This window comes from Plectrocnemia conspersa, unplaced genomic scaffold (genome assembly GCF_051122295.1).
Source record: "Plectrocnemia conspersa isolate PC_06_02 unplaced genomic scaffold, ASM5112229v1 ptg000004l, whole genome shotgun sequence".
Classification (NCBI taxonomy): Eukaryota; Metazoa; Arthropoda; class Insecta; order Trichoptera; family Polycentropodidae; genus Plectrocnemia; species Plectrocnemia conspersa.
In genome coordinates, this window is record NW_028277168.1 from 20,022,760 (window position 1) to 20,158,546 (window position 135,787).

Consider the following 135,787-nt stretch of genomic DNA (forward strand, 5'->3'; position numbering starts at 1 on the left):
ATTATGTTGTCACGTTAATTAAATCACGTACTATTTTAATATTATTAAATGTTTGAAGAAAATATGTTTGATGAATTACAATATATTTTTGATTGTGATTATGAAATGTTAAAAGAACATATGTATATTTTTTTTTAAATGTAACGACGTAGTTTCAGATTTGAGTACAATAACAATAAAAATGATCTGATAAATAATATATATATATATATACACTGATATTTATAGCATTATTTATAACTTTGGTCCAATTGCATTGGAATATGAAATAATTTTTTAAAAAATAATGTCACTTTGTAAATAATATATATAAAAATTGGTTCTTTCGGAATGAATCTTTGGTATGTTTAAAGCTCAAGTAAACAATAAAAATAATTTAAATACAATAATAACGATAATTACACAATTGCGACCATTGACAATAGCGATTAATTCTACTATGATATATACAAATTATTATACATTATTATCATGAAATAATGATATGTAAATTTAACGTTTATAATTTGACTCTTAATAAATATATATATTCACAATAATAATTTCGATTCGTTGTCGTGTGTGTGTAAATGAAATAATATTGATTGAATATTTATATACACGAATTTATTATTATTACGTTAAATTAAATTACATTAATATTTATAGTCGCACAACGAATTAATTCTATAGTTACACTATCGATACGACGTTATATTATATTAATTTTTATTTATGTTACAATCTCAATTTTTAATGAGTTTTATGCATCGTTAATTAACTTTTTGTGCATAAATTCTTGACTAGTTTCGATTGATGAACGCGCGTGTTTCTTAATAATGACTGTTGTGAGCGTATATCGGTGGATCGTGGGGCGCTGGGGGCGCCGGGGCGGAGCCTCAGGCGGGCGGTAGTGTGGTGCCCAGGGGGCGAAGCTCCGTGTGCTGAGTCTCCTTGTGGCGCCGAAGATCGACCTTCCTCTGGAAAGCTCTTCCGCACAAATCACAGGCGAATGGCTTAAAACCGGTGTGCTTTCTTGAATGAGTGATTAAGTTCGAGCTTTGGCTGAAAGCTTTGCCGCACACTTGGCACTTATGCGGTTTTTCCCCTGAAACGAGATAAAATAACAAAATTAATTTATATGTTTATGTACAAAAGCTCTTAAATGTTTATTAAATGTTAACTTTGTATGTATATGTGCCTATAGTGATGTCCAACCTTTATAGAGTAGAGCTAACTATTACTAAGCCATCGTGGACAATTACTCATTATCCAATTGCGTAATATAAAATTTCATATTAATTAAAAAACCAGCTCAATTAATTTGATAGTTTTATTTTATGTTAATAATATGATAAAAATCATAAAATTTATATTATGCAAATTTTAGAAAACATCTACATAGTTTTCAAAAGAGCGCAAAACTTTATATTATTGTAGAATATCTTACTTTAAAATTTTTGAGTTACGTGAATATTTTTTTATTATGTACTTTAATGAACATAAATATTTTTTTCAAGTTTATATTATACTACGGTAAATTTAACTAATAAATTGAAATATATTTTGTGAATTCCTTATACAAAATAAATTTATTAAGTCACTACTTAATAGCTTGAAAAGCATACATCAAGTGTCCACATCAAATTATAATTGTAAAATTAATAAAGCTATTCTTAAACTTTAAATTTCTTAAGAAAAACAAATTATTCAGGTGATATGATTAATCTTTATTAGTGAGTTTCATTCAGTATAACTTTTATATACAGTAATATTGCATAAAAGTCGTGTGGAGAGTAGAGAAATATAATACAATGATCCTCAAGACTTTAGTATCTTTTGAAACACATATATTTTTTTTATATAGTATCTTTTGAAACACATATATTTTTTTTTATTGTAAAATCCATAAAATAAACCTTTACTTTCCACTGTTTAACAGGTCAAGTTTCAGAGCAAATCAAATAATACTTTAGATGATAATATAATTATATATAAATAGGTTTCATTTGGCTTAACTTTTATTACTTTTTTAGGCAGTAATATTGCATAAAAGCAAACAAAGAACATGTTTTTTAAAAGTAGTCAAACACAACAAATCTTTAATCTACAGTGTCTTTAAACAGTTTATAAAAATTGTCTCTCATCAATTTAATTTTTATTTTAAATTTTCAAAGAATATTTGTGAGTCCCATTCGATATAAACTTCATTATCTTTTTAGTATTATTTAGTAAAATACAATGAGCTTCAGTATTTTAAAACTGTTTAAATTAAAAAAAAATTGAATATTCAATGATGAGTGATATATTTATTTTTAAATATTATAATAGATGTAAGTAAATTACTTCTTAAATAGCACATGGAGTATATTAGGTGTACTTGAAATTCCTTTTGTATAATTCATAAAATAAACTTTTAACCTCCACTGGTTGACAGTTATAATTTTTATAATTTTGTAAGTATATTAATTTATTTTGGGCAAATATTGTTTATAATTAATTTAATGGGAAAAGTCGTAATACAATTTATTTGCCCAATTAAATATGTGGTTATTAGTGCTATAGTGAATTAAATATGTATAATGATTTAACTGATGAATGAATAGTTAGTATTCAGTATTATTTTTTTTATCTAATAATATTAATTTAAAACAAAATAAGATAAGTTGTGTAAGGTTAAAGGCAGAACGTCGATATATCGAACGTAAATATGGTAATGTTATTAAAGGGTATCGAGGTTAAAGGTCGATCGCCTATCGCAGAAATGTATTTACTATGTGACGGGACTATCACGAGGGACCGTGAAAATCTGCCCGAAATCAGCAGATACGAGAGTCCCTTTTCAGATTTTCTCGCTGAAAGTTTTTCCTCTCGCACTCATCTCGGGTATATCACGGTTTTGATTTCAGTATTCAGGTCCCGATTCGGTAATTCCCGCCGGACAAATAAAATTTATGGCTGATTTGACATTTCTTACTGCCGACCGGGCACTGATATTAAACGGGCGATTCGATGCTTCGATACAGCGGGTAAATAAATAAAAATAAATAATATTTTAATGCAATTAATCTTAATTTAATAATTAATGTTATTTATGAAGCAGATTTATTTAATAAAGTAAAAGAGGCGATAATATTTAATGATAATGTATGTTATGGAATCATTATTATAAATTATTGTTTTATTTTTTTCATTGGGCTATTGAAACCGATCTTCTGCACGTTCGACAAAATTTGTTATAGCATCTGTACGTTTATCTCGAGTAGAATAACTGGACCGGGAGAATCGTGCGCTGGATTTATATTGCGAGGCGATCGTAGGTCCCCGGTGTGCCCTATATAATATTGCGGACCTGCAATCTGGGCTATCGCTGTCAAATTGAAAATCTGGGGACGTACAGAATAGATCGTTCTGCCATAACTCGTAATATCAGCTAAATGTTTGATTTGAAAAAAATGCTTAAAAATGTAATTTCAATCTATATACCATAATAATAGCAGATGCAGATTATTATAATATAACATAAGGGGAAACTATTGAACGTAAAATATCTTAATTTATAATAATAACAGTTAAAGTATATATTAAAACGTTTAAGTGCGGAATTTGTGCGGAAGGGAAATAATGCGAATATTTTTGAAAAAAATAATATTATGTATTATTTAGTATATATTTAATATATTTTTTTTAAATTAACTGTTGTAATATAAAACTATTTTTAGATTTGTTACAATGATAAAATTTTCAAATAATTGTGTAGGGCCTATTTATTTAATTATTTAATTATTATGGCAGAAACTATGGAGCACTCTAATAACACTGACGTGACGGAGGCGCAGGGCAGTGCATTCTTTGGCGGACCTCAGCGGGAAGACGACGACTGGCGGTGCCTCATCCGTCAATTTCTCATATATATCATTTATATAAATTCAACATGTAATTATAACTATTCGATAGAATAAAAACTGTTTAAACGGCGCAAACACTAATAATTAAATATTCATGAAATCGAAAATCTTGACAAGGAATGTGAGTTTCACGTCTACTGTCAAATACTTATTATCTACCTTCTTCTTTTTAAGTCCAATTCATTATTTTTCAATATGACATCCATATTGAAACTAAACATATTTCTCAATAGTTTCGTTCTCTTCAGAGCTTTTTAAAGTTCTCGAGATGGCGCATATGCAAACACTCGGCCATGTCTAGCCGTCGTCGGCTAAGTCGTTTCTGCGCGAGCGAGACGCAGCCATAAGCTAATGGCAAGTAGCGATAGAGACGAAAGTCGCAGCATACCTCGTCCGGTGTGTACTGGAAGCAATTTATTTCTGTCATGCCATTGGTGCACTGATTTGGTGGTCGCCCCGCCCGCGGGGGTGCACGGTTGCCATGGCCACCGGCGCGGGATACGCGACGCTAAATGAACGGATTCAAGTGTGTGTGTATATGTGTGTCCGTGTGTGTGTGTTTACATGAACTAGTATACGCGTGTATGTGCGCAGGCTCGTTCGCCATGATAGGGCTGCCAGGAGGAAAACTTTCTATATTCGGTTAAGATTCTAGTTTGATTTATGTTGCAGATTTTCCTAAAAATTAAATAGTGCAAAAAAAGTTTTATAATTTAAAATAATTTTTGATGACTGTTTTATTTGGAAAGTGTATTGATTAAAAACAGTTGAAAGAAATGTCACGATTTTCCGATAAATTTTCATTTCGCATACAAATGTTAATAATACATTTTTTAATTGCATCATAGTGAAAATATTTATATATTTCATTATAGTTTATAAATGGAAATTAAGAATATAGAATTTAGTTGATGTTATTAGTTATATATCCACGTTTTTACAGAGTGTAACCGTTATTTTTGTAGAGTTTAGTTTTATTGAATAAAAGCCTATTTTTTTGATATTGTCGATTGTTATTAAAACTTATCAGTATTTTGCTTAGAAAATATTTTTAATTATGTTTGTATTGAACGATTAAGATACAAATTAAATATTTAATTAATCTTACGTTTATTGTAATTGGTTCTAGTATATATTATAAATTATAATTTATTAAGAAGTAAAATTTTCTATAGGAAAATTGATTGTTTTATAACATTTGTAACTCTAATGAAACTATAAAAAAACAGTCTTTTATGGATTATTGCAACTATAATTAGTTATATTTAATAATTTTGTTTCACTCAAAGCTAATGTAGTAATAAAATAAAATTTCATCATTGCAAAGAAATAAAATTTTAACGGTTAAATAATGTCTATATTTTTATCACAATGTGATAAAAAATTATTTATTTTTATCCCAATTTTCTAACCAGCACGATAGATAAATGATATAAGTCGCTGACTTGAAAGACTTGGGTTCGAAACCTATTTGGAACTTAGCGTTTTGTTCAATTATTATCGTATCTGAGAAAGCAAAATTATAGATTATTATATTAATATAATTCCGATGGAATAGGTTTATCTAGATTTTTTTAATCTCACAGATGAATATCGCGATTATTAATTAAAATCGAGCTAGGTCGTACATATTAGGTATTGAAAAATTATCTAGTAATGAGTTACTTCAGCTCATAGTATCTTATATATATAAAAAAAATAATAAAATATATTTTTAGTATTTTCAGTATTTTTCAGATTTTTTTTTTAATTATTGAAATAATGTTTAATTGCCTGATTTTTTAATTCATTTAAATTTTTTCACGCGAATATTAATGGTTTTAAGTTAATAATAAAATATGTATTTTGATACAAATAATTAATGATACAATAATACAAATAACTGATGGTTTAAAGTTATTTAAATAATCTCAAAATGTGGTGTTTTTGAATAAATTATTAAATTGAAATATATTGTAATTTTACATATTTGTATATTAATTATTATGTATATATCACTACGACTAACATATAAAATAACAAAAACCTATATTTTTAATTGCATAATTTATAAGACATAAATTTTATACTAAAAAATATATTTTTTTAATATATTAAAATATTATGATTTCTATTTTGATATTGTCAAGATTTTTTAAGATATAGAAATAAAAAAATATATTTAGCTTCATTTTTTTAGTGATACAAACATAAAAAATATGCAAAATAATAAACCATTTATAATAACATCTTCATAAAAATTTTATAATAAATATTACAAATTTAATTGTATAAAAGCAGTGTTTTTGAGCTGTAGCTTTAATTATAAATTGTTAAGGTACATTAAAAAAGTGAGATCGTTTTTATGCTCATTTATATACAATATTATTTACTGCTGTTATTATTTTTTCTATTATGAATAGGTTAATAATAAACAATTTTACTGATTTATTTCTCACAAAAATAGTATAGTTTTACATATAAATCAGATTATTTATTATTATTTTTATGGAAAAAATGTAATAAAATTCAATTCTTGTAAAAGTATGTATATAACTTTAACAAAATTATTGTAAAAGTATTTATATAACTTTAAGAAAAACAGCAGTAACTTTTATTAATTTCCACAATAGAAAAAAATAATATTTTGTATAAAAATACTAATTACTTTGAAGCTCTTGAAATACCGAAATTTTTACTTTTTTGTTATACTATTTATAAACTAAATATAAATAGAGAGCTTGTGGTTAATCAAGCATTTTTATAATAATATAAAATTGAAAGCGAAATTTTTAAAATTTAAAATAATACAATAATCGACCATAAAATGCATAAATTATGTATCATAGTATATCATATATATCCTAAAAATGCAATAATTTTTAAATATAAAAATAAATACATAAATGGCTTAAGAAAAAAATTGAAAATTAATAATGTGCATAAAAGCGATTTCTATGCGTTTCAAAACGTTATGACTAATGAAAAACTTTTATTTTTTTAACGAATTTTGTTTTGATAAACGATGTCTTGCATTACGAGCAGTACGTATTGCGTCACTTTCTCCATAACTGAGTGGATGATTTTTCTCGTTAGTGGACGATTTTTCTTACAGTGTGTAGACACACTCTTTGAAAAATAATTAGACATTCAAAGTCTTAAGAAATCGAAGCTCATGAAGATCAAGTTTATTTTTTTCAATACAGTTTTCCTAACATCACTCCCATACTTCAGTTCATGGATCAGCGGATCAATTTTAACTTAAAAAAGCTTTACATCAAATCAATATTTCAGCTTGATATAAAGTGGCCGAAGGCACAAATCTTACTCTTATTTTGAATGAATATTTTTGGGTGTTAGTACGAATCAATTTATTTTTCGGAAATTTGCTTTGATATACGAGCATGTTTCCGGAACGGAATATACTTATAAACCGAGGTTTGTGATATAAAATTAGAATATAAATAAATAAATTGCTTTAAATACCAAGTTTAATTTGAAGAGGTGTTGTTATTATTATATATTAATATATGAGATTTTAATAAAATAAATTCTCTCCGTCCCTGTCTTTCGGCATGAATGTGTGCGGCGTAGCTCGTAAGTAACCCGAGGCGTGCAGAGAGAGGCAGAGGTTAGTTATGGATAGCAATTTCCCTTTGAATTGGAAATCAGAGCGTCCGCCTCAGGCGCTGGGCGTCTCAGACGGGGCGGGGGCGAGATAGCGACGACCTGCATACGGGGTTGTGACCCAAAATGGGGTGGCGCCACCCCACACAAGTCTATCTTTGAGACGTCACAAAGATACGACCGCACACGTAAATGGTTATTAAATTAAACGCGACGGTTAGGTGCGCTATAAAGATTTTTCATATGAAGAAAGAAATTATATTTGATTGTGGATATAACGTTTTGAGAGGCTTGAAGAATAGTTGAGAAGCGCAAGTTTCATTTTAGATTCGAATCAATAATGCACGACTAGACTCTAAGAATATGTTATGGACTCTACTACATAAAAGCTGACTGACTTAATATATATATATATACATGTTATGATTTTTTTTATATTTAAAATCTTGATCATACATAAATCTGGTTTTAGTTTTATTTACAAATATTCTACTCTCTATTTTTATTTTTATTTTCTGCTTCATAAAGTTTTAGACTTTTATTTAAGACTCTTTTTTATTTGTTCAAAACATCATTTCCATATACAGTTGAATTTTAGCAGCAGTTTCGTTTAAATGGAATTAAAAATTGAAAGATTTACTTTCCAAATATCTTTGTATATCAATGTGAAGTTAGTCTAGCTCAAATGAAAACTTCAAAAATTAGGCAAAAAACTGTATGGTTTACTCCTTGAAATGAAGTAATAGATCATATAAATTATAGATAAAAACCATAGATTTTAGATCAGAAAAATTATCATTACGTATGATGCTAATTTTCTAGTCTTTTATTTATTAATCACAAATGACAATGATTCAAAGTTGAAATTAATGATTTTTTCCTTAATGATATGTATAATAATAATTAATAATTTTCTGTTTAATGTAGTATGACCACTTTTAAAAAAAGTTTTTCAGAGTATAAAATATTTCTTGAAAAAAATATATTATGATAGTCCACAAGCTTTTCTGTCGATCCAATATATCTAAGAAAATCATGTTCGTTTGTCGCATGAAATATACTCTCATAATCTTCGCTGATGTGAAAAATGGGTCACATTTTACGAGTTTCGACACAGGTTGGGTATTGATGGATAACTTTATCGATAAAGGGTAAGACAACGTAGATTGCACTTGTCGTTGGGGCGAACGTGTGCCGTAATGACAGGGACGAGAAGGAGCACTAAGCATCGCAGGTTCGTGCACGTCTTTGTGAATCCTGGCAGAAGATGGAATGGGATGAGGTAGGGGTCGGGCTCGAGGGTAGTCGGATGGGATGGGTCGGGAAGGTTTGGCCGTAAACGCTTCGATGATTGCACGTCCCGGCAGGAGGAGACGAGGGTATAGGGTGCTCTTTTAACACATCTGCAAGATTTTCGCATTTATTTACATTTTACCCACAAAGGGTTTATTTAGGACGTTGCCGTGAATATTTCGCAGAGCTGGAGGCGAAAATATTAAAATTGAAAATAGTTTATTCTAATTCTTTTTATGCGTTTGTTCATATAAAATAAATCTTAAATGTGTGAAATGTAAAAATATATATATATATTAATATCCCCATAAATATAAAAAAATATAAATAAACTTGAATAATTTCCAATGCACAAAAATCTTGCAAAAAATAAATAATTTATACGTAACCTTGCAACATATGTTTTAACAATATAGTTTTCTGGATTTATAGTCAACAATAATATATATCCAAAGTTTATATTATTATATGTATATTTATAACTATAACACTTATTTTATTAACGTATAAAAATAATAAAGAAATAGCCTATATATTATATAGAACCCACGCATTAGTAATAAAAAATATATTCGCGAAGATAATTAATAATAACGGAACTTAGATTGTACAATTTTTTAGCGATTTTAATCCTAAAGACTTTAAAAATCAGTTGTAAATAAACACAATAGCACAATTTAATATAAGTAATAAATTATATGTAATTAAAATTTACACTATAATCGATACATTTTTTATTTAAAAAAATATGATTTTAATATAGAATCCAGATAACTGTATTTTAGTATTATTATTTAAATATGTATAATAATTTAGCATAGAAATACTATATATACAATTTAAAAATATAGTGAGTTTCAAAATAAATATTCGTTTTTAAGTTATTACTGAAGCAATTAATATTATTATATATAATAGTTATATAATTTTTATAAATATTCAATAACTTATTGACAAACGTTCTGTATAACTCTGTCTTTGAACATATCATAACTACAATACAATAAATAAATAATCTCTTTTTGTATTTTTAATTTTATATACATACTTCAATTCCCAAATATTTATAGTGAATTAGTAAAAGCAATGCATGTTTTATTTATTTAAAAATAAATCACTTAGTACAAAAAAAACCTTTTAAAATATTTTAATAATGAAGACGTGTTCTTTAATTTTTTTACAATATGTTTAAAAAAATGCAATGACTTAATGGCATTTTTTTTATTTAAAATAAATGATACATTTTTCTATTCTATTTTTTCCCATATTATCATTTTCCATAGAATTTTAAAACATAACATTGTAACATTGTAATGTTATGTTAAAATAATATATTATTATTTAAATTTTAGGTAAAATGATAATAGAGTCAAAAATAAGGTAGAAAAAAATGAATCATTTATTTTAATAAACTATATAATATGATTTATATACAAATGTATAATAATCTTGATTTCTGGTATTCATAAAGGTGTAAAGAATCAGAATTTTTAGTGTATTCAGCAATAAATATAGTTGGATACACTATACACCATTATATAAATAATTTAATTTAAGATAGACAATAATAATTAATAAAAACATTACAACTTATTTAAGTTACTGATCATCCCTTACTTGGCTACTGGCATAAATAAAATAAAATCAGAAACGCAATGAAAACAGATCATTAAGAAAAAAATATATATTAGGTTATTTGTCGAAGATTTTTTTTTATTACAAATCTGATCATTATTACTTGACAGGTAGATGGTGATTATAAAAAAAATCTAAAAATAATTAAACAGTTATCGTACATCTAAAACATATAAACACGTCCTATATATTTTTTCCCGCTCCTCATACCTATCACCGAAAACATCTTTGTATTTAACAAGCTTTTTGAGAAGCAGGATGGCTCGTGTAAATAGTCCTGGTTGCAACGTCCAGAAATACGGATGCGTTTGTGACTCTTTAGGCCACTTTAAAGCTCGCAGCCTTTACAGCCGGATAAATACAATCAACAACTATTAAGTAAAAATTGAGCTATCAGACTGAACATATTAACTATATACTAACATTACAACTTACAATCAATAGATGTCAATATGTATGATTTCTTTTTAAATACCTCACTACGATATTCAACCGTCATTTTAAGAAAATCTAGATTTTTTTTTCAGTGATGATTGTTCGGAATTATAACTCTTAAAAACACGATACAAATTTAAAAAGAAACACCAGGGTTCAAATGTATTCGAACCCATGTCTTTAAAGTATCTGTCATTGAGTATCGTGCTGGTCACATATGTAAGCAAAATTGTAAAAAGGCATGATATTTAAGATATTTTTGCTATGATCATTAAACACAATAAAAATGTTTTTAAAATAAATGGTTGTTTTTATTTGCACATTTCAAGCATATATGTATACGTATGTATGTGTAAATATATAGTATTTATAAATTTATGACTTAGAAGTTGTTTGTTCCAAATCTGTAAAGACAGTTCAAAGATTGATGTGCGCTAGTGCTTCGTTTTTTCTTCTTTCAGGGGTAGAGTTTATAGCCGAATTGAGATTTTAAATCGAGCAGAGAGGTTATATAGCGGCAGGCGGGTTGGTAAAAAAAGAAGGAAAAGCTCGAGAGAAAGAATAATGAAGATGAATCGCAAGCCGCGGGCCTCGGGTGGAGGGCAAGTTCCAATCAGTTGAAGAACCCATCGGCGAAATGAAATAATGCACCCCTTTTAAGTAGGGGCCCTTTGAAGCTCAGACAGGTTCGGAGGAGGCTGCCGAGCTAAGGTGGGTTGTTATCAGGGGGTGGTGTGACGGGGTGGTTTTCGGGCAAAGTTTACTCCACAACGTGTAATCTGGGAGCAGCTGCGGCGTGAAATCACCACGTAGTCTTAAAATTCGCCCCGGCAAAGGCAAAGCTCTGCCGGCAAAAGTTCAGACCAACTCGGTCGATTTATGTGAAATTTACGATAACCACTTTGCAGAATGTATTAAAGCGGATTTAGTATTCAGGGGTAAATGCGAGGAGCGGCCCTCGGCCGTTTCGCGTTTCTAGTGCGCAGTTAAACGGATGAGACCACAAAGATTTCCGATATCAAAATATGACCCCGGGCTCGGACCCGACACCTTTTTTTGACTCAAATTTATACGATCGTATACTTTATATAATGTATATAACTATGTTTATTATTATCATTTTTTTAACAGTCGAACTCATTAATAATAAATCTGATTCATAACATTTGTACGAATACGGAAAATAATAATGTTGTACTTATTTTTATTGGCCCAACGATTATTTTTTTTAAATTTCAGCATCAAATCAAATGAAAATATATTATAGATAATAATATAATTAAAAAATATAAATAATATATATAAATAATTCATAGTATGTACTGAATAATCTCAAAAAAAATATAGAGTTATTCCCGGAATTTGAGTATGATTTTTTCAAGATTTTCCGACAGAATCTTTGCCACTCATCTTTTGATTTATATACGAGTGTTAGTCGAAGCAACATATTAACGCATATCAGTTAAATTATATTTTCGTTAGCAGAAATATATATCTACTAGTGAAAATGTATTTGGACTTAACTAGTGAAAATATTACTATACCAAAAAATACACATTCACTGTAACATTTATACATCAGATGTAAATAAATAATGATAAGTGTGTAAATATGTAATGTTTTTGCGAATTCTCGTAATTGAGCCAAAAAAATTCAAAACTTATGGCAATCTAATTTTGTGGTAAAACGTTTTAAAACGACTTTTCTAATGATTATCTGTTTAGACTTTTTGGATTTAAAGCCCACAGCAAAGCTAAGACAAAACTTATTATCGGTGTTTATAAAAATAAAGTTAAGAAGGCGATATTAAAATCATCTTGATAACCATACCTCGAAAACTACAAAGCGATACTACTCTGTGTATTAACACGTACTGGTCCATTCCTTACGGTGTACATCTAATCACAGGGCAGATTTTTAAAAGCACGTGATGATCACGCGTTGTGCACTGACTGTATTTAAAAAGTCGAGTTATTAAATTATTACAGCACTAACTCTTAAGTTCGTACTACATGTGCTGATATAACAATATAAGAAAATAATAGTAATAATATATACGTTAATAATCAAATATATAATGAAACACAATCTATAATAGAATACAAAATCATTATTACAATTTTACACATTCTCGCATTGCCAGTTTAAAAATAACCATTTCCTTTGTGATTTTTAGTTATAAATCTTTGTGAGCGAATGCGAAAATCTTGAGCTCTCGTTCGGCATTAATGTATTTTCTTTTTATTTCGGTGCCGTATTGCGAATAAACACAGCCGTCTCGGGGGCGAAAAACCTTGATTGACAATAAAAAATCAGTAAAAATTCCTCGCCTGCGGAGACCGCCATTACTTTCGGTTTGATTTCACAAAGCCGAGAGAGAGAGAGCGAAAAGGAGAGCTACTACACCTACCCACTACCACCTCTCGCAGACTCTTCTCATCCCTCCTGTCCTTTTTCCCACCAGACGCCTAACGCCTCCTACAACCACCCACCAGCCCTCATGGCAATAATCGTAAATCCTATTAAATCGCAAGTGCCGCGCCGCGCAATCCGAAGCAGGGCGCGGATTTGGATCGGACCTTTAAGTACATAAAAATTCCACTTTCGCACACTTGCAGAGACAAACATCGGGCAAACATCTAAATCTGTGCCATATTATGGAGCTCGATAGGTAGTAATAAAAATAGATTCTAGATTTTTTATATGTAGGTATATATATTCTAACAATTATCTTTTCATTATTTATGATTTATAAAATGTAACGATGTGTGACTGATTTTTATGAGCCATCTTTATCATTATTGATAAGTAAATGTCGTTCTATCATAATTGTTAATATCAATAAAAATAATAATATAAATATTAAATTTGAATAGCAAACGCTTCTTTATTTTAATGCAAATATTTTCCAAAAGAAAATATTAATAAAACAAAATGAAAATAAAAACCACTGCCTGAAATTAGCTAGCGTTACGAAATCCAATTCGTTCCGCGTAAAATATTCGCGCCTTTGAATTTTCGTCTGTTTTATATCAAGCGAACTGTGAGGCGGTTCTCATTTTGTACTTTCAAGAATACGTAATTGTTACATTGTGAATTTTAACTAAAAAAAGACAAATATGTTTTACAAAATCACAAAAGATTTACGTCAATAATTGAAACGTTGGTAAAAGTTTGCTAAAAAAAAGCTTTTACGTGGAATTGATGATCAATCGTAAAGCGACTTTTAAAAAATAAATGTTAATATTTTATTTTCTTCTAAGTTTCTAAATCTTTTGCGAAAAATACAAAAATATCGTTATTTGCAAAAGTTGTATTTTAGCATTATTTTTATTAACTAGATACATGCGAAATTGATCTGCAGGATATATATTTTTTGTATTTATTAGTGTCACAAACATATAATAAAATTTATACATTTACTACCATATACAACCATAAATAAAAATCATAATAAATTAGAGTGACAAGGAAATTAATTAAAAATAGTAAAGCAGCAAATAAACCAATTTTTTGTATCAATATATGGTGAGCGAACGAAGATCGAACAACTCAGTTTTTGTACATTAAATTAGCAATTTTGTCAGAATATCGGTGAATATTTGTTTAAAGTTTGTTATAAAGTCTCGGGAAGCGTGACAAAAAATCAAGTTTTTCATTACTCATTGATAAAGTCATAACGAAAAGACACACGGATATCTCCGAAAGTGAATTGTGCAACAGGAATGTTGTGGCTTTACAATGATATATTGTTTCCCGTGACTGTTCCGTAACAAAGGAATATTCATTTAATGCACCGGACAATCTTTGAGTGTTATTCATGGAAAACCCTTTTTTTCTAGTCCTAACGAGGGCATTTGTGTGATCCCACTATTGTCTACTTTATCCTTATTCATAAATGATCATTTTTGCTCACATATTTTAACGCGAGTTTTGAGAATAAAATCTTCTACAATACTAAATCGAGAATTATCATTTCTCGAAAATTCAGCAAATTTTTCAAAAATTTTCATTGAGATTTTTTTGTTTGGAATTAAATTTGCACGAATATTTTTGTTATTGTTTTACAACCGCTGCATAAAAAGGGTGGGTCTTGCATAAAAAAAATTACGATTTGCTTAACTACTCGACCTTATCTTTGTTTTCATAATCTAATAGCTATATTAAAAATCAGATGTGAAAAAACCGCTCCACGTGGGAGTCGTCAGATTTCAAAAATGTATGGGGGCTTTCCACAGACTTACGCCATAAAATTTGCCTGTTAGCGTATTTAAATCACCATTTATCAATGATTAAGAAGTTTTTGATATTTATCTTGTTTGAGATATGAAAAATGTAAAGTAGCACCAGCTGTTATTAACTATGCGAGTTTGGAAAGTATATCAATCTGTTTTGGTCCTTCGATTATTCGCGTCCATTATAACAAATCATCGTAATAATTTTTTTTAACGATTATCTATTTTATTTATATTTATTAAATCTTCCGTTGTAACATAAAATACGTAAGCCCAATGCGTTACAACGGATAAATCTGTACCAACTGAGTAAGTCAATCAAATATAATGAATACTTACAAATAAGTATTAACTTCTAGACTGAAAGTCTGGGAATCGGTGTAATTTATCGGAATAATTTATAACCAATATATGTCACTGCAGCTGGAGCCGGTTTTTTTTTATTAAGATGCATTTTTTAAATAAAAATTCGAGTGCCACTGCTGGGGCTCGAGCCCGCAACCTCAGAGTTATTAGTCTGAGATGTTGAGGAATACGCTATTCTCTCTTTAGTATATCGATATCTATTATAATATATTTTTTTTATTAATAAAATTTTTTCGAGAAAATCAAGAAGTGAAAATGAGAATTCTCACTTCTCGATAAATGGATAGCATAGTGAAACCAGAATGTATAAATAAAACAATGAGTAAATAAATTCGTCTAAGTTAATCCGTGCTTCAAATAAAAATTTGAAACTTGAACTTATTGAAAGAAATTGCACAAAAACGGAAGACGTATAAGGACAACAACTTCGATGGCTATCAGAAGCAGTTCGTCAAATATTTAATCTCATAAGAATGTCATTGAATAGTACTTAAGCATCCACCGTATTTTTCAAATATTGCTCCTACAGATTTTCTTATATTTTGCACGCTTTAAAATTAATTTTATGATGCTGGTTCGTGTCAAAATAGCAATGGTTTTATTGTCGAGAAATGTTGCTTGTATGATATATCTATTATATATAACATATTTTTTACGTTATTCAACATACATACATACATATTGGGCCACCCTACATTATGTATTAAATATCAAAAAATCTCCTACGCACACCCACGATCAGACTTACACTCTTATATTATATCTGGCGCAATTTCACTCCACTTTTACCGCTTTCATATTGAATTATTAAAATTTATCGCCGAGAGTTTTTTCCTCTTCTCCATGCACACACCGGCAAACGCTAGCGGGAAAATTATTGTTATTGCAGATTTTTTGATTTCTGAGCCGGCGGTCGGTGTATAGCCGTAAAAAGGTTCCCCCTCGTGGGGATTAGCTGCTTTCGGTTCGGAACCGAGCCGCGGAAGAAGAAGAACCAGGCGACGCCGCCCATTAACCGGTTCCGGGGAGCCCTGCGCCTGAATATTATATATCCATTATGGTATGTTGCAATAATCATGCATTTTTAAAGGGACGCTCTTCTGGAACGGCTCTTTTCGGTGCGAGGAGTTTTAGGGAGGCAGCTTAACGATTTTATTCTTTATATAGGTTCCGCAATGTAATTTACAGGTAGTAAGGGAGATTTTTTCTCGTTTCGTTGCTTTGTGTTTTTTAATATGATTAAATATGTTATGATTTGAGTTCTTAATCATTAGTCTTTGAGATTCTACTGATCATTCGAGATCGTTCTTGAAGTTTTGAATGTGACTAAAATTTATAGCACAGGGATTTTGGGGATAAACACATTCTCGCCTTTAAATGTATCAGTTAAGATTGTATGGAAAGATGGTTTTTAGTGAGATAGACAAACTTTGTATATTTATATTTTCGATAGAATTTCAAGACCAAGAATATAAAGAATATTTACGCTGTTATAAATAAAATATTTAATGACTAACTAGCAATTTAATAATCTACTATTAAAATACTTTTTATAACAATTTTATTTACTTCTCTAAATAGGAATTTAATTCACAATACAAATATATAAATTTAAAAGATTAAGCACTTAAAAATCAATAGCTTGTAATAATCAGTAAAAAATATGTAATAAATTTTACTTTGAAATACAATCAAAATTTTCGTTCCATAACTCAAATTCAGTTACAGCAAAAAGGCTTTTGCGATTGTAGGCTTCTAGTGTTTTGCTTAGCGGCTGCCAAAAATCAAGATCCCTACACGCCTCGTCGCCCCATCTTTGAATTGTGGCAAAATTTAGATTGCTTTTAGGTCAAATATTTTCTCAGCCAACAATGCTGGATTGAATTTGTGTTTTCCTACGGGAAGTGCTTCGTGCCGTCAAGATTTCAGACGAAATCGATTTTATCAGCGCACCTTTATACAGTAAAAGTTCTGGGTTTTCGATCGAATACGTTTCGTCCGTATTTATATTAATGCAGCGGTCGTTAGGCGAGGGTCGCGGTCCGCGGAGGACAGCGGTCTAACGGGCGGATTGCGGGGCCGTGAGTTGTCCGGAGAATGCAGACAATTCCCCTCGTCACTGCGATTATTGCTTTCCCAACCGTTTCAATATGCTCTCGCGAACACGTACTGAAAACGAAAAAGGCTTCTCAAATATTTCTTGTCGGCAAATACAGAATAGATTGGTTTTGATTCAAACAAAACTTTCCCCTCGAGAATATTTTTATTAAATTTCCGTGGGCAGTGGTAAAAAATATTTATTACGTATTTGTAAAACGCTGCGAACGTAGAGAATAAAACGAATCATTTCTGCCTAAATTTCATAACTATAACGCAATTTTAATAGAGTGCTTTAAACACTTGAACGAAACGGTTGGAATGGTTAGTAATTTGCCTCCGTACATTTTTTACACTTAAGATAATTGTAATTATTTTAATGTCAGGAGCACCTAATTATTCACAAGAGGCCCAATTCTGGAAAAAATCATTGTAAAAATATATTTATAAAAAAAGTAAAAACCTACCGCAAATAATGAATCTGATCTAAATTACAATTATTTGGGATGTAACCATATATTGATGTATTTCAGGTATAAGTTCCTTTAGCCCTTTTTTATACATAATATACAATAAATAAAAGGAGCGGAACATTGCCTTCAAAAGCAACCACTTTCCAGGTAGTACATTATTATTCAAAGGGACAGATTGTAGATTTTTGATGCGGCTCGGTTTGTGTTAAAATTTGTTTGCAAATTATTGTTTTTTAAACGCTTAAGAAATATTAGACATGAGAGCAAATATTTAACGAATATAAACTAGTAGCAGTAAATTTAGGTATTCGATCTGAAAATTTAGAACGAATACCTAAGGAAAAAGCAAAAAATAACAAAAAATCAACATTAGCACTAGCGGAATTATATAAATTTAATATTTGTATAGATTGTATTATCAGTAACTATATTTAATGCAGCAAAATAAATAAATAATGTACTAAGTTTCATTTATTTATTCCTAAAAGAAAATCTAGAAAAAACAGTCTTGAATTTATACCGAAAATATTTTTTAAAATATAAAATTTCAGTAAACTCATATCGGAATACATTCTCACCAGTCAATATATATTTTACCAGTGAAAATATAAATTATCTGACAAGTACTAGTACAATTATATGAATTTAACTTTTCTATATGTAGTAATATATATATTTACATACTTATCATTATTTATTCACATCCGATGTATAAATGTTACAGTGAATGTGTATTTTTTGATAAAGTAATATTTTCACTAGTTAAGTCCAAGTACATTTTCACTAGTAGATATATATTTCTGCTAACGAAAATATAATTTAGCTGATAGGCGTTAATATGCCGCTCTAAAATGTTTACGATAGTTGCGAAACGTCCATTAACTATTCAAACCCAAACCTAACCTAATGAAAGTTCTAAAACTATAATTTGTTTTAGTACTTTCATTAAGTCAAGTCCAAAATACAAATTAAGCCAATTCATCACTCAGGGGAAAATAAGCAAAAGAATAAGTTTCACATATTGCTCCATAGTTTGTCTGCATTTCGATATTACACTATGTTTTAAAAGTTTGATAGCTATCCTTACCGATATTACTATGAACTTCTAATATAAGAGGGCTGATCAAAGCATGTTAAAAAAAATGTTGGTCAATACGAGAGCGTGAAAACAGTTTATCACTTCTCAGAAAGCAAAAATTCACGTCAAAAGCAATAAAATCGTGTCAGCGCCGTCGTAGTGGCGACGGATGCGAATTTATTTTACAACATAAACAGCATCGCATGTGAGCATAAAAAGTCGTTAATTGACTCCAAAGTGATGGTTTATATACTTAGCTTTATTCATAAATTTTTCAGTGGCAACCAATAACTTTTAACTCTTTTTGGTATGAGTTTTGACACATTATTTCCGTTCGTATAGTATAAATAGAAAGACAGTAGTCTAGAAAATAAATGGTTCAAGCACAAGCAGTTGGTGTGCTGTCTATTAAACTCTACCACATCACTCGAAGCATAGCGGAAACAGCATTGTTACTAACTAGGGATTCTGTGTCGAGACAACCCGGGAATTTATTCCCGAGATTTCAAAGATTTTTTGCTGTCTCGAGTCCCGGGAATTTAAAAATGAATAACTGGGGACTCGAGACTTTCCAAAGTGCAATTTTACAAAAATATGTAAAGAGCGAATTTGATGTCGAGCTTAATTTATGTCTCGATATGAAGACAAGGTGGAATTCCTTTTTACCCATGATCTCGAGATTTTGAAAGTTACGAAATTGCATTAGAAAATCATTAATTGATCTTGGCATCGGCCAAATTTAGAATGAATCGAACATTCACGTATTGGAAAATATTTGTGAAGTACTCACTTCTATAAAACTGGCAGTTGAAGCTCTAAGTCGTCGAGATGCCACTTTATTAACTTCCGAAATTATTGTTAATATTCTTTAAAAAAAAAATATTTGAAATCAACACAACTCTGTCGCACGAACCACCAAAATATTTCAACGACTAGAAATAAAAAATTCAACTTTAAAAAGGAGTTTCAGATATTAGATTCAACTATCAAGCGAACTCCGAATCTAGAGCTTTTATTCAAATCATTGCTTACAATTAAGCCAACATCTACAGAAAGCGAGAGAGTTTTTTCTACATCTGGAATATTTGCCACAAAAACTAGGAACAGGCTATGTGATTCATCATTAAACCGCCTTGGTGTTTTTAAAAACATATTTTTCCTTACAAAAGTAAAGGTTTTAACTTAATATTGATATAAATATTTCGATTAAAAAAATTGTAATAAATTAAATTTAAATAAATATCGAATAAAGTGTTTTTAAATTGTTTCAATAAATTTTCACCTATCGTACCTATAGCACAAATAATATAAGTTAATAATAATAAATTAAATAAAGTTAATAATAATAAGTTAATTAAAGTTAATAATAATAAGTTAATTTCTTAACATATTTTTTTTTCATGATTATACGAAAAAAAATCAAAGTCTCGAGTCCCGGGAATTCCCGGGACTTTAAAAATTTGGGTCTCGAGTCCCGGGAATCGAAAAAACCCGAGACTTCAGAATCCCTATTACTAACTAAATAAAAATCGCTTTTAATATCACTAGCTTTTAGTATTTCATTTTTAAAAATAATAAACAATAAAAATCACTATAGAGTTTCGCTAAAATAGTGTAAGATAGTTATGATTGTATATTTTTTAGTTTGAGAATCATCGGGTCACATGTCATCCGTGACGCAGAGATATTGGGAAATATTTGGAGCGGTAAATAGGCGGCTCTACGAGGATATGAAGACGAGGGATTTGTAAGGAAGGAATTTGGAAAGCTTTACCCTCCCCGCCGACAGACCGCACGACCGCTCCCCTTCGCCCTGACCAAACGAAACACTCGTGGAAAGCTCGAAAATATCTTCAACGTAAAACCTATGACAAAAACGTTAAAAATATGAATCATCCAATCAGTGATCAATTGATGGACAAACAAGACTGAAACAAAAAATATGTGTATCTTACCATTACGATCGAATTACACAATGATTGATGAAGGGACTTGCGCAATGTTTGATCGAGTTTTTGGTAGTTGAAATTAAAATTGATGCTCGAATCTATTACGCTTAATGTGGAATTAGATGTGTTAATCTGAGGGATTTTGTCTCTCCCCCATGGCGTGCGACACAACCAAGAATCATATTTAAAAACTAATATCAATTTACATAATTGCGTTGATAGTGGCAACGCCATTTGGCAGTCGGCGGGCTCTGGTCGTGGCCCTGTCGCCAGAGGGTTATTATTGTTGGCACTGTGTGCCGTATTTAGCGGTGATCAGTGGTAGTCAACCGTTTATTTAATACTTAACCTATTATTTTATTAAAGTCAAAGCTACGAACCATATTTAATAAATCATTATGGGTATGGCGAAGTCTAAATCAAATTTGTTATCTTAAGCGTTAATTGATTAACTGCAGAATTGTGAATTCTACCAAAATTAAGAAAAAAATATATTTTACATTAGTTTATTGAAATTTAGTAATAATAGGATCTTCTTAATGCGTAAATTGTATCTTTTCACACTTTCACAAAAAAAAAATCAATGTTGTTTTCAGTGAAAAAAATATTATACGCTATTTTATTTATGTAATATTTTCATAGCATATATAAATATTCAGTTAATTAGGTTAGAAACGATAACATATAGATGTTATAAAATTGCCTTAAAATATATAGCATGAAGTAATCAGTCCCTTAATAGCAACACGTTCAATTTTATTGTGCGGGTCATTTTGGAATTTCTACAATGAGTTACTAATAATAAACAGCGAGGGTAAACACGATTGCGTGACTTGACAAATTGTCACCATATTTATTTTGGTGTAAAAATATGCATTCATTCGGTATAATTAATCTTGAAACAAAAATTATTAAATCGAGAGTCTATCATGTCATAACTTGAACGAAGATTATCCGAATCGGGTAGGTTGCATAGCGAATAATTAATGACGTTACAGTAATGTGACGGGCGATGAGTTGATGAACTGGGGCTTAATGACAGGGTAGTTTACCGAGTATACAGTATAAGTATATTATAGTCTAATATATATAAATATTATATCAAAGTAATAAATGAAAATATATATATGTGTTGTAGTCACACCAAGCGGTTACAAATTGGCACAAGCTTGTCAAGGGTTTCTCGTTCTTTGAGAATAAGAAAAAAGTAGAAAGGTGAGAATGTGCGAAAGGAAATCTCTCTACGGCGCCCGTAGGCATTATTTGATGTGTTTTATTTTTGATTTGCTTGCTTTTTTCCGAGATAGGTTTCTCTGCTTTATTTATCGCACTTCTCTCTTGCGTTTCGCTTATTATGGAAAAAGTTCGACTGTAAATAAAGGGAGCTCTATTATATATCAATTTTTGTGTAATAAAATATATAGAAAACACCAACGCTGTGTTTTTAAATATGATATTTATATTTCTGTCAACTTTATTTATAATCTAATATCGAACTTGTTAAAAAATCAACAAAGAAAAATTGCAGAATATGCTAAATATGTCCGTTTATCAAGTTTATTTTATTATCATTAAAAGTAAATTTTTATGTAAGATCAAATTAATTTTTTTTTAATAATTTTGCTCAAATTGGGCTATTGAATTAAAAAAGTAAAAAGTGTGTAAGTTCAAAAATATGTGGTAAAGCAGCAAAAACTGCTCGTAAACTAAGCAATGTGTGTGAAGTTAGTTTCAAAAATTGTAAACATATAACTAAAGATTCAACCAGAATTCGAATGCTTGCGCAAAAATATTTTTTTAGCATTATCATAATATACAATGCATTTTAAGAACATAGAAATGAATTTATTGATTCTAATGGAACATAAGTCTTGCGCTTGTTCTCTATTTCGACACCCATTTTGCAATAATAAAAGTTGGTTACGGTTTTATTTAAAAAAAAATTCTGTACATTTATTCATATCATTAATGAAGTTAATCAGTGACAACATATGCCTTCCACTTATTCCTCATAAGTTCGGAATGGCGTGGTCCGTAAGGTCTAGACAAGTAAACCAAAGGCCATGGGTTCGGAACCCAGCAGCGAAATTTAATAAAAACCGGTACGTCTATTGATTGGAAATTATATAAAACATAATAATATTTTTTTATTGTATCTTCCGTTGTAACCTTACAGGCCTAAGCCCAATGCGTTACAACGGAATACATCTGTACCAACTGAGTCAGTCAATCAGATATAATGAATACCTACAAGTAAGTATTAAATAACCACAAAACTGAAAGTCTGTGAATCGGTGACATCTATATTTCTTATAAAAGTAAATTATTATATGTAATACAAATTATAACTAATAGATGTCACTGCAGCTGGGGCCGGTTGTTTTAATAAGAGCGCATTTTTTATTATAAATAAGAATTCGAGTGTCACTGCTGGGGCTCAAAACCGCAACCTTAGAGTCACTATTCTGAGACGTTACGGACTACGCAATTCAGTCCTAATATATTTATCGCCCACAATTCACCGCCAGCAATTAATCGCTAGCAGTTTACCACTGCATCGATTGATCGCATTAGCAATCTATAGCCTAATGAATTTTGAGAAATTTGCTGTTTTCTCGGGATTTTTTTGTAAAAATTAAATGTGTTTCAATATTTTTAAATATTAAAAAACTCTGCATAAGTAAAGGTATGTCCGTGTCAGATGTTTGAAAATCGCTTTTTTGCACGCTTTTTTGGAAGAGAAGCTTTTAATACAGGTCAGTATTTGAATGGCAAAAAATTGTTTTGCGATAGGCTTTAGAAAAAACCACTCAACAGATTGAAAAAATGTATGTGGCTTTCTATAGAGTGTAGCTATAAAATTTGCCGGTCGACGAGCTTAAATCTCGTTATTGACAATTTTCTTCACGATTCTCTACGATTTATAACAATAAACCGCAGTCATATACTATATATTATAATATTTTTCCTATCTGCCAGAATTTTTCGAAAATTCTTCAGAAAATCGAGAAGTGAAAATGAGAAATAATGTTTTTTGATAAAAACATCAATTTTAATTTCAGCATATATCTTTATATGTAAAATATATGTTAAATGATTCAATTTACAACCACTTGTGTTTTAATAACAATGGATGTGAACTAAATTATAGTTGACAATTAAAATATAAAAGAACGTTAGGAATAATAACCCATTTATTAAAATATACGAGTACAGTAGACTCTCCAATAACACGGTAAATTGTGGATGTACTATTTGGGTGGGTGTAGTTGGGGGACTAGAAAATGGTCATACATTTTCTTACTTAAGTGCCTGTGGTGAGATATCCTTCTTTTGAATAAAGGGCATCCAAATAGAACGTTCTTAATTCACCGTGTTATTGGGGGGTCTACTGTACATAAAATTACAATAATAATTTATTTTAATTGTGTGTTTCTAACAAAAATATTTATTGCATGCTTAATTAACAGCATAACATGATATTTTTATTCGTATTTTTCAAAAAATGACAATATCTTTTCATATGATTTATATTAAATTTACAGAAGCAATAATCTAATCTTTCTTAAGTAATTATTCCTTGTAACCCTATTATATTGTCGACCGACAAATTTTCGAGGACATCTAAGCGAAATATTTAGAATCGGTTATGAAATTATATACATATATTGAGTGTTAACTGAAAATTCCCGTCTCTTTTTCACTACCTGTTTTGAAAGTAGCTGTGAGATTAGCGCATTTTTTTACCCTGTTGTAACGCCTGTTTAATGAATGCCAATGAAAGATTTACAATAAATAAATAAATAAAATTTCATACAGGGTCTTCAAAAACCAAGCTGAGATTATATAAACGTTTTATTTATATTATTGCGGCTGGTCAGACGTATAATGAACCTGTCTAACTTTGACTAAGCAAAATTGTAGGGTAAAAAATCATCAATTAATAAATATTAAATCATCAATCAGAAGTGATTTATTTATTTTTACAAATATTATTAAAAATATACGGGATTAAATCTTTGCAAGCCCAATTGTAGGACGCGCTTTCTCATCGATACTATACAAGTCGGTGTGAGTGGGTTTTTCGGGTTCGTGTGAAACGAATTCCCGCGGGTCGTTAGCAGTCCGAATTCTGCGTGAATCATAATAGGACCGAGACTAGAGCCGCCCACCACCTACCGGCCGCCCACCGCCCACCATCACCTTCGACCCTTCAACCTCGACACATCATAGCTCAATCAACGGCCAACAAATCTTATTAAACGAGGTGGAACGTATTTTTTTCCACAAAAAATATCTTGCGTATACACATACATATATACATTTATAAATTCGTCCTAGTTTTAAAGCATAACTTATTTATCAAATTAGGTTCAATGTTAAAAGTAAGTAACGTAGAAATTTAAATTTTGTAGATATATGTACAGCGTTAATGAATTCAGTTCAATCTAAATTGCTCTTCCAGAACTAAGTTTTATAATAATAAGCAGATGGCCTTCCACTTCTTTATTACACATAAACATCACTTCTTTCTGTTTTGAATTAACATTCATGACACGATTTGTAACAAAAACAAGTTTAGCGGCCGTTGCAAATACACACTGATCTTGAGCGTAGTAAAACATCGCTTTAGATGTATTTGAATACAAATTATACATTATACAAATGAGTGTAGAGTCTGTATATTTTATATTAAAATAACACACATATGTACATACGTTCATATGTGGGTTATTGAATTATATTGCATACCAAAAAGTGAGCAACGTCGGCGGTCTGATACAATTATGTGAACACGTACGTCGGAGTTCGCACTCTCCCCCAGTAGCGAAACAATCAGATATTAAAAAGTAGCCGGATTAGTAACCAGACCCGCCCAACAGTTACAACGCAAATCCAATTTTGCACGGCAAGGGGGGCGTATGAAAAAATGTGCAAAGGCACGGGGCGGCGCGACATGTGCGCCGTAACAATAAGCCGACACTTACGCACATGTCGATGCGTGATTTCGTATTTGTGTAGCAAGTAACTTGAAAAGCATTGTCAATATTTTCGTTTGGTACGGACGATTACGACAATAAATGGATACGGATGCAATAGAGAGCTTGACTTGGTAATTTGTAGTAAAAACATTGAAATAAAAACGACTAGAATGAATTAAATGCATGTAACATTTACTTACTTTTAAATATTAATAAAAATATAATTGTCAGTTAAAGTTACGTAAATATTGTTACTTTTCACATACAATTCTGATACATATACTATGAAATTTCAAATGAACATGTTATATTTACTGTGAAAATATCAGGAGATATAAAAAATTGTCCATTTTGTTTAAATAAAATCTATCTTTTAAAAAGTATTTGTTGTTAATATATCATATTTATATAAATATTTTAGATATAACTATTTTTTTAAAATAGTTATAAACCAGTAACATGTATATTATATATAATTGGTATGTTTGTAAAATTAATAATATTATTGAAATAAATATATTACGTAACAGAAAAAAAAGCTTAAAACCACTGGCGTCATGGAAATAAGAAAATTCCAGCAAATAATGATTTCTTAAGAATAACATTAAAAATTATATTAAGATTTAATATGAATTAAAATATTACATAACCAAATTAATTGTGCTTAAATTAGCAGATGCCTACTTTTTTGTGATATTTGATACACATTTTCATTTTTTTTTGAACTTTTGCTTTTAAATTAATATGTAAATTAAAAATATTTCTTAATAATATTTGCTCTAAACATTTTATAAACCAGAAATATGGACATTTCTGATATTAACACTATAAAGTCCGGTGCGTAAAAAAAACAGTAGCGTCCTAGAAACAACAAATCTCTAAAATCTGTATTTTTGATTGTCAAGAGTTTAGTCCTTTAATTTTTATTTTTAAAAGAAAATTATAAATTAGTTATATTAAAATTATATCCTCATTTGCCCTATTATTTTATATATACATACAATAAATAAAGCGTAAATATAAAAAAAATTGATATCGATTCTAAAATAATTCATTGAATATGTTTATACAAATCATGAAGTAGTGTTATAAAATGAACATAGAAATTATGAAATAGTGTTATAATAAAATTATTTGTGACGTACCTAAATTTGATTAGACACCTAAAAATAAACTTATGAAAAACCAAAATAGAAAGCTACAATAAAACATATTAGAAAACTATATATATATATATATATATATATATATATATATATATATATATATATATATATATATATATATATATATATATATATATATATATATATATATATATATATATATATATATATAGGAACAAAATTCACTGAATCAAATTTGAGCTTTTGACTTTAATTTGATCCGAGATGACTTTCTTGTTTTCTTACTACGAAAAAAAAATAGAAAACCAGAGCGTTAACAATTAAAAGACGCAAAGAGGTTTTTGTCAACATTTCCTCTATAAATAATTAGCCTAATAATCAACATTCTAGAGTGAGATTATAATGCTAAAAAACTTATAATGATGTAGATTAAAGTAATAACTATAGCTAGTTACTTAATATAATATAAGAATTATGCATCACATATACAAATTATGAAAATTTATTAACGAATAAAGAACTAGTCAACAAAAATACCAAGGTATTTGATTGAGAGATTTTAATACTACTTTTCTTGTAAGTCATCTTGTAAGGCATTTGTAGTAACGAACGTCTTTTTAAAAAAAATTCAAGAAAATAATAAATCTACCTAATTTTGAAATAATCATTTTATATTAGGGATTTTGATTTTCTTTACAAGCTGAAAATATAAAGCATTAAAGTGAAAAATAAGGGTTTAAATATTATTTTGAAATGTTTTATGCAATATTTCGAAATCTAAAGTCCATAAAACCATAATTTAATATGTATCTATACGTTTTTTATAAACTTATGAAATTAAATATCATATTATTAATAAAAGATAAATTAATTTTATAATATAAATTTAACAAGAATAAGAGATAATAAAAGTTGGATAATTAAAAAAGTTAAAAACTATAAGACTCGTTTTTCTTAAAAAAAATAATTAATTTTTTTTAAATGCTAATTAAGCTTTTAAACACTTTTTGCTTATGACATTTTTCAGTAAGATTTTATTTTGCAAATTTATGACACTTTTAATTTTTACATTGGCCGCCATTTTGTAAAAAAAAATATATTTTTTCATACATAACGTATAGGGGGTGCATGGTAGTTTTATACGATACTAAAAATGTAATTTTTAATCTTAAAAACCAAGCAGTTAAGAGCGTTAGCTCTTCTGAAAGTCTCAAAATGGCTCGTATGGGGTCCGATCGAACTGATACATTGCTTGTTTTGAAGCAAAAAACTATTTTTTTTATATTTTATTTATATGAAGTTTAGGCTTTTAAACGTTTCATGTATAGCGATTTTTTAAATAAATATTTCCTTTTTACCTATAAAAATTTACTTCATGTATGTATTATATTTATATAAATTATGTATAAATAAAATAATTGGTGCAACACTTAGCTTCAATTGTATAATTTAACATTATTCTATAAATAAAAATACCGGTCTGAACAAAATTGCCAGATGTACGGATTTGTCTATGAATGTTGGGGATATACAAAAATTTGATTCGGATGACCTTTTATGTTAGCTTCCGATTCTTTTAGGCAGTAAAGAGTCATATAAATATAAATAATATTAAAATATCTAAATAATTAATATTTACAATAAAAACAACCATATATAAATCCAAAATATCAAAATTATTAAATGGAAAATTCCCATAAATTAAAATCTAAAATTGTAACTCCCACATAGAACAATCAAATTTGAACAATTTCGCAACGCTCCCGCTAATCATACATCATAAAACAAAACGCAACAAAAAACCATCCACATGAGGGTTCATACGCGTTTGCGTATTTAACCGGATCACACGAAGGGCATGTCGCCACAAGGGGTCGTGGGCAAACACAGGGACCAGAATGTAACATATTTCATATTAGGGCTTTCGCGGCACCAAAGTGAGCCTTCATCCTCTATTGTGTTTAAATATTTGCCCGTCAAATATTGTGCTCACCGACGAACGGGAGGGGTGAGCTGTAACATAAATTGTATTTTAATGGACGCGAATAATAATAACCTATAAATTATTTTTAAAAAATGGCTTGAATGGGGAAATATTAATATTTTAATATAATATTTTTTTTAGATTATTGATATTTTTCTATAAATATAAAGTCTAAGTGAATCGCACCCTTCCCAAATGATTATTTGACGGGAAAGGGGGTCGTTTTGGTTGCAATGCGATATAGCGATATGCGTGAGATCGAATCAAGTGAAATGATTTTAATATGATGAGCAAAGTGAACTATTGTACTGTGGGAAGTTCATAGCGCTGGGGGTCGTAAATCATTCTGGAGACAATTTGGATCGTTGCCAATTTGATGGCAATAACACTTAATAACGTATTAAGATAGCCACTGAAAGGATAATAACATTTCCGGGGATTATTTGTTTTGATTAATTATGAACAATAGTAGAAAGAAGCTATTCGCAAAATAAATAACGCATTGCTTAATGAACAGCAATATTTATTTTTTAATAAATAAATCTAAACATTTACATTCAATTAGTAAAAATATGTAAAGAAGCGTTTCACCATTTCGCAATAGTTTACGATGATCGTAGTAATGTTTAAATTGTAAATAAAAATGGTGACAAACCAATCTTTATTAGTAAATTAATTTTTAATTGTAAAATATACATATAATACAAATTAGTTTACAATGATCTACTTTATATTGTTGCATTCAATGTAAATATTAACTATACAGCAATATTTATTAGAAAAATACTTAAGTAGTAAAAGTTTATATGAAAACAACATGAATAATATTTCATAAGCAAATCAATCCTAAACTACTATAGCTCTGCACTTGTGCACTTCGTACTTCGTGATTTATCAATATAATTTAATAATTTAATTTGCCGATGACGCGCGCCTGTAATCTGATACCATGGGAAATTCGATTATCTAACAACCCCATTATCATTCACACAAAAATCATCCCCTCGCGACAGTCACCAGATCATCTTTCTCCACGAAGGGAGCTAGTCAAAACTAAATCCCACACATTAGCCTATGATCCTTTCACGGCAATTAAAATACTAAAACTCTAAGCATAATTATTTTCTTTAATAAGAAAATCAATCCATTTAGAAGATTCGCACAAGGGTAGATCAATCATGTGCATGTCATTCGCATGTCCGAAATCGTAGAATATAAATATTTTACATGAATGTTTAGGTTCAGGGGTTGGAAAGTGCCCCCTCGAGTGGGGCAAGTGCCACCTTGGTGGGACAATAAAAATATAGGGGGGACATTAATTTAATTACCCCTGCCGTTCGCTTGGGAAAAGCTAATATTTTGTAAGAGTAACAGCCACTCTCTGCTCAAACTATTAGATTGGAGATGAACGAGCTAGCGTAGACCATTTTTTATTATTTTGAACCGCGCTAATAATCGAGGGGTTTTAGATTGTCGCGTGTGGTAAAAAAAAGTAAAAAAAACGTTAATTTTTTAAGTAGATTTATTGTTGGATGTGGGCTTGTATTGTTTATCAATCCGGGTGGTAATTAATTGTATTAATTGATTGATTTATGTGTGTAAAATATATAATTGAGAACAATTTTATTAGTATCAAAAATCTAGATTTACATGAAAAAAAAAGATATACTAAGCTTATTTAAGATTAGAGATTTTATATTTAATATGAATATTGTATATTAACCTAATATTTTATTTAGTCTGAGACGCTGATGTCACAAAGATGAAAAATTGATAGATATCTAATTTTACTGATATGATTTAATCTGTGTCATTAGTTTTTTTATGAAAGATATAAGATAGCTGTGATTTTATTTTTTAAATTTGTACAACATATTTATGTTATTATGATATGATACATATTATATATATGTACATAAAAGATTGTTTTTAGATAATAATTTTATAATTTAAGAAAAAAAATCTGAATTATCAGATCGAATACCTAAATTTACTGCTACTAATTTACATTCGTTGAATATTTTTGCTCATGTCTAATATTTTTTAAACGTTCAAAAAGCAATAAAGTCAACAATAATTTTCAAACAATCTTAATAATACTGTAAAAGTATTACCTAGAAAGTGGGTGCTTTTTAAGGCAATGTTCCACTCCTTTTATTTATTGTATAATATTTATAAAAAAGGCTAAAGGAACGTATACCTGAAATACATTAGTATATAGGTACATATCAAATTCATTATTTGAGGTCGGTTTTTACTTATTTTATAAATATATTCTTGCTATGATTTTTTCTAGAGTTGAGCTCTTCAAGGAGAACGGGCAACGGGAATTCATATCCTCTCCCTCTAGTTTACTTAACATTAAAACATCTGTCTACTGTTTAAAAGTAATTTTGAAATCCAAGAAAACTGCTTCGATGATATTTTTTGTACCCTTGAATACCATAAAATCATTTATCACTACGTTTTTTTTGCATGGTTAGCTAATTAACTTCATAATAATGATTATACTTATCATTATTAAGTTCAAAAATACGATAAGATTGAAATATTTTTGCAGGATACAAAATAACAAGTTTAGAAAGCGAAAATTTTTCATCGAAGAGTGAAATAGAAAAGGGAAATTCTCGTCATTTTTAAATAAAGCGATATAGCCGGGAGGGTGCGCGTAACGTTCTCGAAATAAAATTAAAAAGTGTACATAATCGTTTTTTACGCAATCAGATGGCAAGGGGGCGAGTACGGCTTGGAGAAGATAGCAGCTAAGAAATCTTCTGATTTGATTAAAAAAGAGTGGGCCCGCTACGTGAGTCCCCTTAATTCGGACCCGGGGGCCTTGTGCTCGAAATCAAGAGTCGAAAGAGGGCCCGGCCTAAAAAACATAGCGAGCCATTAGCAAAAAACGTGCTCCAGAAAGTAATTAACCCGATATAAAAATGTCCCACCCTGCGTCGCGAGGAAGGGGGTCGAAGTTGAAATGTAGAATGTCCCACCCGCTCGTCTTCCCAATCGCACTGATAAGGGCGGGCGCGATGGGAATTCCTTGCAAATGAAGCGATGGCAAGATTGGAAAGCGATGATTAATAGCGCGTGCATTACCATTTTATTGAATACCGAAACCGCCTGTCAGGAGAAATCTTCGCATATAAATTCGATCACGGCCGTGGAGAGGAGAATTTCAGACGTGATTATCGCTATATCCCTTTGAGAGTTTCGCACAATTTCAAAGACTAAGTTATCGATCCGTTTTCACTACACATAGTACATTTGTATTTTATATTGATAGTCAACAGATACAATACAGCGAGGAGTGAGATAAGAACATATTTTATCGCCAATGATTTTTAACACTCATTCAAAAAATATTTATACGTACTGCTAAATAAAGTAAAAATAAAAAAATCATTTTTGTATGGATACATATCTATAAAAAAAATGTAATACCTCGCCCAACAAACTCAAACTTATTCAAAAAGAATAAGAATTTAACAAACGATTCAATAATTCATTACTATATAACTAATATAGATCCTCTATTAACGTTTAAGGTCAACTTTGAAAATGTATTTTATGGGTAAAATTAATAAATTCGAATCGCGTAGCGCTGTCGGTTATGAATTATGATTATTTTCTCGCCAAAGAGCAAAAAATAGAACGAATGCGGTATGAACGAAATCAGTAAAAACGAAACAGCAAACAGGCACTCATTATTATTAGGAGGCCGAGGTAAGAGGGTCTAGTGGCGGACGCTAATTGACCCGCAGACACGACACAGACGTGCAAGAAGGAAAAAAATTAAACACGGGATCAAATTAGTGAGCCCCGCGCTAGGCACGCCACTACCAAGTACGTTTCATTTTTTTCCCGTACACATTTTTAATCAGACGATTTCTCCCTGAGTGATACTATAGAGCGAGTAATAATACATTTATATTTTATATACGCCATTACAAAATTCATAAGTTGCCTAATTTTTTTTATATAATTAAGGGTTCATGAGATAATCTTATCAAAAAAACCCATAGTTTTTTGTCATTCTTGTGTGTCATTTTCACAATAAAGTAACGCACAAAATTCCAATTGAATTTTATAAATAAAATCTAGGTTTATTTATTCAAGTACTGTAAAGGAAAATTAACAACATGAAAAAGTTTGTGGATACTGATAACGTCAAACAAAAGGATATAATCTATACAGTAGCATGAACCTTAACTTCCGCAAGTAGTGAAGACTTCATTAAAAAACAGATATTATTCACTGTATTTCAATTATTACTGCAATCGACATGTTGACATTTCATGGGACGTGAAAAAAAATTATGTTGGTCTAAAAAACGATCCAATGCCAATTTCTAAAATGCCTGAACTTCATGATATTATATAATATATTGTTTTTTTAAGCAAACGAAACCAAAAAAATACAGGGTCAGTTTTTCACAGTGATTGCATAAAAATCTGATAAAATATAGTACAGTTATCGTGTCTACCAAAACAATTTATTTTTCAATGAGATAGACATTTATATAAAAGAGAGATTTGATGATCAAGTGGACAATAACATAAAATGATCTATGCATTTAAATCTACCCACCGTTAGCCTATATTTGCATATTTTTAGGAAGTGAATTAATTTATACACATTTTTTAATATATTATTATACGCCTGAAAGTGAGTAAATGTTACCTATTTCCCTAATTATTTTTGTTGACATTTATTTATTAATATTTTATATTGAATTTATAGTAAATTACATATTTAAAAAATATCAATGATTCTAAACATTTCATTGCTTTAATTTATTTTACTAGTTTTTTGTTTAAGTACGTTCAAATAATTTATTTTACCACTTTTCTATAATTAAATTTCGTTAATTTATTTTGCATATTTTTTTTATGTATTATTCTGGTTTTGTGATTTTTTTGTATATATATTAATTTAGAGGCTCTTAATAAAATTAATACAAAATATTTGTTGTTATGTTAATTTATTTCGTACTCTTTAATTTATATGAATCATTTACATTAAATCAAATCTAAAGAAATACTATATGAATATAACGTTTTTATTTATTATTTCTCATATGTAAATTTATTACTATCTGGAGTACTTAAAAAACAGTAAAATATCGACTACCGTACGCATCATAAGATTCATTAGCCATACGCCGTAGGGGTGTTACCCTGCGCTTCTAAAGAAATATTTACCATTTTATTTTTATTATATAATAATGCTCTTTTCTTATAATAAATACAAATATTTTATTGCTTTTGTAAAGAACAATAGTAGGAACACATTTAATAATGACTATAATAAGTAAATTCAATAAAAAAATCGTTGAAATTCCGCGCAAAATTAAAAAAACCAAATACGTAAGTAGCAAAATTATGGAATGAAGTTAGTGGTATTGTAGGTTAATCAAATTTGTTCATTTAACAATCCAGAACTGATGCCGATTCCCTAGAAATAGAAATAGGAGGGGTGTCGCATGCAACGAAGAAAGAGATAAAGCATCCTAGTTCGTGTAACGTTACTTCGTCCAGATGACATGGGAATCATGGGAAAGCCTACCGTACATGTACGGCGATACCACTCAACGGGTTGATTTATTTCAAACACTTATATAAGATATTATTTATATTTAAACTAAAATATTTAATGAATGTAAAATTTGCAAAAAAAATGATTTATTAGCATTTATATGAAAACATTGAGTATTGTTCCATTTAGTCAGCAAAATAATACTTGCAAAACTTATTAATATAATCATTCTTAAGTCATTGATTCTTAAGGCATTGCTGATTTTTTATTTATTAGTAATTTTTATATTTACTAGAAAAAATGGGTGCTTATCGTAATACCTAGAGTCGGTCATAAAACTTATATCGGCAAATAATGTCTTCAGAGAATAAACTAGATATCCCTGTCCCATTTTTAACTACCTGCTCTGAATGCAGCTATGAATTTTTGGAGACAATGAAAGTTTAAGCGGTGTATAGATTTTATTTTTAATCTAAAAAACAATTATGAGAATTTTCGAGAGAAATTAAAAAAAAAATCCAGAAACAAAAAATTAGTATTTTGCATTTTTCTCAGGCAAGGCAAGCATTAAGCTTTGTCGTGCAAGAGAATTTCACATTTCGAATTGACTAGTGAGGATACAGGATTTTACAGTTCTTGTCGATTTATTGTTAAAGACTCTGCTGTGATGATCTTAAGACGCAGGATTTAATAAATTGTAGTAAATTATTCAAAACGCACACGCATAATTAAATGCTTTTAGTGCTAAAATTTTTGTATAAACATTGTATAATAGAAAACACTATTTGATGTCATAAATGGTTCACATTTGGACGCACGTTACAATATTATCTCGAAAAATGATTTGTTTCGTAACAGCGATTTGTTTTATTATTTTTTATTTTCTATTTTTTAACCTGTTTTAAGTGGTCCAAAAACGATTTGCCAACAATGCTGATCCAAAGTGCATGGTTCTGATTCAACTGATTAACTGAGCTGTCTCCAGCACGAGACGTTCCTTAATGGATTTAATCCAATGAAACAAATATTATTTTATGGACTACATTGTACTTATAAATATAGTATATTAACCAACAAGTCATTGCGTCCTTGTATTGTAATAAACAAACGCTTCGAGCAACGCCAGCGATGCGTTCCCGATATAAATTAGAGCAATTAGGTATAAGTTTATGCGCGTTGATTTATTGCGAACGTGCAAATTAAATCGGCCATTACATTACAGCCAGCGCCGGCATCCAGGGGTAACCAATGATGAACGATTCTGGGGCCGCAGCTAGTTGTTTGATACGCAGGTATGGCATAGTTGGGGCCGCTTTGTCGTCGCAATCCAGCCCCCCTGGTGCCCGGGAACCACGCCCTCCCGCAACTCGATGGGGGCCCCCGGGACCGCCGGCGTACCCCCTTCATCACGACCATTAATCACCGAACCGAAAGTTAAGACACTGATTAAAATGCCATTCGCCAAGTATTTATGTGTATATACGCGCTCAGCCCTGTGTACACTGAATTATTTACATCTAACCTGCCCGCATTTAAATTTACACGGACGGATGCACCGTGCAAAGCTTTGGATTGTACCTGATATATAATATTCTAAGACTGAATCTCTAGATAGCTAATCAATGAAGTATTTATTTTTTACACGAGATTTAAACACATGAATTGCATGGAAATAAACAACGGATTTATCTCCGATTCATCATCACTAGTGTTTCTGAAAAGATCTGTGGATTGTTATACAAAATTAAGTGTATCGTATAAATCAATGCAATACATTTAAAAATGTTAGATATAATTGTACGCAAATGCGCTTAATGATTCTGATTTAAAGCCATTTCAATCATACGTTGGGTTTTAAATTCATGTTTAATTATAAAGCAAGAAACCTTTGTTTTCACTTCGAGTTTTAATTCGACGTTTAATCGACTTGATGTTAACCAATAGCGCGGCGTTAATAGACGGGATTTTCATAATTAAAATACATTTTCTCGGGTAAAGGGCTGAACTTTCCGCGGAGGGTGTAAGAAAGCGAGGGCCGCTCTTATGATAGAGGGTGGGAGTTTGCTTGAGGAATTTCGCCACCGCTAAAGCTCGAATCGCTACAACGTCGGAGCGATTTTCAAGAAGGGTTTGAGTATTTGAATATAAAATTTAAGACTGATTTACACCTGCTGCTGGCGAATAATTAATATTAAATTCAGATTATTCAAACTAATTTAAAAAAATCGATATTGTAAATATAATACAATCAGATACAATATACTGACCTATTAATTTCTCGTGAATTAATCAAATCTGAGCTTTTGATAAGCTAATGATGTTTAAATTAATAATTTGTTGTTTATGATTTGCTATACCTTGATCCACTACTGTTTATTTTATTTATAAATAACGCACACAACATTTTTTTATTGATTTAACTTTATGCAATGATTTTGATTCGTTGTTAAGATGTTATTCAGTAAATCAATTACTGTGATTTTTTAAAAACGTTTATTCATAGGAGATTCATCTACAACACAGAAAAAAATATACAACTTTTATCAATATTTATAGGAATTGCTATGTGCTCTCGGTTTTTTGCTAATAAAGCCAACAAAACATTAGGTCATTTTATACCTAAAAACTAAAATGACTCAATAAAATCTTAAATCAAACATCGAAACATAATGATTCTTTCTTTAATTTATTTTTAAATCTATGCTTTAAAACTCCTTGAAATAATAATATGAATATTAATAAAAATTCCGAATATATATATTAAATAAATAATAACTGTTATTTTATTATTTTAATAAGAACGGAATAGCGTTATCCGTAACGCTTCAGACTAGTAACTCTGGGGTTACGAGTTCGAGCCTCAGCAGCGGCACTTGAATTTTTATTTATAAAAATGCGCTACTATTAAAAAAACCAGCGCCAGCTGCAGTGACATCTATTGATTGTAAATTGTATAGCACATAATAATTTATAATTACTTTTATAGATGTCACCAATTCCCAGACTTCCACTTCTTTACTATGTCTGATTGACTTACACGTTGTAACGTGTTGGGCTTACGCCTGTTAAGTTACAACGAAAGATTTAATAAAAAGTAAAATAAAATCATTTATTCAATTAAAAATTTTACTTTTATGAATTGCATCTTTTTTAGTAAAGCATCTTGGATCAAACAACAGAAAAATTGATAATACTAATACTAATTTTGCTTTAAGAACATTTTCTTTCTCTCTCTCTCTCTCTATTGATATTTACAAAATTTATGTAGCAGTTAGTATTTTTAATAAAAAACACAAAATAATAAAAATATTTTTGTATCATATTTAATTAATTTGTTTTGTACAATATAATTCGATAATTATTATATTGAACCGCGTACTGAGACATTTAACGTTTTTTTGTTTCTTATAAATATAATGAATTACATACATGTTTTTGTTTGTTTAATTGTTAATAATTTAATCCCATAATTCTTTAACCCATTTTTTTCACATATACTGGAAAAATATATTTTAAATATATGTCACATTTATCAAAAACTCTTTATATGGTGCTTAAAAATTTTTAGATAAATAATTTGTTTTAATGCTATTTACAGTATCTAATATTTAAAACTATCTTATCTAAACTATAAAGTTATCATTTGAATACAGGTCTTATAAATCCAGACTGTCTTACCGTATAACAATCTAAAGTTTGAAGTCGTTATAATTCAAAACCGTCAACTAGAGCTTCCCCTACCCTCGTTTTCACACCATACATAACAGTTAGATTATCAAGAATGTGCCCAGAGCGGTGTTCGCAGTTATAATCGCTCGTGTCATATCACCCACATATAATCCCCATAAACGTCTTAACGGTTGCACCGACATCCAATAGCGGTTTCACGGGGCTTTGGGGTCCCACAATGCCGGAACGGCGGCCCACCGTCTTAAGACCACCCCTTCAACAAAGCCGGTAATTAGTAAATAATTCATCACGCCGGGGTGAAGCGAAAGAAAGGGTGGCGGGCGGTTAGATACGCCCACCCCTAGCGCCACCGCGCTAGGTCGGAGTCGAGCTTAGTAATTAATAATGCCGCGAAAATAGACTAAAGCGTTTGATATAGTATATTCTGGGATCTGCTGTGTCTAGAAAACGGTGTGAGAAACTACCTTTTCGAGCATTAATTTTTCATTGAATAGATAGTGCTATTTCATAATGAATAGATACAAAATCAGATTGGATGATCTAAACAGTTAATACTTAATTTATTCGCAACCAGACTGTCAAAATGAGTCTGTTATTATGTAGCTACAGTAAGTCCACAAACTTTATTTTAAATAAACTATTCTGCAATATATTTATCTTGTGTTCTTTTCCTATTATTGCAGTGACAATATAAGGGTTAGAAAATTTTGTTAAAATGCCTCTGATGAGCACTAGTTATTTTGATAAAATAATGCGAGAAAAATACCATTATTAAGTAATTCACACTTAGGTAAATAAAAAAGTCTTAAAGAAAGACATATTTATTAAATAATATGTGAAAAACGGTGTTAAGTCGAGTTACTTAGGTCATCGCTTAGCGACATTTAACAGCGTCCCTCAAGCGTCCGATTTGGCCCGCTTTAACCGGCCGTTTCCAGTTTAACCGCACAAAAGGCACCGGGGGCCGCAAACGGTGATAATTACGAGTGTGCGAAATAAGCAGCGGGTCTTTACTGTACCAAAGGGAACTATCGCCGATATCAAACGGCGGGTGGATTGTAAACGTGTCAGCCCGACCGCACCCGGGGTTAGGTGTAGGTCCCCCGGATTACGCTGGGGCTTTGACGGGCTCGGTTTCAACAATTACAGTCCAGCCGGGGCCATTTGTACACAAATACGTACCTGGACCCCAATTCGACCGCCGGAGAATTATAAACGCCACACCGCTTATCCGCGAATATTAACGCCCGGGCCCGCTGCGGCCGGCCCGAAGCCCACTTTCCGCACGGTAGCACTATTTATTCATACGGAGACTTGGCTTAATTGCCTAATTGTTGAATATTTTAAATGGAATGTGAGGAAATAGGTGCCTAATGAATTATCTTATTAAAGTAAATGCACATGTTCCATTGTTCTTGTAAAAAATATATAATAATTAGAATCTATTCATTTGGCTGAAGTCAAAATCAAAGTATGTTATGTCAATATTTTGCATTTGCTCAATTAGATACATTTATATTAGAGTACAATACAATTTAGAGTCAAAACAACATGTCGCAAGATTACATAATCACATATAAATTAAATTATATATTTGAGTTGCATTAAATATTTTGCCGATTTTTTGTCAATACAAAAAATACCCATAACCAAACTATATGTAATTTTATTTTTGTATACAGTCGTTTAACAACCCCAAATTAAAGCGTAATAATGGCCAAAAATGTATATAGTTCATTTACGACAGTCTTTATTATAAGAAATTAGTAAATAAAGTAGTGGAACTGCAGTAGCTAAAACATATGCTTAATATTAAAAACTCGAACGTGTCATTTTTGCTATAACATTTTTTTTCTTTAACAAACGTTACTTGAGCAATCAAAAGTGAAAAGACTGTGGAGTATCACCAGTATCTCAAAAATTTCTAAGCTTCAAGCTATTCAAATTAAGCGTACCTTTAAAATATGAATATTTTATTTATTTATTTAAATTAAAAAAAGCCATCCTAAACTAATAGGTTACCCCAATGCGTCACAATGACATATGATATATACAAATAAAATACTAAAAATTTAAAAACATTATTATATCAGTATGACTACGATTAAACTAAATTAAATTAATGTATAGATATTAAATATCTTAGCACATCTTGTTATAGGGCCATATCTTTTTATAAATTTAGTCTTGTTTTACCTTTTTAATTTTTATTGTAAACTAGAAAATGGTAATGTGGAGGCCTATTTATTTATTTATTTACTGTGGCCATAACTAAATGGCACTATGGTAACACTGACGTGACGGTGGTGGAGGGTAGCGAATTTTTTTGCGGATCGTGATGACCGGTGGTGCTTCGTCCGTTGATCACTAATGTATATCATTCACTAAGCACGATAATCTATCCAAGATATCAACGTTCATCAATCGTCGTGTTGAAATTAAGAGTGCATGCATATATATACATTGATAAGAGAACGTTACCAATACTAAATCAGGACTGTTTTTAGAGTAGGCTGACCATGCGTTGGAAATTAAAAAAATAAAACAATTCCAGTAATATTCTATTGGTATTTTTATCGAATATTATATTAAACAGATATTCAATCTGGAGAGTGATTTCATGTTTTTGAGTTAAATATGTATATATAAATAAACAAAATAAGTAAGATAGTGATAATTTATATTTTCCTCAACAAATTAAATTAAAAAGGAAAAAATAATTAAACATTTAATTTCACATAGTCACCCTATTATATTTCTCACCAATACTGTGGCGATGAGTTTCCACTTCTTGGATCAAGTTTAACTATAATAAACATGCAATAAAATAATTCTGCAGTGGTCCAATCTGTGTGCAATTGCCACCCAGCAATGTATTTTTCTGTGTTAATTAATTTTCATAATAAACGTTTATAAAAAAAACGTTAAAAGACATCTCTATAAACCAGAAATGCTATCAAAGCTTAGGGTTTGGGTGCCACATTTTTTTAAATGCATTTATTTCAATAATATAAATAATTTCATGGACATATTTTATATATAATATCATGTTACTGGTTTATAACCATTTTAATGTTTACAACTAATTATTAGCTAAAATCGATAAAAAATAATATTAAGAATTTAAAACAAAACGTTTGTGATTATAATGTAAGAGAAAAAATACAGAGCCTTTAACACTTTAAGCAAAAAAAAAATTGAGTTTCAGAAAACAAAATACACGAAATTAGTGGGTGAATAACAGTGTTCTTTAATTGTTGGTATTTGAAAGGTAATATGCATTTTTTTTTAATGATTAGTATAAAAAGGTGTATTATATATTAATTTTAAAGCTTTGTTTTGAATGACTTGTAATTTATAAAAAAATACTATTACCGATGTTACTCTACACCGGACAGACATATGTTAAAATGGGTCTAATTAAATATTTATAGATTAAGAAAATATTTTTTATAATTAACGCACTTTTTTTTATTAAATATCGGTCTAAGGGCCGCAATGGCGGCAAGCCATTTAGAGCAAAGTTCCAGAATATGTTCTGTTCCAATATATGGAATCCAGATGTAAGCCTAGGTGGGTGCCAGCTAATTTGTCTATATACGTTCAGATTGTTATTTACAATACAAAATTAGATTTTGTCATAAATGTAAGTAAAATTAAATGCATAACAATAGTTTGGACTGAATTATAACATATTATGGTAAATCAGTAGTCTATAAAAATGTTATTTGAATCCTATTTAACCCTAAATGAGAATAGAGAATATATTTTAATATCAAATGAAACAATAAATATCTATCAGTACTCTTAACAGGATAATTTAAAGCTTGTATTGATTGAAAAACGACCATATCTAAAGAAAATGAATGAGCTTGTCGTTGATAGTTTGATATACTAATGATTTTTAATTAAATGTAATGTATATATTTTTCCCAAAAATTATTATAAATTTTTCTCAGTATTGTATCAGACTCTAGATGTTTTTACAATAACATATTACATACACGTGTAACACAATAATCAAATTATCAATATATACACGTGTAATGCATTAATCGAATTATATGTACTTATTATCATACACGTGTAACGCATTAATCATTGCATTACGTTTTAATTATAAGTTCGTACTAATTAAATTAATAGATAATAAACCAGTCGCTAGAAATATAGGATCATACAGTCGTGCTATTCACGGAGCATTTATACTCTCAACACTGTTCCATAACATTATTCCATCAGAGATTCGGCGCTACAAGCTTTATTTTTCACTACAACTATGTCAAACTACATTAAAAAATATATGGGAGTAAAATTGGTAAAGACGGCGATAAAAGTGTTTATAAATCTCATATACGTTTCAATTTTATCGTGAAAATTGTGAAATATGATTATTGAATAATCCTTAAAATGAAATTATACGATATCAATGTAGAATCAGGGATCTAGGGATCTATTTTAGGACACAATCGATATGAAATGCATCCCTGATTTTACTTTTATAAAATCGCAAAAAAATATCTTAATGGAAAAACTGTGGAAGTAATCAAAGTTATTTGGCATCAATTTAAAAATTTGTGTAGGGATGTTAAAATTAATTGTAAATTTACTGTTAAGTGAGAAATTGTTATATCTAATAATATATACTATTTTTTATATATTAAATAAACATTGTTACTATTTAATTATATCACTAAAAGTCAGTAAAGTCTTATTTATTAATATATTATATATACGTAAAAAGGGATAGAATTTTTATGGTTACACATATTAATATGATTAACCTTATAAGTCAAGATACGTATATGACACCTATTTTTTATTTTATAAAAAAAATAATTATTAATTTATTTTTAGTGTGCATTATATAACAGAATCTATTGATTTTCTATTATTTATTTATAAAAAAGGCAACGAAAGACGTTAAGGGTAAAGATATGCGTAGAGTAAAAATGGATTTTTAAGCAACATTTTAACAATACTGTTGTTAAAGTATACAGATTATATGTATATAAAATGAAATAAATAAAAAATATAAACTACCTGAAAAAAGCAGAATTACTCTGTATATAAAAAATATGATATTCTAATGAATCTAAGAACCATCTCTACCTAATACTATTTTTTGAATAATAGTTTTTTAATTCCTTTTAAGTACAATAATAACTTGAGTTTACATTTCATTACTAGTTTCATATAAACTATAGTATAATTAATCGTATTTATTGCATTAAATTTAGTGTTAAAAAATAGTATAGATAATATATTGATTTAATGTAAATCTTTCATTGCAACATGCTTGCTTAAACCCAATACCTTACAACATGGAAAATAAATCAACAACTACTAAGTAAATAGTGAGACACTATACTGAAATCAAAGTCATATTTAATTTAAAAAATATTAACTTATATTACAGCTACAATCAATACAAATCACTATGCACGACTAAGCTCGACATTATTTTAAGTATTCATCACATTAGTAAAATCTAAGAAAACATATGACGATTGATCGTCATTATAATTATATAATAATCGCTAAATTAGATCTTTCAGATAAGATTTCATCCCAGGTCTTTTAAGTATTAATCACTGGTTTATATATATTTTAGATATAATTAAAAGTCTAATAAAAATAATACTGAAAAGCCAAAAATAATTTTTTGACAGAATAATTTTATAATTGATTGAAATAAGTTTTAGTTTTAAATATTGCTTTGTAAGTTAAATTTGCACGTATATTATTACTGTGCGACAGATTCTACTTCACCATATTCTTTAAATAAAATAGCAATTTATAAAAGAGATATTCAAAAGTAATGCGGCTAATTAATCATTGATATTTTCTTCAAAGAAAATTACACATTGGAATTGTTTGAAGTAAAAAAATCAGTTTATTTTTAAAGCATCTCTAATTTTTACACCGCGTAGCTGTTTTTCACAAGAATCACAGTTTATGTGTAATATATCGCAAATTATTTAATTAATATTTGACTTTTTAACTAAATATTACATTGAAGATGTTTTCGATGTATTACACATTTGTGTTTTTAATATTATTTATATATAATTAAACTATTCAGAAAATCAGCTTACTTTTATGATTATACTTAATTGTATAAAGTCAGACACGAACCACACATTTGAATTGTGCGTATGTTTGATCTTAAGGTTTAAATAAAATGTTAATGTACTCACCGGTGTGTATATAAGTGTGTTTCTTCATATCAGATTTTTGATGGAAGCGTTTCCCGCAGTATTGGCAAGGATATGGTCTCGTATCTGAATGGATGAGTAGGTGTGTCGATAGGGTACTGGACCTCTTGAAAGTTTTACCGCATTGTTTACACTCAAAAACTTTTTCTACACTATGTACTGCCCTGTAAAATTAAAGTAATTAAATTAAGCCCTTACGCTTTCAAAATAAGCTACGTAAAATAATGCAAGTTATTTGTAAGAATGCTTTTTTCATCATCATGTTTTATTATTTTGAGTATGGAAAGAAATAATTGCAATTAATATAACCGAATTCTTTATTGAAATTATCTCACTTGCACTACTTAACATTATGATTTTTTACATTACCTATGTTGACTGAGGCTAATTTCATGTCCAAAAGTCTTGTTGCATAACTCACAAGCAAACGGCCTCTTTCCATTGTGCGATCTTCTCGCGTGCACTTCGAGTCCATGTGGGGTAGAGAACATTTTTTCACATTTAACACAAGAAAAAACATCGGCAAGCGGATGGCCACCGGGTCGCATCAGCAACTGATGCTGCGCGTGCAACTGTCTTAATCTGAACAAGTCTTCAGCCGAACAATAACCGCCGGGACCGTTGCTACCGTTGACTTGTCCGTTGGCACCACCCTGGAGTGCAGCGGCTGCTGCAGCTTGCATGGCACTTAAATATATTGAAGCAGGATTGTTCAAGAATCCTCGATCGTCGCCTTCTTTTGAGCACATCACGGGATTCGTGGGGTATATGCCCGGATGGAAAAAGCCGGGGGGCATGAGATGGCGCGGAAAGAAGCCGTGACTACTAGTCGCTTGAGAATAGTCCTGTCCGTTCTTCTGCAGGCTCGCGTCTCGTAAGAAATCAGCAAATGGGTTGTTAGGGTAAAGAAAGGACCGAGTCACTGATATCGTTTCGTTGAAAGACGGACCCTCGGCGAGCGGAGACCTCTGGGTCCTGGGTATGTCGGGCCTCAGGAGAGCGTTCACCGAGAACGTTTCGGATCTCTTTATGGGCGCGTCTTTGGATAGTTCGGTTATGGAGGGCGGCTGGGGAAATGGTGATTCGTTGTTGATTCTGGGCGGAGGCGGTGAATCCACTTCCAATTCAGGCGAGGTCGATCTGGATCGGCAATTCATAGACCGGTTGCCTTCGCTGCAAGTCGGACTCGGAGGACTGTGTGGAGATTCGGGCCTTTGAATTTCGTCGTACATCGCCTTTGGGTAGATGTTATTGTTGTGTAATGGTATGACGTCTTCTTCTTCATCGTCCGTTTTATCGGCCATTAGTCGACTGATTCCAAATTTAATTTGATCTGAAACAAATAAAATAGTTAAGTTAATTCATTGAATCGATGAAATGTAGTAAACAAGTTGTGACAATTTAATTAAATAAAAATAACCACTACGTAAGGCAATTTTTTCATTGATATTTACTTACTTAATACTTATTCATACTTTCAACATCATAACAACATTTTTGTAAAAATTCTGAAGCTTTCAGTATTATTTAAAAAATACTATGCTTCATTATCAATGCATTTTAGAGAAAATAGGAGGCCCGGGGTATCTCGTATTTTAGAGGATCTTCAAAATTAAAAAAAATATTGACAAGATTATTATTATATATAGTCCTAACTTTTTATTGTCATTAAATCAATACTATTAAATATTTATTCGATAATAAAATTAATTATTTCACAGAAGCTTTTCAGAAAATACCCGGCCAAATTTATTACCCGATTCTCGGATATTTTCCCTTAAATTAACCATGTACCCGGTTCAGTTCCAGATACTTTTTGTCTACTATACTGACACAGGGTTATAATTTAAATTATAAACTAAAATATTTTATTTTCGTATTTTGCTCAAATTGTATTTTTAAAATGTAAATTAAAAAAAAGACATGCATTTATCAGATCAAATTCAAGGGGGTCTCTGTTTAGAATCCATGTCAAAAGCAATAAAATCAGCAATGGAAACACTCGGTTATCTATCGTTTATGCTAAGATATATTAATCAAATGAAGCTTATCTAAATCGTATTTTGACCAATAGGAGGGCGTAAAAATAAAATTATCTCTTCTCAGAAGTCAAAAATTCACGTCAAAAGCAATAAAATCGTGTCATAACAAATTATGAATCAAATCACACTTGTTTGTCATTCAAATTTATTTATATAGTGTTTTATATTATATATATTTTCCCCTACATTATCCCCAATAATCTAAAACACACTTCGAGCGTACGCTAGCAGGTGTATTTGAACTTGTCTCTACGATTTGTAAATTAAAGCGTACAAAATCGAGCCCAGCATCACAGCGATTCGGGTCATAGTACACCAGAAGGGAAAAGTGCATCCCTTAACTAATGGGCCGTTTTTGGGGTGCAGGCTCGACCAGACTACCCCGCGAGCCGCATCCGAATGTGAAATGAGCTGTATCATGTTGTGTAAAGTGTAAATTGACTTTCATCCCCCGGCGACGGGGAAAACCCCCTTAATTAACACGTTAGAGCGAAAGGGAGATCCGACCCCTGGCATGGACCTACAGAAAAACTTCCCCGTCGAATTATGATTTACACCGCCGCGGATCAATGGGGGCGCTTTCGTGGGGCATGGGGGCAATTTCACACACACGAGGGTTGCAATAATAATAAAAACGCGTAAACGCGGCCCATGAATAGAGAGGATTGGAATGATTGTCGTATTGTTGTGTAAGCGTTATAGCGTGAAGTGGAACTCACTGTGCACTTTTGTGCTTGTGCTCAAAAAGGGGGCATAATATTCATAAGGGCGCGTTATGATTTTGTGCACTTGTTCGGTTGTTTTTCGATAAATTCAAAGTTCGCCCCGTGCAATTGCCCGTGAACACTTGCACGCAATAAATTAATTACCCATTGATGCTACGACACACGAGGAATATTTTAGAAACATTTGGGTGGGGTCTTTTGATAAATTGCATTTTCCACGTCAGATATTTATATTGTCATGATATACTCATATCTCACTATCACAACTTCGTTTCAAAATAGTCAAAAAATATTTTGCTGCAACTTTAACGGCTAAATTATAAAGTAAACAACATAGTTTTCCATATATTTTGATATTCTTCTGTGAGATTAGAAAATCTCACAGAAGAATATCGTGATGAATAATTTAAATCGAGCTAGATGTACATATTTGGTTTAAAAATTCTCTTATAATGAACTACTTCAGCTCATAGAGAATATCATACATGTATAGAATAAAATATAAAATAAGTGTTAACACTTTAAATGAAACGCTGCTTTAAAGTATAGGTACCACCTCTCAAAAATATATACGCATGATTTATGAATTAGTCAAGGGAAATAGTTTAAAATATATATTATATATTTAAAAAAATAAATAATTGCGATACCTCATGTTTTTGTACAAATGTTTATCCCCATGAGAAACTAGTGTGGCAAAGATAACCATTTAGTTGCCAACATCCGATACAGGTTTTTGCTACTTTGTCGAAAATTATCGGATTCGAGGTCACATCTACTTCATATTAAATAAAATGTAAGATATGTTTCAATAGAAATATTATTTTTTCCGAATATACATTTTATTTTTATGTTATTAATGGATATAAAGATAGTGTGCCTAAAAGTCGTGGCAAGTAAAGGTTTAATTTCTATATTTATTTAGATTATAAAAATGACTAAAGACTGCAAGAAACTTATTTTTTTATAAAATAAATAAATTAAAGATAAAACCAAACTGGAAAATGTGGACTAGATGGACAGCATATTTTAGTCAAAATCATCTATATGTTGGCAGTGTATTTTTTTATTTATACATAGCACAATGGTATAAGTCATACTGGGGACCCGACAAAGCCGCGCCGGACAATCCCGCGCCGACTAAGCCACCCCGACATAGCCGCGCAAGACAATCCCGCGCAATACAACCCCGACATTGCCGCGACGATAAAGCCGCGCCGACATTGCCGCGCAAATCAAAATTATAAAATTGAATAAAATGAAAGAAAATTATTTTTTTAATTCTAATTATTTTGTTCTGTGGACAGCTCTATCACTAGTGATTCGCTTTTTGAACAGTTAGTCATAGATTGGATGATGCTGGATAGCTACAAAATATACCGAAATGAAAATAAATCAATACAATATCATTAAAAAAAAGTTTAGGTTGTTTGGTTCTACAGTGAAAGTCGGCGCGAGCGGTAGCGAGACGCCTCCCTTTTCCTATATATATTTGTAATTATTAATAAATAAAAACCATGTTATAAATTGAATTTTGTTTTGACTTTGCGCGGCTTAGTCGGCGCGGGATTGTCCTGCGCGGCTTTGTCGGGGTACCGTCATACTTTTTAAGCTAAAAATTGTGAGTTCAAATCTTACATAAATCCACTATTTAATTTTTTTACTGTATTTGTGAATTTCACCATTACAATTATTCCGATCCGAATTTTTTCTACTCTCATGGATAAATATTATTGTGATTTAAATGGAACTAGGTTGTTAAGATATTTAGTACAATGCGAATTATTAAAAAAATATATAAACATAATTAAATAGCATATAGCATAGTTATAATGACTCAATAATTTCTATATTCCAAGAAAACGTTACGATTTTAATTAATTTCCCTGTAAACTTACTTTAAATTGCAAACCGCCTTACAAAGTTAAGGTATCTTTAAAAAAATTAGTCTAAAGTTAAGTTTTAAACACAGTCTAGACATTTTATCTATTTATAGTATATGATTATATATTAAACTGAGCAACTTATAACTGAAAAAATGTAACTACTCATAATTTAATAGTTCCGATTGAATTTTTATATATAAAACATGATAAATATAATGTATACGTACACACGATGCAGCGATGCGCCAGGGCCGCATCGGGCAGATTTATAAATTCGGATGCAAATTGCGGATTAATCGTCGCGCCGAGAGCATTTTTTTAATTTGGCAAAACGAGCGCAGCCAGAATAACAATCTGGATTAATGGCGTTTTTCACGTTGGAAACTTTCAACGAGCATCCTGTATAATAGGTTTTTTTTGGTCGGTGGCGAGTGCGTTTCCGCATGCAAAAGCGGATTTTCACAGCTGTTGTTTTAAATGGAATTGAAAATATTTTTACACACGCGTTTCCATAAACTGCGAGCGGTTGCGAAATAACAATCTGTTTTATGGTTAATTATTAAAACTGACTAAAACAAAAATTAAGCATTTATTATAATATTAAATAAATGACAAATGAATCACAGTCATTTAAATTATTATCTGTTTTAATTATATAGTATATAAAGAAAAACTTATGTTTTAATGAAAATAAACTCAACTTAAATTAAATAGCGTTCGTTGAATTTTTCGTTCGTGCACAATAATAATAACGCTGTTTGTTTTCCTCAATTCATCCGCCATTAGGGGGTGGTCTGAATTGCGCACGGTCACAATAATCCATTTTATATTGTCCTCCAGATGACAATTGTTGTCGTGTTTCAACCCCTATTGTGCGGCGGTCGACTTCTTCGTGTTGCTCTTTGTTTGAATGTTTACCGACGTCATAGACCGTCGCGATAAATAACACTGTTTACCCACCCCGTTTGCCCTTACGGTGTACACAAGGTGTACCTGTGCCCAAATGAACCCCTACATAGTCACACAATCTTTTATACAGGTTAAGGGACTGAGCAATAAGTGATAATTCATTGAAAATTATTCTAGTTCATTCTTTGTAAAGGCAAAAGTTAACATTATTTAATTAATAACTTAAAAAATCGTAAGTTACTGACACTCTTAGAATACATTTAGTGAATGTATGACTTTTTATATGCATGTATATAAACAATAATTTGATCGAGTCAAAAAATGTAGTAAACGCGTCTTAAACTTAGCAAGAATTTCATAAAACAACTTGCCACGTAATAAGTCACAACCTTCGTAATCACATTCGATATTCTTAGATTATTTTAAAAACGTATTCGTAATCGATATTTGCTTTAAGCGTATTTTATGGCTTTGATATATTATCTATTATTTTATTATGGCTATTTAGATTTGATTAAATGTTAAAAGAAACCGATTCCAAGGTTTTATGTGTATTTAAAATAAAAAAACGTTGAGATTGTATAATAAATTGTATTATAAACTAAATGGTAATAAAATTGCTTTTATTTAAAAATATGTTTCGGAAAATACACATACAATAAATAACTCTAGATATTTGGTATCAAAAATAATATTGTTGTTTTTTTTGATTAGGTGTTTTAATTTGGGTATTATATATATTTTTTGAAAGATTTTTTGATTGATTAAAAAATGTGAGGAGTGAATCATTTTTAAGTTATAGTCTAAGATAGGTGTTTGTATTCATATCATATGAAAATTATTTATATTTTAAGAATAATAATTAATCCATAAAATGCATTATGATAGATTAAAACTACACAATTTTATCTTATAATTTTTATGTTTAATATAAAGTGCATGATTTGTAATATAAATAATTTAATCAGACGTTTTTTTCCAAGAATTATACATATCTATTTTGATTGACGTTTTAATATATAAAAAAACAAATCACATAATAATATTTAAGCTATCAAAGATAATATCGAATAAATTTTTAATGATTTTCTGTAAAATATTGATTAATTTTTATTATTGAATAAGTAATTTTAAGACTTACTATTACTAACAATGTGCTAATATATTTAGCAGGTCTAGATAATTAAGATGTGACACAAGCATGTCTTGTTAAAAATTTGACTCCGAACTTTGCACTGTTATGTATGTTCAGTTGCAGTATTAAATGCATGATAATTTTATAGAAATATTTAGAATATAAATTCTCGTCTCGAAAAGTATGCATATGCACACTCGAGTACCTCCACTTAGCACTTGTGCAACTTTCACGAGGGCCACTCCGACAGTCTGTGGGAGTGTGCATCTTTGATGAGGGTCGTTCGAGCGGTTCCATCGCCGACCACACGTCCGCGTGTCCGAGGGTCGCCTCGGCGGTTGCCGTGAGTGCGCCTAATAAAATATGCACTTTTATCTCTGTTTGGACAACATGTAGCACCGCCTTGGTTTTCGTGACACGCGAGGTACGCTTGCGCATTCGCTGTAATTGTAATTTCGCCAAACCGTAATTAGCTCTGATTTGCGCTCAGTTGTTCAATTATGCCTTCAGTCAAAGGGTCAAAGCGAAATTTTAATGCAGCTTTTTAAAATTTGTGTAACATCCAATTTTCTATATTTATAGATTTTTCTGGCATGTTAACACACTAGCGGTATAATTTTATATTCTATAAGACATAAATATGGTCGTTAGAAGCTCAACACTGATAAGTACGTCTTAAAATAAGTACCTTTATAACACAAGACTAATGCATTTTTGTGCGCTGGTAAGAATTACGTTTATAAAATATGTGTGAAGTTCCTAGAATTTTTTTTATTAAATTTTTTAATTTTAATTTTTCTTTGATTTTTTTTGTTGTTGAATTCTTCGATTCAGTACATTAAAGGTGCATTAAAATATGTATTTATTTACTTTTCGTAGAATTTTTTTTGCTTGTTTTTTATTTAATACCTAAATTGCGAATGAATTTTTTTTTAATTTTGAAATAATATGGTGTACACTGTGTACACAAAAATAAATGGCATTAAGAACAAGCATTAAAAATGGCATTAAAAACAAGCAATATGCAAGTAATAACCTTAAAAAAATTAATAATAGACGTCGCTGAAATAAAATTATTGATCCAGTTACACAAAAATCTTATTAAAGTCCCAAGATAATACACAAAAAATAAGTTGAATTACTGAATTTTCTAAATTAAATTGGATTACTGTCAAAGTTGATAGCCCTATATTTTTGTTAAATAATTTAAGGAGTTGTGTAAAAATAGTAAAATAAATGCGGTTGGTTATGAAAGCATTAAGAATATATATATTATATTATATGTGATTTTGACAACGATGCTGACTGGCACATTTAATGGCAAGAATTTATTGATTTCTAGACATTTGATTTTTTAGTTTAAGAAAATTCAATTCTTAATTGCACAAGTGTAGTTTAAAAAGACAGTCAGTTAATTGACTTGTCAGAGTAAAATAATAAAACAAAAAAAAATATTTAGAACTAGTGTAAAAAATACGATATGTAACTGATGGTATGAGTACAAAATCTAATTGAGCCAAAATCTAATAAATTGCCTATGCTTGTATATTGATTTATATTTATATACATACATAAAAATTACACTACTATTTTACATTTGATTTATTGATTTACACATTGTTATTATATATATATTTATTGAAATATATATATTTATATATATATTTATTGAAATAATTCGTCAAAACGTTACAGGTTTAAAAAAAATCGTGCTCAAAGCCAATTTACATACATTCCGTATTGACAAAAAATGATTAGTTTGTACAAACACAATTTTCAATTTCCGACGAAGTGTATGTAACGGAGCCGCTTTTTTCCCTATTAAGGTATATGTGCATGCATTATGGAATAAATGTCGTTGTGCAAACATTAGTCAACAGTACAAACAAAGCGGACACGATGATTTATTCAGGTAATGTGCGATTGATCGCCAGTCAAAGATTTGTAAGTGATTTTAATCCTATATGCTCCGTTTTTGTTTGTGATATGGTTATCGATTACTGTAGTAATACTAAAAAAAATAATTTCAAAGTCAAGTTCTAAATATAAACTTTATGTTTAAAAATAGAGTAGATTATATAATATTAAAATATGTTAGACTGTTCCAGATGGAAATTTTATTTGACATTTAATTACAATAAAATGTGACGTATAGAATCAATAATATCAATTAGTTCAAGATGATCTATTTCACAATTTTTTAAATATTATTTTATAAATAGTTAATCAAATGCAGCATTTGGTCAATAATCTAGTAAAATTATAGTCTAAAACATTTGTCCAACTACAAATGCAGATGTATTAAAATAAAAATTATTTTAAATTCAGACAAATATTTACATATAATAATAAAATAAAATGTGCATAATTGTACCACTGCTATTTTTTTAAATTGGTTCATGAGTTATTAAAAATATTTACTACTATAATTTGTCACTAAAAAATGAAAAACAATATATGTAGAAAGTTGAGATCAATAAGAACTTTTTTGTCATAGAACGCAAAATTGATCTTTAAGAAATGAACTGAATAGAAATGGGTTCTACAAATGTATTTATTAATATTGTATGATTAAAATACATTATTAAAATAATAATTTATAGCAAATACAATAATTTTTAAAAAATTTTAATGACGAGGTTACTGTAATTTTATTAAAATTAAAAAAATATTGAAAGATATTGAAAACTTTATAATCTGCAACATAACGCTGATTTTGATATTATGCTTAAGTTTTTATGTATTATTTATTATAAAGACAGTTAGATAATGCCAATAGAATATTTTAACAACACTTAGTAAAATTAAAAAAAAAAAGATAAAACACAATTTGATTAAATCTACTTATACACATATTAAAAAAAATTATCTTGAATGAGGAAAATTCAGAAAATGTTTTTTTTTTAAATTCTGTTTAGTTACATTATTTTTCAAAAAGATCCTCGATTCCTAATTATAAATACACATAAAAATCACTATCCAGATAATAACATAATCAAATGTTGATTTATCTAATCACTTTACAACACGATCGTTGATTGGTTTTCTATCTTTCCACACAACAAATTTACCTCTAAACACAAACCGTAATACGAAAAACGGGCTTATCGTAATGAACACGTATCAAATAGCAAACCTTTATTCGCCATCACAGCCACGGGGGGAAATCGATCAATCACAAAATCACAAATTATTAAAAGAGTTACGTTTGCGATACGTTTGTGGCTAGCCGCCTGGATTAACTACAGCGTACGTTATTTTATTTTAATTCAACCACGTACGTAGATAATTTGCGGAATGAAAATACACTATACACGCTGGCCGAAAATTCATCAGATAATACCTGATTTATTGGCGACGATTACGGTTAATCTGGACTAATGACGAAACATCGAACGACAGATGATTTCGCGCGAAAGAATTCATTATGTCTGCAGCTTAGCCGATTAACGAGCATTTAATACTATTAATATGCAAAAATCGATTATTGTTTAATAATTTTTGGGATTAACTATGCCGTGAGATATCCGATAATTTTCTATTGAATTTCGGAATAATTCTATTGCGCACAAAGTTTTATGTGTGTGTGTGCCTATCGATTTATGGCACAGATAGAAACATTATCCTTAAAACAATAAACATATTAAATATTATATCTGGGGTATTTGTTTAATAATAAATACACAAAACAATGATCAAAAATCAGATTGTCAAATAAATCCTATATTTTTAAAAGATTTATGTTGAAAACAACGTGATTTTTCTTATGGTATTAAACATTTTAAACAACGAAAATACTTTTATATTTCACAGCTGAGTGACAATAGAGATGAAATACCCAATATATATATATTTTTATATTATTTTCTACAAAAATATTATGTTAATTTATAATTTTCTTTATGCAGTGAATCACATAAAAAATAAATAATAGATGCTTAGAAATTTTTCTTAAATTTAAAATTATATATATACAGGATGGATAAATCTTGCCAATGTTGCATTTCGGGGTTAGAGCCGTATTGAGTGGCGCATCCGAGCCATCATCAGGTAATAGTGGACTTCCTCATAACAAGTCTCGAGTGAGCCAACGACAAGTTCTGCCCACGTGCCCGTAATTTGTTTATTCCTCAATCTCGGAGGAAGAGCGAATCTAAATTAGAGCTCCCGAAACGCGACTTTACAGCATTTTAAGCGTTCTCCTCCAGCACAATAATATTTGAACATCAACAAACACATATCGAGAGATTTACCCGTGTCAAAATCATTGTTCACACATGGGTGTGAAGACATATTTTTTTTATCTATATTTTCTTAAAATTTCGTCGGTTTATTCAAATAAAAAACGAGTCACAACAGTGTATCTAGTATTGTTATACATCGTGTATTGATTGTGTACGGTTCGAACAGATAAGGTAATCCTCTTTATCGCTAATTCCTTGCTCGACTTTAAAATTACGTTGGAGATTCGTCGATAGAGTAAACCAGATAGAGCATTTCAAAGGACCGCACCGCGATACGAAATCAAAGCCATAAAACGGGGAGTCGGAGTACTGATAAGTTGTTATTATATTATTATTAATAAATGCGAGTGGGTGTTGGCGATCGATCAACTTTACAAAAATAATGTTATAAAACGTTAAACGTACCTCTATCGTTGGATTGGTCCGTCGGGGGTGGCAGTCTGGTGGCAGCCGGCAAAGAGCCACCCCAAAGTCCTCTACAGTAATCTCCCAGTTGAAACACTCCGTTTACTGAAAATTTAAATCAAAAGTCAGAAAATACAGTATTAGCACATTATTAGGTTAAATAATAATCATTTTACTATCTACAAATGATTGTCTTTTTTCTAATAATAATTTTCCTTCAAAGATAAATTACATTTATAATAGTTTTCGAACTCTTATATATAATTAATAATGAAATATCTACAATAATTTTGCTAGATCATTTTATTCACAACCCCTCATTAAAATTACATTTGGTAGAAGCTACTCTTATTATTAAATAAAACTTTCACTTAACGATTTAATAATACTATAAAATATATATGTAGTAATTAATGCGAATAATTTTACATAAAAAAAAAATATTTTATTACTATGCGTTTTACATAGAATAATATGTACTATAATAAAACAACCGTAAATACTAATAAAAAATACTAACAAGAATAGGCTCTTTATTTTCTGTACTACGGTATGAAGAAGCTACATATTATTTTCTTATTTTCTACTTAAAAAAATAATATAATAATTTTCTAGTACCCAGAAAATAAATTATTTAAATACTATGTATCAGAATCAAGCATAATAATTAAATTAAGTAGTAAAAGGTTAGCGTTAACAGTGGATATAGAAATCGTGTAAGACACTATGTATTGCACAATAACCACAATTTTTCTAAAGTCTTCAACAAAAACCAATTGCCGCAGTCATAAAAATTCAATACACTTGACCTTGCATCAATCGCTATTTTTCTTCGGTTCTTTGGTTTCAAAATGGTATTATTATTAAAAATCATCTCGCAGCAAAAACTACCTAGTTATCTAGTGTTCATAATAAAACTTTTTTGAAAACAATATTACGATTTACAATAAGTGTGAATCAAATGAACCATATCTAAATTAAAGTTTGACCAATAGGAGGGCGTAAAAACAATTATCACTTTTCAGAAGTCAAAAATTCACGTCAAAAGCAATAAAATCGTGTCGTCGCCTTGCAGTGCAGAAATGAAATATTTAAAAAACGATTTATTTAAATGACATGCATTTTTCTGGCCTAATTCATGAAGGGGCAAATGCTCTCACTTTGGATCATCACGTGACCACGACATCACCATATCACTGACTGACGATAAAAAAACACACAACTGGACGATCGATTGCCACTAGACACATCTCAGGCTTCCAAGACTTGTTATATCAATTCTATCGTATAATCTTAGTATTTATATTTGCGTTAACACGGTCAGTTCGAGAGCTATTCATTTTACTATTATTCATAATTGAAAGAGAGATGGTAAGTTTAGATTTACGTCCTTACTATTAGCTCTGAATCACATAATATGGATATATGTTCGATATACTTATCATTATTCTGATTGATTGATAAACATAAAAAATATAGTCATGATTTTAATTTCTATAAATTTGTTCAAAATATAAACATATATATGAATAATGATGAAATGGATAGCTCTCAAACTGACCGTGTTAACGCAAATATAAACTTAAATATATTTTTAAAAAATAAATTATTACTTGGTTTTCAAAACCCGATAATAAGTTTGTGTGTTTAAAGATATATAAATTATAACGATTTTAGTGATTTTTTTGTACAAAGTTATCTGTATTAACTACAGGAAGCTGGTTGTTTTTTTTAGCCTTACGCTACTACAATTGTTTATAAATATATTTTTTTATTGTACAATTTTTTGTGTGTATTTATATCTATGTATATAAATCTATGTTTGAATCAAGAATGTATAGCATTTGTATGTGTATGAAATATTTGTGTACGTAATTATGTACAAAGTCCAACATGACGCATTGGAAGAAACTGGCAAGTCATGATTCCTAGTTAAATATGTAGAAACAGCAATTTATACTAATATTATTAAAGCATAAACTTATATTCATACGAATCAAATTGTATCATAATTATTAGCAATGCAATTTTTATAAAACTGTAAAATAAATAAATACATAAGGTGTGCTATTACTTCGATTGCTTTAACCCTTTAAACGCCAGCGAATTTTTAGTAAGGTATTTGTTATTTCTCTTCACGCGTCAGTATCTCTTTTTAATAAAAAATATAAAATTCTTGCTTTACTGTTCCATGAAGCTAGTACATTTAATAATTTAAAAAATTGTAAATAATTCGTTAACATGTTTTAAAAAAGTAATCTACAAGCGTTTAAGTGGATACCAGATCCTGTATATCGTTAATATATATCCTAATTTGTATAGTATCGATGTCATAAAGATTGCAAGTATCTAATCTATACTATGTTGATAGCAAAAACAAGTCTTTTGGTTTTATTTGAGGTCTCTAAAATATTCACAAAATAAATTTCCGCTTCAAAACAATTTACCATATTGCCTAATACGTCCACGCCGTCCAGCACCACAATCAAAACTGCTTCAAATATTTTAACGCACGCAATAAGAAAAACGCAATGACTTAGAACTCAACCATCGCCGATTTAATCGCAATGAAGCGGCCGTAACACGTGGGCAACTATGTCCAAAGTCGGGATTGATCTTTGGGCGGATATGGCGCCGGCGCATCCAATTTTCTATTCATGAGAAGATTGAGGATGCTGTAAATTTCGATCAAGGGCTAAACTATAAATCATTACGCATGCGTCGCGCCGTGACTTAATGATATCATTTTGCAATTTGCGAATCTCATTTCGGCGAGAGCATCGTGTTCAAAATAAAAACAAGCAGTGATACTTAACCTCGGCCAATCAATCACGACACCATCGGATCAAATCGCTTTTGATGTGTCAATGAATAGTCTGATTCATCCATTGAACCCGACGCCTTGCACCAATTTGAACACAATCACGCACTAGTATGAAATAGTGATATCGATTAACCTTAAGCGGAAGCTGCGGTAACCTATGATGCTACTTCTCATTAAGCCAATCAGTAAATCAACGTGGTTGTTTTTCTTGGCGTGGCAGGCGTTAAGAGGTGAGATGATTCATATGATACGATTGGAACGATTCATCGTTTTCTAATGACACCAAAAACCACACTCACTGGACTGCTAAATAATGACAATGAAGGGTCAAGCGTCTATTACGAAAGAACTACTGTCGGGTAATTGAGTGGCGCCTCATGTCATGAACTTCCTCTTACGAATGTATATGCTTATTTCATGATCGCAAATAATTATTCTTGAGGTGGTATAAGATCTGAGCGCTCTATTTCCGCTAAGAGATCAAGTAAGATAAGGTGTAGAATGCTAAAATATTTATCTAAAACTAAACGGAAAATATATAATTAAATTGAGTAAAGTTTTGAATAGATTTAAACAAGAGATTCAATATAATATAAATGTATGTATATATGAGAGGGTAGATCGCCATTAAGACTCTTTTCGGATACTCATTTGAGTCAAGATATCATCCCCTGTTATTATGACTACTGCAATCGATCTTTTTTAAAGCACTTCTTCAGTGTGCTCACATTTAGCAATACGATTAGGACTTGATGTGAAGAAAACGTTTTACGCTATCGATGTGTGGGTGCCTATGTAATAAATTACGGAATAAACGGGGCACGTGTTGGATTATTAAATCGAATTAGCCCACGATGGAAAACTGGTGCGTCGCGTACGAAAACAACTATGGTTACGTCCATTTATATAAGCCAAGATGAAAGGTTAAGTGCGGGTTCATCTGACGATGCACTGGTCCTGGTGGTCCTCGTTGTGCTGTTGTTTGGTCTGTGGTGGTCCAGAATGGCACCACAGGCTCAATTAGCGGATTAATTTGAATATTTATGACGTTTTTTAACACCCGCTGCGAGGGAAATTTATGTGGGGAGCCAATTAGGCGATGTGGGATTCACATTTTCTTAAGCAAGTAACCTTACACCTCGACGAGACCACCAACATTTTTTTTATGTAAAAATTCCTCTATATATAATATATATTTTTTTAGCTTCTGTGCCACTGCTTACATACGAATAATAATATGCAACTTAACATGTAAAAGTTTAAGTTTAAAAGCGGTTGAAACTATTGCGGAAAGTCTGCAAACTGTGGTCTTTCTACGATGCCTAATTATGCAAAGACCATAGTGGAATAAATTAGTATAATACAATGATTCCATCTAATGACATCAGTCGATCGTCTATTGCCCATGGATGTTAATTGATTGAGAGAGATGATCACGAGTAGAGCAGATCCAGCACGTGCACGTCGTAAAGTAAATCCTGACGAGCAGCCGACGGGAAGCTGTATCCACTTAATCTAAGTTAATTTCGTTAATCGATCAACCGTGTATACATCTAGCCACCCACCGAGTGCCTGGGTGGCACGCAATTATTGCCAATTGCGCTATAGTGAAATTGAATTTCAACGAAACTGTAAAAACCCTCGGATATGTCACATGTGTTGGACAGTAAAGCAGTGAGCGGCCGCTCGAACACGGAGGTCTTGACCCTCAATAAAAATCAATTTGTTTATAGTCGTATCGACAGGCCACCGAGCGCAAATCACTTGTCATAATGGCAAATTATAAAAGATGCGTCCGTGATAGGCGTGGGACCAGATGGTATGGGAACCGAACCAACAAGCGCAGGTTAAGAAGTGTTAATTGCTCCAGATTGATATTGTGACGGAGCAGACAAGCTTGTATCAATTAGCGACAATTGGATTGCAAACAAAAATTTAAACGGTTGTATTTTATGTATATAAATAACATAAGTATATAGAATCTGGTAGACTTTCTTTCACAATCAAATCCACCGCGAGAAATTATTTTATAGCGACCTTAGAGCAAAGCGTCTCTGGGTTTCTGGCTAGTTAGACACTGGGAGACGTTTATTAGTTTACCGACAAGGAACGAAAGGAAGGCTCCGGGGTCTGAGAGAGTAGAAAAGTCGTGGAGACTCAAATCACACGTAGTAGCCTCGCTTCGTGGAATCGAATCAAAGGACCGTCTGTGTAAAAGGGACCAGTCGCTGTGGGCACGTCCAATGAACCGAATTAAAACGGGTGAAAATCGGAAAAATGATTTTTCCTCAAAAATCTTACTACGAGAAATACGTACCTGTACATCAACCATATTAAATAATCCTAATTGATCTATTAAAAATTGAATCAAGTATTGCTAATAATAAATTATATAAATAAAAATGTATGTATATAATATATTATATAATAATATCATATATACAGGCTAAAATATGTAAAATAATTTATTTTATATTGAAATTTAAATAAATAAATATCTGATAATAATATTTTATTGACATTGCGGTTACTTATGAATACGTACATATAAATAATATAACAAACCAAAATATTTTATATTTGTGTTTTTTATATTATGAAAAACAGACATTTAAAGTTTTGTGAAAATAAGCTATTAAGCTAAATAAATTATTAAAAAAAGAAAAAAAAACGAAACAATATTTTTTTTTATATACATGTAAGATATTCTCTATGAGCTCATGTAGTGCATAATAAGAGAATTTTTAATATCAATATAATATGTACAAATTTATTTTAATTGTAAATAAACCTAATCCCTAAATTTCTTGGTCTAAAATCTTATTTTGCCTAGAAAACATTAAATATATTTAATTTTTTAATTTTTATAATATTCTCTATGAGCTAGAATAGCTCAATATTAGAGATTTAAATTAATCATTACGTTATTCATCCGTGATATTAAAAAAATAGACCTAATCTGTGATGATCGATCGGAGTTATAATTATATATAATAATTAATAATTACGATCTTCCAAACATGATAGAAATTGAAAAACACTAAGCTCCATATAGAATTCGAACCATGGTCTTTTAGGTCAATAGTCAGCGACTTCACTCGTCTATCGTGCTGGTATTAAAAATGATTGTGTTTTTGTATATATATATATATGTATATATAATAACATCTACTTTTAATAAAATTTCAGAAAAATAAATAGATAATCATGTATTATATTTTATATCCTTTTGTGTGAAAATATTTAATATTTTATTTAATGGTTCTTTAAATATTAGTATTAAAAAGAGTTCAGAATTCAACAAGCCACTTTTTTCAGTTAAAGTACAATATATTTGGATCATTTTCTGCTTTTGATTGAATCATAATATCAAAAATATTCGTCCGTTTTTTAACTATTCGTTAATCGAATATTTTGTAAAACTGTAAGCTGTTAAAAATTAAGATTTTAAAATACTCCAAAAACCGATAAACCTTAGAAACACAGTTTATTATAGTACCAAATTTATCTTCTTATTTTTATGCTATTTATAGTAGCCACAACCATAACAAATAATAACCAACAAACAAAATAAAAAAATACTTTGTAATTGCCGAAATTCAAGAAATTATTCAAATTTTAGCTGCTGTGAATTTTCTCAACAGCTGGTTTTGATTTTTTTTTATCTTTTTTGAATCAATAAAAATAATTTTTAATTTTAAGTGTATCTATAATATTACGGTAATATTTTTTGAAAATATCAAAATAATTAAAATTAAACATTGTACAGTCTAAAGCTTTAAATTCATATCGTGTCTTATAGATCGGAATTAGTGATTATTGTAAAATTATAATTTTGAACGACATCGCAGATTAGGTTTTACTAGATTTTCCTAACCTGATGAATGAATAATTAAAATTAAATCTAGATTGTCAATAGTGATGAATATTGATTCTTAACTGTAATGTCTGTAATAATAGTTTATTTGATTATTGTAGGTTTGATGAACTGATTTACAGCTTTTGATTTCAGTCTTGTGTCTCACAACTTACTTAATGCTTACTGATTGTGTTTACTCCATTGTAACATACAAGCTAATGTCTTATGTTGCAACGAAAGATTTACAATAAAAACAAATATTATAGATTCAATTTTTCAATATGATACTCTTCGAGGGTTGAGAAATATTATTACGAATAAAAAATAAACCTTATTTAATACTCTAGATATAGTGTTTTATAAAAAAATACCTATATCTTTTGAGCCATTACTGATATTTAAAAATGAAAAAAAAACAGCAAATAAAAGTCGATTTATATCAAAGCACTATTGCAATGAGCATGATTGCCTTTTAAAAATATGCATATTGCCACTCTTCTGAGTCAATAAAACATCGAAAATTCTAACTATCCTATTAAACATACTATATGTTGTACTAATAATTGTAATGAACAACGTCTTATATTTATAAATCAAATATAAAACCATATAGATATTAACCAGTGGTGTCATTGATGCAAGCAAACTTCACAAAGTAATGACAATCAGAATTCTGATTTAAAAGACTAGTCTTAATCTCTTTTTAGTTTTATTTCAGAAGCATATCAGTTTAAATATGTGTTTATAATTTTATAATTCCTATTAATTTACTTTAGAAACACCATATAGAAAATCTTTTAAGAAATGGTTTGATTTAGATGTCACAATTGTTAGTTCAGTAAGGCTGTTAAATTAGTAAAACTACTCTTCCTTGATTTTTCATCTGATATGATTATAATAATATAATATTGGCGGCACAGTCATATCATCTTACATAAATATATAAAAATCTCATAATAGATAATTGGTTCACAATAAACATTTCACGTGTAATCCGGCGGGTTTAACGTCTCCGCCGAGGGACCCCGGGAGCAATCGCATTTTGCGGAATTACGTATCCTCGTTTCGCAAAGGATAATCGCAGACAAGGATGGGATGACAATCTGACGGTACTGAAAACATATTCGCTATCTTGTTCGTTCTCGTCGATGGCAAAAATCCCTACCGTGTATTAAACCTGGTTATTGGTTTGGTAAATATTTAATGCTGCACTTATTTGATGGAGGATTTGATGTCAAGCTGTAACTGTCTACGACCGAAAAGATTTGGCCGATACATGATATATATATGTATGTATGTTGCCTAAGAAAAAATAAAATATATATTTGCGCACATCTCGAACCGCACTGTAGCGAGCGCGTTGGATAGTGAATCAATATCGTTAATAGGAAGCAAAGATTAATTTACGGCTATCGTAGAAAGTTAATTAGCAAAGTGCCGACAAGCCTTTTGAGACTGATTACCAAATAAATTTTAATTGAACCAAAGACGAGGAGGTCTAATGCGCTTTATTTGGGAGGATACGATTTCGCAAGCTGACTCATTGGGCGCTTTTGGTTTCTCAATGAAAACAATTGGTCAAGACAATTAAAGATATATTTTTCCTCTGGTTAGAACACACGTATAATACAAATGTTTCGGGGCGAGCACGCGAAACGTCGATGATCATTTTATTTTAATTACTTTAACATCGTACAACACAATACTTCATCAGATTGTTATATACCAGGGATGGCAAACGTAAAACGGCTTTGTTTTACTCATAACAATATCTACAATATAATAAATATGTGTGATACTGTATATATATATATATAGATATATATCGAGAGGGGTCAAATTCCCGGGGCCCGTTCTCCATGAGGGGTCCGACTCTAGAAAAAATCATAACAAGAATATATATATATATATAAAAATAAAAACCGACCTCAAATTATGAATCTGAATGAAACTACAATTGTTTGAGATGTACCTATATACTGATGTATTTTAGGTATAAGTTCCTTTAGCCCTATTTATACAAATTATACAATAAATAAAAGAAGCGGAACATTGCCTTCAAAAGCACCTACTTTCTAGGTAGTACTTTCTCAATAAACATTATTATTTAAAGGGACAGATTGTAGTTTTTGACGCGGCTCCATTTGTGTTAAGATTTGTTTGCAAATTATTGTTCACTTTATTGCTTTTTGAACGTTAAAAAAATATTAGACATAAGAGGAAATATTCTACGAATGTAAGTTAGTAGCAGTAAATTTTGGTATTCGATCTGAATTTTCAGATCGAAAACCTAAGTAACAAGCAAAGAAATAACGAGAAATCAACAACAGTACCAGCAGAATTATATAAAAGTTATATTTTCATAGATTGTATTATCGGTAATTTGACAACCGGATTTAATGCAGCAAAATAAATAAATAATACATTCAGTTTCGTGTGGATATTCCTCAAAGAAAATCTAGAAAAAACGGTTTCGAATCAATCCCAAAAATATTTTTTAAAATATGTCATTTCGGTAAAATCATATCGGAATACATTTTCACCAATAGAAATATATTTTTACCAGTGAAAATATAAATTATCTGGCAGGTACTTCTTCTAACTTCTCTATATGTGGTAATATATATATTTACATAATTATCATTATTTATTTACATATGATGTATAAATTATTATTAGTTATTTTTTCACTAGTAAAGTTCTAATATATTTTCATCAGCAGATATATATTTTTAGTAGTGAAAATATAATATAACTAATAGGCGCTAATATGATGCTCAAAAATGTCTATGAAGCGCAATTTGACAGTTGCGAAACGTACATTTACTGTTCAAAAAAATAACCTAAAATGAATTATAGTTGTAGAACTTTCATTAGGTCAAGTCCAAAATTTGAAACTAAGTGAACTCATCTCTCAGGAGAAAATAAGTGGAAGAATAAGTACAAACAGACATCTCACATATTGCTCCACAGTTTATCTACATTTCGATATTACACTATGTTTTAAAAATCGATATTACTTTGGACTTCTAATATAAGAGGGCTGATTAAAGTATATTCAAAGCTAATTTTGGTCAATAAGAGAGCGCAAAAAACAATTAACCCTTCTCAGAAGTCAAAAATCCACGTCAAAAGCAATAAAATCGTGTCGACGTCGTCGCGGTGGAAACGCTCGGTAACGAGCGTTTCCACTGCGACGGCGACGGCACGATTTTATTGCTTTTGACGTGGATTTTTGACTTCTGAGAAGGGTTAATTGTTTTTTGCGCTCTCCTATTGAGCAAAATTTGGTTTAGATGTATTTTATTCGGTTTTCACTCGTAATTCTGCTATAAAAGTCTTAATATAAACGCTTGATAATCGAGCGTAGCAGTTTTTAAAGTTGCAGTGGGGTGGTATCGACAACCGGTCAATGCTCGGCGACTTTAAGCTGCGCGTATTAAAGTGCCCTAAAGAGTTGCGATCGCGACCTTTATTCTTGCCCGTTGCGGCCTCTTCATGTGCAAGCTATCTAGCTTCTCAACGAGCTCGCCAAACACAATGATTTTTGCGATAGCTATGAGTAAATTAAAAAATATATGGGATGGTTATCATAACTTTGTGCCATAACTGTTTTTTTATTTTAAATTATTTTCATAAATCTTTCATTGTATAATTATCGTTTATATACAATATAATAATTTTAACATAATAATTATCCAAAAATAGTTATTCTACTTAAAGGCTATCTCTATTACTTAACATACATCTTATGATGAACTTATGAATCACGTTCATTTTTGACTATATGTTTAGTAACGAATGCACGAAAATGTCAATTAATCAGTAACTTATAATCGTCATCTAATTTTTTCTACTCATGACAGAATATAATATAATATCGAAAACAACAATAAAAAAATCGCAACTCATGTACCAATATTTTGATTTAATAGTAACAAAAATCTGAAAAATCTGACATTGATAAGAAGCTTACTAAAAAAATGACAATACATAATAGCAAATCTTCTAATCACTTGAATGGAATTATAGATTCTTTTGTGTCATTAAAAAATTAACTTTTATACTTATATAACATTTTTCTATTAAACTATGATTCATATTAATTTATTTAATATATTTTGCTCCGTTATGTATTTGTATTATACATACACATTACACATCAGTGTGTATAACTCATACACAAACATACGCTGATTCCGTTTGAGCTTAACTAACCATGAAATCGCTTGTTTTGTTGATTGCATATGATTCAGGCCGCTTTTGGTACGATTCACGTGCGGAATTACGTAAAGGTTTCGTATCGCTCCAATCAGTGTTGAACGTCTTTTGATTCAAAGATATCGATGACGCGTCTAGATAATTTCCATGCATTATGCATACACATATTTAGATATATTACGCAACTGAATTCCACGATTGCTAATGTCTAGGATTAAATTACTTGGGATTTACCAACGCAAATCAGTTCATTAGTTGGCCGGCGACGATTCCACTCCTGGGAATGACCTAGGAGGCGCGCGGGGAAATCGGACCTTTGTCGTTATGCACACCCAGGGGTCGTCAACATTTTCCCACATTAAAATTCTCAGTGCAAAACCTTTGTATATTTCGCCACGCCTACAAAATGGAACTGATTCGCTCGGCACTGATAAGATAAGTCAAATGTATGAATCTTTGAAAGGGCGATGGTTGTAAATATGTATGTATGATACATAAAGAAAATTTATTATTATAAAATATTTATTTTCAACTCGTAAATAGAGCATAAAAATAGAACTATGAATAAAACGGATTAGTACCGTAATATAAAAGATTATCGAATAAGCGATTGAGATTTGATAAACGCAAATATTATTATTGTTTTGAATTAAATTTATATTTGTTATTACAATGAGATATTGCAATACTGATAATACTGGTATTGTGATGAAAATCAACCTTTGGTACTACCGGTAGTACTGAATATTTTTTTCTTCACAAATCCGTACATTTTATTTGTTGAAAAAGATATCTTAATGGCTTACAACTACCAAAATAACCATTACTATAATGTTTGAAATTAGAAGCGAAGAATAAAATAATTCTCATTGTAAGTAATCATCCTAAGTAGTGTTATCGGCGTAGGATATCAATGTAAAAAAATATTATTGAGTATAATATTTACATAAACATTTATAGCAAAATAAAATTGATGTTACTTTTAACATGAGTAGAACTATATACATATACGAGATATATTATATATATATTTTTAAAATAAAAATTATTACGATATTCTAAAATAAATATTAATTAAGATTATAGAAATAAATCACATAAATATGTTTACAATTTTCTAATAGGTTATTTCGAAAAAATCGTATTTAACTAACCAAATATAATAAGTAATATGGGAATATATTTCATTAAAATAAATAAAAAAGTAGTGCCTTGGCCTTTGGTTTAAAAATTTGTGAGGCACCTAGAAGCGGTCGATCAAGGACGATAATTTTTACACTCATTGTTCCAAAAGAAGAAAGATCTGTCGCCCGTATTTACAAAAAAGTTTTCCAACATTATAGTAAATGGGACAGAGACGTGTATGTACACAGTCGCTTAATTTTTTATTAGTACTTGTATACAACGCAATAAAAGAACAGCAAATAAAGAATTTTTAGAAGAACCTGAATGTAAAGAAGATTGTTGAAATGTTTCTTATTTTTTCAAACACAAAATATGCATTAACAGATATACGAATAGTTACTCATATATATCAGAACTTATTCGAAATTTTACCTGTTTGTATATCATATTTAAAAAAATATGAAGACGACATTTGTTACTACATCTATATTTAATCTATTCAAGGAAAATGTTCCGACTCTTAAATCTTTAATTTTTTTCGCAAAATTCGCAAGCATATATCAACATTCAGCAATATATTACAATATAAACTTAGCAATCTTTATTGCTTAAATCTTGTTGATTTATTCTAATGAAATATATTCATACATTACTCATTATATTTTGCCAGTTAGTGCGTCCCAGACAAGATAGAAATTTAAAAACACATATGGGATTCAAATACGGATTTGCTCCATTTTTCTTCTTGTAGAGATATCTGAAGATTTCACATTGAATTATTATTATATTATAATCACTACTTTCGATCTTTCAGACAAGATATAAATAAAAAAAACCATAGAGACGAGAAGGGATGCAATCTTTAGTTCATTTATGTTGGTTATTTAAGCTTAAAAGAAAATATAAAAAATTGCCGTCGATTTTCAAAGATATGCATAGAACGATATTTATCCTAAATACGTTTAATGTTTTCAATAAACTACAGTCATCAGAATACATAATTTAACCCTTTAAATGCTATGGTGTTTTTATAATTTATTCTGTAGAAAATTTAATCAGAAAAAAAAATCTAAAAACGATAAATTGGATTTTATTTTAAATAAAATTCAATGATCAATAGAAGTAAAAACAACGAAGAATAATTACATTTGCTAGAAGAATAATGAATCAAGTTGTAAAGAAGTAGAAGAACGGAGGAAATATTAGAACTAATGAAATTAAAAATAAATGAATTAGATAAAATACAATAATATTTATCGTATTTAAAAAAAAAAAAAAATAAGATTGAATAAATCGCAAGTGCAAAGAAATTTACAACAAAAACACGACAAAATAAAAAAATTAAAGTAACATTAGGAATAAATAAATAAGAAATTGACACTCTTGAAATACACAAGAGAAAATATTACTTAGCTTGAGTAAAAAAATGAGTGGACTATGTACATCAAATTATTATTTTGGGACCATAGAAAAGCCATAACAAATAAGAACAAAAATTAAATGGGACCGCACATATTAAAGTCTAAGGTAGAATATGCCATAAAAGTTCAAAAAACAATAAATCAACAAGACCAGCATGGCTTTAAAAAAATCTAAGCGAAAAAAGTTTAAATATCTTCATGAAAATATACTTCTCTTTGAAAGAATATCCTGCGAATTGTTACGATCAATATTTATTCCCTTACCAAAAAATATCAATTTAAGCATATGCGGCAATTTCAGACTTATCAACTTAATTAGTCACTCGCTGAAAATTCTATTAAAAATTATACATTGAAGAATTCACACACGATGCAAAGAAGCTAGCTTAGAAAAGACCATAAAATCGCTTCTCATGTGAGAAGCGATTTAATGCATGCAAACGCTACTTCAGAGATATTACAAAGGTAAACCTTTTTATATTTGCTTAATAGATTTTGAGAGAGCATATGATCGCGTAAAACATAATTGTCTTATAGAGGACCCAAGTTCCATCGGGCTAGATGACAGAGATGTAAGACTTCTCATAAATTTGTATTAGAAGCAATCGGCAATAAAAAGTATTAATGTAAGTCAAACTGAAAATATTCCAATACAGAGTGGTCATACAGAGATGTGCTATTTTTTCTATTCTTTTCAGTGTATAATCCGAAATCTTATTCATAGAATCACTCCAGAGACAAAAAGGAAGACAAATAACAATAATTGTTATGCTGATGACATGATAAAAATGTTTAAAAAAGATCCTACGAATAAGCATCGATTAAACAAAATTTGTAATTATAAGCGAGCTTTTCGTTGTCCCGGTAAGCTTATCATTAAACGGAGATAAAATTGGGAGGTAATATCTGGGTAGTTGGATAAATAATATAATGCAGCCCGACAAAGAGATTAAAGTCTATATAGAAATAACTAGAAGCTAGTTTATAAAATTAAAAGCTGGATTCACAAACAAGCACTTACATCTTCAGACCAGATTTAAATTCGTAAAGTGGTATGTCTGTTCAGTGCTATTATACGGATGCGAGACATGAACTTTAAAAATGATTACAATAAATAGACTGATAGTCTTCAATGACCGAATTCTTTTCAGGACATGACGCGATTGAGAACCTCAACCATTAATCGGAGGAATGTAGAGTACCTTTGACACATGATTTGATGTATGAAATATGACTTTTTCATACCATATAATAATAAAAATTAAATGTAAAAAGTGGATTGAAAGAAAGAGGTCTGACCGAAAAGGATACTAGAACAAAATTAGCAAAGTAGTCGCTATCGTCTGTAATCGGACATGACACTAGAAGAAGATAGATTTAGTATTACAATACTATTAGTATCGTGTAATTATATATTGTTAAATTAGATTTAAAGCTACACAGATGTTTCATACAAAATGATTTTCGAAAAAAAATCATGATGAAGACATTAAGTGGTTGTTTCTATCATTGAAATATTTTTTTCATTCCAACAGCAGGGGACCTAGGCTTATTTATTTTAAACAACTTTTTCTACAAATATTTTAGCATCAATAAAAATATTTAAAATAGCGCAAAAAAACCCTGAATAACAGTGTACATACATCACTTGCGTGTGATTACATATGGTCGCAGTATGAAAACTTTCCGCAATGCAAAGATTGCAAAAAAAATCACATTTACTCCTGCGAAGAAGAGCATGTGTGTAAAGTTCGCTTCATTCATGCCGTATAATTGTAACATGTGCGAAATAGTCATCGGCAAGATTTTTTGCGTAAGATTTTGCTCGTTCAGATGACAGTAACGGCGATAAATCTTGCTGTATGAAGAAACACGAAAAAAACAACCTATATATAAAATAAAGCAAGCACTTAAGAGCATACGCACCGAACACGTTTCATGAACGTTTATTAAATGAGTTTATTTATTTATTTTTTGCTCTTCTTTTTCGTGTTTCCGCCAGTGACATGTGAACGTTGTACACCTACGTGTACGCGTACAAGTAGATACAAGTACAGCGCGGATTCAAAGTTTGGATTAAATTTTTACAATCCATACCGTGTTTTTTCCGTGTACATAAAACGCGCGGGGATGGAAAAATTTAGCGCCAACCCTTTGTACGTGTACGAATCATAAAAACGTGCGCGAATCCAAAGGGTGGAAATTTAATTAAAATTGACAAAAAAATAATTAGCGCCGTTGTTTGCAGTTTTGATAGAAAAAAGTTTACAATAGCTGTATTTTCGTCCCAGAAGTGAAATTATTTTTGCCGGTTTTTTAGAATACAGATATTCTGATTTACGGTTATTTATAAATTATTAAATAACACTGCGAGTACGAATATAAAAGTTAAATCTATCAGGTACTATTTAGTTCTTCTATTTACTACTCAATATCATTTCCGGCGGAGAATGAAATTGCATATAAAACATTTAATATTAATTTAAATCTTTTAGATTTACTTAGAAATATTTATAATCATTAAATACATTATCTAAAACCTTTAAAGATTTATTAACTATATAAAATGTTAAAAAAATAGAATTTTAAATATTTGTACTAAATCAAACTAATAATATTTTTACTACTATACTTAAATTTCGTAAACTAAACAATATAAGTAAAATTAGATCAAAAATAAACTACAAATGTTATCAAACAACATATTTAGGTACTTCAAATTTTTCGATAAAAAACTGCTATTAAAGTATATATTATTTTCAACTAAATTTGAGACATTGAAATATATCATCGCCACTTAAGTTTATCTAGAAAACATATAAAAGTATTAAAAATATACATATTTTTTGTAAATAGTAAAATATAAGAAGATTGAAATAAAAATTTTACTAATCGGAAAATTATTACCCTTAACTACTTTTATGTCAAAAATTATATTGACTACATTTTTAAATCCAAAAAATGCATAAATTTATTTATAAATTAGTAAATTTGCATTCAAATAATAAGAAAATAACATTCAAGATTAATTTGTGCACAATTTTTATAAATTACCGCAATTAATTGTAAATTTAATAATTGTATGAAAAAATATTTTAAAGATAATCCATTAAAATATTTTTCCCACTATATTTATTCATCATATATTACCACGATTAATTATAAATTTATATATTTATAAATAAATTTAAAATTCTTATAGCTGCTTAATTTTATTAAGCTAATATTTATGGGTATACGAATTCGTAAATATGCACTTAAATAGAAAAATTTAAGAGAAATTTGATTTAGATAATTAAAAAAAACTGTGATTAATCGTGAATTTAAAACTGTCTACTACATAAATTAATATATGATATATAAATTTATTTTAAATACTAAATTCTATAAAGCTAACATTTCAGTATTTACACGTTGATAATTATTTATGCATTCAGATGAAATCGTATTATTAAATATAATGAATTTTAAAAAACTGCATCAATCTGGCTTTTTTACCTTCAATTGCTTCTACAAATTCATATTATTTTGAATAGAAGAATATTTTGGTTACTTATTTTTATCGATAGTAAATTTATTATCAACAACTAATTTTACGAATTAAAAATATATTACGTTATTTTGATTACTTAATTTCATAGAACTAACATATAAACATTTTTGAGTTTGTAAAAAATGCATTCAGATGCAAAAAATACAAATTGGAAAAAAATGTTCACTCAGCTTAGAAGTTAGTAAATATGCAGATTTATAAGAAAAGTTAAATATAACTAATAAAAATATTTTGCTCACTGTATTTTATCTAACATATAAGCATTTATAATATTGGAAATTAATCTATATACTTAATTTAGTATATATGTACATAAAACAAATATAATAAAAAATGCGTAAATTTTTATATAGAATATTAAAGAGAAATTCAATTGTGAAAGTTAAAAAAACTGGGAATAATCGTTAATTTATTATTACAATAAACTATAATACAATAAATCAGAATATTTTACCCACAATTTCAAAAATCGTATATATTTATAAAAACTACAAAATAGAACATTCAAGATAAATTTAAAAAAATGTCATTAGTCGTAAATTTGTCAATTAAAATATTACAAATTTGTAATACATAAAATAAAAGTTTATTTCTAAATTTGTATTAAAATAGTAAAAAACAATATTCATGATTAGCTTTTAATTTTTTTAAATTACCGCAATTAATTGTAAATTTATTTATTTTATTGAAAAATATTTTAAAGCTAATCCATCAACATATTTCCCAACTATATTTTATCTAACATATATGATATTTTCAAGTTTGTTAATATGCTATAGCTTTTGACAAGTTCGTAAATATGCATTTATATGCATAATAAAAAAACTTTACCCAAAGTAGATTTTTTTTTACTTTATCAGTTAATTTAACCAGCATTTAGATATTTATCTGAATAGAGAAATATGAGATTGAAAGTATATTTGATAATAAATATTATAAAAATTATGATTGATCAGAGATAACCTACAAATTAGGGAAACCTGTCAATTTATCATGGATTTGTAATAAAATTAAATAATTATTGATATTTTAATTAATATGACTGCTTCATATAAAAATCATATAATTTTACTTTTATAAATTCACAATATTTTAATATAGTTTGCTATCTAATTAAATCTATCTATAATCCCATATAAATGGGATAAATTGAGGTATTAAATTGAGGTATTAAAAACTGAGATTAATCGTAAATTCATTACCTTAAATTGCTTTTACAAATTTAAAATATTTAAAATTTATTTGACTATCTAATTTAATTTAAATAACAAATATATTTATGATTTAGTAAATATGCATTAAAATTTTACTTAGAAAGACAATAATCAATAATGACACAATAGAAATTTAGTTTTATAAATCTGATCTTTCAACTGCCATTATAAATTTATAAAATTTCATCAATCTAGCAAACAAATATTGGTAATTATACCTAACACAATACTTTAACATAAATGAAAAATAGAGAAGCGAAGAGAAATCTTAATAATAATAAACTGTGATTAACTATAAATTTATAACCATTAGCTGCTTTTACAAATGATTCATATTGATCAAATTAATATTGCCTAACTAACATATAAGTTTAATTAGTTTTAAATATGCATTCAAATTTTACCAAGAAAATTAAAACACTTAATCAAATAAAACCCGCAAAATTTTAAATTGTCTATTTTGGCATTTGAAAAAGATTGAAATTAAGTGATAAAATATTTAAGATCCAAAACAGTTTAAAACCAACTTTATTATGTTATTAATATGTCTAATATATCTAAAAAGGGAGAATACATTTTTTTTAATATATACGATTTATAAATATATTACCAAGAATATATAGGCAAACTTTTGAATAAACATATTACAACCAAATTTGTTCTGAAAAAGTATATAAATTGCGAGTTTAAATGTATCCTAAATACTTGAGAATTACTTCATATACTATTTACTAACAATACTTTTAACATATATTCAAAACTTTGATATTTAAAATATGTTTTTATTAAATAAAAATAAATTTAGTGGAACTGAGCAAAGTACAATAAAAGTATACTTTAATTTGGGGCATTAATACATTTTTTTATTAAAAAATGCAAATTAGCTATATGTTACTAACATACATATATAAAGTTTTACACTACTTTTTATCGATCAATTATTTGTTTATTATTACTTTGAATAAACATGTCAACGTAAATACGTTTTTCATAAACATAAATAAAGAATGCAACATACCGTTCGCTTTCGGCGTGACTACCCTGAAGGCGCTGGACCCCGGAGGTCTCGGAGATCCGACCCTGGACAACAGGGCCGGCGCTGAGCTCAAGATTCCCGAATGCACCGGCGCCCTGGGCGCCTCCGACGCCATGCTCCTGGCGCCTTTCATCCCCACGGAAAAGTCCAAAGGCATCGGCGGCATTGAGCTCACTTCCATTGTCATGATGTCACTATCGAGTCATAGGTGCCAAATGCTAAAGTCACTTTTTGAAACAAACGTTCGTTATCACCGATGTTGTTTACTGTGCGGTCCGCGAGTCGTCTCGTGTCCCGGGGCACATGTCGGTGTCCCGAGGGCGAATGTCACGCGGCCGGGCTCGCCCCACTCTCGCACCGGTCGCCCCGCACCCCCTACCTAACTGATAACGAATTGTGCAAGCGATTTAGGGGCGTATGTCTAATAGCAATAGAGTCGCGATTGGCTTGAGAGGGTGGCGAAGGAGGCGCGGTCTCGGAGAGAGACCGCCCACCGACTCTAGTGCTGGCGGTTGACTTTTTGAATTCAGATCTGTTTTTTTTTGATGTTGCAAAATAATTATTTTTTGGCTAAAATTAAAATTTAATAATATCTCTTATGCTTTCAAAATACAATGATTATGAATCAAGTAGTATTGAATAATTAAAAATAAAAAATGGTTAAGGATTTTTTTTTTATAAAAAGACTAATTTTCAGAAATTAAAAAAAAGTTTAAAAAAATTAAATGTAAATTTATCAGTCATATAGAAACTATACTCTGCTATCATATATTCTTCCCATGCCATTATTTAGTTTATTAAAATGTGTTGTAACAATGGAATGCAAAATTAACGATAAATCGGTAATTTTAGAAGTATTAAAATGTGATTATATTTATTAGACAAAAAAAATATTCAAGTTATTTTCTTACCGAAAAATAATTGAAGTGAGTCCTTAAAACCATAACACGTCTAACGAGTCATCATTTAGGCTGGATCTAATTTTAGTGCTGATTACTTCTGTTGAAGAGAAATCTCTTTCTGATTCTACACTATTTGCCTGAATTGTTGCAAGATATTTAAATGATAATTATAAACATATTTCCTAATTTTTCCTTATTGAAATATAATTATTATCCATCACGAGAATCAGATTTATGATAAAAATAGAAAATCATTTACCTTCTTATTACGTTGTCTACCAAAGATACATGATTAGCAATTGTCGATTTCACTGCATCAATAACTTGCACATTTTTATTTTGAATCACTCCATTTGTATTACCTTGATTTGTTTCATAATTAAATTTTACTATGTATTACAAATTATTAACAGTACAATATGATTACAAGGATTACATAATATATATTTTACCTTATTGATGAGTGAAAAATAAAACGAATTAAATAGTTAAATTTCAAGGTCGGACAGTCTAATTTACACGTATATAACATAAGAATGTAATACTATTTGTATATAAATAAATGAATCTAATAAAATATATTTTTAAACCTCGTAATTATATAGTACTGTTAAAATGGCATTTTATATATATTTTTTAATATTGTAATATAATTTCCTGAATAAATAATAATTAGGTATACGAATATACGAGTTAACCCTTTCTATGCTACAAATAAATATAAAACTTAGCCACTGTTGTGACATATTTTTTGAAATATTTAATTAGGCATTAAAACTTATTAAAAATATCTACTTATAATATTTACTTGATAATTAGTCGTATTTTATTTGTTGCTCAGTGTTGCCATATAGTGATTTCCAGTCCAAGGCAAAAGCAATAATATCACTGCAACGCGGTGAAAACGTTCGATTATCAAGTGTTTATATTAAGACTTTTTATAATAATATTACGAGTGAGAATTTAATAAAGCACATATAAACCGAATTTTGCTCAATATGAGAGCGCAAAAAACAATTATTCCTTCTCAGAAGTCAAAAATCCACGTCAAAAGCAATAAAATCGTGCCGTCGCCGTCGCAGTGGAAACGCTCGTTACCGATGCGATGTCTGTTTGTACTTATTCTTCCGCTTATTTTCCCCTGGGAGATGAGTTGACTTAGTTTGTATTTTGGACGTGAACTAATAAAAGTTCTAAAGGTCGTTTCGCAACTGTCAAATTTAGTTTCATAGATATTTTAGAGCAGCATTTTATCAGTTAAATTTAATTTTCGCTGGTAGATATATATATCTACCGGTGAAAATGTATTTGGAATTTAGTAGTGAAAATATAACTTTACCAAAATTACTACATTTAGAAAAGTTGAAATCATATAATTTCACAAGCACCTGCCAAATAATTTATATTTTCATCGATAAAAATATATATCTACTAGTGTAAATATGTTAAGATATGATTTTACTGAAATGACGTATTTAAAAAAATATTTTTAATAGTATAAGAAGTGTAGTGTTTTATTATGTTTGAGCAGCAAACATGTTTCTTGTAATATATAATTATGACACTGTTTTTAATTTTTAAAATTCGTTCGTATTTGATTTGATTAGCTTACCTATATTTAGTAATCTGCGAAAGAATATTATGCGAATTTCAGTATTTTGAATTAAAAATATACTTATCGGTATTTCGATAAAAAAATGAAATGTATTTAGATTGATTTGAAAGCTCTCTCAAATCCAAAATTAACTAATTCAGTATGCACATTTGTATATTATTAAAATATATTAAAAACAATATCCTTTAATAAAAAGTTTATTTCTATAATATAATTAATTTTACTAATTGATATACATGTTTTTATGTTAACAATTTTATTATTAGCCAAAGTATAATAAAAATTAAATTAAATTAATAAAACTGAAAAACCTTATACAGTAATTTGAAATCCTTATGAGGATCCCTGGGGTACATCATGAGATTAGTATAATATAAATATAGTTAAAGAATATTATACTTTTACTAAATAAAATAAAATTTATCACTATTAATGATTAGATCATAATATAGATATTTATAATTTAGAAATAGTTCATAATATAAAAATAGTAATTACAGAGAAAAAAATATTAAAGAACATTAATAAATTACGTAATAAAAAAGGCACATATATTATCTATAATGAAAATTATGTAAATTGTAAATAAAAAAACAAACAAGTTAAAACATAAGTAAATCGCCCTACTTTAATTATTATGCAATATTATTGATATATGCTTAATGAAACAAATAAGAATTAATTAAATAGATTTAATACTAAAATAGAGATAATTTAAGATTAAAAATGTTGTACAGATGTGTGAATTAATATAATAGTATAGTATTCCTAGGATAATCCTAGGATTTAAACGAAATTTCTTATATATAAAAACAAAAACATTCATAATCAATTGTTGCAATTACAAGATTTGCATTTTTTAGGCTGATTGCAAAAATATACATTTATTGTATGATATAAGAGATTCTGCGTTCTTAAACATTTCTCTAAAGTGAATCAATAGCTTATTCTGTAGATTTCTGCTTATTTATAATTTGATATATCAGTAAGTTTATTTTAAAATATAGTATTTATATGAAAATTTTTAGGTATAAAATATATATGTTTGTAGCAATATCTGTATATGTTTTTTGCTATAAAATATATGTGATTGATTTACTTTCTCAATATTTTCCAAAAAATACAATGTGAAGTTTATTTTATTGAGAAATAAACTATGTATCTATAATAAATATATACATAAAGCAAATAAAAATAGTGAATTTTTTGGTTTCTTGACATATTCTTTAATGTTTTTACTTGTATTAAATAAATAAAAATATTGAAAAATTAAAAAAATAAAATATGTCGATAATTTAATTTTTTTATATATAAATTAATTATATTTGTATTTTATTTATATTTTAAGAGCAATTTATCTAATAAAATATTTTTTTATAAATGCCGATTTTATTGAAAAAAATTATTATAAAACATTTATTAAGAAATTAATAAATTTTACAATTTTTCGAGAATTTACATATAAAAAATCTTATTAATTTCAAATAAAATTTACGTCTTACTGTGCAAATGTATTTTGAAATAAAACATAAATACACTATATGGATTAAATTGCACTCAATGAATACTAATAATAAACGATTTTTAAATATACAACAATATTTTTAGTCTAGAAATAATTTAATATATTTAAAAAAATGGGATAAAATTATTGTGGACCCATCTGTATATTTTAACGTATTTTATAATGAAGAATAATAATAATTTTTCAGATTTTTCACCTTATTTAACATACTTTAATAATAAAATATTTTCTATTTCTACTTTCTCTTGTGGATGTATGTTTAATAATATTGCTTTTTTTTCAAAATATAAAGCTATATAACTTATTTTTAAACTGGTTTATTATAATTAATTCTAAATTTCTTTTCTAGATACATTTATATACTGATCAGTGAATTTATTATGTACTACGAAAAATCATATATTTATAGTTGTCAGTTAAAGTTACTTATTATTTTCTTTTTTAAAGCTTACATAGCAACAACATTTTATTAGAACATGTTTTATAAAGTAAATGTTTAATAATATAAAAAATAAACTAGTAGTATCTCTAATAATTCAATTGCTGAATAATCGTGTATTTTATTATCCGTATTTATTACTTTAAATCGTATCTCAAAAGCATTTTTATCTTTAACTTTAATATTGTTTTGAAACATACAATCTACTTTTATTAAACCAATAATTGAAAATAATTTTAATAAATCTATGCAATATTTTTTTAAACTATATATTAGATTATAATGTAAAGTATATTATAAAGTAATAATAAATATTTCTGTAAACATAAGCTAATACTATGAAAGAATGGAATCTTAAAGTTTTGTCTGATGAATAAATCTGTGCATCTCATTGGGTATTGTGCAATTATTGGGTGCCTATATCACCCAGCGCCGCCCCTTTATTAACCCATCTCTGTCTAATCGAGTGATAAGCTCTTCGCTCTTAATGAAAAGACTGCGCTTATAAAACACTTGTTGGGGTGGAAATTTGTATTTTTATTAAACGCGAAAAGGATTATTTATAACCATATGCATTATTATATAACTACATTTAATTAAAATTAAATTGAATATTATATATATTATAGTTAAAAAAATATAATTATAATAAATTAATAAACCTTTTATTATACTTGTAGCAATTATTCTTTGATAAGAATACACCTGGGAGAACACTTTAAAAATTATTCATATCACGAATCCTCGTCAGATGCTTATTAGCGCAAAGCTTCCAAACACAGAGCACAAAAGCCGATTATATCATCACACTTTCCATTTTTCATACGTAATCCATCCATAATCCTCTAGGAAAAATCCCATTCTCTGAAGCGATTTCTCTCCGGCGCTCGGCGCACAATGATTACCATACAAAAGGTTTTTATGAAATAATCCAGGGGAACGGATAACAAATCATCTTTCTTTTGCAAGGGATGCGCTGAATTAGAATTATTAACATATTTTCCGTATTTAAAATTTATCAAAAAATAACCCTCTTATGGGGGAAAACATAGACAAAAATGTACTGTAGGAAAACGTCGGCTAATTAAGCCGGACTAGGTTGCCTCGAATGTAAATATATAAAGTCACGCTTTATTTAACGTCTTCTCGCACTCGCGGCCCTATAATTTGCCGTCTAACAAAGGGTTTTAGTCCCTCTATAGAAATTCAAAAGACAAGTATCACAAAAGGTAGATTATCAAATTACCCATTGTTAAATTCGACCCCCTCGCCCCACAACCAATGTTAGACTATCACGACGATGTGGCATCGGTTATACAAACCGTTCGAACAAAACATTACAATGACGTATATAAATAGAAATGTGCAAATTGCAGGGGCGCACTTTAATTGAAACTCTATGAACAAATATTTTATATTGATCTTTTTCACAGAATGCTAAACTTTTTACACCTGTTTAAGTAACAAACAGTTACATAACGGTAAGAGTAGTCAAGTTTTAAATTACAGCTTAGTTTAAAATTATAATATATATTAACTCGGAATATTTTTTATGTTAATGACCTAAAAGCGTTTTAGAGTATTTGCACAAATTCGGATTCACTTTCTTTACAGAAGGACCTGGAGTTGCTGTGGAGATGGTCGATCGACAATTGACTACCTTTCAGCATCGCCAAAAGTCACATTGTCACATTTTACAGATCCCTTGCCTGGCAGAATTTTCTTACAGCTATTGTTGATAACTTGAGTGACGTTCAAAGTAAAGGATAGAGATTTTCTATACACGTCGTCAATGTTTGCGATATGGCTTTAAGCATGCTCGGCTTCGTTATGCGGAACGCGTGTCACTTAAATAATTTATTGACTATTCGCGGACTGTAGGGAACTGCTCACCCGGCCATCACAAGCTGGGTGCCCACCCGAAGGGTTGGACTCGTGAGGCCTTGGCACGCAATGGATAACACGTAGTTAAACTTCTGTCTGAAATCCGAGTAAAGCGAAATACTTCTTGTTACTGGAGAAGAATCAAAGATTTTTATGAGATATCTCTACAAGAGAGAGTATGTGTCGTATCCGTATTTGTATCCTACTGCATTTTTGCTAACAGGGTTACGAATCAATTTATTGCGTTCAATAAATAACTTTTAAAAATTGCTAAGGGGGTAGGTCGACAACCCGTCAATGATTTTAGAGTCGTGATCGCGTCCCTTATTCTTCCTCGTTGCGGCCAAGATATCAACGCTTGAGAACACTCCTATTGAACGAGACGTCCAGCTTCTTAACAAGCAAATACAAGGAAGTTTTTGGTAATAGCTGTGAGGAGCTGAAAAAATGTATGAGATGGTACTAATCTATCTTAGGTGTACCCCATATCTGTTTTCTAAATTATTGTTTTTATAATAGCCATCATGAAGCAATGAGAAAGCTTGTATGGCTAAGATTATTTGATTTATAATAAAAAAATCAATGTTTTACTATTTATATAAAAACAAATTTATCTATGAAAATATAATACTATGGGACAATTTTAAGCCAAAATTTGTGTGTTATTTATTTTTTATTTGGCCATAATATAATTAACTTCTTTTAAATGTAGCCATAATTATTTTAACTGTTACTTATAAGATGTAGATAAATAAAATTAAAACTATTTAAGTAGTATTTTTAATATTAAAAATGTAATAATATGTTACCATACGATAATAATATATATTGGTTAAAGGCCTCACCTAATCTAAACAAGCTGACAAAAATTATTTGTGTTATGGCTATATAAATCAACTTATTCTAACCTAACAGATAATATAATTAATATATTAAATATCATCGGTTTGTAATAAGTAATTGGATAAAAAAATTATAAAGACACATTATTTTACTACTCATTATAGTAATAAATAATACAAATTTAAGACTCGAATAGCATAGTTTTCTGAATAAATAAAAACATATAACAAAGCAATTTTACATAATCTTAACTTTTTATTTATATGAATAAATAAATCAATGAAATCAAATTAAGCGTATTTATATTTTTTCCCCCATAAATAATTTAGTTATATTTAAAATGTTTTAAAAGTATATTTAGCTGTATGTAATAGCAGTGGCGTAGCTAGAAGTGGGGTGAGGTGGACCACCCCAGGCGGCACTTGCTTGGTGGCGGCATTTTCGCGACGGAAGGACTGTTCGCGTAGTGTGGTTTTAAACTGAATGCACTAAAAATATATATCAACGAATAGCTAAGAGCTAAATAGAACACGTGAAAACAAAAAAATGCTGCTTTTTATATATATTTTATTTATTAAAGTGCCGACATAATAGATAAAAATATTTCAAGACCAAGTATATTTACTTTTTAAAATTAAGATAGAGATTTTAAGTCTATAAAAGCCTTTAATATATTTTAAGTCTCAATTTCAACACCATTAATAATTAATAAAATAAAATTTTAATAAAACAATATTCTTGATCCATCGATAATTAAACGATAAAACGATTTTTTATTATTATTTTTAAGTGAATTGCTTAGAAATAATGGATGACGTTCCATTACATTATTTATCAAATGCGTCTCTTCTACAATACATGATTTTAATTTACGATACCTGTTTGCTTTTTTGTACCGACATTTCTATAAACAACAACTTTATCTAAAGTTTCAAACAAAACGAACTTGGCACAGAATTGATACTTATATATATATATTTTTTTAATATAATATAGCATTTGTAGTTTGACTTTAAATTTAAAAAAATACTAAGCACTATTTAATATTTAGTTTTCTCTAGCTAAAAATGCTTGCTTGGTGGTCTCTTAAATTAGCAAATCCATGTTTTTGCAAATAAACAATTATAATCCTACACAGGCCCATATATGACCGTTATCTGCCGACCAAATTAAGCATATGCCGTATATAAGATGGAGGATTAGCGGTTACGCGTTGATATATTTACGGTCCCAGTTTGATTTAGTGTCCTCGTCAATGTGCGGTACGAGGTTCAAAACGGCGGTTATGTTTAATTAAACTAAAACGCAAGATATATGACAATGTCTGATATACATACTATTTATTCACCACTTTTGGATTCATATCTTGTTCCGAAAATCATACGATGAATCACGTGCCTAAAATCAACAATAAAAATATTCTACGATTAGATAAGTGTCAAATATACAATGCAATAATAAAACATTTATTTGTGTATTGTTTTACGGTTTATTTTGAATATTTTTCAATAAGATACTTAATGTGTAATGATTACTTTAGTGCAATAAAGCTTAATACATAATCATTATATAGTTGTTAAATTTCATATCTTCAGATATTTTATAATATGAGTGGTAATAAATCGTATAAAAGATTTGTTATCACAATATCATGTAAGGATTATTGTAATCTTTATGTTGTATAATACATATTTATATTTACAAATTAATCATATTATTACAATAACTAAATAGTTTTAATTTGAATAAATCAATATTTATATGTATATATATGTATATCTATACCCAAACAACAAACTTTCATTCCGTCAATCCTCAGTTTATCTCAGTAACATTCTGTTGGAGCATATGGCGTTTTATTGGACCGCCATAAATCACATTCGGTTTGATAAAACGTACAAACAGACCGACAGAGTTGTATGGTTTAAATATACGCATGATCCGAAATCCTAAATATAAGTCCTGATAACATAATGTACGAGCAATATAAAGATTGTGGCATAGCTTTCAAAAATAATAACATAATTTCCAAAATGTCAATAATGTTTTTTTTTAATTCCTAGATATATTTATTTAATTTGTGATAGATAATGACTGACAGCTTAGCACCATACACATGCACACTTCTATAAAATCAGTTGCTCAAATATCGGAGAGAGTTTGTTTAATAATTTCATTTTTAAATTATATTAGTAATTATGTAGGTACCAAAAAATTTCGACATATTTTTATAATATACTGAAGCTTTATAAGTGATATTGATTGTATATATGAAATTAATATTTTACCATATTTTTAAATGTATTATATTTGTATTCTAACAAAGAGCTTAATATTTCTCAAGCACTCTTTTTACCAAGTTAGTATCTGTATATTATAATGGCGATTTTATGGCTTTGAATTAGAAAAAATATCCCATGCATATGATAAAAAACATCTGCTATGTAAAATAATCATTTATAAAATCTTTTCTATTTCAATTTTCCAGGAGTAAGTTTTTTTATATTACAGAAAAAGTGCAGCTTCTTTCTTTACTGTTAGTAAACGCTTTAATATTAAACGTAGTTCTGTGAGAACCATTTCTAAGTTTTAGAACTTTTATTATGTCCAGTCCAAAATAAAAACTAAGCCAACTCATTTCTTAGGAGAAAATAAGTAGAAGAATAAGTACATACAGACATCTCACATATTGCTCCACAGTTTGTCTACATTTCGATATTACACTATGTTTTAAAAATAGGATAGCTATCCTTGTCAAGATTATTATAGATTTATAATATAAGAGAGCTGATCAAAGTATATTCAAAGCGAATTTTGGTCAATAGGAGAGCGCAAAAACAATTATCACTTCTCAGAAGGCAAAAATTCACGTCAAAAGCAATAAAATCGTGTCGACGTCGTCGCGGTGGAAACGCTCGGTAACGAGCGTTTCCACTGCGACGGCGACGGCACGATTTTATTGCTTTTGACGTGGATTTTTGACTTCTGAGAAGAGATAATTGTTTTTTGCGCTCTCCTATTGGTCAAAATTCGGTTTAGATGTGCTTTATTCGATTCTCACACGTAATATTGTTATAAAATATCTTAATTGGAACGCTTGATAATCGAGCGTTTTCACCGCGATGGCACGATTTCATTGCTTTTGACCTGGACTGGAAATTTACTATATGGCAACTCTGAGCAGCAAATAAAATATGACTTATTATCTGATAAATATTATAAGTACATAATTCTAATAATTTTTAATGCATATTTAAAATATTTTGCATATAATATTATTTCAGAAAATATTATATGTCGTAACGGTGGCTAATTTTTATATTAATTTGCAGCTTAAAAAGGGAACTCGTACCTATTCTTATTTATTCAAGAAATTATATTTGACGTTAAAAAAAATAAAAAATGCTATTTTTGTTATTAGATCGGAAATCATTGTTTTCCCAGGGCCCGGGTTCACTCTTGGCGGCCCTATTCACCAGAGCTGTCTTGAACCAACATTATAAAAGATAAGACCTATATGCCATTGAATGGAAACATCAGCATATTGTCCAGTATTATGACAGGAACACATCGTGACAGATCCCATCTGCTTTACAAAATCACAGCCGACAATAATACAACTCTTAAACTTTCAAGTCTTTACATATATTTTAATTTATATATAAAATAAACTGTTACAAAAAAACCAGGCGTTTTTTTTATAATCAGATAAAATATTTCAATGTGTTCAATACTAGTAAAAGTTATTATGTAACGAATTATTTTGTAGTAGTACATGTATGGAATCCTTTTTACATTGAAAAGCAAATATTGTTACAAATGATCATCGCAAATATCATTGGCCTATATAATAACGATATTAAGCATAGCTCACTCAACAAAGCACCCCTAAGCCGTCGTTTTGTGGGGGATAAATAAATATTGCGGCACCCCCGCGGGCGGGAGCTGCGCCCCCGGGGGGCGCGGACCCCCTTTCACGGTAGACTTGCCTCGCCGCGTATGTCGCCTAAACACTGTGGCAATTGATAACTGAAACAAAAAAGGGGTGACATAACGACCCTTTCGAAACGCGGATATTGTGAATTAGCTGGGGCGAATCCCTGAGCCGGGGGGTTGAAAACGTCTGGCAAAGAAGGTACGAAAACGTTCCACGAAGATTTCTTCCTTGTCATTAATTTTTATTTTCGTTGCGTACACATGACGGTATGTGCAATACTTTATATCGAATGGGGTTGTTTTTTCTTAAGGTGCAAAGTATGCGGTGGGGGCAATGGGGCGGCGAATTATTCAATCAAAATTTTAGTATATTAATCTATAACAGAAAAAATTATATTGATTTTTTTAATTTTGCTATACAAATCGTAAATATTTAATGTCAGCATATTCAATCTAATTTTTAAAGAAAATATTTAAATTGCCTTTACAGATCGACCGGAAATTCTATTTTAGTTCAAGCTGAAATATACACTTAATTTAATAAAAATAAATTTAATTTTATTTAATATTAGACGCTGTAAAGTATATATTACGTTTATACTAGTACGGAAAATCTATAGAAACAATCTAGCATTTCTTTATATTGAAATAAATACTGACACATCACCATATTATCTGCAAAATTCCAATCAATGTATTCAAGGCATAGTAAATTTTATTCAGCCTCCACGCGATGCCATACTGGCTAGTTAGTTGCAAAGCTATCTTTGCTTTAGTATTCTAAAATCAAAAAGTGAACCATGGAGCTATTATAGCATCAGTCAGTTAACAATGAATCTCGTCTGAATGAGCATATTTACATCTTTCTTTTATGATACGTTTTTTCTTTGGTTTTGCCTATGAATTCTGTGTCATCGACATATCGAATTCGTATACTATGTATTTAGATACCGTAAAACAATATAAAATACACACAAATGTATATTATGGATATTGGATACGTAGAATGCGGCAGTAAATTAACTAATTCCGTGTCATCGTGATTAATCGATAATGAAAAAAGCGATTCGTTTCGTGTTTATTGCGCGCTTCATTGGTTGTTAATTTCCACAGTGGTGTGACTCATGCACACAAATTTGTGGAGACTGACTGCTTTTTTACCGCCCGTTTTTTTATGATGAGAGATTTTTATCTAAATTTTGTTTAATTTAACTTGTGGCGCTGAGCTTTCGAAGGGCCCGCATCCTAACAAATGTCGCGCCCGTAAGTACTTCTGCTCAATCACTCGTTATAGACAGATCTTTTGGTGGGTCCATGATCGTTTATCTATCATTTTTATGGACAATAAAATATACATAAAATAAATATTACGTTTAGCAACACATAAATTGACATTCTTAATCACATTTTGATAAAGAATAAATTCACTTTATAGAAAAACAGTTTGTATTACAGTTTGTAATTACATAATTTATAAATTAATATTAACAATAAAAATATAAAAATTAACAAATAAAATCCATATATTTTAAAAAGGATGTTTTAAATGCATACTTTATAGTTTAATCATATTCTAGCGCCTAATTTTATTATGATTGTATACATATACTCTTCAAGTACGCATAAAAATGTATGTTAATATAAAAAAAAGATTTGAAGTTTAAAAAATAGTTTGAGATTTCGTTTGATATAGCGAATAAGTCATTTTTATTAAAAAAAATATTATGATAAGAATTTTTAACCCTTTCATTTTTGCGTGCCATTTCGAAATTCGTTAATATGTGGGGAGCACCTGCTCATGCCATATTTAAAAAAATAATATAGCTCAATAAATTCAAGTGATTTACAGCCTTAAATCATATTAAATAATCATTTTATTAGGCTTAAAGGTTTATGGAACATTTGGATGCTCAATGAGTCCTATCGATTTTCTTGATGACTTTTATGAAGCTATCGGCGGTGAAAGTGTTAATAAGACATACATATAAATATTATGTTAAATCGATGGTAACATAGTATCTGAGGCTCTCTTATGACAAAGATTAAGAAAACAAATTTATGGCAGAAATCAATGAAAAAGAAGCAAGTGTTTTAATGGCAGTAGTATTTTTTTAATAATAGTCAAAGCAACTTTGAACGATTCATTACAAACTTATAACTACAGATGAAGACCCTTGAAGAATAAATGCATCTTGAAAATTAAAAATGTCAAGATATTCAGGTCTAGAGATATCACACGCAGAGCTAAAAACGCAGTTGAAAACATTATGTATTCTATCTGCTGCTTGCTTGTTGTTAGTCGAAGAAGAAGAAACTGTATTTACCAAATATCACACAATCACTCAAATCATGGATAGATAAGGGTTTAAAGTGTAATGTAGTGTTGAGGCAATTTATTCCTTTAGTTACCTGGTTCAATGAAAATAATAGGATGGAGCTAGTGTTTTTTTTTATTACAAAATGAAGATTTCTTTTTACTTAAGAAATTTGAAGATTTCACGAGAATTTTCAAAGAATGTTTCTTTTTATAAATTTAATTTATACAAATATTTTTTAATAGTTACAATTTTTAAAACATAGTGTTTAATACATTAATTAACAGCTAGAGTTTTTAAAAATAAGTAGTGGTTAAAATGGTAAATTCACAGCTTTATTCAGAGCAGGTAGTGAGAAAAGGGACAGGGATTTTGGACTAACACTGAAAAGATTTATGACCAACTTTAAGAATAACGATAAGCAATCATTTTGTTTTGACCTCCTCGAACATTCGCCAGTCAATAAAAAAAATAGGAATGCAAGAATCAACGTCTTAAAAATGTATATAGTATAACGTCTTTAACAAAAATTTGTTCCTCAGCTAAATTAAACAAAATTATATTTTTTAATCTAAAAACTATATAAATCATACGATAAGGTGTTTAGTTATAAGATGAAAAATATTATATTATTGAAAGTGAATAAATAAGTTAATTATACATGCATTAAAAATGTAAGTCAAAATATTAATAATATATTATATAATAATTAAATATAAAGTAATAAATTACTCATGCATTTTAATAAATATTTTATAATTTTTCGCGGTCGCTTATATTTTTAATCATTAAACATAATTTAATTTGATGCGTAACTATTAACCAAAATTGTTATAAGTGAAATAAACTGTAAGATTTTTAATATTAAAAGATATATACTGCATACTAGATATTTTTCATCTATCTAAAATTTTCGAGAACCCTCAAGAAATTTAGATCAATTTCTCATTTTTCGAGAAATGAAAAACACTATTAACCATACTCACTAAATTATTACTTGTTGCTACTGCAATTCGATATCGCAGCGATGTGTAAGAGTTTTTAAAAAACTCTGAATGTAATTGCATGCTGATGATTAAGAAAGCAGCCAATAAGGAAGCGCTGTCGCGTTGATCTTTTGAGGAGCATAGGTGCAGCCAGTGGCTGGTTCTCTGGGGGGCGCCTTTCTACCGGTTGTAGTTTTAAGTAGGCCGACTGCTAAAGTTAGCAAGCGCTCTGTGGAATTGTAATCTTCTCGATCGTATTGGCTTTGGGGTATAAATCAGTCAAAGCAGCGACCATGCTACTCGGGCTTTGTATCTATCTACTTCTTTGACAACGATCTTAGAAAATGGAATTTTAAAATAAGGAAGGTGGAATTTTCATTAAATGATCGCTATTCCGTATATTTCCGTTCGAGTGACACATTTAGCAGCCACGAAAAATAAATATTTTTTAATATACTGAATTAAAATATACAGGAATATATTTTTACTATATATTTTATTTATAGGCTGATTAATTTTTAAATTATATGTTATATGTAATAATGATCATAGATTTTATAATTAACTCCCATTACTTAAAATAATAAAATCAGAGATTGAATACAAAAAAAATGATAAATAAATACATTTTATCAACAACAAATATTACTAGGCACAGCCGTCCCTTCAGAGTCGCACTGTACACCCAACGAAGTCTGTTGCTTCGAAAGCAGCGGTCGCCAGTTACGCAATTAAGACTATAATAAGCAAATTAATTAATCAAACCAATGATTCAACTGGAATCACTCCTGGCTATTAATGACTCCCACGAGCTAAGCACATTCGGTTGAACGATCTCGAAGAATCCTTGTGCGTCAATTTATAAAACATTTATTTGTGTTAACCGTAAAATCAATCTAAATATCAACGGCGATATGCATTAATTAAACAGTAACAGTCTCTGAGTGCATATTAAATATCATTTTTTTCAACCGCGAGGTTAGAATTGAATAGGAAGTCGACATTTACGAGCCGTCTTTGTGAAAAGCCGATGTCTTTGACTGGATGTTTATGGGATCATTGATTACTTTTCATTGAGCTCAATTGAAGAACCGTTTCCTTCGAGATGGTGTTCTTTGACAATTCCAATAATTCGTCAGCCATTAAGTGTCACGTGCAATAATTAATGTATTGCTTATATAAAAAAAGTTTAGACACTATATTTTTACGCAATCCTTATAAATCGCAAAAGCTAACCATGTCGAGAAAATTGTTTGTGCTACATAATAAAATACAATTAATAACCCTTCATGACCGACACCCTGGTCTTTTTCAACCCTAGCTGGTTCGGAAGAGACATGCACTTTTGTTTTATTAAGATAACAAATCTCGATGATTTTTCCTGCATAATTTCAAGCACGCGACGTTTTTGTTACATATCATTCGTTACGTTGATATTAAAATCAACCGAAGTGATTAAGTGAAATATTTGTAAATAATATTTTACGAATATTACACTGTGAAATAAGATTTTTGATACATTTATTTTATTTTTTGTTGAAATTTAAAATAAAATTTTCAAAAAAATATGATATGTTACTATATTGAATTTATTTTAAAAAGGGTTGTGGTAAAAATCTATTAGACTAAATTTATTTAAAATAATATGAATTGATTAATTGATATTAAAAATCTTTATTTATAATATAGCTTTAAACAGTACATTTAAAATATATTCAGAATGTACCTAATATCATATTTTTTTATATAATAAAATATAAAAATAAATTATGTTATTCTATTATTGCTTTCAATTGTCACTAGTAAAAACGATGCGTCTCCTGTCAACCCTCGCAGTAGACCAAACAATCTGATTTAGAATCTATGCTTGCATGATCTTGGGTGAGCTTTTACAATAATTACATTTAGTTTTAATCCATGAACAGCACGAGGGAATGGCACCGATAATGGTCGGGTAATCCTGACTGCATGCGAGCTCTGACCCCTGCTCATTATACAAATATCACCTACAATTTGCATTAATTACCCCATATTAAACGATCGGGTGCGGAACATCACATGCATATAAAGGTTTAATATATTATTTTAAGCAATAATCTAAATAAGAATACCGTAAGAGTTATTAATTTTCTCCAACTCATCTTCATTTAAAATAATATTTTTCAGACTAAATTAATATTCGTAGATGGTAAAGAAATCATTTAAATTTGACATTGATTCTAGACATTACATTTATAAATCAGGAATGTGGTCGTTTTATCAACACGCATCCTACGCAACATTCACCAGACATATTTCGGAATGGAAGTAATAATTAAAATATGAATTTGGTTACCTGAATCGCGTGATGGTAATTGTCGCCACTGATTACATCGCCCGAGTCTGCCTTGTGTTTATTTTTCGTGAAATATTTTCGTTTATTTACCTGAAAAAGTAGACATAAAAAAAGTGAGATACATTTTCAGTATACGTGTTTAATTAAAATTTTATATGTTTAAGCGAATTGATTAGATTTGTGCGTGTTTCTAAGCGCTTATTAATATAATCTGACGAAACTACCGAAGAACTATGCAAACAAATTCGCGTTGTGCAAGTCACGTCATTTTATTGAAGAGTGTATCACATGAAAAATCACTCGATATTACTGTAATATGATAGTGATTGCATTTACTTGTATGTTTTTTTTTTAAATTACGATCAGATCATAATTATATATCGGTAGTGTTTTTTTGTAAGAAAAAACGTGTCGAAACTCATATCAGTTTTAAATAATAAAAAAATATTGTATTTAAGGCAATGTTAATAGTAACGTGTTAATAATCAACGTACTTTCAAGGATCAAGTGGTTCGAAAAGTTTGATGAACGAAAGATCTGAAATTGTCTTAGTCTTCAACGAAGCTCTTATTGAAGTGAGCCCGTATGAAATGCAACCGTTTTTCTGGAACTATCATTTCTCTTTTATTTAGTTGCAGTCTGCTTAACAAGATTCTAATTTCTAATTTTTCAAATGCTTATTATTAACATATTCAGGCCAATATTATTAATTGAGTACGCGAGACCAATACACCAATACAATCTTTTTTTGATTGACTCTCTCAATTTTATATAAAATGTACTTGGATCAATGAGAAGATGCTATCTTGAATCATGAACCTTAAAAAGTAAATCAACTAGTTACAATGACGATTGACTGTTCAATTAATTTATCATGCAATTAGAAGTATTTTTAAAATAATTTAATAATAACGCATAATAAATTATTGGTATTTTGATACTGAACTTTATTTTATTTGCCTCAATTCATAGTATCTTTAAAATAAATACAAATTACATTGATAAATAAAATAATTGGGTTTGCTAATAAATTAGTAGAAATTGATAGCCTGCTCGTTTATAGGTTGTTTGATTGATACAAACAATGTTCGTGTGCTTGAAAAATATTTTCCCCGTTGTCAAAAATGTCGGGAAACGTTTTGTGTTTGAACTTCCCAACGTTGGGTGTTGTCGAAAAAAATCGTGTATAAAAAAGCAAATGTCCGTTATATACGAGCGGGTATCTGTCAAAGGTTGTTTGTCCTAATAAAATTAACTACTTATAAAATGGTGGAAATTTATATAACTACTCGGCAGTATGAAGGGAACGTGACAGTCATTAGGTAAACATTGAGCACACTTCATAACGATAATCTATTAAATTAAAACGGAAATTCCGTGTTTCGTGCCTCTTTCGTCTGTGCTACAGTGCTGTTAAAAATAACATAAATATATTTTATAATACAAACTAGAAAATATTTTTTACAGTATAATAAATTAGATTCAATAACAGATATATTTTTATGATATATTTGCCATATATGTATATAGGATTGTTGAGAAAATAAATATTTATAAAACTAGCATAGAAAAAAAAATTAATATATGAAGAACTAAAATGTTGTAACTAAAAAGACCAGTTAAAATTCTATACATAGATATAAATAAGTTAATATCAAATTACTTTTTTACATATTAATTGTATCAAAGGTCGTATTAAACAATTTGTTACCTCTCGTAGCAGTACGTTTAAATATAAAATTTTAAATTTCAAAAATCAGCTAGAAAAACCTATTTCGAAGCCCAAGTTATTTTATATGTATGATGAGATTACAAAGGGATTGTGCATTAAGAAACTCATAAACCTGGCCAAACAATAACAGCAAGTTTATATTGTTATTAGACGGATTATCTGCATGAAAAAGTAAAAAAAACAGTCTGAACTTGGCAACTAAAGTCGAATAGTTCTACAACACGAAAATTTACATCCATATATGACACCAAGGAACGTTTTATTTTATCCACCTTAATCTCTAGACCTTGCTCTTTCCAACTACCATTTATTTCGAATAATGCAACATTCTATATACGGAAAAAAGTGTGAAAAGGGAGCTATCGGAATATTTTGCATCAAAGCCTCGAACATTTTATGCCAATAAAACTTTCTGAAAGATGGGAGAAGGTCATATATTGTATTTAAAATAAAATTATATTTTCAATCATTAAAATTAAACAGTTCTTTTTTAAGCATTATTAAAAAATGACGTTAATTTCGGTATTAATAAAGTTAATTACCAATTATTAAGTATATACCCCTTACTTTATTTTTATATTTTTTTTCTAGTAATACATCTTGTCTATATATATATACAAATTAAATATTAAAATATGACGTAATAGATATATTATATAGTAAAAATAATGAAAATGTTAAAATTATAAAACAATGTATATATATATATATATATATATATGTATATATTTCTGTATTTACTCTAAATCAACAATGTTTTATTGCATTTTTATTCTAACCAGATAAAATAACAAATTGTTTTATAATATAATTGTAATAATGGAAATTAAAATATAAAACTGTATTGCAGGAATTATCGGTTTTAGATATTTATTACCAATCCACAATAATTAAAACATAAATTTATCACGGTTTTTTTATATTATATAAAAATTAAGTATGTCACCCCAATGAGTTGCACTATCAAAACACGCAATCCTACAGTATAATTTATGCAGTGAACTGCTTGTTTTAATTTTACGACTGGTTATAAAACTATCACGCCACCATACTGTAAAATAATGAATTAAAAATTAAAAGTATACACAAATGCTAACCAACTTCAATGCTACCTATAAATAATTTAGATCACACTTAGATAAATTTAGTATGGAAGAATTCACACGGACATTTTGAACACACAATGCAGGCAACTGAAAAATAAATTATAATATTCAGCGCATAACTTGATCAGTTTTCAAACATGTTTCGAACCATATATTGTGATAATTATCAATAACATAAACGAATGTCGTCCCATTGATCAGTAAAATATAACGCAATCTAGAAAGGGTAATTTATATCATATAAGATTTAAAATACAGGGTGGTTCGTAAGTTAATGACACGTTTCCACAGGAGCGTGCATATGCATCCGTATTAAGTTGTCAAAACAAATTCGCAGAACATGGATTGCAGCAACAGAGGGCTCATTAGGCGGAAATGTGAACAGTGGCGTGCGCGCTAACTGAATTGTATAAATAATGATAGTGGCATCGTGCCCCCAATTCGGCTATGAAAAGAGTTACATTCCTTGGGGACGTGGGGTTCGAACCACCGACCCCCCGTCATTCAAGGGTCAAGCCCTTCGAACATTATACGATTCATTTGAGCTTAACGATCGCGCACCGCGAAAAGTTATGGCAACTCCCCGAGGTGCAATGGCGAAATCAATCTCGAAATGATGTCCTTGTTGATGCTGCGATGGTGATTTGTTTTGATCATTGTGAAAAAAATAAAAAAATATAAGTATTACTTTAAAAAAATAACGCTCGGGGAAGAACAGATACTAGATTGCATTGTGTGATATCAAATTGCAAAAAATCAACTCCTATTCCCAATCATAAAAAAACTATACCAGGTAATCATCTATTATGTAGTGCAAATGTAATTAAAATCTATTTAAAAAATCATTTTACTATACTCGTCGCAAGAATCAGATTTTTTTAGTTAATAAACTTCGGGAATATTTAACAAAATTATTTTATTTTTTGTGCAGACGATAGAAGACTAACTATGTAACAGTATAAATATAATAAATAGTAAATATGTATCACAATTTAATAATTATCCATGTAAGAGAATAAGTTCACAATTTATTATTAATGGGTAATAAATTTGCTATACAAATACGAGTGGACAATGACAATGCGTAAAAAAACAAATTCATGGTCTTTGATTGATTAAGTTATGGCTGTATTAGTGTGACGTCATACGCGTCCTATTATATCCTAGTGCATATGAATATTTTGCATCGGGAGGAATATAAGCAGAGTGGCGCAGCGGAAGCGTGCTGGGCCCATAACCCAGAGGTCCGTGGATCGAAACCACGTTCTGCTAAACTTTTTTATTTATTATTTTATTTTGTTAGATTTCTTTATTAAATATGACTATATACAACATCCAACCCTAACCCTAAGTGACATTGGTTTATGCGTCCTTTCAACGGCCTTATTAATCATACACTGCCGAGTGAAGGCTCGTTAACATCGGAAAGCGTCTGGTCGCTACGACTAATGCTCTGTCTCCGACTCCTGCAAAAAAATATTAATTACGCCGTGGCCATCCCTTGACACACACCAGAACTAACAGGGTGACTGCAAACCCTCGCGTGATGAAATCGAGCAGTCAGGGCGCACGCCCCTATGGCCACGTGAAGTAATGCAATCTTGTGAAAAAGTAGCCGCGACAAATTACTCCAAGAGTAATTTAGGTTGATGCATAAATAATCTCGTATTCGTAAAACAAAGCAAAAGTTTAAAATTTTAATGTATTTTGAGAGTTTATTAATTTAATTAAATATATAAATTATTTTTTGATATAATTTTTTATTATGTTTTAGTGAGCTTGTAAAGTATACTTCATAAAAAACTATGGCTTAAACGAGCCAGAATTAAAAAAAAAGTAAAGAACGTAATTTTTTAAAACTTGTTTGCATATATGTATTTATTTTATCAATTTCAATATATTATGAATTAATGAATTTATCGCAAATTACGAAAAATATATGTCTCTAGTAATAAGCTTTACTTGAGAAAATAATGTAATTGCTTTTTTTGAGATAATATTTCAGCAAATTGCGGTTCAAAGTTCATCACTTCCTATCGTCAAAATGTATTTAAAATGATCATCTGTTAATGCTGACCTGAAATTATATTAATGCGCTTCATGTTTGAAAATGTCTTTTTTCAAGTAAATGGTTTTAATTGATCATATTCTTCACCTGAAGGACACATTTCAAGAATTCAATTATTTTATTACTTGGAATTTGCCTTCTAGCGTGTAATTACTTTTAGTTCATTAATTACTACCAATTGAAGGTTAATTGAAAGTTTCTCAATTGATTTTTAAAAGTCAAAATGAATCTGCACTTGCATTAAGATTCGAAAAAACTGCTAAAACTTCAGTTCGAGCTCAGAATTATTTGTAGGAAAGAGACTTTATTTATTTTGCAATTTTTAACACAGTAGAAAAAACATAAAACCAATTGACATCAACAGTGACTGAATTTACGCTAGTTGTCGTTGAAATAGCTTTATCACAGTGTAAGTTTAATATATATGAGTACTATTTTTCATTGCAGTTTTAAGTAAAAGTTGTTAAGAAATCCCATGATATTTGAAGCAAAGGCTAATTTTCAAAGCCATTCAGAATTGTTACGTTATGTAAGCAATGATAAATTATTACAGTGACTGAACCAATGAACAGCTGTATATTATCAGGATATTAGTCAGTATACTTGAAAAAAAAAGAAAGTTTAGTTCACAGCTGACATAATTGGCTCAATAACACATGATAGATTGAGATATTTCCCTCAAAGTGCCTGCTGGTAAATTAAACAATGAATAATCAGAGCCTTTGTAAACTAATTAAATCTGTTCTACACATATTTTTACCATCATTGGATGTGATTTTTGCCTATTTTACTTTAGATTGTACGTTGCTTATGTTTTCTCAACTTCATTACAAATATTTTCGTCTGTTAGACTATAATTTATCAATCACGTCAAACAAAGCATTGCTTTTTAAGATAAACAACAGCAACTAAGCAGTATATGTAAGGCCAGTGGTTCTTAAAATGAACGCCGCGTACGTATCAGGGGCACCACTATTACAAAATTTTAACAATTTTATTGATTACATTTTTAATGCAACATAGCTCAAACCAGTAACTCATATAGATACTAATTATTTCTATAAGCTTCTAAAAATAGTTACGAACTATTACTATAATAGTTTTACTTAAGCCTTTAATTATACAAAATATTCGCTAATACGCAAAGTGCACTTCTTATAACTTTACATAGCACGCCTTGAAAAACCTGGATTTAGCAAAAACATTGAGCATCAAAAAGTGTATTAATTAAAAGAAAGGTTTTGAAAATCAATTGCTCTGTTATTAAATTGCCTATTGATGTTACTCACAATGTGCCCAACATTTCTAACAACTGTAAATTGAAACAAGGCTGCAAAAAATATATAATAATTTTTAAATTCACTATAGGTAAATTGCTTTATTTCATTAGCTAATAAATGAGCTAGTAGTGAACTAAATTTAATTTTATTGATTTCTACAGAGGAAAATCAGGAAAAAATCAAATTTGAAGAATGAGACACCTAATAATTTGACATCTTAGTGTTAGCCCACCATCAGCTGTTGATAAATTTCTATTTACAGAATAATGTAGAATTAATATCTAAAATAGACGTAGATTTTTAAGAGCCTAAAAAAACCGCAACACTAGTATTTTTGGATGAAATGAATTAAACATATGCGATTATTTGTAGAATAATATAAATAATTAAACTATTCACCAACATACAGAAACCCTCTTGCTGAAACTAAAATTAGGGCATGAAACATATTTTTAATTAAAATAATAAAACAGTATGTAATTGAATTATTGTAGGCACGATTGTTAATTTATTAGAGGGCCAGTCGTTGGTGGAAAATCGTCGTGGAGGTTCTTTGTTGTTAAAAGTCATTCCGGTAGGACGACGCCATAGGGCTAATGAAAAATCCTTGGAAAGGACGCACATTGGAAAAACCTTTGTAAGTTGGACGGCTGGGCCCACGTGGGGCCCTAATATGTAGGCATCTAAGAACGGTCGAGTGGAAAGCGTTTAATTAAAACCATAAAGAAAATTGGACACTGTATAAATACTGCCCCCGACTGACACAAGGCTGTTCAGAGTATATTATATTTATATATTATATTTTACAATATATGCCACAAAACGATTTGAGCGAATTATAAAAATAATACACTTTGTTGTGTTAATATATTTATCAAATATAATATTAAAATTTTTTACTAATACTAAAATATATTCATACCAAATTTTGCTATTGGATTAATCATATTTTTTATGAATTTTTCATGCAACATTATTAGTAAATAAATATAATATTAAATATATTTTAATTTGAACTACCTCCAGATAATGTGAGAGCAGTGTTGCGCACTGGTCATCCCATTTGTGTGTCCTGTTTAAGCTTGGTTTAGCACACTTACACTAGCCGAAGGGAAATTCACTCAGAGGGAGGTCTAGCCGTTGTCATTTGTCCACTAAAACTTGACACATTATTTACAAAACACCGAAATTAGACAAACGGTGCACGAATGTGCTATGTAAAAATTAATTATTTTTTTAAATAGCAACTACATATATTAATACTTACATGAGTTATATGAAGCGTTGAATAAATAAAAAGACAATTGAATTCAATCTTTTTTTAAATAATCCTCAGACCCTGAAAATAAATATAATAAAACCTCAATTCAATTATAAATTACTAAGGCTTATAAAATAAGATTATGTCTTGCAAAGGTTTAAAAATACCAGATGGATCTCAAATTGGCGTAACAAACATAATATCTTATACAATAAAATGGATAAACATATTATAAATAATTATTTTTCATTAATGTATTTGATTATACTTATTTTTTGACATGCCCGCAAAAATAGTGTCTTAAGATTTTTTATGATTACTTACATAGTAATATTTTCAAAGCATATACACATGTGTTTATATATATATATGTACATACACACAGTGGTGCCATAACTTATGAGTTTAATTCGTTCCGTGACGTAATTCGTAATTCAAATCAATTTTCTCCATTGAAATAAATTGAAATGCCATTATTCAATTTTAATGGAAAAAGTTTAAACGGATTAATGTTAATTGAAATGGTGAATACATACTATCTTAATTAATAATGAAGTTACGCATTAATTTTTTTGTACGTATATCAAGACATTGCTCGTATCTCAAAATACACGAAATTCCTCTGTATATCAGAATAGTAAGAGCAGATTATTACAAATCTTTCATTTTCAATCAGAAGTAAAAATAGGCAAGTTGTTAATAGAGTTTTTAATTCTTAAAAAATCAGTTTGATTGATCTTAGAAACCACCCAAGAAATAATGAAAATTGTTATATTTTACATAATTAATATATAACGTATATAATAAATATGTTTTGTAACAGAAAGTTTACAAACAACTTATAAATATATAATACCTACTTTGTGGTATTATAAAAGCTGCTTACAAAGGATTCTATGGAATAGTCAGAATTAAAAATGTTTTTGCATAAAAATATATTTCAATAGTTATTGCTTTAATCGTGCACAATGGGAAGCGGCAGCCACATTTGATTCAGGGGTACCCAACAATGGCGGTCGAGGGGCGCTTGCGCGCTGTGACCTTACCGCCGGAATAATACATTCAAATGTGAGCAATCCAAACTGAAATAACCGATTCCGCGGCAGTCCCGCGGGTAACATTCCGCGTCCGGTTTATTTCCTTTTTCAACCCACCTGCCTCTTTCTAACTCACCCCTTGGCCGAGTGGGCGGCAGGGGTGGGCGAATCGCAGCAGGCAGCGCTTTGAATTGCAAATAGCCAGAACCGGAACTAATCGCGCTGCCGATGAACCGGAATTATCGCTCTTTCAGGTCCTTGCCCAGATCCTTTGCTATACCTATAAAAATGTCGACAAATATAGTAAAATCAAACTCAGTAAAAACGTAAACTACTTTTCTACAACATAGACATTTATGGTACGCCAATCTTCTTCTTAGATTATCATTATTTTGTTCCCATTTCCTTATTTAAATACAACCTTTTTGGCTTATAAATATATAAGAGGTTGACCTTGAACTTGTGTCCAGTGAAGTTGAAGTCCATAGAAAAGCAGCCGCTTCCACTTTTTTTCACTTCCACATTCGAGACAAATTTAAGATTTTCCAACGCAATGTCTCAAAGCTAGATATATTTGTATAGAATAAAAAGAAGGTACAATTAGTCATTGAACCATTCATGCTATATATAAGGCCGAAACTCTCCTCTACGTGTGTCACATTACATCCTCGTCGTTTAGTCTTTTGCGAAAGCGAGTTACGCGCTCTCGGCTGCGGCCCGCGTGTTTTTATTATTCAAAGGAGTGGCATTTTAAAAAAGATGTATGTAAATGTATGCACCTATGGTTTATCTTTAAAGGTATATATTTTATATGTCATATCCCCCAAAGATCAGAACCAATCTTCTCGGTCTTGTAATGTTACAACTTGAATATAAACCGGGCAAATATGGAGATGAGGGACGCCGAGGAGGCACGCATGCTCCATAAAAAGGGATTGAAGTAATCACATTTGGTTGGTTGATTTCCAGACCGCATCCCGCCTGGAAGGCGGATGGAAGATTACCACCCCCGGCTGCAGCCCTCCGCCCTAGACTACCCTCCGACTTCATACATCGATGGATTTCAAAGACGACAATGGGCCGCAATTGAATGGCGAATGAGGTGTTATTGTAAAATTATACGCAAGTGCACTCGTCACCCACGTAAGATTTTTTCCCCTTTCACTCAAACCACATATAAGCATACAAAAATAACGATGCGAATTTGTATACAAATTTGTCGTAAAAGACCCGTTAACAATATTTTATTTGCTTAAAATGAAGTACATACATTGATTCTTTGAAATATGATTATAAACAATCGTTTATAAAAATAATTTGCTCTCTTCACATTTAATATTTCAATCTCTGCAGTTTTTCAGAACTAATATCATATAAACGCAAATCATATTGTTTTCTACATTTTATTGACTTGTAAGTAGTGTTTTTTTTTTAGAATTAAATCTTAAAAAAAGCAAAATGAAGATTCTCATTTCTCAAGAATTATCATAAAATTAAAAAAAATATAATCGTATATTCTTATATGTCTTACAACTTTCTAAAGCTGTTAAATTCACAATCAGAGCAGGTAGTTAAAAAGAGAAAACTATTCCGAAAACGTTATTTAGAAATATAAGTATAATGTCTCTATAAATTATGATTAGCAAACATTTTGTTTCGTCATCCTTAAAAATATAACAAAAAGTAGGAATGCAAGGATCAATGACTTTATTATGACCTATGTCGAGGATTTGTTCGTCCGCTAAATAAAACAATAGTTAATGTTTTCACGTGAATGTGTAATGTTTTCATGAGAATTCTCGAGAAATTTTGACCTATTTCTCATTTTTATAAAAATGAAAAAAAATCCTTATGTAAATTCCTCATTTAAATTGATAGGTCTGTTTTACCAAGCTGGGATTATAATGTAAGAATTTTACACTGTTTTTACTACAAAAATATTCGCTTTATTTTTGATTACTGATATACAACGTTTGTTAGATATCATAAATTTATTCCTTAATAAATTTATTTCTGCAGCACTTAATTTATAACAAAAATTAAAAAAAAAAAAAATTTATAATAACTATAATTTTTTTTGCATATTTCATACATTATTTAATGCTTAATTTTTAAGAAAAAAAATTGTATGTATGTATTTATGTATGTATTTTTTTATAAAAATAATATGTTTTGTGATTGTAAGATGTATATAATATATTTTTTTGTGTAGGTTTTCTTTATATATTCGATTTAATAAAAATTTTACAGCTGCTATTTAGCTAAATATTTCCCGTTGGCAAACATGAACGACGACGACGATCGACGGTACATAATAAAATGTCGGTCGTTGATCATTACAATATGGTTTTACAATCCCATCACAGCTTATTTACAGTTCTGATAACGTTTAGTCTAAATTTTACTTTATTTTTTTCATACTTGTTTAAGTATCCATCTATGTTTAGGTTTACCGACTCTCAGTGGCACTTACAATCTATGCATATATAGATTCTTGTCACTCGTCCGATGATTATTTAGGGTACGCGCGTGCGTATAAAATACGACCGTGCACAGTCGTAAACCGTTCAAAAAAGAGACACACGTCCTAAAAATCCAACCACTCACTTGATGGGAAAAGTATCATGAGATTCAAACATGGATTGGCCATGTGCCACGGATGGGATAGAGGGCGCCAAAGGAGGGACCCCAGTTAGCACCTGAGCCCGCTAAAAGCAATGCTGAATCAGAACCTCACATGAGCCCTGAGCAAATTCAATTACTGAGGCACTAATGGCAATAGTAGCGGGGGACGATGCGAATCGTAAACTCGATAATGTCTCGTAAAGACCCGACACAATCAGACCGTTCGACTTTATTGCTAATCATTTTTTTGCATTACCCAAGCGAGACCTTTCTTCGAGAAGAAATAATTGGGATCAGAGGGAGGAATACAATTGGGCGAAGAGATGAATTTTACTTTTCATTCATTAAAATAAAAGATGCTGTTAAAACATTAGACATATAACAGATTTAAAAAAATGAAAGCATACCATTGAACAGGCTTAAAACTAAATAAAAAATAATATTATTTACTTTAAAATTAAAATATATTAAAAAAATAATAGCAAATATATTCAAATGCATCAGACTTGTTTTTTGATCGATAATAAAATAAAAAATATAAATTTGGATGCGTTCATCTATAAAAATAATCTATTAAATAAAACTGACACTTTTGTAGAGGTTGAAAGCGTAGGCGTTAAAGCTGAAGCGGCGTGCGAGTGTAGCACAAAGCTTAGATAATCGGAAAAGTAGGACACAAATGGAAGATCAGCACATTTCCCTTGTAGACTATAAAATAGTGGGTTCAGATGAAAAGGTTAATATTGCCCGTTCCCGAGACTGAAAAGGGGAGGGCCCATCGCCCTCAGTATCGGGGGTGTTGCTTCGAATTGACAGGTATTCAAATTTCCCTGTTGTGTAATTTTGGAAACGTATCTGACTTCGAAATTGCTTTGTACAAATGTGAACTAGCATTGATACGGGTCGCAAGTGTGGATGTGAGGGGTTGTTAAATAGATTTATGGATCGGAGAGTAATATAACTTGAAACAGCGAAGTCTTTACAGCTTTAAAATAAATAATTAGCTACGTCATCAACATATCAAAATGTATTGCCTAAAAGATAGATGAACGAGTTAATCTAAACATTACAGTGATCAACTATCGATACATATCATTAATATGTTACAATATCAATTTAATTTTAAATATATATTTATTGTCTTAAATGTATTTTTTGTACTAAATAAACAGATTCAATCAGAACATATAGTTTTAATAATTAACGTTTAGTATTTAAGTGCCACTAAAAATAAAAAAATAAAAACTTTCAAGTGCCTACATAATAAAATAAAACACATGCATAGAACAAGTCAAAACTCAACATTATGCCAGTCATCTGGATAACACCTTTTTCTGCACAAGATAGACAGCTGATGAAAACAAAACTCTAATACAGTGTTTATCAATGTATGGCGCACGCCCCACGTTGAAAAACTAAAGGGGGGACAATTTTAATATTTTTTTGCAAAACATTACTTTTAGCTAATTTTTTTTTTATAAATTATTTTAATATTACAACCATGGCTTCTCTAGAAAATTATTCTCACTCCATTGCACAAAATGAGCAATAAAAGCAAGAAAAAAATTCATTGGTATTCAAATGAATTTTTAAATTTCGACCACAATGGTTTTGTTTATAGAGTGTACCCGGGAGATATACCCATGCTTCATTAAAGGGTATGGACATTCTAAGTAGAGATCGACTTAGATTAATCCATTTTTCTATTCACCCAAGCTTCTGAGAGGGAATCATTTAAAAGGCTCGATCCTTTTTTCTGGGGTCCCACAGAAAAGGCAGATAAGCAAGATCAAATATCAGGCATTGACTTGCTTCGACACACTCACGATTAAAAATAACTTTGCCACTGCAAGAAATACTCCATATCGGAACCTATCACCTGTTACAATTTTTTTGATAAGCCTATATTATTCTGCATTCGACACCGCCGCCCGATACTAACACCTGAATTACATATGTATATTGTAATAAATAATAATTTGTGCGATATTAAAAATATATTCCAGCGCATTACTGGCTGTATAAATCACACGATCAACTCCTGACGTAACGTTATCAAGAAATGTTTTTGAACGACTTCTAAGATATTAAATTATCGGAAGCTCTGCACGCGTTGGGTGCCGAAAAATCAAGTAGGTGCGAGACTAACGACGTTGATATCAAGAAACTCATTACTTAATACACCTAATTTTATTTGTTATATATTGCCTTCGTCAAGATATAACAAATAAAAAACTAATTATTTGTTTTAAAAACATGCTTTTTGGTAGATCTAGTTACTACACTATTCAGCGCATACTATAATTGGCCGCGGAGCGCTCCTGAGTTTAACTCTGGCGTCCAGGTCCGGCACAAGCACATTTGCGGGACGGCCACTAATTAACGACCGCATGACGTTTGATAAGCATCCGGCAACCGCTTTAATTATCCGGCAACGGATACTCAGAGTTTAGTGCAATCCAGGCTGGGGCCGACGCCCAATTACCAGCTAAAACGCTTCGCCTCGAGCGACTTTGCCTCGATAATTGTGGACCGATGCAAATGCACCGAATGACTTCCTATAATTGACAAGCAATGTTTGCAGTTTGTCCGATCAACTTTACCTATCGGATGATTTCAATTCATTATATACGTTTGCCAATTAGGCATACAATATGTCCAACAACTAACAACTACCATGAAAAATAAATAATTGATTGGAACGCCTTGGCAATTGTTGAATAGATGCTCTTACTGCTTCCACAGATTCTGTCTACCATGTTATTTTATTTTCAGTGTGTATCAAGTTGCTTTAAAAATAGATATATATAGAAAAATTATTTTTCGATCTAGTGAAAATGCATTTAGACCGATCTCGAAGCCTGTACAAAAAGACAAAAGGCCCAACAATAGAAGAAAATACCTAATGGTAAGCAATTGCGTAATAATATATATATTTTACGGATAACCCGGGCTAATGCATCCGTCCCGTTAGTCCCGTTAGCCACTCGTAAGAATCGAAAAAAACTACCCTCGTGTGCTTAAATTATGCGCGATAGACAATGCGTCTATCCTGCGTAAAAAATGCTTTTGTCATCCACTCCTTATATTACGATTTTTTAAAGTTTCACCTTACAGTTTCGCTAAAGAGCTTTAAGTTTCACATTTTTCCTTACTTGGATCATCAAGCGATGCAATTGCCGCACCATCATCCACATCTGTGATTCGCCAGAGCTGTCTCAAATCAAGAGTATAAAATATGTGACACATCGGCAAACAAGAGACACTCAGAGACGAATTCAGACAAGCAGACGGGATCCGAGGATAACCAAATTGACACGAGAGACATCAGCGGATCGTCTAGAAAACACCAAGACAAAAATCCCAGCTTATCCACCAGTACTATATTTCTTTACTGTGAATTGTACGTAAATTGTAAATAATAAAAAAAAACATTTACCATTATTTCATGCAGTATCAAGAGTTCATTATGTATCGAATCAACACCGCTTCGACCTTTCATATATGCGCGTATTATATGTATGAGATAATCAGGAGCTTTATATTTAGGTAATTTATAGTTTAGGCCATTGTGCAAAATGATGGCAAATGCTTTTTATCTAGCATTAATAATCCTGTAAATTTTTTCATGTTGAAATTACCGGAAATGTCTTGTATTATTATTTCTATCTGCAAAATAATCCGCTATAAAAAAAATGATATTCTATAAATTTTAACAAAATCTTGCGACTAAATCAACTTACACGCCATTTAAGACCATACGAGCAATTAAAGCGTAACGACATGTAACCACGTCACACCATGACATGAAAATCGTAAATTTTCCACAATAAGCGTCCAGGAATTGAACGACACATGTGTCATCTTGTTTTCTCACCTTAATCACGAAGTAAGAACAAGGCTGAGGTGTATGACGTCATTGGCCAGAGATCGTGCGAAATGTTTGATCTCTGCAGCGCCAAGATTTCGAGCCCTCATCAACTTAAGTGTGATTGTTCTAATTGACCGAGCCATTACTTAATTGCTGTTTATCAGCTGCTGTACGAATTAAACGTATTGTGCTTCACAGTCTCCGATCCTAATCTGATACGATGTTTTGAGAAAAATCTGTAATATTAAAAATATTATATATTTTTGTACCATTATTTATTTATTGAAAGGAATTATATTTGAATTAAGATTTTTAATGTTTTCTTTGTTTTTTCTTGTATTTCAACAAATATATTCAAACAAATCAAACTTGCTATATTCCTGGCTTTATGACACAATAAAACCAAACAAAATTGCAATAATAACGCCGTATACATTTTTTATTATACGCCACACCATAAGTCAGCGAGTGTTACTTGACAACCAAGCGATTAAGACAAATCCCAATGTGACGCGTTACAAAAAGTTTGTGGGAACGAAAGATTTTTCGTAAAACAAGCACGAGGGATTTGACAAGATTTTTTCATGTTACGTTTTACAATCCGAAATTTTGCACATTTATTTTTTAAATGTGAAACATCTTTGTTGTAAAAAATATAAAAATATAAAAAACACTTTAACCTGGGAATTATAATCAATCAGATGCACAACGAATCAATTTAAAAATTGCTTTAAACTAAGCAGGTGCAACACTTGTGTAGTGTCAAAAAAGAAACTAATCACGGTATTGCTGTAAATGTTTATTATAATGTTTTTTTATTGCCATAGTAACGTGTTTATTTTTATAACAAATGATAATTTTTTAAATATGCAACAATTTTTTAATCACGTAATACGTGAACTTATCGTGACATTGTCTGCGATTCGTAGCTGGATCAGTGTTGATATCGGGGTTCATCAAAAGACAGTTCAAGAATCTTTAATCGAGATTATAGCAGAAAATGAAGATATTACATATACTATCACATATATGTCAGATGGCTCAGTACAGGAAATATGATAAAGCGTTTCTTCTTGCTAAAATATAAAATATATGTATTTATGATGGAAAAGGTAAAGAAAGACCAGAACTGGTAAATTCGAAATGGCTTATTCATTTAGCGTCTTTAGTAGATATGTCATCTCTCATGATTTAAATTTAAAACTCCAGGGCAAAAAAAATTACATAATTCATAAAATATTTTCAGAAATTCAAGCATCGAAATTAAATTTAATAATTTGGAAATTATTTAAAAAAGAAAGGAACATATTGTTGCTAATAAGTAAGTTTTCAGAGTGCGGTTAGTCCGGTTTTGTTCCGCGTTATGAACACCGCCGTGCATGTAAGTATACGAGCGTACTTCTCGACGACTGCTAGGTCTGCGGGCACCGTTCGCGTGACTTCAGACGCGCGCGTGTTGTTGTGTTTTTTTGTAGGAGTCGCTATATTATGTTAATTTTTTTAGCTTAGCGGCAGATACAGAAATCCTATTTTGGTTCACATACACTGAAATTTTATTGACTACCCTAAAGGAGAGTAGCGTTCCGGTACTTTTTTCAGAACTACACCACTGCTGCGTATGTATTTACAAATAAATAATATCTACTCCAATGTGTCGTCAAATTAAAGTAGATGATCTTTGTTTAAAGTCATGTAAGATCATGGGATCTTAACCACAATAACAAATCGTAAACATATCACAGTTTAACGAGATAAAGTGGAAGATTCTTCGGTGTCGGTTCTCACGCCTTCATAAGATCAGTATCTCGGGCAAATCGACGCCCCCGACCTCCAATTAAACCTTCTAAATTCGTCAGATTTCGCCACTGAAGTGCGATGGCGCTAGTGTTACTAAGCCGGAAAAGCCATCTGGCGTCGGCGGCTGAAATTACGAAATTTTCGCGCGATAGCATAAACATAGAGACTGATTTGCTTAACTGGCATATCCGCCACTTCTGCATATGAAAAAAATTATACTACCAAATCAACGTATCGGGTTACTGCAAAGTATCACGACAATGTTAGCGTACAGTGAGGCCGCGTTAAATTGAGATTAGTTGATACACTTTTTTGCTCTACCATTAAATTGAAAAGTCTGTATCTTAAAATACGTATGAGATATCCAAACCTCCTTCAATTAATTTTAGTGTACTTAAAATTCAAAAGCTTCAATCCCCTCACATGTTTCTTAATATAAGTTGTAATGATATCGATGGAAAGAGTCCTGAAAAATTTGGAGAATAGTGATTGGTTCTAGTGTTTTCTTACGCTGAATATTAATATATAACTCAAATATAAAACGCCTTTCCGCATTTATTTCCTTTCATACTCATTACAAATTACGTAATTAAAAAAATGTCCTTCGCCCATGTGTCACGTCACATTTTTTTTAGACATCTCTTGTGTGAACTTGCGAATCTGACGCAAAAAATTGCGCACTAAAGCGATGTGCATGTGCTTATTATGAACAGCTGCCACGAATTAAATTAATTAGTATTTTAATTTCCTGTTGACTTCATTCACTAAACTAGTGTACATGAATGAATTGGCCTGTGAACGACGACAATTGTCAACGAAGAGCGATTTCGTCACTTTGTTATGTTCATTCACAAAAATTTTTAATCATACCGATGATTACTAACGTCTAATACACATTTTTTTCTTGATAATCATAATCATTTATATGTGTGTTTATATCGTATTTATTTTATATACTGTTTTTGAAGTATTTTTTTTGTTGTTTAATTTTGGTCTAGAGCTGTTCTTGTTAATGAATGTTCCAATGAAGGATGTGATTAATTTAACGCAATTCAACAAAGCTGCGTGTCAATAGTGGCCAAGTTGTATAGAAAGCTGCGGTTGTATATGAAACTGAGCTACATGGGAAACATTAATTAAGCATGGCTCCGATTAAAGCTAATACCGACAATCATAATATATACACAGCTAAAATGCATAATTGAAAAATATTTCATCATATTAATTTCCACCTACTTTTCATATATTTATATATTTATGTAGATAAAGGCATGCGGACCGCATGCCCTTATTTCTCACTCACTCTCGTCACTTAAAACGCGAGCGAGCGAATTGTATATATTTTTAAATTTTAATATTTTTATACTTTAACCTGTCAGGACACGGTGGTCTTAATTTTAATAAATAAATCAGTAAGCAATGATGTAAACTAAATAAGAAACTTTACATGGATGTTTCGTTACTAAATACAGCAATACATTATTTTTATTTCCAACTTATTTATTCCCATATTTATTGTCGATGTCAAGCAATAATAATTAATATTTTAATGTATAATGTTGATACTGCAATATCGTTACATTTTTTTTATGTTAATTTGTTTTGCATATCAAATTTCAATATACAATTTAATAAAAAATAAGAAAACCGCAGTGACATTTTTTTAATGGCTATTATTTTATTGTAGAAAAAATAATTAATTTTTCTTATAAAAGTATAAGATGAATATCAATAAACATATTTTTGACTGTTGTTATATATTTATACTCACTATACCCAAAAATTATTTAATTCAGGGTGAGATTTAATTTATTGTAGGTAAAACTAAACAAGAGCTGTTTTAAAACCTGTTTAACTAAAATACTTTATTTCAGCTGATTACTACTATTATGCAAATATTATTTTTTTCGAAAAAACGAACAAATACATACAGAAACTAAAAATCCACAAACAAAACGAAATAAATCCACAATCACAACAAAATGGCAACCTAAATAAATCTGACAGACATGGTAATTAATTAATTAAAAATAGTAAATATAATAAATTAGTATAAATAAATATATTAGTTTTTGTATAGATAAATATGGAGAGGTAGATTTTTTTTACATGGCAATTTTGTTACATATAGATATCATGGCAACAGATTGTAAATAATGTTTATTGTTCTATTCCTTTATCACCGAAATATTTTTTAACTAATTAAGCATGGTAGTCCAAAAATTGGTGATTTTTGATTCCTTTAAAAAATATTTCATATCACTTCATATTTTAAAATAGTACAAATAATTTAAAAAAATATATTGAAGGCCACAGGATATACGTAAGTAAACAAAAAAATACTTAAACAATAAACTCGGTTATTATTACAAAATTGTAAAAATTATCTTCAGTTAATCATACGATTGTTACGACAAAAGTACATGTGCGCGATAAAATATAATTCGTTTCAACAACATCATTGTCATAATTTGTAAAAATTATATAATTGTATATTGTCAATTATTAAAATATATCAACAAAAAGTGAGTCAGCAATAATTAAATTAAGTACTCAATTGTTTTACAGCAATCGTTATTTATTGTCCGAACTATTGATTGGAATTCAGATAGACATTTCCCGACCCGTATGTGTTTGGCTAAAAACACGAAACACTAATTGGAAAAAAATGTTCACTCTACAAACAAAGCATGGTAATCTCAATTGTTCAGTTTAAAAGTAATTAACATTGATTATAAACCAATTCATAAAGATATGCTTGAAATATTATGTTTTTCATTTACGACACTTTTTTGACAACGCCGTTTATTAACAATACTTTTTTGACCACTCGTTATGTTCTCGTACATACCACATTTTTTTCGTTTTACATTTTTCGCTTTCGTACCAGACATAGATGTCATAATTACCCCTCAAGTCTCTCCCCAAGCTCATTTATGTGTCTCATCAAGGGTTTACGAGGTGCGGGTACGATTTTTTTTAATTGCTGTTGTTTTTTATTATCCTATTTTCATTCTTTGTCGCTGTCATGTTTTTTAGCCGAAGGAGTGCACGAAATCCTGGCAGGCAGCAGCCCATTAAACTAATGGTTCATTTGAAATAAACATTAAATATGGGGGCGATTGTAGGGAGACGAAAAAAATCATATCAGACTGCGGGAAAAAAACATGGGTCATATTATCCGCCACTAGCGAGTTCCGTCTCGTTTAATGGCCATTAAATCATAATATTTAAAAATGTTTATCTTATAGCAAGAACATATTAGTCCTCATTATCCTCCATAGATAATTGCAATTCTTACCTAATTAGATTCTAGGCCCAATTTCTGATTGACAGCACAGACAAATTACTGTCGCTAAGCTACTGAAGAATACTAGCATCTCAAATCGTTTCTCGGGACGAAAGTACAATCTACTGGTAAAATTAAGAACATCTCTAAAGTCACAATTAAAAAAATATGAATGTCAGAAACAGCTTAATTTTTAAAATTCATTAGACATGTTTTATAGATTAAATAAAACAAAGGATGAGCTTAGGAAGAGTTATTGCTCTCTCTCGATAACAGCGATATCTTGTATGTGAACTAATATGACAATCAATAATTCAGTATGATAACAATTCAGAGCTCAGTATCCATTGAAATCTTAAGCTAGGTTATTTTCAACACACCTATTGATTGCCCAAAAGCTCAAAATTTATCATATAACTGTATTTTGTGCAATAAATATCAAAACAATTTCTATATTATAAATTATGGTTGAGGAAGAAAATATTTTCACTGTTTTCTTGCAACTAAATTACACAGATAGGGAAGATTATCGATCTCTTCCCATTTCCCTAATCACACAAATCGCTTTTCTAATGTCAATAAAATATATCAGTTTATATTTATATCATATTTACTAGAAAATTTGCGTATGTTTATTCTCATCGTATGAAAAATACGTTTTAAAATTTTTATGTAAATATATGTATAATAAAAATATATTTTTATAGCCAAGCATTTTATGATATTTATCAGGTTTTTATTTCAGTGACGATCATCGATTTAAGCATAAAATTGATTAAACACAAACGATAACAAATTTAGGCGAAATCTATTGTCTGTTGTAATACCATACACGTGACGAATTTATGAGTTGTAAAAAAGTATTATTTTTACGATTTATCAAATCATTCGGTCATCATTTTTATGTAGGAACTCTATATAAAATAAATAAAACCACAAAAAAGTAAAAATAATCCCTCTTGACATACGGGTTGATTGATTATAATTATGATTACAACAATTTTACTGCTTAAAAAAAACGTTATATTTATAGTGTAATATCGGAAAGTCCAGTGGGAGAAAATTAATCCCCAATTTGCTTCACGCTGATTGTTTTATGGATTTGTTTTCTTCGTCACAGCGAGAGATATATCACTCAATTGTGAGGATAACAGATAAGGCTATCGAGCACAATATAACTGATTAAATTTTGTGTTTATGACATTGTTGGCATCGCATCTAACTTGCTAGAAGTAAAAAAGTATCATGAATGAAATCGGTCTTGAACGATTGTGTCTTAGCAGGGGGTTAATTAAATCGTAAAAAGCGTTTTCTATATATTTTTTTATTAAAACTAATATTTGTACTTATATATACAGGGCCTTTCAGAGGAAATGCGAGGCAAGTGTAACTAATATTTTGGAGGACCTTAACAATTAAAAAAATGTGGGTTAGACAACTAAATTTTGATTATTTGATTATAACAGCTTTGCGCGTTTTTCTTCTAACAAATTTGATTATTATTTCAGAATAGTATATTTTAATTAATGTTGAGTGTTGCCAATCTATTTAGTCGCTTCTGACTCATTTTTGATCATAGAAAGTTTTTAATTATTTTCAAAACACTAAATGCTCTTTCACCTTCTGCTAAGCTCACAGGCAAAGTTAAAAAATCGAAGCATGTTTACTATATTCGATATTATGTAATTCTGGATTCAGTATTAGTTCATCTACAATTTTGTCACTTATTTAATTTGCGTATTTCTATAAAAAAAATGGCTTAGAAACTATATTATTTTAATCCAATTTATAAAATGTCCATGAAACTTAAAAAAATTGCAAATAAAATTTATTGAAACAGACTTGCAAGTACATTTTTAATTTAATTAATCATTTTTTAAATTCGTTTAAATGAAAATATTCTTCAGCAAATTTTTGGAATGCCCGAATATCCAAATACCATCTCATAATCTAAAAAGCTTAGAAAATGTTCTTGAGATACCTTTATAAGTGAATATTATGTTATTCAGCGCTTTTCTCTTAGAAGCGCTGGGATACGATACGATACCTGAGTAATTTTTCAAACTACTAAAAGGTGCAACTATTATCGAGGAATTCAAGTTTTGGGTTTATGATCGCGTCCTCTTTTCATACTCTAACAGGCCAAGATGACTGCAATAACCGACTCCGCCTATGGCTGTCGCCATCCGGCTCCTTAATATGCTGGCATTACACATTGATCTACTTAATGTCAGTTATGAGGAGCTAATCCTGTTCCTATTATTTAATTTTTATTATTTTTTACTGTGTATTATTTATTGTTTTTTTATCAATGTGACGCATTGTTTTAAATTAATTTAAATAAATATCAACACAGTGCTCCAGAAGCCCTTTTCAATGTTTTTTGCTCATTAATTTAATTTAGATTTTCTATTCCTCTATCAGATAAAGGAATTTTATACGATTTTTTCAATTAAATATAATTCTCTTAATATTTTTAGGTTCTATTTTTTTCAACATATTGAACTACCAAGATAAGGCCTCTAATATTGCGAGGCCCAAGGCAGCTGCCGCTCTTTCCCCCCCCCCCCATTCTTCATGATAGACCCTATATATATATATATATATATATATATATATATATATATATATATATATATATATATATATATATATATATATATATATAAATATATATATATAACTATATATATAATATATATAGTTATATATATATATATATATATATATATATATATATATAAATATATATATATATATATATTTTTATATATATATATATATATATATATATATATATATATATATATATATATATATATATATATATATATATATATATATATATATATATATATATATATATATATATATATATATATATATATATATATATATATATATATATATATATATATATATATATACAAGTGGAAAATATATAAAGACAAATCAAAGTTAAAAATATTATGTTTTATAATTAAAACATCGGCATAAAACCCATATTTTGAATTGTAAACCCTTTCTTAAAATGCTGCGAACGTTGATAATGAACAAATCATTAGTTACGAGAGAACACTTTCACTTAAAACAAATAAATTAAACGATCGAAGTGATCCGTCCTATACTATTGGTTTTGGTTAACGTTTATATTAAAACAGATGTGCAAAAAGCAGATCTTTCGAATATAATTGATTAATAAATATGGTGTATTCTTTTTTTATCGATTATATTATATTATTCGTGTAATTTATTAATAATATAAAAGTGTCATCTGCTTGATTGTACATCGGTGAAATTTTTGAAAAACGCTGAAATGAGCCTGACACGTGTTCGAGAGCCTGAACGTTCCCACAGTCAAAGGTGTTTTGTCCGTGATAAAATAAGAAACCTCGGCGGTAAAGATTTCCTCTTTCCGTTTCTTTTTCGCCCTTATTTCAACGAATTTTTTTCTTCGTAAAAGCCTATTTTTCCTCGGGAAAAACCTTTCTCTTTGTTTTACGCAATCACGCACGCGCTTTCGCACATAACCCATATAATAGATTATACGCTATATGTACGTATTTTTGCTTTCTTTTACAGTAAAAATATCCTAAATCAAACACTGAAGTAATATTTAATACAATTCTTCTTATAATTATTAAAAAATCACATTTCGTTCGAGTCTACATATTTATATTTCTATTTCATTTTGACTCTTGTTTGCAGCTATTATTTTAAGGGCAAGATTTTGTTTCCTCGGATGAAGACTATGAAAGAGGGACAGAGAAGAAGTCCGAGGGTTGTGGGCTGATAGTGTGCATTGTGTCGGTCATAAATCAGGCGCGATACGAGAGCCAGACAGCCGTGAACGCATTTCAACTGTTTGCTTTTGAGAATTCAAACATCTGTCGTCGGACGCAGGGTAGAATTGGACGCCTCGAAAATTTATCGTCTAATAAAAATATTAGGTATTATACTTTATTTTGTAATTATGACTAGGAATAGAAAATAAATAACGCATCTTAAAGTAAGTAATACTTATCGATGAGAGATCTGGCATATACTTTTAAATATAGATCTATTGAATTATGTATATGTACTTCAACCGTTTCAAAGCTTTTATATTATAAATTTTTTTTTAGTAATAGCAACTGTTATTGTTGCTACTCCGTCAAAAAAATATACATTTAAAAAATAAATATATAATATATATTTACTTGTTATCCAATTCGGCTCTTGCTTAATATGTACTTGTATATATGTGTATGTCATCTGAGTAATCTAGAGTTGATGATTGTTCACTTATTTCATGGGAAAGCGGAATAATGAACGATTCGTTTTATTGTGTCTCTGCAGTAATGTAAGGGTAATTGTAACTCACTCCTATTGCTTTGTTTTAATTTTGGCTTTATATTAAAAATACGTATCGATAAAATTTAAATTTCCGACTTAATATACCAAATTAAATAATACTTTTCAGTGGCGTAGCTAGGGTATGTGCCGCCCAGGGCGATCCTTAAAATTGCCGCGGCCCCCCTCCCCTCATACATTTTTTTGCAGGGTCATTAAATCAGCCGTTCTTAAAATAATAAATTGATTATTATTAAGTTATTGTTATTCGTTGATTTATATATATTTTAGTGCATTCAGGGTTAAAAACCACACTAGACGATCCCATCGCGAATATGCCGCCCCTAAGCAAGTGCCGCCCGGGGCGGGCCACCCCACAGCTACGCCTCTGATACTTTTAAGAAAATGTATCTTAACAGCTGATCTTAGGCGTAAGTTAACATAATATAATTTAAATTTTATTAAATATGCATACAGTTTTAAAAACACTAGAGTACAACTTTTTGATATAGGAGTGTTGATCAAAGTATATTCAAACCGAATTTCGGTCAAAAACAATTATCACTTCTCAGAAGTTAAGAATTTACGTCTAAAGCAATCAATTATTGTGCAACGGCACAATTTTATTGCTTTTGACGTGGATTTCTGACTTCTAAAAAAGTATAATTGATTTTTGCGCTCTATTGGGAAAAATTTGGTTTATATGTTCCTCATTTAATTTTTAATTTTATAATATGAGTCGTAATATAAACACTAGATTACCGAGCGTTCTAACTGCAACAGTAACGACAAGATTTTATTGCTTTTGACTTCTGAGAAGTGATAATTATTTTTGCGCTCTTCTATTAGTCATAATTCGGTTTAGATGTGCTTCATCTGATTCTCGCTTATTGTAAGTCATGATATTTCTATATTTTTTTTTAATATGAACGCTAGATAACCGAGCGTTTCCACTGCGACGGCACGATTTTATTGCTTTTGACGTGGATTCTGAACAGCATGTAATTTATTGAATCTTAATAAAATAACGACTACTGACTGACCAAATTTTGTCGTCGCCCCTCTGAAATTACGTCCCTGTAGAGGACCCAGATTGCATCCTTATGATACTCCAGAATGAGTGATGATTTCCATAGCTTATATATTATATCTATACGTAATATGCTCTATAAGTTTAATAATGTCTCAATGTGTACAGGAAAATATTAACATAACTGAATAAATATATATACATCTAGGCAAATATAAACATGTCACAAGATTATTTGTGTCCATGTATTAAACATAGTGATTTTATTGAAAAAAACGATGACGAGCTTTTACGTTTCATTTTACACAAGATTTATTTATAGGGTATATGCAAATGGAGCTTTTTATAAACATATATTGCTGAAAATTTTCTATTATAGTTTTTTAAATGATTAAAAATTGTAAGAAAATTCACAACAGATTAAATTTTTAAAAGCATTGTGAAAGACTATTGCCATTTAAAATGATTATAAAAAATGTTATGAATTATTAAAAAAAAATATTTATATCGCAAATATTATTGGTTAGTTTTATTCTATTAAAAGAATTGAGGAGCAAAATAATTTATGCAGTAAAATAACCCTTTTCTTAAACAGGTTATTTTATTTGAAAATATCGTTGTAATTTGCTACTTCGTGGGATCCCAAAATATCCCGGGATGAAGGCTAATTTCATTTCTTAATCCCGAGATAATAAGAAACTATAGATGTAATATGGTTTCTTATTATTTCGGGAAAATTTGAAGAATAATAAATTTATATCATTTATATTTATTAAATATAATAAGAAGTACTTGGAAGCTTCTCAAGAAACATATCTACAATAAAAAAATATTAAAGTTACCACAACAGCTATATTGGTTAAGAAGATGTTACTGATTCGAATCGTTTCTGTATTGCATACTATCCCATTGCTTTCACATTTTTTAATGCTTACTGATTATAGATAAAACAGCAGCAAAAGAGGTTCGGCGGATCTCGATTTTTTTTAGTGAAAGACTGACAGACATAATTTGAGCTTACTTTTATTATATGATTATAGATTAATCTTTTAAATTGTTCCAATTCTGCATGATATAAAAATAATAATACCCACAGATGCATACGCACATGTAAAAAAAACGTCTTGCACGTACGAGCGGTAAACCTTTCAAGATTCCAGATATCAAATCTCAAAGTGAACTGCTCGTCCGGTAATCCTCGCCGAGCTGGATGCTGCGTATATGGACCGTGTGGGAGAATCGATGGCACCATCAGGTGGCGAGTCATCCATCTCCAACGAGTGACAGGCGGATTACCTCACACCCACGTAGCTCCCACAGGGCGCCTATGGCAAACGCGGGTATCAAAACCAGGTTAGAATACTGGCACTGGCCGAGCTGCGTAGGGTGAGAGGGTTGATTGTTAAATTAGTTTTTTTAGGTGCAGGATAAGTTAATTACAATTAAATAATATATCCATCTACAGCATAATAGATCAATGGATTTAATTGCAGGTCAAAACTTTAGATGATACTAGAAAAAAATATTTTATTATTCAACTGATCATTGTAGGTATTAATAGCTTATAGTAATACTAAGATAAAATTTTTTGAAAATTTCAAAATTTTGAAAAAGTGCTTTACAATATTTTTTTATGAAATATTAATGAACACTTAAAATTTTATATCACAAAATTAAAAATTATTGTACCTTAACAAGATGAAAGCTAAACCATTTTTTCTGATATAAACTGTATCGAAGATTCTGATCTAACCTAGAATTAACTCAATAATTTAAAGACATTTACTCCATAATTGAAGTGTAACTAAAAACTCTTCAATAATTTTCAACTCCTTTTTAATAAAATTTTTAAGCGTTACTAAGTGGAGAAAACAGGACATACAAAAGTTCTAAAGGTATTCACTAGTAAAATTGTAAGTATTTAATTATAATTTTATTCACAACATTCAGTGATCCATGTTTTGTAGTCTAAATATATATTAGAGGAAGGACCAGTGAATACTTATATTACGATACAATTAGTATCTTATCATACCAGACTATTTATAAATGAGTTGGAAAGTTCAAAAAATCGGATAAGGACCATTGAGCACATGAGAGGTGGCAAATCTTCTACATATTAGTCATGGTTCTGTCTAAAAATCATTCAATAGACTTGATTTCTTAAATGTTAATGAAGATAGATCCTGAAACAGTAATACGCATACTGCTGTCTACAGCGCTAAAACATATAAAGTCAAGTTTGATGTATTGGCTCAAACATCTTATCCTGATCGATACCCGGCAATAAAAACAGTCCATAAAGATAATATAACATTTGGGCGAATTTCAAAAATTAAACAATATTTTTATAAGTATTCAAGATTAGATTATAACAATATAAACGAAAAAGCGATTCGCAGTATCGCAGTATTGAAATATTAATACAATAATTAAAGTACGTAAAATTTTAGTTGTAGTTTTCTTAGTATATTATAAATGAAGCTAAATAATATAAAGATAAATATATTTTTGCAAAATAAAAATATGTTTCATACTGTATTATTTTTTGCTAAAAAAATCCTTATACACACATATAATATTCTTCCGCCAAGTAAATAAAGTTCCGAGACTGCAAAAACCTCATCTTTCACGATCTCCCAACTTACCTTTGATGGGTTCTGATTGCTTTCTCCCGCTACTTTCGATCCTTATTTCTTTTATACTGCCCCGAAAGAGAAACGTAAGAGCGGAATATATATTTAGTGAGACGGGGAGAGTACATACATAAATGTATGTTGCAGATAAATTAGTTTCGCACGCTGCAGATTCATACCGATTGCTTCCTCCGCAAACGGAATGATGGATTTGGAATTTACCCTAGACCACTTGATTGAGATAGAAATGTATCTTCTCTAATCATTATTTTTGTTTTTGATATTTCCATTTTAACTATTGTATAATATATTGTAGGATTTGCCATTTTTTTAAACACATTAATGTATGTATTTTGCCGGATAAAAGGATTTATCTTGACCATTATTTATAATATTGTTAGTGTTTGTGGTAAAATCTATACTTCATAATAGATTTTACCATAAAAATACAATTACAGTTTTTGTCATTCAATAAAAAAATACAAAGTCCATGTTGAGAAAAACTTATTGACTTCTTTATGGCAAAAATTGATTAAGATTTGATTGCTAAGCTCGCAGTCGTATTAATAATTAAAATAAAAGCTCAAAGGGGAGCTGAAATTTATAAATTTAATAGACTTTGCAATACGTCCGCATTGTTATACACCACAAATGAACCTGCACTGATAATACCTTGTACGTTTAAAGATGTTTACGTTTACGATAATAAAACGGAGATGAATTATATATATTACATAAATGAGACAAAGTACGTTTCTACATATATCGGTTATATGCGTTAACAGCACAAAAGGTATGGAAATATGACAGCAATGTTTGTATTTATTTTAGTATGTGCAAACGAGTGTAAGTATCGTTTAAGGGGGTAATGGTACGTTAGAGTCTGAAATAAAAATCGCTTGCGCGAGCAAGCACAGTTGCTTCTCTTCTCTTCCCGTTCCGTTCGCTAACTGTTCGCCTAATTTATTCGGCAAATATAAAATAACAAAGTGCCGTTCGGTGCCTAATTCGCCATAATCCAAAAGTACTAACCCCTTGTCGTTTGTTTATTTTCTCGGTGGAGTCGTAATTTCGCCCAACAAAAGCCCTCGCATGACACACAGTTCAAAAGCTTGCCGAAAAACACGACGAAAAAGCTCCGACCCGGGCGGCGGCCCGAGGCTACGGCCCTGCACGAGCGGAAGGATACCTTTTACAATTTTTAATTATTATTTTAAATAATTATTTAAAAAAATGATTTTCTCATATTTTGTATGACTATTATGAACATGTGTAATATTAAAATGAATATTAAGATCAAATTTTATTGTATTAATCAGAATGCGCTTTGCGATAAGGATCTTAACAAAAGATACAGTCGGTGCCAATACGAATCTTAGACCTACATTTTATAAAGTACCAGCAATGCCAAATCTACAGCTGTTTGAATCATAGCCGTTACGCAAATTTATGGGCGTTATCAGACATTTAGTCTAAAAGAACAAATTGTCTATTTTCTATATAAAGTTGATATATTAATATGTTACAGTGAAGCTATATTTTCACTGGCGTATCAGTATGATAAACGAATGGTATAAATTCCTGACTATTGGCCTAAAAGATCTGGATGTGAATCGCAAATGAACCTTAGTCATTTTTATGTTCTATCGTTTGATTAATCTTAGGTTTCGTTTAATCTATTTACTGTAGTATTTTGTAGAACGATGTGACGTTATAATACAATAATACTCTGATCATGTAAAAATAACGTTATCATCTGTTTGTGAACAAATAAAGTTTTACTAATAATGAGCAGTAAAATGATTAATAAAATGTTTGATACATTTGATGAAATTATATTTATACAAGAATATATAGAAATATAAATTTAAGAGTCATATACAATTATAATAATTATAATTGCGTACCAGAGATGTCGCTAAATTCATAAATAAAACTTCTATACAATTTTTTTCCTCATATAAACTAATAAAAACTTATTAATTAGTGTAGAATCGATTGTTAATATTTTCTCAATTTTTCGTTAATTTTTAAATAATTAAATTAGAACATAACCAGTAGAAATCACCTTAAAAATTCAATATACTTCATTTCATTTGCAAACACAACAAATCTGCAATAAATTAATCTATTTACCGGTGGTTTATGGCTTTGTACTAATAACAGTATAATGATAGAGTCATATTACCGAGTTTAAATGCAAAAGGTATAAAGTTTTGTAAGTATTTGCAGCAAATCTCAGATATTCTAATGCCAGTTAATAATTACTATAATAAGAAAATTCATGTGCCAGAAATATTTGTTTCAGATAAGTAAATATTTTTACATATAAATGCAGAAACTTAGCAGCGACTAGTAACAAGTCGTTGCTCTAAGTTTAGTCACAAAGAAACAGAATAATAGCGTAAAGAATGGAACCACACAACAGAGAGGTATCTTCTACTATACTGTCGCTGCCACGCCACCTACAAGACCTCTGAGGATCTTACACTGACATCATCCCTGCGCCAGCTTCTCCACCACTGTTCGGAGAAAATGTCCCGCCAGTCATAGTTTATTGCTATAGGTAATATGTACATAAATCTTCTTTGAACTCACGCACTTAATCATCGTAACCACAAAAATAAGAAGGATGAACGTAGCAAAGGAGTGTAACTGACTAGACCACCACAATAGCCTTCGCTATGTAAATTGAAATAAATAACACGTCGCAATTACCCTCCGATGTAAAGAAAAAATATTTATTTGTTGCAAACAATGTACCACCGAACGACAAAATCTTATCTCGTTGCACACTTCGGCCTATGAAAGATGTCCATATAGCAAATGTCACTTTCAAGATATATTTCATTGGTAAGGTAAACGAGTGTAACAACTGGCCGAATGGTCGCTCCATAATTATAATTCTCCATTCACGCCACGAGTTTTCCATAGCTATGATACTTAAGACGAACGGCATATTGCTTAAAGTAGAGAGAGATATATAATCTTAAATATAATAAAGAGATAGAAACAGCATATAAATCTAGAAAACTCCATACTAAGAACATAATACATATGTATATTAAATTATACTTTAAAACATTTTTAATTTTTCTCTGATTGCTTTTCTCAAAATACTACAAAGTATTATGTAAATAAAAATAAAAATATTGTAAGGGACAAGAGTTATAACATAATTACATCCCTTTAAAATACCTTAGGGTATTGCTGTCTTAATTTTTCAGTTTTAAAAAATAATCTAACCGTGATTTTTTTCATCTTTGTTATATTTTCCTCTACAGCAAGCATAGTAAAAATTTGCATTAATTTTCTAAGGGGACTAGAGATAGCCACCGATGGCCGTTTTGGACCTATTCACCCCACAGTTCTTATAACTCTCTATACGGCAAAGGGAGGTGGAGGAATAAGTAGTGAGTTCCGTCGGATAATTTTTCCTCTGCGAGGTATTCGGCCCCGCTGAATAAACATTTGCTTTTAATCGTCATTCACTTTCGTTTGAACGAGGTTGGAACGATACGGCAAAAGAAAATATTCCTTCAGTTTACTGAAATTAACATAAGAATCGTCCCCGGTTGGTTTGTAATTTGTATAAACCGACGTGCCGTTCCGTTGCGTACCCTTTATTACTGTGCCACGGTCTACAAATCGTGCGCATAAACAGGCAATAATTCCCCTGAATTTACCCCCTCCATTAAATTTAATATTTTAAAAATAAAAAAGCAATAATAAAGATTAAAGCGTTTTAAGATTTTTTTATTAAAATTCTATGCGTACATATTTTTTAATTACAATCTTATCCGAATTAATATTTTTTAGACTTTATCAGTGGCTTAAAGTCTAAATTTGATAACTCCACTTTTGTATGAAAATTACTTAACAATGTCATATTGCACATTTGATCGAAGTACACATGCTCAAAAAATCTCCAATTAAACACTAGAAACTTTAGATATTGTTTTATTTTTCCTATTTTCAAGTTGTCTATTTAGTTTTTTGTCTCTCCTGTAAAGTTGTTTATATGGAGTTAGCAATTTTACACTAAGCCATCGATATTTAATATATTTTTCCAAGATCTTTGGATTATGTATATATTCTAACGGCAGATTTAAGAAATTAATTTTCATGTACATATGTTGACGCGGCTCAAATGAATCATATTCAAGCATACCTTATAGGAATTTTGTTAAATCTGAAAAACATTTTTTGGATCTTTTTGATTAAAAATATGTCAGTTGCAATACTTGATAACTAAACCAGAGAAGCAAACTTAAAGATATTGTAGACTATGTACATATACATGGCATATATTTCTCTTGAACCCTTTAATTGATGCGCATATCGCAAAACAAATTGCATCATCATTGAGGCTTTATTGTATATCTTTTCTATGGTGTAATGAAATCTATATTCCTCTTGAAATAATCTGTTACCACTTAAGTTGTGTTTTTGCTCTAGAATTATTAATTGAATGATTCTGTTTGATGTTAAATATTAATCTACTATTAGTGGATGACCACGCACATAGATTTTCACTAAAATCTATTTTAGAAATACTTCAGTCAACATCTAAAAGTAAAAATTTGATATTACGAATCTATAATAAACAGAATATATTTAGGTGTGTCGAGATTATAAACTTGAAAAATTCCTTATGTGGCAATGTATTCAGATGATTTACATTGCTCGTGTTGAACATTTTTTGAGGACATCTAAAAAGTATGATACAGAAAAATAATATTCAATGGAATAAACCAAACCTATTTATTTTTAAAGAATTATGGCATGACAAACTTCATCAAAAGCCTTTTCAAAATCAGTGTAAATAACATCTACTTGACTGCCGATATCGAGATTTTTCCTCATAATACATGAAAAATAATTTGATCAATCAAATATCATTTAGTATGGCATATATTGCCTATTTAATATAAAATTAATATTTCCCGAATTGTTTCGTGTGTGATGGATAATTATTGTCGTTGTTCAGAGAATATTACTATTATAGCAAATATTTTATTTATTTATTTAATAAATGAAATGCAATATAATGGGAATTACATATTATTCTAATTATTTGTTTCACGAATTATTTTATCGCAAGATTTTCCATGCAATAAAATTATACTATGTGCATGTAGGTGTAAAATTTCGCAATAAAAATTAACGCGAGAGATGTACAGTGAAAACGTAAATGTATTTAACTTCGTTATGAAATTATAAAAGCTTAAAACAAGCATGAAAACGGTTGTATGATTGCGCCAAGTTCATCTACTTAAATGCGCGATCCTAAAATATTTTTTTAAGGAAATAATTATTTTTGTTAATAAAAATATTTTTTTTTGTTAAATTAATATTTATGTTATTACGTAATTAAACAACCTACTATTTAACAAAAGAAAATTTAAATAATAAATTATTTGGCAATTGCATCACATCATATAGGGTCGGAATAGCATATTCCAAAATGTTTAGAGTGGAAAGCCAGAGGTTGCGGGCTCGTGCCACGGCAGCAGATTCGAAATTTTAATTATTATGCGCTATTAATAATTAAAAAACAGCCGCAGCAAAAAAGTGACATCTATTGATTATAAAATATAATACACGTACTAATTTACGATTGATTGTACAGATGTCACTGATTCTCAGACTGAAAAGTATAATGTTTAATACTTACTTGTAAGTATCCGTTACATCTGATTGACTATCTTCTGTAGATTTACCACTCATTGGGCGCTCATCTTGACAATCTTGGTTGCAACTAGTAAAAATAAAAATAAAATTATTTTATGTTAAAAGAAAAAGTTTTATTTATGTTGAGAATGATATTTAAAATGTAATGAAAAAAATTCCATTTAATTTTATATAATTCTGATATTAAAATTTTTTTATAAGTAAGACTGCTTAGAATTGATTTAAAATATTAAGCAATGGTATATGCAGTGCATAAGAAGAAAGTTATGTTTAATATGAATCAGAATTATGTAAATCTAAACTATACTAAATGTGGATAATTGTGATCTTAATAGAATCAAGCTTATAAAGTAAATACTTTATGATATTTAATCTTTAAGCCTCTATGAAAATGTGCTATAATGCTAGATGATAATATATATATATATACTGTATTAAACAATATCATATTTTCATTCAAAAATATTTTTTATGATATGTACATTAACTGCTAAAAAATTTATTGATGAATATGTGTTATTAATATTAAACTGTTCTGTATTTGCTATAGATCTTCATAATAAATGGAAACATAAAACTCGTACACTGATAACAAAATAAAATAATAATAATATAATTTTGAAGGGGTTGCCTCGTTTAAGGATCTCGGTAATTAACCAAATGCTGGAAAGCAATGGAGCACGGAGGTAATCATTTGCACGCCATAAAAGAGAAACGCTCGGCAGCGAGCTCTCCTGGAATTATTTCACCTGCTTGCTTATCGACTCGATGAGGATTACGGAGCAAATGAAAACGGCAATTCGCCCTTCATGATATTTCAACGACCGCGGCCATTTGAATATTTAATAAAGGGCGTACGATCCCGACTAAATCGGCCCTTTGCTGCCGAAAACGAATAAAGCAGAACGGGAAGAGTATAAAATGAAGATATGTATATTTTTATTAAATATTATTTGCTGAAAAATCAACAGATCATTATTCCTGATTATTTGACTCATACAAACTAATAACCCGTGAGTATATTAAAAATTTTAGTAGCATGTCATTTATAATATCATATAATAAGATTTAAAATGTATGAATATATCAATACTAGCTGTAATTCGCGGGTTATATTCTAACTCATTTTTTATTCATTATAATTATTTTACAAATGTATTTGAATACTTAGCTATACACATTTTTAGTCTCTTGTCTTTGTAAATTGCAGTAGCACGTAATCGTTCGTTAGCACATCGCTGTTACGCTCGTTCTTTCAACTTATAAGTTTAAAATAGCACAGTTTACCTAGTCAGATAGAATAACATGTGACAGAGACGTGTATTTTTTATTTTATATTATAAAAAAACTAAAACAAACGAATATTATTACACGAAAACACAACATTAAAATATGAATAAAAAACCCTCATTATTACGTACTGTTTTAATTGATTAGAATATATATTTGATAGTTTATTGTATTGCTGTTTTTATAATATTATCTTATTTATTTGCTCAATATATTAACATTAGAACGTCAAATTTATTTCTAAATATAATCTTGCTATCATACAGAATAATTATTATATTTGTTTTTGTATGTATGTAGTAAAAACTTCCTTATTATATGTAATAATTCTTGGCACAGTTGGAATTATGTCACTATTTTTATCTATAAAAAAATCAATCACTCTGCCATTTGCATATATTTTATAAAGAACTGTTTTAATTTTAATTTGACTAAAAACAGCATATGTAATGATATATGTATAAAATTGTCAGAAACTCAAAATATATTTCACTTTCACGCCCTTTTATTTAATGCAGTGATTAAATCGGTAGGTCTGAAAACGATACAAAAAGTCAAGTTTACCGGCGTAAGAGTCTGCTGCTAAATCATCAACTCTGGTGATAAGCCCTGTTTCGGCACGTGATATGCAAATACGGGACAAAAATTGTCTTTTTTAAATAGGACACCGCCGTGAGAAAATCTTTTAAAAAATAAATTCAAAGTATACGTAATGAAACATTTTTTTTTAAATAAACATGTGCTGCATAATAAGTGCATTTGGAATGGCCGTTCGTAATCAGCCTTAGCAATCAACGACAATATGTATTAAAAAATACAATTAAAGGAGCGGAAAAAAGTTCCTTTGAAAATGGCTATGGGTATAAATACGGAAAAATCCTAAATTAAAACGCAGGTTTTTTTTCCCTTTAAAAATAAAAAAAGAGATTAATTAAATAAATTAAATAGTTACCCAGGTTAATGGCTCGTGCCAAGGAACTGGGATATAAATTATTAGATACCATATAAATACGGAAATGCTGGCAACCAACAATACTCTCTCCGAAAATTCCTCTGATGCTTGAACATTCATTTTGGAACTTAAAGCATAAAAACTTGAAGAACTCTGCAACATACTAAATTTATAAAACATCAACCAAAAGAAGGTAGACCCAACTTCAAACCATCGAAGATCGCAGAAGTCGCTGCTTCTCTCTTCGAATACCCCGATTCAGCTCACATCCTATAACTAATATATACAAATTGTACGTGACGATCTCAGTTGTTGCAATAAAAACGAAATAATAACAACATACATTATCTTAAAAACAAAAATAAACACACGAGTTTTAATTATATTATTGCTACATTTCTTCTAATTTTCTTTATCTATGAAATATAAAAAAATATCACAATATCTACCGTTTGCGTAAGATAAGTGACACTATAATATTTGCTAAATAAATCATTATGGTTTATATGAGTTTTATGATATATTATTTTAATCCAAATATAAAAATATTAGTTACTACGTGCGATATTTTACATTTATACTAATTATTAATTAAAAATAATCTTAATTATATTTGTGCAAAAATTAACGGTTTGATGATAAACCAAAAAAATAATATTCATGATAAAAAAATCATAATTTATTGTAAAAAGAAAAGTACCATATTTTATTACTTACGTTTTTATCTTGAATTACATAAATAAGAAAAATAAGATTATATTTCAATAAATATGTTTTTTAATTATAAATCATGTAAAAAATTCGTAATTAATAATTTATTCATATAATTTTAATAAAACACAATCGTGCTACAGATGAAACAGATAAAAATGAACATTATTAATTTTACCTTTTATGGTGGCAAAACTGATACCAGATTATAATTTTTTTAATTTATTAACCGAATTGCTTAATAAAATAGTTTTATTCATCACAAATCTGGCCATTACTACTGAACAGTATTTCCTAAAATGTTACGATGATATTTATACAAAAAAGTTTTATTTGACATTTTATTTGTACTACTATACTACTAATACTACTATAAATACACAAAATAATATATTTTAATAAATACTTTAACAAATCTAAAATAAATGTTCCAGGTCCACATATCTATCGCCAAAAACATCCATGTTCTTGCCAAGCTCGTAAAGAAGCTGGATGGCTCGTAAGGGGAGCGTTTTTAAGCGCTGGCATTCTTTCAAGGACAAGGGATGTGACTGCGACTCTCTAGATCCATAACTGACAAAATCAATCATTAACGGATAATCAACACCACCTTTTGGCAACTTTATGCTTTATTAGATAAACACTACTCCGAGAATACAATGAATAATATCTATTCATAACTACAATACAAATGTAAATAAATGATAAAAATAGACGTCTAAAATATGCTGTAAATCATTAGTTGTAATTTTAAATACAAACATTACTGCTAACATAGTTATTACCAGTGATTCAAAATGAGTAAACAAATTTTGCGTAAACAATTATCGATAAAATTCTACAATAAAACGATTTACGTTGTGAACGTTCTTTAAAAAATATTGGATTTTTTCAAGTACCCGCAGAATGATATTTATTTTTATTGAGTTCTAAGGTTATCACATACTTACAATTTATAAGGAACACGATCAGTATTTATAAACCAGTGTGGCATTGCTTCGTTACACTGTAAGTCGCTTATTTAGCGGTTTCAAAATGGAGAGACCATTTTTTCTACTATTATGTGAGTGATTTTTACATTGTACATAAATCATAGTCATTTATCCATTGTTAAAAATAAGAAAAGAATAGAATAAATAATAAAATATAGAATTTGAAATAAGGATAAATATTTTAAGACATCGTATTACCATTTTATTTTTAATGTTAAAAATAATACAACATTTCACATTCTTTTTTTGTTAGCTAACTGTTAATTATATAATACCACTTTTAACCTTAATAGCTTAATAAACTATTCTTATTTTATTAATAATTTGTATGAATTATAAATATTTATAATTTGCTTAAAAAAACTTTATACTTATTTATTTGATATAACTTATATACTAAAAAATTTTGTTACACAGGTATTTTTTTTTAAATAATCGATGTCAATAGTTCATTTTAATTTTTTTTGATTAAATTAAAGACACGCATGGTAATATATCATATTAAAAAATATATTATATCTATTTATATAGTTCTTTTTATTTATTCCTAATAAAACCGCAGCTTCACTATTCGGCTTTAAAATAACATACGACTTTCATTAAAGATCTGTCTTCTTTTGGACTTAGATAATAAAATTATGCGAAAACTAATCGCAATACATTTTTTAAGTACACAGTAAATTAAAGCGTAAATTTTTACAACGTTTTTTTTAAAGATTTTTCACTTCTTATGTTAGGCTCTCATTATTTCAAAAAAATGAAAGAAAACTATTTTTTGTTTATGTTATATATCAAATGTATGCTCAGTTTATATTTGTATAGTGTAAAAATTAGCTGTATTAAAAAATATATAAACAATAAGTATATAAATATATGTATTAGATCAAAATCGAATGTTTTTTTATTTCAGGTGTTTTATCGACATTTTATTTCGTGAACTCGCAATTATATCCAGTCAATCATGAAGTGGTATACAACTACAAAGGTATGGTGCAGTCTGGCACTGGAGAACCGATTACATTCGTGTCAGATTTTGCGATCAATGCTAAAGTGCACGTTAAAGGATTCGAAAATTATACTTTGGTCACAATCGAAGACATGACTTACGGCCTTTATTCTGGTAAAAATAGCGAATTCTCAACTGAAAAAATGAACTTTCATGATATACCAGAACCGTCTAAACATATTTACAAGCCGTTCATTATCAAATACAACATGTACGGAAAGACCATCGGAATCCTCACCGAAAACGACGACAAGACTTGGTCGGTTAATATCAAAAGAGCCATCGCCTCTCTGCTTCAACTCAATGTACATCATTTAGATTCGACTTCTGCAAAAGCAAGCGGTTTTCAGTCTGAAGAACATACCGTTTATGGAATTTGTAACGTGCTTTACGACGTCGTATTAGCAGAAACTAGCAAGTATAATATCACAAAACATATCACCACATCGGAATGTAAAGAATACACATGGAAAACTAACTTTAACGTCCAACCCGATCATTGCGATGTCGAATTCGAAAGTCCAATCTCCACGTTCGCATACATAGACTACAATGTTGAAAAGACCGATAGTGGATTTTTGATCAACAACATAAATGCTAAGAATAATATTTATTTGAATACGTTAAACGGGCATACCGATACGCAATTTGTATTAGTGGATCAAACATTGGATTATGAACGACAAAGCGAATTCGTAACGAATCCGAAATTAGAAACCATCACTAACAGTCACAAAACGAGACTGCATTTTCTCAGTCATTCCCCAGACGATAAACTCTCATCTGACGTCACAGGAGATAGACCGGAAACCGTCGATATGGATCTATCAATGAAGGATGCTATGATCGGTCTCCATAATGTGGTCGACCATATGCATCAACACCAAGTAGAATTGTCGATTTCTTTTGAAAAGCAAGGAAAAGCAGTGCATTTCTTACTCTTTAAGCTGAGGTTCCTGAACGAAAAATATTTAAGACGCTTCCATAAAAATTTAGAGGGCGACACTACCGAAGTCGGAAAAGATTTAATAAGAGCGTTCCTTCAAGCTCTTCCGCTTCTTGGAACTTACGAATCTCACATATTTATTCGCAATTTAATTTGGCAAGCTCATGTAAACGAAGAACAGTCCATCGAATTATTGAAAGAACTTCCGTTCAATATAAAATATTACAGCAAAAAAATATGGAAGGAGTTCAGTCTCTTAACTTATTCGACAACTAACGTGACAGAGCCGATTCGGTACACAACTATGCTCGCAGTATCAAATTTAATCTCTCGATACAATCACATGTATCCCGACGATGCTGTCGTAACAAACTACGTAGACAACTTCATAGATCAGTTTAAAAAATCTAAAACCGAAGAAGAAAAGGTTCTCATGATAAGCGTTTTGAGCAATATCAAAACGAGGAAAGTTCTCAAGTTCGTGGAAGAAGTAGTACAATCCGAGAGCAAAGATATCACACCACATATAAAAACGCTAGCTACGTTTGGATTTAAAGACGAATTCATTAAAAATAAAGATCACCTATATAAATTGTACTGGCCGATTTTCAGAAATAACGATGAAGATATAGAGTTGAGGTCCGCCGCTGTAATCATGTTGATGGCGGATGCTTCCATGGAAACTATGCTGAAAATGTATTGGTATATGCAATCGTTCACTGGTCATAATGCGGAATTGTACAAAATATATTACACTACAATGGAGAGTATGTCGCAATCGAAGACTATTTGCAACCAACTGTCATCAGTACGCGCAAAGCGCATTTTTAAACTTCTAAAGAAACCTACAAAATGGGAACTCTCAAGCTTTACGAACATGATGTACGATTACTACGATTCAATGTTTGGATTCGGGGCAGAAGTGAAAACATCAGTGATTGGCAACATATTCAAAAGCAACTTCATGTCTTTCTACGTCCAATTATCTCCTCAAATCGCAAAAATGAATCTGAAACCTATGGGTTTTTATTTATACCTGAAATCTGGCAATAAACTTGAACTAAAGATGGATTATTCACAAAATCGAGAAGCTTCGTTTTGGTTTGACCTAATAAAACATTTGACGAACGAGAAAAATAATATCGAAGTTATCACATTACATCATGGACAAATTACATCTTTAAGAGTTAGAGATTATTTTAGCTATTTTTTTAAAACAGACCATATAAAAAATGAAGTTTTCAACATAGCACAAATGGTTACTGGTGAACATGTTATACCTACGCTCATGGGCGTTCCTGTAACATTTAACGTACATATGCCTTCAATCAGTAAAGCTATATTTGACTTAGAATTTATATATAAATCAATAACATGTTCAACAAACTTTAATATTAATAGTACTACATGGAAGCAGCAAATTTACGGTATTGAAGTATATAATCCGATAGAAGACAGCTGGCATGGATGTAGGCGTTTCCACATATTTGAATCAAACTTTCCTTTGGATTTAAAAGTTATGAATAATGGTGAAAATTCTGAAATTGAATTCAACAGCGATAAAAAAGTAAAACAATTTGGAGTTCAAACGTTTGTCTTCAGCGATGTGTTCTTATTCAGCGACCACCAAAATTTGGAAAGCATGAAGAGCTTCTGCGGGGACTGTAAACCTAGATACATTGTGTCACAAGGAGAGCACAGCAAAAAAAAGGTATTATTTTCTTATTCAAAATATACATTTAACTTTAATTATATTATTTATATATTTTTCAGCACGTCCTAATTAAAAACAATGATGATTCTAATTTCGTTTATGAGGTATCGTACTTCGAATGCGAGCAAGATCTTACTATGAACGATATATCCGCAATTAGGAAAAATATTTTCCAAACACACAATAAGAACTGGGGTGGTAATTCCGCAATGGTAATACCGATAACTCTTCGTCACCTTTGGGGGTACTCTTCGCTGTTGCCAGGAAAAGGAATGTGTGGATTTGGGATAACAATCAAACCGAATTTTAAGCGCATAATTTTAACCACAAATTATTCGTTCCGGTATAACTTTAATAATCTGCATACTTTTAACAATGCAAGTCTTGGCATGTCGTTCACAATAGAAAAAAATGATGGCGAATCTGATTCTTGTGAAGTGCAAATTAAGACCGACAGTGACGACTTTGATATGGAGGCTCTATATACCGGGAAGAAAAACTATAAAATATGCATGCATGGCAAAAAGTTGTGGCGTCAAGATGAGTTCGATCAAGAGGTGGCTATTTACGCTGGTCACAACATTAATGACAAGTGCGACTACAACGGAACGTTTATCGGGATTGTCACAAAGGGAATGAAGTCAGAAAAACAGACAACTAATGAACAAGACGTCCCGTTTGAAACATGCAAATCCGTCAAATCGAACGTAAATCCTCATACCTGCATTGTCGAACACACAAATTTGAGACGATTCGAATATCACATAAGATACAACAAGCTCCCATCGTTTGTTCAAAAGTACGCCGATGATTTTAGCGACATGCTTAGATACTATTTTACTGATTACTTTGAGCGCATTCGCGAAAGCCAAGACACCGATGATCTCAAATTAATAATCGAGTATCCGTATGATCCAAAATATGAATCGAAATCGATGGATTTATACGTCCAAACGAAAACTGAGAATTACAAATATAAAAATGTGCCTTACGATTCGTTTGCATGGTTGCCTTTTGTACAACCTTACAGTATATATTATAAATATTATAAATCAGTCTTTGGTGGAATGATACAACACGAAACTTGCCTAATTGAAGCGGACCATATGACGAATGTCTACGGAGAGTATGCTACTATTGCTAATTCCTCATCGTGGGTCGATTTGCTCCACGACATAGATGAAAATAATATCTTGATATCCATTAAGAAAGTAGATGAGAAGATGGTACGTATTTCTATATTTATAATATAATCAATAACATTTAATTTGACTATTTTTTATGTCAAGGTTCTACATACAAGTGAATATAAAAATACGTTGGAGGTAATCGTAAAAGATGATGGCATAGAAGTTTCACTAAACGATCAACTGGTAAATGGAACTGGACCTCATCACGGAGAATGGTTCAATTTCAAAGTATCAAAATCAGAGCATAAGATCTTCCTTCAAATTATACGCTTCGGTATCTTTATTGAATTTAATGGAGAATATTTAAAAATGCTCATGGAAAATAAGCATTATTCCATGACAGGAAGGTGTTTCGAAATACTGAATACATTTGAAAAAGTATAAGAAATATTAAGATATTGCACATTTTTTAATGTGAATGTAATTAATGTACTGTATAAAACAATAAAGTCGATCTCTACTGAAAAACATTTTATTTAAATTATAATCTTTAGATTACATTCATATAAAAATACTGTTATATAACGTTTATCACAAACATAAATAATGCCACCAAAAAACATGCAAAATTGATAAAATTGAAATCGAAAGTCTTTGAAAGGTTATCTTCATATATTACATAATAACAATCAATTTTTCCACAAGTTATATAAGAACACGGACTTAGTTTATTTATCAGTGTGCAACTACTCATGGCCGCCGAAAACGAACCTGGGCCTTGGGAAAACAATGATTTCAGACCTCATGACAAAAATGGCATTTTGTATATTTTTAACATGTAATATACTTTCTTGAATAAATAATAATAGGTTAGAGCTAACCATTTATATGCTACAAATAATTAGCCACCGTTACGACATATTTTCTGAAATCATATTTTATGCGAAATTTTATTTAATTTTAATTAGGCATTAAAAATTATTAAAAGTAACTACTCATAATTAGTCGTGTTTTCTTTGCTACTCCGTATTGCCATATAGCGAATTTCCAGTCCAGGTCAAAAACAATAAAATCGTGCCATCGCGGTAAAAACGCTCGATCATCAAGCGTGAGACTCGAATAAAGCATATATAAACCGAATTTTGTCCAATAGGAGAGCGCAAAAAAACAATTATCCCTTCTCAGAAGGCAAAAATTCACGTCAAAACCAATAAAAAGTGGGAACGATCGTTGCCGAGCGTTCCCACTGCGCCGACACTATTTTATTGCTTTTAAGCTGAATCTTTGCCTTCTGAGAAGGGATAATTGTTTTTTGC

At 29.8% G+C, this 135,787-nt stretch overlaps 2 protein-coding genes and 1 non-coding gene across 3 annotated transcripts; 2 read left to right on the forward strand and 1 right to left on the reverse strand.

Moving 5' to 3' along the window:
• Window positions 1-584: 584 nt before the first annotated feature.
• sens-2 (zinc finger transcription factor senseless-2) lies at window positions 585-75,518 on the reverse strand. The gene is made up of 5 exons (XM_088185018.1): window positions 75,175-75,518; window positions 55,940-56,044; window positions 44,963-45,926; window positions 44,576-44,757; window positions 585-1,087 (listed from the first exon to the last, which is right to left on the reverse strand). The coding sequence occupies exons 1-5, from the start codon at window positions 75,377-75,379 to the stop codon at window positions 879-881; spliced, it is 1,665 nt and encodes a 554-aa protein (XP_088041144.1). The 5' UTR covers window positions 75,380-75,518; the 3' UTR covers window positions 585-878.
• Window positions 75,519-96,010: 20,492 nt separating this feature from the next.
• Window positions 96,011-96,082, forward strand: TRNAM-CAU (transfer RNA methionine (anticodon CAU)). Its single transcript has one exon. It is a non-coding gene; the product is annotated as a tRNA-Met (tRNA).
• Window positions 96,083-129,667: 33,585 nt separating this feature from the next.
• LOC148236215 (vitellogenin-4-like) lies at window positions 129,668-134,999 on the forward strand. Its single transcript, XM_088185007.1, has 4 exons — window positions 129,668-129,746; window positions 130,586-133,338; window positions 133,401-134,567; window positions 134,631-134,999. Exons 1-4 carry the CDS (start codon window positions 129,719-129,721, stop codon window positions 134,913-134,915), a joined length of 4,233 nt encoding a protein of 1,410 aa, XP_088041133.1. The 5' UTR covers window positions 129,668-129,718; the 3' UTR covers window positions 134,916-134,999.
• Window positions 135,000-135,787: the final 788 nt, after the last annotated feature.

What these genes read in the sequence shown, in the direction of transcription:
- sens-2 (XM_088185018.1), bottom strand. Translation starts at nt 75,379, where the DNA reads ATGACAATGGAAGTGAGCTCAATGCCGCCGATGCCTTTGGACTTTTCC. An exon ending in GGACCAATCCAACGATAGAG is followed by an intron (nt 45,927 to 55,939) that starts GTACGTTTAACG and finishes TATTTGTTTCAG; the next exon opens with ATCAAATTAAATTTGGAATC. An exon ending in ACACACTTATATACACACCG is followed by an intron (nt 1,088 to 44,575) that starts GTGAGTACATTA and finishes ATCTCGTTTCAG; the next exon opens with GGGAAAAACCGCATAAGTGC.
- LOC148236215 (XM_088185007.1), top strand. Translation starts at nt 129,719, where the DNA reads ATGGAGAGACCATTTTTTCTACTATTAT. An exon ending in ACCATTTTTTCTACTATTAT is followed by an intron (nt 129,747 to 130,585) that starts GTGAGTGATTTT and finishes TTTTTATTTCAG; the next exon opens with GTGTTTTATCGACATTTTAT. An exon ending in AGAAAGTAGATGAGAAGATG is followed by an intron (nt 134,568 to 134,630) that starts GTACGTATTTCT and finishes TTTTATGTCAAG; the next exon opens with GTTCTACATACAAGTGAATA.